A 144,179-nucleotide genomic window follows, 5' to 3' on the forward strand; every position below is an offset into this window, starting at 1 on the left:
CTTGAAATCATGCAAAAGGTTTTACTTTTTGTCGCCTAGTAGTGCGTAGAAAAAATGGCATTAAAATGAACAAATGTAATTCGGTGAGAATGGCACAAAATGTTTCTTGTGGCAGGGGTATTGCTGCTGGGGAACAAAATCTCTCAGCGAGGCAGATTTGGGTCAAAATCGAAGCAGGAATAGGAATTTCTACTACCACTAACGATAGGTCACCCTCATATATGCCAGCCAGTTGTATAAGGGTGTGAAAGGGCATAAATGGCTGTAAAGTATTCTTGGCAATGCTTCATGCGGCAGTACTTAGCCGCATTCAAGGTCGCTCGCTCGTTCTACTCATTGGTCATGCATGCTGAGTAATAACGTTTTTTATTTTTATTTTTAATTGCAACCTAACATTGAGTCCTGGCTCTCCCTGACCGATGACATCGAGGACTACTCACCGACATCAAATAATACGTCCACATACTGTGCCGTATGTGACAACGATTGACATTCGCACACCTCGACGTAACGGTAGGGGCTGCGTATTCGTGGGAGCGATAAGCCTCCTTTTTCCCTCCAGTCTGCTGCTGCGTCACGTGCGCCCTTTTTGTTTGCAAACATGTGTTGTCTATATGCAGCAACCAGTACAGTATTTGCTGTGCCTGCAAACCACTTGTCGTATTTTCCGCGACAGGCAGTTTCCATAACTGAGACCTTTGGAAGGATGACATTATGCCGAGAAGAAAAATGTTTCTTTACTGACCTCAAATAAAGTTGCGCCGCTCCTTCCTTTCTTTCACCGTTTCTTAACACTTTACTAGGTGGCCCTTAGTAGCAAAGATCGCTCGCGCGTACGTGTACGGCATTCTCCACCTGTTGATTTTACGTTGATGCCGGAATAGTTGGCACGAAGTACTCGTCTATAGAACATTGCTTCATTGTAATAAATTCGATGCTCCAAAACAAACACCCTTCTCTGTTCTGTACGTTGCATGTCCATTTGTCACACAGTGGACCCGAGCTTGTAAGCTAATGAAGACAAATTTATTTCCAGGAATTGAACCTTTTTTCGAAACATTTTTGGCTTACGTTTCTCGATTCAAGGTTACGGTGCCAGCTTTCTAACTGAGCGGGCGCAATACGTTAGCTCGTAATAAATGGACATTTGGACGCTCGATCAAGCATGCATAGATGTTGAAGCCGTTTTTTCGTCGTATCGATGTGCGCTGTTCAGATTGAAAAGGCCGACATTTATAAGCAGATGCTTTCATTTCGTTTTATTACCTTAAAGACCCCGCTAGGAGTACTACATAGGGGTCGGAGAAAAATACAATCAACTGCTTTACATACCATGAGCGGCAAGACTTTGATGGAACATGGAAAAACACGTTATGCAAGCGATTTTGTAAGGAAGGTCGTTCCAGTCGGCTGCTGTTTTTGTGAAGATGACTTTTAAAATTTCATAGTACGGGCGCGTGGACGTAAAACGTGAAGAGGAGGTCCGGTACGGTATGAAGAGCATGAAGCAGGTGCCCTGGTGTATGGTTCCTGATGAAGTTCCGAGTAGTAAAGCTTGCGATAAAGACAGAGACTACCCATGCGGCGGAGTGTAGGATGCTGTAGATCTGATTGATTTTTTTAGTTGTCAATTAGTGACATTGCCTGACTCGCATGAAGGCATGAATCTAGTGACTTGGTTTTGAACCTCTTCGAGGGCATTAGCAAGATGCAATTGATGGAGATTCGAAACTGCAGATGAATATTCTAATTTCGGTCGGAAAAATGTTGCGTAAGCAAGTTGTTTTACGTGAGTAGGGGAACTACCGAAGTGGTGCTTTAGGAAACCTAATGATTTGGTAGAACATGGGATTATGTTCGTTACATCGGCATGCCAGGTTTAATCGGAAGACAAAGAGGCACCCAAGTACTTATACGTTAGTACCAGATCAATCGGGACACCTAAAACGTGATACGAAAATTAAAGATTACGACAGCGGGGAAATGACACAGTTTTAAAATTAGTAGGGTTAGGAATTATTAGTCAATGATTACACCATGCATGTATGTTGTTTAGGTCTGTCTGTAAAGATTTTTGATCAGACGAACTAGTGACATGTTGTTAGTTAAGACAATCGTCTGCAAACAAAAGAATATGGCATGACACTTGGAGGGGTAAGTCATTTATGTAAATTAGGAACAGTAAGGGCCCAGGAACGGATCTTTGGGGAACGCCTGAAGTAACGAATAATGGGTTAGAGGTAAGATCGTTAACTGAAACGAATCGAGAACTATTAGTAAGAAATGATGTGATCCCGGCAAGTATATTTGGATTCGTTTCTAATAAATATACAGGCCTGAATTGCAGAGAATAGCCGTTATTTACAAAGCAAAAAAGAGGTGGCAATTCGTTTATTATGCAACGCGAAAGGTTTTTGAATTTATTTCACCTTTTATTGCAATGCAACATTTTAACCTGCTTTCGATGCTTGCCGAACGAACTTAACGGGGTCATATGATTGAAAATAGTAAGTGCTCTTTCCATTAGAGGAATAGATAAGGCGGAAAAAATATTCGATGAACGTTGTGAACTTGTGACAAAATAAAATATATTGTAATCGTTGGTCAAATATTTCAACATGTGGTTTCAGTGTTGTGAGCCCAGACTGAGGAGACTTCGGGCAGAACCTTATAGAAGCTTTTATTCGCACACGTTCATTTGACAATTCGGCCAATCTGACACCATATTAGGTTACGTGCTTATCTGTGCCTACTTTCAGCCCTGATTTGATTATTATCGTCATTGGCTTTCTGGTAAAGATTACTGCGATCCAGAATGATTCATTACGTCGCTAAAAGATAGTAATGGGGACCGCGGGGCAGCAGAGAATTCTGACGAATGAAGTTTGGAAATTGAGGCACGGAGGCCACTTCTGAAAGGCGTGTCGCCGTTATTAGGACAGATTTTCTGCGAAAAATTAGAAACACGAAATCTTGTGACAGGTATAATGACCAGCCTGAAATATTTCCACGCATAAATTGTATTTTGTGGTTATAGGAAAGAGCAGCGCTATTATTTGTATTGAATTGTTATGTTGAACTGCTGTACTAATTAAGTAACTGCAGCAATTCAAATCCACCAAATTATTCCCTTAGACGGAAACGAAACATGAAGAGTCTCCTGAGAGCGTAGTTCTCTGTAATTCAACTACAACTCACTTTAAGGAACACTTGTAAAGTTCTACACAATTGTGACGTATAGAATAAAAGTCTCGCTAACCACTGTTCGTAATAAAATTTCAAATTATATGCATACACCCCAATACTCATTCATATTTCTAGCTAAACGAAGCAATTATTGAATAGTGCGATGTTTATTTCCCTGTTAAATACTTGTCTTGTTTCAAGACATGCTAAAAATAACAAAAACTAATCAGTCAATTCTTTATTTCAAATTGCCCTAACGTCTATATCGTTTGTCGACCGAACAACTAGTAAATTTGATTTAAATTGTCATAATGTAGCAACGCAAAAGCCGAGGGACTTGAAAGATAATACGCATTTTCTTGCCTTCTTGCTGTCACGTCTTTCTTCGCGCTGCGTATACCCTACTAAAAGATAGTAAACTCCCAGGTGAATGATTGCTGTTAGTAAAGTATAAAGCTAGCATTTATAAATGCAATTTTTCTTAGACTTTTGACATTGCATCATACATCTCAGCCGTTTCGTCACAAAATGGCTTGGCTGCGTGGTACTAAGCCGAGCCGTGAAGAAAAAAAACAACTGCACATAATCTCACTGCAAGGCGTCCTCGAGGGATGTTAAGACTATTGTTGTTTTTGGTAAGCGGACAAGGAAAGAGCAGCTGTCGCGAACACCGAGTCGTTACCGCACTGAGGATAAGGAGAAAGCAGTCATTTGCATTCCTCTCATCCGTGTCAGCTGGAAGGAAGGTTGTGCAGACCGCCACGACATAAAGGTATGGGATTTCGCCAAATAGATGGTTGCTTTGCCAGCACATACATCCAAGTGCCTGCTCTGACTACCGCTGTACGGTTAGATAGCGCTACGAAGTGTCCCAACTAACATTAGACCAATAGTTGAAATAATAACCACTTGAGCTACGCCACAGAAATCGCCTACAAGAGCTGCCAGTCGATTTGGGCATCACTGACATTTTTGGATTTTGAAATTATTAGCTTGTAATTACTTTTTCTAAACTACTAAATATTATTTTGGAAATAAATGTGATTTGTAAAGTCAGGCAGCCTTAGGAAACGCATTCCATTTCTTTGCGGTAAAGAAAGCCTTAGGTGTATCTTTTTTCCAATCTCCAAAGAAGTCCCGCAAAATACAAAAAAGCATCCCCTGACAGGAGTATTTGCGCACAACGATTCCGCTGCTTTCAGTCGTGGCTTTAGAGAATGAAACCAGCTGCCGCCATCAGATTATAGCCTCGTTGCATCGGGAAACCGATATCTCTTCGATAGAATTTTCGTCCGCGTTAGTCAGTCAGTCGTAGTCAAAGTCACCCGTAACGATGCATATAGCATCAAGCGCGACGAGGTCGCTGCAACAATATTGCAAGCATATCTTCCTATCGCTGGGATTTGGCCACCACGTTACGGGAACCACTACTTTCGTTCACCGAGCCACAATGATGAGAACCGCAATTATGGCACGCGAATGCGCTAGTCGCGTAATAGTTTTCATATATCGCGTTATTTCTGTGTAGCTCGGAAAAAAGATATACCTGAGGCTTTCTTTACCGTAAATAAATTCAGGAAGGGTTTATGAATGTCCTCTTCAAGTTGCATATCACAAGTACTGTATAAAAAAATATTTGTTATCCTTAGAAAATTCACGCATGTAAGAAATAATTAATTGCAAAAATACATTACGTTTATTGCACCATATGGCTGGCAGGCCTATAGAACTGGATTTCCTGGCCTGCCGCAATTGTTGTAATTTTTAAACCTTGCTGATAGTTCGCTGGGACACCGTGTATAAATAGAAATGAATTAATAGTAAAGGCATATTTTCACCAAAGCGCGGGAAAGCCTGCTTTTTGTTCATTTCTAATGTCGAGAGGCAAGAGGTTATCAGTGTAATTATTTTCATCTGAAAATATATTACTTTGTTTAGAAATATTACTTAATCAGCAGTAGTAGCAGTAGAGCCAATAGGAGATCGAAATGAAGCAGTCCTAGCAAGTAGCAAATTAACGACTCGCCAGTGGTACTGATCGCCGCTTTCCATATATTGTTTGCGGTGCACTGCCTGCTCTTGTGTGGCGGCGGCTTTCCAACTAACTTCGTTTGAGGGTGTTTGTATTCCGTGTTATTTAGATATTAGTGTGTTCCCTATTGGCCCCTCTCATTTACAGCGGCGCCGAGGTACGTACACTAAGACCGCAAGCATCACTTGCAGGTTGTCGGTGCGTGAGAATCAACTTGTGTCGCCTATACGGCATCGCAGCTGCCACAGTCAAGGCCCTCCTTGAGCTATTTAGCATACAATAGTAGTAACAGTACTTAATCCTGATGGCGTGCCTTTGAAGGGATTGAGCGAGCAGTGGATTAAACGAGAACACTAGCAGCACTTTTTAAGGAGAAATACTTGCTTCATGAATAGCGTCAGAAGGAAAGGTTGAAAGAAATTGCGATCAGGCGTTGGCACATGGAGGAAGGAAAAACTAGGAGGTAGCGTGACTTCACGCGACCAAACTTCGCAAGCCAAGCACCGAGGAAGCCATTCATCCCCCGCTTTTTTGCTCTCCCAGTCTATCACTATGTTTTGATGTCGGTATGCCTTTTCGCGCGCGCGTCTGCTTACGCGCGGGCGCGCAGCTGTCTGCTAAGGCGAGCATGGGTTATTGCGCGGATTCTCCGGTGCTGCGTGCGCGGCGAACCCCGCACGTCGCCGATTCGCACATGCGCGATGAGCAGCGACAGTAGATATCACGGCGCACTATCACGTGGTTTAATCTCGTAAAGACGTACTCACTGTCTTTTATTTCTTATGCCTAGACTTCAAGAGTATTGCCGCGCGTTCCCTCCTATTCGTTCCGTACTCCATGAGTCGACAAAAAATAACATGATTTATTACCTAAATTATAACGTAACTGTTCTTTGTGCAGCATTCAGAGAGGTGTCATATGTCGTCCCTTCCCATTTGTCATCCACCTGCTAATTAAGTTGGGGGCTAGTTCGCAACGCGGATGCGAACCTACGGCATATTTAACTACACTTGCATGGCGTTGTAAACGTAATCGTGCACCCAGTAGGGAAACAGATACTGCGCCTTTCCCTTCAGCTTGCAGCCAGAAAAGAACGAATAACGTTTTACGCTTTGTCACGCTTTATGCTATTGCCTCAATGCTATTCCTCCAAGCAAGACCATTCGAGAGAGTGCCAAATAAGCTTTCGCATGTCTTAATCGATTTAGGCGAAGTTAAGCCATATCTAAGTTTTCATTTCATATTCATTTTCAATCTTGATTAGCGCCTTTGGCGCCAATCAAGAATGAGTGGCGCGTTTGGCTCCAGCATAAGCCAGAAATTTATACAAAAGAGTTCATGTATCCACAGCGGGTTTCTAACTCGCCTCCTCAGTGTGTCTTATATGAGGCACTATAAAATTAGCGAAGACCCTGAGCCATGCCCGACAATCTACTTTCGCTTCTGTTTTAGTTGTACGGAACAGAACCTTGAGAACGTTCGCTATCGACCATCTGGACAGTCAGAAAAGGTATCGCATTAATCCACGTGCGAAGTGATTGAACTGGGAAGACTGCCGCTATGCAAGCACCCTTTCATGCCACATGTAGCGTTCTGTCCGCAAACCGCAAAGCGCTATCTTTTGTTGAAGTCCAAATTTCGTCGAAATACGGTTTAATCTCAGCTAACTATGATATATTGTGAGCAAATTGCTGGAAATGGCCAAACATCTCGATGCCAGCAATGCCTCGGTTTGAAAGGGCTTTTCTCCGCTTGCACAGAGTATCTTAGACTGTAACTGAAATATATTGTGGAGCGTTGAAAATAATTGTGTGGCTGCTGTGAAATACTTTAACACTCCGTCCTCCGTTTATGTATAGAATGATTTGGTTTGGTTTGTGGGGCTTACGTCCAAAAGCGACTCAGGCTATACGAGACGTCGTAGTGGAGGACACCAGAATTTTTGACCACCTGGAATTCTTTAACGTGCACTAACGCACAGCACACGGACGCCTTGCATTTCGTATCCATCAAAAAGCGGCACCCGAGGCCGGAATTCGATCCCGCATCATTAGGAACAGTAGTCGAAAGCCGTAACCACTGCGCCACCCCGTCGGGGGATATATATGGAAACGATTTAACTGTCCAATTCAGTTCACTTCAGTTCATTTCATACTACAACGTTGGTTTTGTACTTTCTCATGCGCTCACCTCAATTAATCCAAACTGCCCCAGAACATTATTTAGTGAGTTTTACCTTTAATGGCTCATGCTGTCGTGGACAAAATGTATCCCGCTCTTGCGGCGTTCTGATTGGCCTAGGCTGGATGCATTCGTGACATCTGCAACGCCACACTTAAAAGCGTGCCAAGGACTTCACGCGACAGGAGCGATGATGTACCGTCCACTCACACTTGCCGGAGAAAGTGTGACAGATACTTCGGCTTTCCTTACTGTAAACAAATTATATGCAGCACTACAACGAACTTCGATAAGAGGCTAACGGTGGGAGACAAATTATATGATAAGAAGAGCACGCTTTTGCCATTGTCCTCTTAATAGACATCTAAGAGACCCTCTAATTTTTTATATATTAAGTACCCGAAGGCAGTAAGCCCCCCGAAAAGAGGCCTGGGGATATATTGTCCTTTCTGATGAAATGACAGGGCGCGTAAAAAATATATTATTGAAGGAAGCTGGTTGTAACAAATGTCGCCTGTACAGACTTCAGGTTTGGTTAAAGAGAAATCGGGCTCCGATTTTCGACTTCAAAATATTTCAGAACACGTAAGAGCGCTTAATGTTGTTAACAATAAAACGCCTTGAAGGACCCGGGTCGTTACCACGTTACTTGTGAAATGTGAGGTAAAGTATTTTTAATATGTTCCTTTATTCGAGCTGTATAGTTTTGCATCTTTCCTAAGTTTGCCTTGCTGTGAATTGGTCACAGACAAGCTGAAGTGAAGGCTCTCCAGTATCTTACAATCTGAGAATACCCGAAAGAAACCAACATATTCGAACGATTTTACTCAAAGTTTTATTTCAGAGATAACATGCATGTTTGCATTGATGGCATTATTTCGCTGCTGCTAGCACGGTTAACGATTCTGAGAAGCTCCTTTTAGGATGACTGTGCAAATAGGCCCATGTCAAAATAATTGTCCGTTGCCAGGGCATCGGCGGCGTCGGTTACGGTATAAAGCTTCGTCTCGAAAAAAGACAGTATTATGATTCCAGCTCTTGAAAAATATAGAGCTTACTTTTTGTAGAAGCTAGTTCTCAAATAAAAAAACCAAGAGCTTCACAGGTTACAATCATTCGAACAATTCATCGCTAGCGTCAAGGCTCGCAGCCTAGAAAAGCTAGAAATATCCCGTGATTGTAGATTTCGGTGGGTGACATGTCCGGATGCTGATACGCCGAAGGGGTGCCATTTTTTCTCTCGCTCATAGAAGCTGCCGGACAAGGTACTAGTCCAATGGCTGTGAGATGTCACCAGATAGCACGGTGTGGAAACGTAAGATGGAACTGCAAACTGTCATTTCCTTTCATGCAAACAGGTGCGATAAAGTATAACGCACGAAGCACTTGTAACCGCCCTCCTAAACCCTAAAGCGTTGGAAAGTAGTGAGAATGATTTTGGGCGGTGGAATCGGAGTGCCGAATTCTCTGATCAGAAGACTATCATTGTGCTCGAAGACTTCACATGAAAGACATTTTGAGGGTTACGAGTAATCGGATGTGATCTAAATCCTTTAAAAGAATTGCCAACACACAATGAATAATTCAGATATGCTCGCGCATATTGTCTCTGTCATTTTTACATAAGCAATAAAGTAATTATTTTGCATTCTGTAGACACAAAAGCTCTCGTGAATATGAATCTTTGCGGTGATCTATGAGTGTATTCAATGAGAATTATATGAGTAGACTTTTTGCATAATCAAAAATTTCGCTTTGGAATTCAATACAGCCACAGATGGCAGGATTGTGAATTTATTCAGTGATAATTATATGAACAGACCTTTTTTATATTTTAAAATTCCGCTAAGCGAATTAATACATCCACGGATCGCTCTATGTTGTTTTTACGTGCTAATGGTTATGCTGTCGTCAAATAAGTTGCGGTTACTGAGGATTACTCGGGGCGCGTAGTGATGATAGGCGTTTTAGTGCAAGAAAAGTAGGACACCGTAGAAGGCTTTGCTAGAAACTATAGCATCAGTTTTAAAATATAGGATATCTAGTCCACAACCACACTATTCGAACAGCGGCAGTCAGCAACTGTGAGGCAAATCATCGAAGGGAATTCCAGATTTCTCAAAGGGGAACGTAGTGGCCTATATTTGTTGAAGAAAGCAAGCGGGGGCTGGACACACAGCCTGCGATGTAGCGCTGTGTTCTCACGTGAATCCTGGGCAATAAAAACGTTGTTAAACTATTGGTTGAGTGCGGGCAATACTGAGATGAACTGTGGAGTTGAAATGCGTGGCGCATAGGTCCGTGCTGCTGGAAGAAACCGGGACAACAAGCAGCAGATGGGTAAAAATCACTTAAATGGTTTTTGAAGAGTAGACCATCCAAAAAGAACAAAGATTGTCCAAATTTTTTTATCTTCGGGGTTTATCAAACAATCTATTTGGAGCAGTTTCTTGCCAAGGGGCGCTCGGAGCGAAAGACGTTGAAGTGGCGCTCGGAGCAAAAGATGAAGTGAATCGGCTCCGGACTTGCAGGACGTACCTAAACCTTGGACCCTGTAATTTTACCTGTACCGGCTCTGTTAACCTAGCCCCAGTCGCCAATACCATGACAAATCTGGTGGAGGTCAGGTCTGATGTCCCGTATCCCTACGCTAAGCAGGAGTGCTGGTCATATATTCGAGGAAACGCCTGTACACCGCACCAGCCGCAGGCAACGAGGCCTACCACCTGAGTTTTCCCCATCGGCCATGACTACCGGCAGCCACGACGTCGTCGCAATCCCTGGAGCGGCCCCTACTTACGTGACGTTTCAGACCCCCCGCGTCTCAAAGACCTTTTACGGGGACACCTATGAAGACGTCGACGACTGGTTGCAGCACTACGAAATGGTAGCAACCTTCAGCCTCTGGAATGACGCAGCCCGGCTTCGCAACGTCTACTTCAGCCTTGAGGATGGCGCTCGGACATGGTTCGAGAACCATGAAGACCAGCTGTCTTCTTGGAGTGAGTTCAAGCGTCATCTTGCGGCTACTTACGGTAGCTCCGATCGCCGCGAATGGGCCGAATGCGCTCTCCAATCTCGGATTCAAATGCCTAACGAAAGCGTCGCGGCATATACTGAAGACATGCCACGCCTCTTCAAGCGGGCAGACCCTACAATGTCCGAGGACAAAAAGCTGCGCTACCTCATGCTTGGCGTCAAAGAGCAGCTTTTTGCTGGCCTGGTGCGCAGCCCACCGAAAACTGTCGCAGAATTCCTTGCGGAAACATCCATGATAGAAAACGTGCTTCAGCAGCGAGCTTCGGCACAGAATCGTACCCTCCACGCCACCTCCGTCGCTGTCGAGTTACCATCGCATGGAATGAACGCATCGGCGCTACGGGAGCTCGTACGTTCGATTGTGCGCGACGAACTCAGACTGCCGTATGGTGCACCTCAACCAGCTTCTACCTTCATTGCGAGCGTTGTCCGCGACGAACTGTGCAAGCGCGCCGGCCTGCGTTTCCAATCGGGGAACCTTACCCAGCACCTTCACCAGATTTGTCATGGTATTGGCGACTGGGGCTAGGTTAACAGAGCCGGTACAGGTAGAATTACACGGTCAAAGGTTTAGGTACGTCCTGCAAGTCCGGAGCCGATTCACTTCGTCTTTTGCTCCGAGCGCCACTTCAACGTCTTTCGCTCCGAGCGCCCCCTGGCATCATTGTCCTTGCTGTGATGCTATAGTGTGGAAAATGCCTTGCACAAAGAGGCGAGGCAGTCGTCCAGATTGTATTCAGAGATTGCCGTACAAGGCAGAGGGCATTTAGCCAACCAGTCAGCCTCCTTGGTGCGGCCACCTCTCTTTTAAGGTAGAGAAAAATATTGGTCTTGGGAGGGTAATGCCAAACTTGTAGTCGACTGGAATGCTCGTGGAAGCCAAGAGGCCAACACAGGGAACGCTGTCCAGTGCTTACGTTGAAGTGGTGGTCGTATACACAGGTCGCACCTTGATGAGCTTGAACACGACACCTGGATTTTCCACTTCTGTCCTAATGTAGTTGCGTTCGACGTCCCGTAAAATTCGGCTTGCGTAAGAGATAATATGCTAGACGCCGTTCTGAAGCTGGACAATCGCTACACCGGTGCCCGAACCGAATGCATTGGTATTTATCTCAGGAGTAGGAGTTGGCACAATTATTTTTTAAACAGGGCCAGATTAGTAGAAACATTACTTGTTGAAAGAGCCACTCACTGTACAAGTGACTACAGAAAAGGAGCGTTCATTTGCGAGAGGGTTTTTATTAGGTGAGCAAACCGTTGAATGAAACCACGGAAATATCAACTTCGGCGCAGAAAGATTCTTCAACGCGGTAAGGCCCTGGAAAATTGAAGCGATATCTTCTATGTCAGGCCGAATATGGTTAAGATACACTAGGAATCACAGCAATGGGGTGCGCCGCTCACAGAAATAACATTTATTCTTTATTATCCCTAAGGAATACGAGTGAGCATTGTGTGGCCAGTCGTTATATCTGCCTCGCAAAAGAATCAACATGGTTTCTAATCTTATCGAAATTCACCATATTACACTTTATTTTAAGGGACATTGTTTGCTTCTTAAAGTATGAAATGGGATGTGATAATGCGTAGCGAGTTTAGGAAGTCAAATGAGGCATATACTATACAGAATGGTGGAGATGTCTTGTGGTTTTGAGGTTTTACCGGACGGACGTTGACTAGCAGTAGGGTTCCTTGTCAATAAGGATATAGCTGGTAATATAGAGGAATTTTATAGCATTACTGAGAAGGTGGAAGGCATTGTAATTAGCCCTAATGAGCGGTATATTCTGAAGGTTGTACACACCTTGCGCCTACATGTAGTCAAAATGATCAAGCAGTATAAAGCTTCTATGCAGATGTAGAATCGGCAATGGGGAAAGAAAAGACGCCGTATACTTTACTAATGAGTGAAAATTATGCCAAGGCGGGAAAAAAGCAGGCTGGAGACCAGGCAGCGGATGAAAATGACATTAGCTCTAGGAATAACAAAACCAGCTCTTGCGTTTGCACAGCGCAATAACTTAAGGATCATGAATAACTTGTTCAGCAAACAGAATAACCTAAAGTGAACATGGAAAAGTCCTAACGGGGAGACTATAAATAAATTGACTTCATATTGTGTTCTAGCTCCGACATCATGCAGGATGTAGAGCTAATCGGAAAGGTGCGGTCCAATGACCACAGGATCGTAAGGTCTTCAATTAGGCTAGATCTGAAGAGGGAACGGAAGAACTTAGTAAGAAAGAAGTCTATCATAAACAAATTAGCAGTGAGAGGGTGAGCAGAAAAATTCAGGATCTCATTGCAGAACAGATATTAAAATTTAACTAAGGAGGAGGACTTTAGCGTGAAGCAATGAGTAATAATTCAAGAGCTATTACTGAGTGCGCTATAGAACTAGGCGGCAGGATATTTAGTGACGATACCGGTAAACTATCTAAGGATACGAAAGATTTTATTAAGAAACATCAAAGTCTGAAAGCTTCCAACCCAACCGACATTTGGTAAGATGGAGCCCAAAGACAGACTACTGCCGCACCACTAATGTAGGATAATACTGGCAAATTATAAAGCTAATCAATAAGTGTAGAGGGCCCAAAATAATTACGTACAACATTGGGGAAATTGAGCACGCCCTAAATAACGTGACCAGTCTTAACACGGTGAAGTTAAAATTAGGTATAGGCTTACATCACATGTATGCGCTAAGAGACACGGCGGGCAAAGTCATCAGAAGTATGCACAGGATAGTTAAAATAGACAAAGAGTTCTATATTGATCTATATAGACAATCACGAGATAGGCAGTAATGAAATAGTGAAAACAGTCAGACATTCCGCCAGTGAGAAAGTAAGAGCTTAAGAAAGCTTTAGAAAATATAAGAAAGGGTTATGCAGCTGGAGAGGAACAGTTAATTACAAATTTGCTGAAGGGCAGTGTGGAACATCATGCTCGAAAAACTGGCCACCTTTTATACGCAATGCCTGGTGTCATTAACGATGCCGGTGTCACAGAACAACGCTAACATTATTCTAATTCATAAGCAAGGAGGTGGTAAAGACTTGGAAATTACAGGCTAATCAGCTTACCATCTGTTACATATAAGGTGTTTAATAAGTTAATCGCCCCAAGCCGGGCAAACCACTAACCTTGGCCAACCTCCACCCCATCTCCCTCACGTCCTGTGTTTGGAAGCTAATTGAATACGATATCCAGACCAGACTTAAAATACCTCCAAGACAACCCTATTTTACCGGAAGCAATGTTTGGCTTGCACCGTCATATAGCAGCTCCGGACATTCTTATTCTTCTTCTCCGCCATCAGGTAGTCATGTGACGCACAGGAGACACGAATGTCGTCCTCGGTCTAGATGTTGCCAAGACCTTCAACAACATCCGTCATGAGGCGACTCTTCAACAACTTCTTCAACAACGTCCGAGACGTCCTCACCGACAGCACACTACAACTGAACGCCGAAACGGAAGATATTTCTATCCTCTCTCCGGGAAACCGTGACACGCCGCAAGGCTCCGGCTTTCGGCGATGGTCTTTAACGTTGCACCGATAGGTCGGTCCATACTACTGGGCGACATCCCCGCCTACATCACTCATTTATGCTGACGACCTCACACTAGATTAAGCACGGCAGTGACGACCAAATAGACGAAACTCTAAAGACCGCCATTCTGTAGTGTTCTGCAGAATCTGCAATGTCCTCAGAAATATTTTCTTTGCACACTGGTGGACGTAGATTAAATCTGCGCCCATAAAACACGTTAAACACCTCCTCCAACTCCTTGCAAGTAATAAGTTTGAAAAGGACACCTATAAAAGAGTGTCGAAGGGACCATTATGAAGTTTCGCATCATATTTGCTCCTCAACAGTTAGCACTTAACCGAGTATGTGCCCATTTTCTATTTAAAATGCATTGAATCCTGTGGCTTTTGAAACTTCCATGGTAAGTGAAATAGTCGCTGTATCATTAGGAACGGCACCTGGCAATAGGTTGCATATAGCAGTCTGTGCTTATCGATGCATGCGGTGATTAGCGAAAGCTTTCGTAAATGTGGAAAACCTTTACTTTGGGATTTTCTCGGAGGCCCGCGTATAGCTTTCGTATGCGTGGTGCTCACAACCTCCTGATGCGCTGCATTGATGTTGTAGGGCCGCGCTCAAGGCTAATCACTTGCAGGTGCGCGTCTCTGCATGCCGCCGCCACCCACCTGTTTGCTTCTTGTATTGTGGATGCGGTCCTCCTTCTACAAGCGTGCCGCATGTGGGGAAAGCCGACCGGACCGTAGACGCCGTATTTGCGGGACCATTTTAGTCCGAAGGTCATTCATGGGGAGAGGCGCAGCGGAACGTGCTGCCGGGTGCTCGCATGTATGGCACTCTTCGTACTGGCCGGCAACTAGTACCCAGATGATCCTTAAGCCTTTTTTTTTTTTTTTTACACTGCGATTTTGAGCAGTGCGAAAGACAGTCTCGTTTATATTGTCCACAGATGCGACAAAGAGCGCCTGAAGAAGCACTCAGGATTTCACTCTGGCATTGTTCGCAGAGTAGGCAAGCCAGGAGCTCCCCTTTAGTCAGGCGCCGGGCCTTCAGCATAGCGGCTGGTTGATCTTTTCCTTTCCATGTCGTTGCTCGTAGTGGTAAACAGGGGTGGCGCGGGGCAATGCGCTGTGGAAAGGATTTAGCCAGCAGCGGCAGCAAGGATGGGGCGGCGGTGTGCGGGACACAATTGGTAAGAAAGCCTCCCGACAGGAGAGGGTTCGACACCCTCACTGGGGAAAGAGTTTCGCTGTGCTCTTTGTTGTGATTTGTATTGCTAGTGGGACCCTGGGTTGGCGGCTAAAGCCAACCCACAGGGCTATGCCCATCTAGCATATTTCCATATTGGACAGTTGATGTGTGGGGCTAACATCTGAGAATGACAGCCCCTATTTCTTTGTTTCGTGAAGGTGTAAAACGGGACGTGATCTGAGAGTGTTCAGTCCAGTCCGAGTTGGGGCTCCATGCGCAGGCATGTAACGCGGCTATTCTGCTTAGGCTCTAACCAGTTAGGTTGAAGAGTAAAGTAGCGCGGAGTGTTCTTTTTGTAAATTCATTTCAACTTCAACTTTTTACTGTCTGGATATCTGTCATGCTGTAAATATAAGCTCTACCATCATCACCTTCAAGTGGGCCTTCTAGTTTTCTCCACGCTGAACTACATAACAGGAAGGGTTTTAAAAACCTTCGAAAGAGGAACTAATTAAATAAATTCTACATATGTGAAAATCATTATCCACATCAGATTAATCTTCACATTATTCACCTCGTGTACACTGATGATTCCAATCAATTCATCTACATCCATACCCAGACATTTTGGATGAGCGCATTATTGAAGCGAAAGACTCACTATGTCGGTAGTTCGAGCCATGGGGTATGCACGGTTTCCACCGTGAGGGAGATTTAGAAGTCAAATTTCTGTGTTAAGCCTGATAGCCGCCACATGGCTTTGGGGCATAGTCACATGAGCCACCGTGTGACCGTTGACCACTGTCCACGTCACGCGACCTGATGGTCGCCGTGTAACTTTGGGACATAGTCATATAGGCCACCAAGTGGCCCGTGACCGCTGCCAAGGGCGAAGTCACGGAAGGTATCATCGGGTACGCACGGTTTCCACCTTGAGGAAGATTTACAGGTCAAACTTTGGTGTTTAGCCTGGTGGTCGCCACGTGACTTTGGGGCATAGTCACATAGACATCCAAGTGACCCGTGACCATTGCCAAGGTCAAGGTTACACGAGGTGAGAATAGGGTGACATTGATTTAGAGGGCGCTAGAGGGGCGTTACGTGTACAAATAGGAGCCCTTGGGCTCCTGCCTAGGTTACAAGACTGCGCGAGATGTAGGACGAAATCCATGCTAAAAATAGCGCGTAGGAACGCTAAGAACGCAATTCGGAATGAGAGCCAGAAAAGGCGGCGTTACGAACATACGGATGAAGAAAGGACCTTGCGTTTAGAGGAACGCACAATATGTTTAATCCTAGCTTGGAAATGAGCCTAGCCATGCACGTGAACCCTTCGCTTCCCTCCATGGTTAACCAAAGTTCAACTACCAGCTCATTTTATCAGTTAGCAGTTGTTTATGAACAGACTTTGTTCACACACATAACAGAGTATTTTAAATATCTTTATATTTATACAGTATCTGTAGAAACGTCTGAAGTTTCTATTATTTCTATATTTTGTCAATAACGCACCGTATTATAATTATGGTGGTTGCAATTGTATGGTAAGAGGTAAATGCCAAATTTTGGCCTGCGTCTGAAAATTAGGCGCCATTCCCATCAATATGCAAATAATGGTTTCTTAGAACTGCGCAATTTATGTATAAACCTACTTGTACAATTCTGACTAAACACCTATTTTTCAATGGCAAAAGCAGTTGCATCAACGAATGCAAAGATTTAGGCTATATCTACGGCCTCAAATTCATGTATTAAGTGTATAATACGCGCATTCGAGTAACTATAAATAAGTAAATGTTATCAATGATATCTCTTGAGAGCTGTAGTTTATAAGCCCGCACTCAATGCTGGCGTAATAAGCACAAGAAGAAAAGGCTGCCAAAACCAGTCCACCCTTGTTTTAATGGAGAAGTAGTGATTGCGTCATTTGTGTATATGCCTATATAAACGCTGCAGCAAAGTACCTTCTCGAGCTCTCCAGATATTCATGGTGTCCTTTCTGAAAACCGAGAGTAATAAAATAAACACCATAAACTTGGTTCGTTTCAGACATAGAAGTTCTGCCCTAAATGCTTTTTCTTTTCAATCCTATGCCATAGCCTAATATTTCGTTGCAATTCAACACAAGTTTCGTCTTCAATGAAATGCTGCCAGTAGTAAACAACATTATTGAAACACTTAAAACTCGCTGTGCAGGGAGAAGTATGAAGTACAGAGTGGAGCGCACATTTTGTTGGTTTCCCAAAACGCGACTCTAAAATCGACGAAGCAGCTCACCGCAAATTGCAAGGCATCGTTAATTCTAAAATCTGTAAGTGGCCGCCTTGCGCACTGAAAAGCAGTAAGGTACGGCGCTTATCACATCTATCTATACGCGTTATAACTGGGCTACGTCAATTACTATTCAAATCTGATCAAATCCTAATTATATGATTAGTGATACTGAGGCCGACAGAAAAAGGCTAGTGATTGGGCTTGCCGAGATCCACGATGCGGTATTACATGGAAGCGCCACAGACAGCAATATTTATTTTTGCTAAGAAGGACAGAAATGTAAAAATTAAAATAGGTACATGAACGAATGTTCAGACAGGTTCATCGAGGAAGCATAGTTTAGCGCTGCTAAAATTATATGCAGCAAAATAAAAACAAAAACACTTCACAGGAATGGGGTTTACTTGATATGATAGATACATGGAATATGAACGTTTATGTCTATTTAATAAAAGTATTTAGTGCGAACAAATTCGAGACGCATATATCAACAGAAAACTCAACCAGGACAAGTAGGAGATGACACAGCGTTTGAAATGTAACTTATACGCGAGCGGAATTTCCCAGGTTACACAACGTGAGGTAGTACTACCATTTCTGTTAGGCTATAGGTAATCATTATTAAGCAATGTGTTTTTAATTTCTTTCATACAGCATTGTAGCCGTTTATTCACTTTGCTGGAAGAAGTAACTTTAGTTCAGTAAAAAAGGGGTTGTACTATTAATGAACGGCTTATTCATGACAGCAAATTGCTTTCTTTTAGGGAATATGAACTTTATTATTTCAAAACTTAACAAGACCCCACTCTGTATGACAGTATGCTATATTTGACAAAAATAGTGAATTATATATTAGGAGGCTAATGTTTTTGTTAATAAAATTGTAATATTCATGGAATACCAGACATGCAAGAACCTTTTGTTGCCACTGATTACACTTGCGGATTCCATGTTGTGTTTTCGTAAACAAGTACACTGTGGGGACCGCGCCAGCCAACTTTAAAGGGAGCCCTTTTCCCGCTGCTACCGACGGGCCGCCGCTTTACCCCTTCCCTCTCCCCGATCATTCCGGGATAACCGGTCCCGCGCGGAGGCTAGAAAGAGAGGCGCACGCCGTCGCCTCGCTCTCTCTTCGCTCCTAGACGCTGGCTACTCGCTGCCTGCCTTCCATGACGACGACCCCGCTGATCTTCCGCACCGCCATGGACTTTCTCGAGTGAGATAAAGACGTTTTTTACACGGCCCGCCGTGTGTGTTTGTATTGCGGCTTCCTCGGGCAGAGGAATCGCCCACAAACTGGCACCCAACTGGGGCTGAATTAGCACCCATGTGGACGATTTCTCTGCCGAATTGGGAGCGCACGGCAAGGCTCACGGCGGGCGTCATTTGTGTGATAGGCTTGACGCCATTTTGAATTTAAGTTTAGCTTGTGTGTATATGAGGCGGAGTGTAGTATAGCGGTGTTTGTGCGGAGATTTAAATTTGTTTTGGGTTATGTGTGTGTTTTTTAGTGTCGGGCGGTTTGTTTTAATTTTGTTTGCATGTGTTGTACATAGGCGTGAGGGTTGTCGCCCCGATTAGCCTTTGCGACCGGTCTGCTGACGCGGAGTAGTGTTTTTGCGCTGGCAGTTTTTTTCGGCTAGCCACAGTTTGAGGGAGGCAAGCCGCCGAGGAAAGATAGGGTGAAAGGATCGCCGGGTCGGATGCCGGTGAATCCGGGCGTGAGGCAAGGGCTGCGGTAGAGCCCGCACAGGGGCCCGACGCTGCAGCTCTTATGCAGCATATGGCCGCAATATTATCTGTGTTCGCCCGTCAGCTCGATTCGGTGGCTGGCGCCAAGCAAGCCGCAGTTGCGGCGACAGTCTCGCTTCCGCGGATAAATGTTGAGGTTCCCTCCTTTTCCGGCAACACGGACGTGAAGTCAGTCCCCGAGTTCCTACATGAACTCGGGGATTATCAGACGTCATTGGGTTCTCCAGACGACGTGGTGCTAGCGCAGGTAATTCCCGTAGTACTTTTTGAAAGCGTGGCGTGATGGAGACACAGCCAACCTGCCTTCCAGTCGACGGCAGACTTCACAGATCGCTTCCGTGCCGAGTCCTTGCCGCCTGGTTACGAGCGCCGGGTGCTTGAGGAGCTAGCGTTGCGCACACAGCACCCAGAGGAGAGCCTCGTCGAGCATGTACGCGCAATGCAGGAGCTCTACAAGAGGGAAGATCCCACGGCAACCGATCTTGAACAGGTCGCGCGCGTGATCAGGCAATGCCATCCGCGCTTCAAGCCGTTTTTGCAGGGACGTGGTTTTGGAAACCTCGAGGCCCTAGCAGAGGAAGCGAAAGTAGTGCAGGCGGATTTACTCGCTGAATTGCGTTGCCAGCCACCCCCCAGGCCAGCCGAATTTCTAGAGTCGCGATGCCTCTGGGCCGGAGGCCAAGACTCCGCGCCGCGAGGAGGCGCAGACGTAATGACGGTAGGGCAAGAAAGGCTAGCGGAAGGCTCCGCTATTCTTCGCGCTCTTGACCCCTACGCGTTCGAGCTGCGGCGTATAGCTGGGCTCGTCAGCGACGTCCGCATAGGCGCGGAGAGAGGGGAAAGACGTCCCCAACCACAGTGAGGTTGTGATGTACGCGTTAGGGAATGCAAGGTTCTTCACAGACCTGGATACAAGCAGAGGATACCTGCAGATTGAGGTGGCGGAAGGTGGCTTCCAAAAATCGCATTCACCTGTCACTGCGGGCTGTTCGAATTTACTTGACTCCCGTTTGGTTTGTCTAATCCACCGAGCACGTTCATACCATTGATGGACATCATGCTAGGCGACGCAAGGTTCAACTAGGCGATGGCGTACCTCGCCGACGTCGTGATATTCTCACAGTCGTTCGAAGAACATCTCATTCACCTGAATTCCGTTCTTGAAAGAATGAGACGTGCGGGCATAACGGTCAAGCCAAAGAAAGTACAGTTGGCATCAAAGAGAGTGAACCTTTTGGGATTTGTGGTTGATGATGGCACTTTGAGACCCAACGATGACAAACTGCAGGCAATTCTGAACTACCCCTGCCCGACGGACGTGAAAAGCTTGCAGAGATTTTTAGGAATGGTTGCTTTCTACAGACAATCCATCCCTCGTTGTTCAGAGATCGCTAGGCCGTTGAACAAGCTGTTGCGTAAAGGCTCGAAGTGGGTCTAGGGCAAGGAGGAGAACGACGCTTTTGTTGCCTTGGCTCGCACGATAGACACCACCGCTAGTTTGCGCCTCCCCGACCTGAACAAGCAGTTTGTCTTGCGGACAGATGCTAGTGGTGCCGGTGTAGGAGCTGTTTTTTTGCAGGAACATGAGGGCAAGCTGCACCCTGTCGTGTTCGCTAGCCGCACGCTCACATCGGCGGACCGGAATTACTCTGTGACCGAAAAGGAATGCCTGGCCATAATGTTCGCATTGCCAAAGTTCGACATGTACCTTGACAGAGCGGTTTTCACCGTGCAGTCAGATCACCAGGCCCTTTCGTGGTTAAAGAGGCTGAAAAACCCCACAGGCAGGCTTGCGAGATGGGTGCTGATGTTGCAACGTTACGCGTACGCCACTGTGTACCGCCGGGGTAGCTTGAATAAGGTGGCCGATGCTTTATCGCGCGCGCCATGGAAAACTGGCCGAAGCGCAGCAGAGGTGCCGTCCAGCATTGGTTAAAGTGGTGTCACTGCTACTGGAGAGAAGGAGAGGGCGGACGCTAGTGTCGCGCCCTGCGTAGTTAGAGGGAGAAAGGAGGCGCACTAAGTTATCGCGCTGTGCTGCGAGAGAGAGAAGGCGCAGCAGCTGGTGGTGGCGACTACTCGCCTGCCAAGAAGCGAGACAAAGAGAAATCTGTCTAGGGGAGTAGCTGTCAGTGGGGAAGAGCTAATTGAGGCCCAGAAAGCAGACGGTTTACACCAGCGGGTGCTGACAGAGCTTGCGAGTAGTGCAGTTGCACCGGAAACGCTTAGGGCAAGTACGACGCGTATCTGCTGGGCGATGATGGCTTACTGCTCCGCTACATCCCCCAACTTGACGAGGCAGAGGCGATTGCATCCCCTTTCCGAGTCGTGGTCCCGAGAAAGTTGCGGAAACGACTTCTCCGGTACTTTCATGACTCAGCGCTGGCAGGCCATGACAGCGGCAGTATGACTTATGATAAGGTATGCCGTGTCGCGACCTGGCCAGGTATGAGAAAGGATGTGCTGGGTTACGCCCGCACATGTCCTGTTTGTCAGGTAGCCAAGCCTTTGGCGGGGAAACCCGCTGGCATGATGAAGCCGGTAGTTAGCAACTATCCGTGGCAAGTGGTCGCATGCAATATCATGGGACCCCTCCCTCGCTCCGCTCGAGAAAACCAATACATCCTGGTAATAACGGATCACTATTATAAGTGGGCTGAGGTCTTCCCCCTTAGGAAGCTTGTGTCCGAACGGATTTGGGAGAAACTGCTGGAGACATTCACTCGTTTCGGTTCCCCTTCCACCTGATTACAGACAATGCTTCGTATTTCACAAGCAAAGTCATTTTTGAGTCCTGTCCGGCGCTTCAAATCCGCCACAGGAAAACGCGTCCCTATTACGCTCAGAGCCATATAACCGAGAGAGAGAATAGGAATGAATCGGACTATGATTAGCAACTTACCGGTATCGCTAAAGAGCAAAGTACACAACAGTTGCATCTTACCTGCACTCACCTATGGCGCTGAAACGTGGAGGCTAACCAAGAGAGGTCTACTTAAGTTGAGGACAACCAAGAGGGCTATGGAACGAAAAATGGTAGGGGTAACATTAAGAGATAGGAAGCGTGCAAAGTGGGTGAGAGAAATAACTCAAGTTAGCGACATTCTAGTGGAAATTAAGAAGAAGAAATGCACATGGGCAGGACATGTAGTGCGAAGAGAGGATAACCGATGGTCGCTTAGGGTAACAAACTGAATTCCAAGGGAAGGAAAGCGTAGCAGGGTGCGGCAGAAAGTTTGGTGGGTGGATGAGATTAATAAGTTCGCCGGGGTCAAGGGGATGCAGCTAGCACAGAACCGGGTTAAGTGGAGAGATATGGGAGAGGCATTCGCCCTGCAGTGGCTATAGTCAGGCTGATGATGATGATGATGAATCGGAATGTTAAGAGTATCCTGGTCGCGACGACCCAGCAGCACAGAGATTGAGACGCACGGCTGCCCGAACTGGTGTTCGCCACTAGAACAACCGTGAACAGGTCGGTGGGTATGACACCCGCTTACTTGAATTTTCGGCAAGAGATCGCTTTTCCGCTAGAGAATGCTCTACTTGACGCGGCGGGGCCCTCACCCCCTTCTTTACGCAGTACGCGGCAAAGCTCCCCGAGCGCCTTGAGGCAGCGCAGCACGTGGCTCGTGAAAACCTCGATGTCGCGCGCATAGAGCAAGCTAATTAGGACAGCAAAGGTCGTCGTCAGGTCGTTTTCAACACAGGCGACTTGGTACTGAAAGGAACGCACCCGGTTAGTAACGCAGCGCATGGTTTCGCCGCGTCGCTAGCGCACAAGTGGGTTGGACCGTTCGAAGTTACGGCACGGACTATGCCACTCACCTACCAGCTGCGGTTGTTGACGAGAGGTGGAACCTCCGGTCCTGTGCGCGTCGCATACTTTAAAACTTACCATCTTCGCAAGGACGATAAGTGCGAAGCGGCGGAAGCTCAAGACGATGCAGCGATCTCCCCCAAAGTAAGGTGTACAGATAGCAACCCGGTTCGCAACCGACGATATACCCTAATTATACTGTGAAAAACTGCGCCGAACTAAACACACCACAAGAAAGAAGACGAGACAAAGACGTACTCACAACTGAAGTTATTGGAACCCACGAGTGATCTTAATTAGGCGAAGTTTCCAAAGGGAAAGAAGGATGGGGAGAAAAATAGGGGAAATCATCAAACTACCATCGAGAACGCAAGGAAAAAACTCGGTTAATGGATAACAGAATCTAAAAACCTAATTTCGGAGGCCAGAAGAGATAATGAGGGGATGCTGATACATCTGCTGTCAAACTTCTTAATTTAGAAAGCCTCCAAACTAACACGTGCAGTTTTATCCTTACTCTTTCCAAGAATCTTCGTCTCATGCAACCTGGCCCCGCATTCATTGCAGTTGATTACGCGCGCAACCAAATGTGCGTACTTGTCTTTTAAATCTTACAAATTTCGTGCATGTTCCCCCAAACGCTCGTTGATGCATCGGCCAGTTTGGCCTACGTACAACGTTCCACACGTCAAGGGAATAGCATAGACCACTCCAACAGAACACTTTGTAAACGGAGAGTAGTGCTTTATCTGGCAACCCCCCTTTCTTGGGTAGAAAATTCTGGGGCACAACTTTCCCAGCTTTTGGGAGGTGTAAAACCGACATTCACGCCATGCCTGTTGGCCACTTTCCTCAGGTTGTGCGAGCTTTTGTGCATGTAAGGCACAACAAGCGGCTTCTGCGTCCTCCTTCGATCCTCTCCAGTACATCTTCGCGTTCCGCTCTTGATATTTTGAAGGAGCGCCTCGCAAACTGCAACCAACACAGAGCAGGGGAACCCAGCCGCCGAAAGCCGGCTCATGTGATTATAGAAGCTGGTTTGCAACTGATGCGGGCACGATTTCCTGAGCGAAGACTCTAAGCAATGCGAAGCTATTGCTCTTTTCACAGTTTTCGAATGCATAGAATCATATGGCAAAAGATCTTTTTTAGCACTTGGGTAATAGCCCCAGCAAACGTGTTTTTCAAGAAAGGTTAGTTTCAAGTCTAAAAACTGTAAAACGTTAGTGTCGGGTAGTTCATGGGTAAAAGAGAGCCCAAGTCCATGTTTGTCAAAAACACTTAAAACATCACCTACGGTAGAGGGGTAGGTGATGGAAGTCTGCTTTTTTAAAAGCACTAAAAAATCGTCAACATATCTAAAAACATGTAACCCCCCCCCCCCCAAGCAATCAATTATCTAAAGATTTGTCAATCTTCGTTAAAATGATGTCGCAAAGAACCGGGGCAACGCCAGATCCTATACAGACACCATTGCGCTGCAGATAAGGCAGATTGTCAAAAACTATAAAAGTAGAACTGAGGTAAAAATGCAATAAATCGATAAAATTATCCACCGACAATACTGAATAATTCTGAAAAGATAGGGTCGCCGTTTGCTTCAATGCATTCCTTTACAGCCAACAAAAGCTGGTCTTGAGGAATAGAGTAAAACAAGTCTTTAACATCTACTGAAAACCCAAAGCCAATATCGTCAGTACTCTGTAGGTACTCAACATCAGTCGATTTTTTTTTGTCACGAAGGGATCCTCCAAAACAAGTGATTTTAGATGCTTCTACGTTTTTTTGCCACGAACCGCCCTCGCTGACAATCATTCGGAATGATATTTCAGGCTTATTGGTCTTGGCTGTAAAGAAACCAGTTAGGCTATTACCTCTAGATTTATTTATATCCTTACAAGCGCCTCCAAATTTAAATTTTTACAAAATTTAATGAACTTTGTCTTAACTCTAATAGCACTTTTCTTGACCTGTACAAAGTCCTTATTGACCGTAGCACGTGCTTTCTCGTTATACAATTTTTCAGGCAAAACAACAAACCCCGTCTCTTTGTCAGCTTGAACACGGTTAAGGCTATTCTGCCTAAAGAAGTTAATGACACCTTTCAACACTCGATCAGTCTGCATACCTTCGCTGTTTGATGAACAATTCCGCAAACAGTCCACGCCCTCCAGAAGGCAACGGTCTTGGTTCTCTTCATCTCTTACTTCAAGGGCCATTTTTCTGTTTGCAGCGATCAGCTCATGCGCCGGGACATCAAGCTCCAAACTGTATTTTGGTCTTGTTTAAAGAAGCCGCATGACGTTGTCTGGCACAGAGACGTCCCCCAGTACTGTTACATTTCTCTTATTATCTGGTGCCTTCTTCTCCCCCAAGCACAATAGCAGCTGGTTCAAGATCCTTCTCCAATGAAATTCTGTGAGTGGAGCAGCTGTTTTCTTCATGGCAGATAGCTTTTTAACGGCGAGGCAATCGGGATGATCTTGGTAGCACAACATTCGCAACCAGTCTTGGAAAAGACGAACTTGTCGCCAAAGCTCTGAACGCATTAGTTTACATACTCTTTTGATATGTCCCCACGACGGTTTTATAGGGCCGAAGAGAGCACTTACTTCTTCGGGAACGAGCCCCTTACGCATGCAGAAGGCATACCGTTTTGCTTGGCAGATTGCGTCCACGATGTGCGTCAATAAAAGGTCCTTAGTTCGAGAGGAAGGCGGAACACAAAAGAAAAGGCCCACTGTATAAGAAAGATACAGCAATAATACCGTTTCTTGGGATAGTTGGTTCATATTGCGCTTGGGGGAGAAGAAGACCCTAGATATTAAGAGAAATTTAACTGTACTCGGGGACGTCTCTGTGCCAGACAACGTCATGCGGCTTCTTGAAAAAAGACCAAAATACAGTTCGGAGCTTGATGTCCCGGCACATGAGCTGATCGCTGGTAACAGAAAATAGGCCCTTGAAGTAAAAGATGAAGAGAACCAAGACCGTTGCCTTCTGGAGGGCGTGGACTGTTTGCGGAATTGTTCATCAAACAGCGAAGATATGCAGACTGATCGAGTGTTGAAAGGTGTCATTAACTTCTTTAGGCAGAATAGCCTAAACCGTGTTCAAGCTGACAAAGAGACGGGGTTTGTTGTTTTGCCTGAAAAATTGTATAACGAGAAAGCACATGCTACGGTCAATAAGGACTTTGTACAGGTCAAGAAAAGTGCTATTAGAGTTAAGACAAAGTTCATTAAATTTTGTAAAAATTTAAATTTGGAGGCGCTTGTAAGGATATAAATAAATCTAGAGGTAATAGCCTAACTGGTTTCTTTACAGCCAAGACCAATAAGCCTGAAATATCATTCCGAATGATTGTCAGCGAGGGCGGTTCGTGGCAAAAAAACGTAGAAGCATCTAAAATCACTTGTTTTAGACGATCCCTTCGTGACAAAAAAAATCGACTGATGTTGAGTACCTACAGAGTACTGACGATATTGGCTTTGGGTTTTCAGTAGATGTTAAAGACTTGTTTCACTCTATTCCTCAAGACCAGCTTTTGTTGGCTGTAAAGGAATGCATTGAAGCAAACGGCGGCCTTATCTTTTCAGAATTATTCAGTATTGTCGGTGGATAATTTTATCGATTTATTGCATTTTTACCTAAGTTCTACTTGTATAGTTTTTGACAATCTGCCTTATCTGCAGCGCAATGGTGTCTGTATAGGATCTGGCGTTGCCCCGGTTCTTTGCGACATCATTTTAACGAAGATTGACAAATCTTTAGATAATTGATTGCTTGGGGGGGGGGGGGGGGGGGGTTACATGTTTTTAGATATGTTGACGATTTTTTAGTGCTTTTAAAAAAGCAGACTTCCGTCACCTACCCCTCTACGGTAGGTGATGTTTTAAGTGTTTTTGACAAACATGGTCTTGGGCCCTCTTTTACCCATGAACTACCCGACACTAACGTTTTACAGTTTTTAGACTTGAGACTAACCTTCCTTGAAAAACACGTTTGCTGGGGCTATTACCCACGTGCTAAAAAAGATCTTTTGCCATATGATTCTATGCATTCGAAAACTGGGAAAAGAGCAATAGCTTCGCATTGCTTAGAGTCTTCGCTCAGGAAATCGTGCCCGCATCAGTTGCAAACCAGCTTCTATAATCACATGAGCCGGCTTTCGGCGGCTGGGTTCCCCTGCTCTGTGTTGGTTGCAGTTTGCGAGACCCTCCTTCAAAATATCAAGAGCGGAACGCGAAGATGTACTGGAGAGGATCGAAGGAGGACGCAGAAGCCGCTTGTTGTGCCTTACATGCACAAAACCTCGCACAACCTGAGGAAAGTGGCCAACAGGCATGGCGTGAGTGTCGTTTTTACACCTCCAAAAAGCTGGGAAAGTTGTGCCCCAGAATTTTCAACCCAAGAAAGGGGGGTTGCCAGATAAAGCACTACTCTCTGCTTACAAAGTGTTCTGTTGGAGTGGTCTATGCTATTCCCTTGACGTGTGGAATGTTGTACGTAGGCCAAACTGGCCGATGCATCAACGAGCGTTTGGGGGAACATGCACGAAATTTGTAAGATTTAAAAGACAAGTACGCACATTTGGTTGCGCGCGTAATCAACTGCAATGGATGCGGGGCCAGGTTGCATGAGACGAAGATTCTTGGAAAGAGTAAGGATAAAACGGCACGTGTTAGTTTGGAGGCTTTCTACATTAAGAAGTTTGACAGCAGATGTATTAGCATCCCCTCATTATCTCTTCTGGCCTCCGAAATTAGGTTTTTAGATTCTGTTATCCATTAACCGAGCTTTTTCCTTGCGTTCTCGATGGTTGTTTGATGATTTCCCCTATCTTTCTCCCCATCCTTCTTTCCCTTTGGAAACTTCGCCTATATAAGATCACTCGTGGGTTTCAATAAATTCAGTTCTGAGTAGCGCCTTTGTCTCGTCTTCTTTCTTGTGGTGTGTTTAGTTGGGCGCAGTTTTTCACAGTACAAATATGAACCAACTAGCCCAAGAAACGGTATTAATGATATAACCTAAGTCCAAGGTAGTGCACTACTTTGTCTGACGTCTTTGCTTTTTTCGGTATGCATTCTGATAAGATTTTGCAGCAGCCAGAAGAACACCGTCGCTGGGGCGGGAAACCGCACCCTGCGCATGGTTCAAGGCGTGGCCACTTAAACAGGGGGCACATCCCTAGTTTGTAGCGGTTTGTGGCCCATCATAGTGACCAGAGCAGCCATGTTGGCCGTCTTCAGCGAGTGTGGATTCGGAGCCCGCTGCCCAGGCCAGGTGTGCCTGGGGCGGAAACGCCTCCTGCAAAGGGGTCCCGGTGCATCCAGAACGGCGCCTCGTGGAAAGGGGTAGACAGCAATGTAGAGTAGCAGCTCAGGGCCGCTTCCAGGCATACCCGCGACCGAGCCTAACTGCGCTGTGACCCCGAGGATGTGGCTGCTGCCGGAGAGGGTCCAGCCGGAACCGTCCCGCCATGCCTGCTGCTTCTCTCCCGCCATACGGACCGGCTGAGATTGCATCCCGCCAGAGCCAGGCGAAAAGCCTCCATAATGCACGCCGACCCGGGCTCGGACATGAACATTACCCGGCTGTTGCCAGACCCCGGGTCGGACGCTGAGGGGGGGGGGAGATTTGGGGACCGCGCCAGCCACTTTTAAAGGGAGCCCCTTTCCCGCGGCTACCGATGCGCCGCCACTTTGCCTCTTCCATCTCCCCGCTCATTCCGGGATAACCGGTCCCGCGCTAAAGAGAAGCGCACGCTGTCGCCTCGCTCTCTCTTCGCTCCTAGACGCTGGCTGCTCGCTGCCTGCCTTCCATGACGACGACCCCGCTGATCTCCCGCATCGCCATGGACTTTCTAGAGTGAGAGAAACATTTTTCTTACACTGTCCGCTGCGTGGGTTTGTCTTGCGTCTTCCTCCGGCTGAGGAATCGCCCACAACACCAAGACACCTAACTAAAGGCAGAATATGAAACACTGAATAGTTTTGTTTTAGATCAGCTGGTTGGCCCAGTGCACGGTTTTATTACCTAAACGAAACGGCTTTTGTTCCTCTAATATTAATAGCGAAATTGCGGAACTCTAGGATGATAATAGTATGAGGCCTTGGTTGGCGTCTGCTGAGACCACTACAGCTCTTCACTCGTTTTTCGCGAGCACCTCCAAATTAGCTATTCCCACATTTTTGGACTGACATTAATAGTGCGAGATTTCCCAGAAATCTGGGCAATGAATATGGCGCTCACATTCATTTACTTGCTTTGGAGTTCTTGTGACTCCATGTTCTTTCCTAAATATGCAATCCTCCAGCGACCGCCTTGTTAGTGAAAAGCTCGTATCTACGTTTGTAATATTATGAGACAGAGTTATTTATTTATTTTTGCTTGCTGATTATTGTGGTTCTTGATGTAATGGCATTTACATTGATTATTTTCGCTGATAAGTCTGTTCTTCTTGAAGCGCATACTTTGCCTTCAGTACTGCGTAAAGAGATACGGTTGCGGTTAATCGAGCTGCATATTATCACTAGAAACAGTCCTTGAAATTAAATTACAGTTGTAGGCGGCACCTCTTCTGGCCAGCAAACGTTTGTTCATTTTTCAAGCAAACGAAAAAGGTTTTCATTTGTACCACGGTGATTTTCCTTGGAACTACCAATCAAAAGCAGCTCATCATATCTTTGTCTAGCAGTGATTTTACAATCATCAGTGCCAGACTACAACATTACGCGAATAATTATTCGTCTTTTATACCAACAAACTTGACGAAATCATGGTAAAGCTACCTAGAGAGGTTTCAAAAAGATATCCCAAACCCGACAATCACTTACTTCTCATAGTAATAAATATGGCCTAGATTTTCCGTTTCCTAACTTAGGGTCAATGAGAGTAGAGATAGGAGGAGTAGAGATTTCTAAATATGTGAAATGATTGACTAGCAGTGTCTTAGAGGGGAATATAGGGAGCTTGATGAAGCGATGCATGCTGGTAATCCGCCATGATGTTGTCGCTGGCAGCAGACAGCGAGCAGCGCAGCCAGGCTGAATTGAGCAAATGCCTTGTCGTTTTCAACGGTCCACCGAGCAAGCACGCGACATCTAGTGCGCTGCTCTTACGTGCATGCAATTAGCGGCAGATTCCTGAGGAACGTACGAGTCGACGTACGAGTGCATTGGAGAAATGCAAAGCAGTGCGACGCGGACCTGTTCAAGCTACGCTTCTTCAAGCTCGAACGACTGACTACACCTTGCGTCTGGACCTGGCCGTCCGTCAACATCGCCGACATTCATGATTTCACTTCTGGCGAGTAGTTTGATACTTGCCTGGATTGGCGTATATCTCGCGTGTGTTGGCCCGTGCGAGCCAATCGCATCGGCATCGCTAGAGGAATCATTTGCCTTCTCGCTCTCGTGCAGATGTATTTTTTAAATCGTAAAGAACCCACGTTTAGCCTGTTCGATCGCGCCAGCATCGTCTGCGCGCACTACGCGACCATGCCGAGAAGGCTCAGTGGCAGTGCCATGTGGCGTCTTCTGCTGCCAACAACAACATCATGGCGGATTACCCAGCATGCATTGCTTCATGAAAGCTCCCTATACGTAAGAAATGCGTTTTACGTTACAATTTTACGTTAGAAGATAAGGCGATATCCGGTCTTGGACACTTAATTTTGCTATAGTAAATTTAGGAGTAGCATACACAATATGTCGGCTTAAAAATAACTATAGTTTTCTTCTTTTCTTAGTGAAAGTATGAAGAAGTTCAAGGAGTTTTCGATTTACATTTTCCTGCCTGCTGCTTTCATCGTACAGTCGGCATGTGCAAATGCAAATTCAGGTGAGTCATGCTAGCTTCTCTAATATAATGCGAATTTAGAAACATTTAATGTTTCGGAACAGTTATGCCGTAAATCGCACTAATCCTTGGCACTGTAACAAGAACGCTGAGATGCTATGTTGTTTTGAAACTCTTGGAGGAGAAGAGGCACCTGATCTTTATTTTATGCTTTGACTACAAAATGATACACAGTGCGCACAAAACTGGCACCTACCTAAGGATTGAGCAAAAAGTGTTAAAAACTGAAATGCTTCCTCTAACGCTTGCTTGTTTTCAGCTAGAACCGCCGACCGCCCTCTTTGACGTCACAGAGCAGTTTAGGGCTAGTAAGGCATACGAAACTTGCAGTATGGTAGCTGCATTCTTCCGTTAAATTCGCACCAGCTCTTACAGAAGCTAGCTCAATAACTGTCATCCCGAAAAAACAAGAGTTGAGAAATATATTGCAGTTTTTGGTGACACATCTTCCCTAAATTTTTTTCTGTGACGTCATAATCATCTTTGCGCGGTGGAACTTGTGGCGCGCACGCCAACCACGTTTAACTGCCGTGCGCATTTACTTGACTTCCCTTTGCGGCTCCCTTTGCGGCTCCCAGGACAGCCCTCCCCCTTTTTCCAGCCTCTATGACGACAAAAAAGCGCGAGCATTTTGCGGCACACACTGTCTACCACCAGAATAACAAAAAACAACCACTTCTTATTAAAAAGTGACGAAAACTGAAAAAAAAGCAAGGTAAAATCAAAGTTGCACAAACATTTTTTGAGCGCAAAAAACATCACAATCTTTAGGCTTTTTTTTTTTAAATATTGCTTCTTATCGATAGGAGCATTGAACTGGAGTTCTTTATAGGGTGGCGCCGCCTCGTGAATGCCAAGAATAACTTGAGTGGGTAACACAAAGGTTGCTCTGTCTATGCTACAGCGCGTATCTCGCAGGCTTTCTATGTCAACTTTCACTTGTTTCGGTCCCTTGGTGGGCGGGAAAATATGCGTCGTGTATCACGGACATCATTGTAAACCAGCAGTAAGCGAAAGTTAAAAAAGAACGCTGCAGCTTCCTTCTGGCGAAATGTTCAGAGCATGCGCCATCGATATTGCCGCGAACCCTTCCAACTCGAAACATCGTCACTGCCGCTATATTGCACCTTGCGTCGTAGTGTGGCACAGACAAGTTAATTCGACTCTACTGCTGCTCTCCTTCATAGCCGCACGAAACGGGGCCACGGTGTGACGGGTACGGCCTGGGCGATCAGATACATGCATGCTTGAGTTTAAGAAAAACGCCTTTTGCGCTGCGCTGGTGCTGCTCCAACGGCTAAATCTGAAATCATATAAATGAGCACACCCAGCTATGTGCAGGTTTATTTGTGGTCGCGATAGAAACCGTCTGTTATGCTACTTTTTCCGGCAGCTACAAAAATATAAAAACTGCACGTATGTCGACGAAAGGTGAGGACGGCAAACTAGAACTAACTAAAAACGTTTGCTATCTCAATGAAAATAGCCATTCACTTTCAAGAGGAAACTTTCAGCAATAGACGGCATTTAGCGCAGATTAGATAATTACTAAACATTCGACAATAGCATTTCAATCATTAAATACCGCGCGTTTCATAGCTGGCAGTGCGTTTCTAATGTGCGATGCCGCCCCTCTCCCCCCGTCTGCGCGAACAGGCAAAAAACTCTGGCTCGAGAGCTGCAAGAACATAGGTTGAAGGCAATTGGCAATTGAGCAGTAGAACGAAGTCAGCATGACTTCGCTGATAGCTAAACCTAACGACGAACACCGAAACTCCGGCCACTGCAAAATTGGAATGTTTCTGCAGTAATAGCTTCAGCTTTCTGTGTGCCGTTCCAGTACTTGGACTCTATTTTCAAACATTACGAGCGTGACGTATCCGCTAATTGGGGCGTAAAAAGCAAAAAGACCAGCGCAGTATCAGCTTACAAGTTCAGCGACAAGCATGCGTTGAACGCAGTCCCCAGCGGCCTATGCACGGCCCGCGCGAAGTGCCTATCTGAAAGGCTGTGCCTCAGAAGGGTTATTTAAGCTGGCTATCCCTGTTGCGGTTTCGTGTATTCATGTGCTTAAGCTTAGTTTCATGTAAAGTTTTCGAAGAACACAACTTCGCGTGACACCCGCCTGGCTTATCGGCTGGTAGCGCGCCGAGACTTCTCCGATTTCTGCACGTCTCATAATGCCTGACGTTGGATTAGGTATTGCCTTTTTCACATCGTGACAACCGTGCAATCATTTTCAGCGACTTAACCTTTTTGTAATTCGCACATAACACAAATTAAAGCAGTGGATCCGTACTGAGTGCATGCATTCGGATGCAGACGCTGACGATTTGTACTGCCCAGAAGAGATCTAGAGGGCGCTTTTCAGGACCGTTTTTATGGCGCCCCTTGGGCCTCGCAAGTCTTCAATACTGCCAAGGAAGGAGCTGTGTATTGGCTAACATTAGAATTAGTATATTTAGAAAGGAATAAGGCGATCATGGAAGTTAACTCACATTAGCTCTTTAGGTAAACGAAGAAAGCATAGCCAACATAGCATAGCCAAGATGCCTACATTTCGATCACTATAAAACGCTACTTTTATTTGAAGTTATCACACCAGAGTCAGTATATTTAGACATTATATTGGCGCCATTGAAAATGCCGGTCAGCTGAATCTAACTGACCTATCTGTACAATAAACAAACTGCACTTCAGTATGAGTGACGTATATAATGCCAAGCTAAAAACGTGCACTGTATAAATTCGATGAGCGTGAACAAACATATAATGTAGAAAAAATCGTGTTAAAACTGCCAACGTTTAGAGGAAGAACCCGCATATACTGGACGTCATTTGCTTATCAGTGCTTGAACATGTCATGTTTCAAGTAGTGATCAAGGTGTCGGCTGCCATTTTGAAACACTGAGGCGACATTTTTTACTTGATATGGGTTAGGCGGCTCTGAAGACAATAAGAATTCGGTACCTGGCAGCAGCGAGTATTTTAACGAAGAACCTATCAATTTATATTAGTATAAGCACTGAGGCCCTATCACCTCCCGTTCGCAATTTCATTATATCGATTAGCTTTCCCGATTTATTCAACAATGCTCTTTTTCTTAATGGCATTTTGCTTTTAGGCAATAAACGACGTTGAAAAATACCGATTCGGTAGTTTGTATCATAATTGTGAATAATTGATGATTATCAAGTAATCGGAAGTAGGTAATACTTTGCTGAAGGTATCACTGTCTTGCAAAACGGATGTTATCCTTTGTTGCTCGTTTGCTACTCCTTTCTTCTGATGCAAAAACATAGCCTAAATTTCTGCATTAAACCACAGAATTAGCTAATATTTTGATACATAATGCACGAAACGTTCTTCGAACACTCACAAAATTCTTAAGCACTGATTATCCATAAAGCAAAACTATATTCCATAGTTAAAACGTTTCCGCGGAGACACAAGCACAAGCCGAGAAAAACACTGACGAGCTATAACTCGCAAGCAAAGTTTTTCAAGACACCGTGCTTGAATAAATAGAAAAAACCAAACTAAACAAAACAAGAATGACATAACGAAAACATCACGCGTCACCCTGTGTATCCCCCTGAGCTGGCCTATAACAGAAATTCCCTATCTGATAAGAGAACGGATGTGTGACTTAAGCATCTAACTGCACGTGCAAGGCTTTCATAAGCTCGCGGGCGAGTCGATCTCCGTGTCTGAATATGCTCAAGGGTATCAATATGTACTTCACACTTAACTATTGCTATTCAAATTATTAATAGAAGCAATGTTTTGCTCTGTAGCCCATTCTAATATGTAAAACTGTAAATATTTAAAATAATTTTTTTTTCGAAGGGAAGTTCCCATTGAATCTGCATTTTCTTATCGTTCGTGATTGACCAACTCACTGGTATACAGAAGGTAACGTGTGATGTTCTTGATGTCAGCCTTGTTTTGTTTTGGGCGTTTTATTTTTTTATTTTCGAGCAGGGGGGGGGGGGGGATGCGGTGTCTTGAATAAACTTGGTATTGAGTTAGCGTTCGTCCTTGTTTTCTTAGACTTCACCTCATTCCTCTGCACAAACGTTTTGGTGTGGGCCTCAATGACCTCGCCCAACATTTTGCTCTCCGAAAATATCTTCGCAAGGCAGAATTGGCATGTGTGCTTAATTAAGTAACTTAAGGTATGCTAATTAGCTGCTGTTTTCTAAATTGAAAGCATGCAAATTTGCTTTGTTAAAACTATCCAGTAACTATTTAAGACGATCACATCAGCAATGTTTTGGTTGCCACAGTGAGAAGCAAAATACCTTGATTAGCCGAGACCCGGTTGATGTCATGAAGGTCACATGGACACGAAGGACCAATCACAGACCACCGTTCACAGGAAGCCAAACTCAGAAAGCCTTGTAACGTTTTCTATTTTTCGGATCACAGGTATCCCATAAAGTGAGAAAAGCAGTGAGAAAAAAGTATGCCACCAGAAAGGACATTCAGGAACTGGCCCTTGTTCTGCCCCAAACATTCGAGGTCTGACTTCAATAATTGCTTTGTATTGTCTGATGGGCTGACGAATGCAACAGAGAATCATCCGCAATTACAAAAGAAACGCTTTCTCGAATTCTAATGTAGATGCTGAATAAATTAGGAAGTCTTCATTGGGAGATGTGTTTTATTTATTGCAGTCTCATGGTTAGGAATAATTGTATGTTTTCAGCTGCACATATGACCTTCTAATTTAGTATGCGCTATATTTCATTGATTCATTTTGCGGCTTTCGCAGATCCTTGCTTACTTAGCGAATGCAAGAAGTGGCATTGAAAGTCACTTCAGACTAATCTGCAGTCCAATGGTAAAGTGTACTGTTCTCTACAGGTGCCTTTTGCACACCCTAACATCCGCGACAAACACATCTATAAAATTCAATGAATCACTCTTTAAACAATGCGTGCTGCTCCGCTGAAGTGGCACGAAAACCAGTAATAAAAGCAACATTAGCCTACATGCATATGCTAATTGCAACGTTAGTTGTAGGTATGAAAATACTTTAAAATGCTCAATAAATAAAGTAATATTCCAGACAAGTGACAATGCATACCGCAGGTGCTGCTTACAGATGCTTCAGCAAAGCCGTCGACGGTGGTGTAGCAGAATAGTGGTGGCATACGTTGTCGGCTTCATTTTCTAAAGATTTAAAAAGTAGCGAACCAATGTAAAACGAAAATATCTGTGCGTTATTTAAAGCGCGAGAAATCGAATGTCGCTGTTTTATGCGAGCAAAGAATAACTGCTTGTACAATGCTTAGGATAGTACTCCAGAGTGAGTTAAAAGTAAGTTAAATTTGCAGTAAAAGAATGCCTGCCGTAGCTTCCAGGCAATTTTCTACGGGTATAGTCCGCAGGCAAGAGGTTCTGATCATAAAATGCTATTTTTCCTTAATAGTTGCACTCGACGTAAGTATGCAGTGAGAGAATTAAGCTGAAGATAGCGCTTTAGACTGTCTGGAAGCAATATACCATAGTCAACGCATTACACAGGGCTAGTCGGTTGACTGTGATTAAATTTAAAACCAAAATAAACGGCACGTACAGTTGAGAAGAGGCAAAGCGACCGCAACTAAAACGTTTTAGCCCAAGCGGAGCAAACAACGGGAATAATTTGAAACGAAAACACGAGCAAGTCAATATGTCAGTAAATAGCGGTAAAGAAGCGCTGCGCTGAATCAGTATACAGGCAGGCTATTTCCTGTACAAGCCCCCAAAGGGCTGAGAGTATCAATAAATAATAAAAATTGTATTAATCAATCTAATACAAGGCGCGCTTCACACCCCTTTCGCTGATTGGTAGGTATTGCTAATATCGCCTGGGCATTTGTCACTTCTCACATCGCTGTTTATTTGTAGCTGCGTTCGCAATAATTCGAGCGAGAAGAAACAGCCACTGAAAATACAGCAACTGGGATTTCTTTGCACATTGAAAGTGACTTATATGGTTCAGAGATGAAAATGTTGCAAATACACTGAGGCCTTCGTTTCCACTTTGGCGCTGGCAAGCTGCACAAAACATCAGACCCACATTGATAATATGCGACCGGGGGCCCCAGTGTGCTGTGGCTAGTCGCCTTAGTGACTAAACTATTATCGATTAGGTGGCCATTATGGTTAGAAACATCGCAGGAAACGGGATCATACCGCGTTCGGCCTCTGGAAAGGGTGGGACATTTTCTTCAAATCCAATATTTCTGAACAACTCATATAACTTCTTAATGTAGCCGCATGGCCGAGCCTTGCGTCATGCTAGTCAACATTGCTTAGGAATATTTTAATTTCTCTACGACTCTTATACACTAATGTTGACGCCCTTATGACACTCTTGTTTTTCTTTCTTAAATGTAAAAGGGGGGTGCTCAGCACGCCATCTTATTTAGTCCAGTGATGTACCCATGAAGTCCAGTGATGTACTCTACACGGAATTAAGCGTGTTTGAGTTCTTTAGGGGAGCTAGGCTGAGAATTGGTGTACGTTTAATCTTATAGACTTTTTGAGAATATTTGCAGTGATCAATAAACCATCGGTTTTAAATGGTAGATTCAATGACGTTGTAAAGCCACTGATGCAGTTCTGCGGGGAATACAAAATTACGATAAAATCTGGAGACTCATTCAAACCCGCATTGGTAGGAACAAATAAGCGAAACAATCTGTTTATCACTGCTATTATCGCCTGTATATTATTGCGAACATAACGACCATTGCTCTGGATGTTGTCATGTCTTCACCCTGCCTAAAGTTAGAGCGTCTCTCATAGCCTGAGTTGCTTTGGGACGTTAAACCCCACAAACCAACCAACCTAAAGTTAGTACGGGAGAAGTAGGATGCGAGCCGCAGCTCGTTCGATCCCTGTTTTGTTCTTTTTTACTGAATGAAAGGCCCACACCATTTCACTGGTTTCAATATCTCTTTATTCATACGCACAGAAACATATTATAATGCATCGAACGATAATATGAAGGTATCGAATCTAGCATTTTAGAAAAAAAAGAGGGTGAAGTAACTAGTTCGAGGACTGAGAAGGGGTCGCCGGTTGAGAGATGTGCTGCTCTTGATTCGTAGGTGCAACTTACCAAGCAACATTTCTAATCATGTATTGCAATTTGTCCCTGAATAACCTCACTATCGCGTCACAGAACAATGGCCCACAGGTCTGGTATAGAGCGCCCAAACAGTAGAGGCTATATGAGTATACAGCAGCACATTCACCTGACATTTTAGGTATGTCGTTTAAAAATACGTTGTCCCTCAAAGTGCCCAAGCCGCTTTTAGCCTCCGTATTCACAAACCGGCCTAACCTTTGTCTTCCTGCAACTGCAAAGGCGACCTTCATAAAGGTAACGGAAAGGGGATGGTAACGCAAAGGCCAAGCCGCGTTTCAAAGACCCACCTTAGGGCAGCCTTCCGGAAGGAGCGCCTTAGCGCGGTTGTAAGCGATATGGTAGCGAGGCTAAACAGCAGCATATGTTCGCGTAGCTTGTTTTTGTCCTAGAAATTGCAGTTAAATATATACAAGAGCTGCCATGTGCTCCGTGCTGCATTGTGTGAGCGTTCGTTTTTTGTTTGTTTTTGTGGTGTCTCAAAATGGGAACCGAAAAAAAAAAAAAAGATGCTCATTTAAGGAGAATGAGCGTGGCGTTCTAGTAGTAGAGACTTGAATATTTGGGGGCTGGGATTTAAAAAATTCCTATGCAAAATCTACTACCCCATTCCAGCTGAAATAACGTTCACAAAGTAGCAAAATATCGTCTACGTTATCTGATAAGTGATTCAACATTGGTACTTGCCTAGATTTTCCGAAATCGAGGAAAAACTGCTCTCGGCGGCGTGCAAAATTTTCGCAGAAGAGAGTTGAAAAGCTATTTTGACATGATACGTCATCTGTCGAGCAGTGAGACAAGCTCCATCCCGGCCGTTGGCGCGCTTGCCTCGCTGCCCGACAGATGACGCATCATGTTAAAATAGCTTTTCGACTCTCTTCTGCGAAAATTTTGCACGCCGCCGAGAGCAGTTTTTCCTCGATTTCGGAAAATCTAGGCAAGTACCGATGTTGAATCACTTATCACATAACGTAGACGACAGTTTGCTACTTTGTGAACGTTATTTCAGCTCGAATGTAGCAGTAGATTTTGCATATGAATTTTTTAAATCCCAGCCCCCAAATATTCAAGTCCCTGTACAAGACAGTGTGCGCGTCGTCTGCTACCTGGAAAACGTAGTACAAGTGGAATCGTGGTTATCATAGCGCAAACGCCAACCTGTCTTTTTTAAAGAAGAATTTAAGATAAAGCTCCGCGAGTATCGTTTTTATTTTATTGTCTGCATATCCCCTTGAGAATAAGTCGACAGGGGCATGCAGACGGCAAACCACGCAGCGAGATCACCAGTACGCAGATGGTACGGCATAAAGCACGGGATCACCTGTCGCAACTTGAAATGTCCCTGCACCATAGAAGCACAGGGCGATCAGCAGTCACAGGAGCGGACGGGCAGGGTTAACCGCGGTTACGCGAAACCATGCTACGGCGGACCAAACCGTGGTTCCGCGGTTATCGCAAACCGAGCTTGGTGACCTCGGTTTGCGTTGTTAACTGCGAAGCGTCTGTTGACGGAGGCTACTCGATCGTCGGCGCCCGAGTGCGCGAAGCGTACGGGCGAGTCTGCTTCACAATGTCATTCATTTTCCAACTTCATCACGTTTAAAGATCGATGCATAAAACAGGCGGTGTCTACTCTACCGCCCGACGTCTTCGGTTACGGCCGACAGCGCAGCGACTGCTGAAGCCCCGTCCTGCCTGCAGTATGATTTGAACGGCTTGTTGCTGAATGGAACGTCAAAAAATGTGCGGCCTTAAATCTATCATGAAAGTACACGAGTTTGCAACGCTTTCAGCACGGGATGCAGCGAGCTGGCTGAGCTACGTTACACTTACCGAGAGAGCAGCGCACGACGGCGCCGTGCGTGACCGTCCCTATACTCCGTTTCATACATCAAGTGCAACACTACCAAAGCTACAGCTCTTTTTTGCGCTCTCCGCATCCGCGATATAAAATAGGGCCTGCTCTTGACGAGAGAAAATAATAGTTGCTTTGTCTGCAAGCTTAATACATTTTACATTTGCCATCAACTTCATAAAAAGCACCTTTTTTAGGAAGAAAAGGTCGGATTCGGCTAATTTGTATGTTGTTTTACGTCGTTTTTGTTCGTGCCGCGTTTTGCTGCCCCGCAACCTTGCCAGCTGTGCCACCAGATGGCGCTGGCTGTGCCATCCGCGCTGCGCATCTCTTTTTGAGAAAATGGTTCTTTAGAGCGCATTTTTTCTATAAGATCCGCTCTGTGGAGATGTCTAAGCATGCGAAGCATGTTATTGCAAACGTGTATGCTTGGAATAGAGCCCGTTTCGGCAGGAACCACTCGCCTACAGAACGAGCGCGTAGTGATACGCCTCCTGATTTTTTTTCTTGCGGACTACTTGCGTAGCTTTCGCTGCGTTGCACCTGATGTATGAAACGGAGTATAGTCGTCGCTAGGCCTAAATTGTTTCGCTTCGAAGCCGCAGCGGTCTGCGCTTTGCAACTCATCAACGCTATCGTAAATCGTCTACTTATGAAACTGCCTTATTTTTAACCTGTTCTGCCATAGTAAAAGAATGATAGGATTATGTCTGGCGACGCATTAATCGCAGAGCTAGTACAATCAGATCGAATGAACCGCAATGCACCGGCGGTAGCTGGCTTGAGCAGAAACTTGCTTGTATCGCGGCTATCGCTCATACCAGCAATTTGCTGCTGGTCAACGATCCTCACGAGTGCTTCATTCTTGATATTCGGGTCAGTATTCCAGACGCCAACAAATTTATCACGCTTTATTTCGGACATCGGCGCTAGCGATCCGCCGTGTCGTTCGCGCACGGTTTGCGGGAGGAGGGGCTACCACGGCGGTGTTTACGGCGGTCGAGGAGGTGCTGCCATCGTGGGGTGTTTGACAGCGCTATTGACGCCTCGTCGGACGGCACTCCGGTACTCCTGAAACCACGTTATAAATTAAGATATTTGTAAATATCATAATTCGCTCCACCGATCACCGAAGCGGTACCGTGGTATAAAGGAGCTGCTGAAGGTAGGTCAGACGCTACCTTAGCGAACGCTCCCTTTCCGAGGCCGACAGGCCGGCTAAAGGTGTAGTTTAAAGGGAAGGCTGGTTTCTGAAACTCGATAAGGAGCCGCAAAGGTGAGAACCTCGAAAGGGAAGGTAAAGGTTGGTTCGTGAATACGGGGGTAGGTGCGTTTCCATATCGCCTAGTACAGGTATACTTAGACGCCTAGATGGGCAGCCGCCATTTAGGGACCGAAGTAAACATAGAGGCTACTTAGTGGTATAAACAACTAGGTGGGCAGTGCGCGGATCGCTCTGAGCGAGTCGTGGTTGTGATGGTTGCAGTAGATGTACGGTGGTAGTGCTCTTTGCGAGCGCCGGAGTATGCATATAGACCATCTTGCAAACGTGAATTGTTACGTCAATGCGCCCGCTAGCTAGAGGTTAATTCACCTGCCTTAATAGTCGTGAGAATCAAAGTACTGCATATTCTTGAAACGCGCTCTAAGAGGAAAACGTGCGGTTGAGATTTTTGCTTAAGAGTTGGATGCTGCTGGTATTTTTTTTTTACCTTGACGAGTTGCTTGAATTTCGATGTTATCGACAAACTCGTCGCTTTCTGGAACCTCGCTGGAAGTCAGGACGGCTGCTGTATGGCACACATGTGTTTCTCTCGCTGTAATAGCCGTGGCAAACACTTCCGTGCATTTTCAGTTAAATCTCGGACGAACGAACTCGCCTGCCGATGCCGGCTGGTTGCGCATTGATTTTAGTGTGCCAGTAAATGAGTTGTCGTCTTTGGTTTCCTGGCCTAGTGACCGCAGAAGACAGGTGTAGGGCAGAAAGATTTTATTTTGATGTAGCCGATTATCGCCTTTCGTCCGTAATCTTTTCAAGTTTACAGCTTTTTTCATGTTTTCATGCTTACGGGTGCGTGCATGAGACATCCAGAAGCACGTACGCTTCAGCATAACTAACAAAAAAATAACAACGGATTAATATTTTCTTCCGCCAAGCCTTGAGCAGGTTCATTGCGTGAGAAGTCGATATCGATCTGCTACAAGTTAACCGATCAATAATCGATCTGCGTTGTCGCGATTAACCACGCAATATTATTGCTGCATAAAGTCGGGAAACCATTAAAAACGTGATTTTTACTTGTTTTGTTGTAAACATTTACAGAAAAAAACGTTATAATAGTTATTCAAATGTTTTAGTTTAACCTTTATGCCGCGAGGTGACCCCAGGCGTAGAAAGGTATACGCGTTCCATTACGCGAACGTGTAGACGTCTACGATGACATCTACGAAGCCGTCTTGCTAGACGTCTAATAATTGGAATGTACCCTTAAAGTTTGTGGCATAGAGTCAAAATCCATGCCAATCAAATTCGTCACCATTGCATATCGCTCACCATTACACTGCAAGCGTTCATTGTTTTCCTGAAGTCCTTAGGTTATCTGATGCGGCGCCATGCATGGGGCAAAACTGTTGTTTCAGCAAATTATTCGTTCTATCTGCGCCTTGAGGACATAATTTTTTCAGATATAATTACTCACGCGTCTTTAAAAATACTTGCGCTTCATATTACAGATCAAGCATGTGATGCACCAACAGACAAGGCACCCGCTTTGGTGAAGCTACTACGAGTCGGCGTGAACGCTCTGAGTCTAGACCCACTCGCCTTACCCAATAAAACTGTGGATGTTCCCATGCTGGGAAGCTTGGCCCTGCACGGCGGCAAAGTGGCGGGTTTATCAACCCTTCGACGGATGGGATCCGTCCTTCTCACTGCCGACGACAGGGGATTTAACATGAGCGCCGATATGGGAACGGGGCACCTTGCTGTCAACTACACCACAACTCTTACCTCAATGTTCATGTCGCACGTTGTGGTCATATCTGTAAATATCCGATGCACCCGGATTGCGCTGCACATCAATCAGTAAGTGCATCTCGTTTATTATTTATTCTCTGTGCCACCACTAACTTCCGAAGTCTCAAAAATCAAGCCATTTCACTCTATCCGTCACAACTTGGCACTATGCTCCTCCACTTGATAGAAATGCTTTGTCCACTACAGCCCTCGATTAACACGTAAGCCCCTGGGCGAAAGAAACTGCACAGCCGTAAAGTAAAATAAAAGAAATGCAGGACCGCTAATGAAACGCAAGGCATTTCTTTTTTTTTTTTCATTAAGCCGCACCCTACCCTAGCCACACCGTTATTTCCTGCCTTATAATGCGGCAGTGGTACGCCACTCTCAAAACACAGCCTTGCCTTTAATGAGAACCACTTAAAGATCCTATGCGGACGCAGAGCTATTCGACCGAAGCAGAACGTAGAGCTCGTGTGTTGAACTATATTTTCAGTCAAGTGTCACCACCGCGCAACAAGAGTTTTTTGCTCTCTCTAAATGCCCTGTGTATTACTTAGTTGTGTGACATTGTGTGCTTTAGTGGATTCATGCCCTGTGCGAAGTGCTGAAGCACCTTCAGAATCCCCCCTCCCCGCCCTCCCAATAACTACGGTGTTTTCGATCGACATTAAAGAACAGTGTTTTGAGGGGTTCCTTACTACCGAGTGTTAGTGGCTGTCAGGGTAATTATTATCAAGACAACTGTCGAAGTCCGCTTCAATAATATGAAGGAGTAAGCGTTGATAATTCGAGCACTTTTGTAGCGATTGCTACACTACGCCAGCTGCTTCTCCTCTTCGCCGTGATCGCACTTTTGTCGTGGTCGTACCTTGGCCGTGGTCGCACTGGCCTTGAGCCGTTGTCTAGCAACTGTTAGAAAAAGAATAAGAAGAAGAATGAAAAAAGGTCGGGGAATGCGGTACCTGGCAGCTGACATGGCCGAGCACTAAACGGACGTAGGGCTTCGTAATATTACTTTTGGCAGGAGCTGTCAACTCAGGTCTCTCCTTACACATTGGAGTAGGATATCACAATCAGCTTATTATCGATTGGGCAAAACTCATTAACCTCTACCGCTTTTTAATTACTCATAACTGATGCAGACAAACTTTAACTTTTTGCCTGTAGATAATTGGCTAATTACCTTTTTGGCCTAATAATTTCTCGGGCAACACATTACGTCACAATCTATAGACTGCCACCACTCTTTAACCTCTACCACTTCTAAATTACTCACAACTGCTGCGGACACGAATTAGCGGACGCGGTCTGCGGACAGAAACCTGGGAACATAGCGAAGTGATGCTCACGCATTAAGAGGGGAGCAAATGAAGCGCAAAAAAGTAGATAGTTTTGGTATTGCTAGCACAGCTTGTATTTTATGCCCTGTGAACGAGCAGCATAATTTGCGAATCGCTGCATTCTTGAGGGAGTTTAGGGTTCACACAATAAATACTAAATGATGTATGCTTGCGTTGAAGCAGTCACGAGTCATTGCTGGAGAGGAAATAGAAAAACGGAAAGTGAGGCTCGAGAGTCCGTCGCAATCGCGCGCGCGGCTGCGGGGGATGCGAGACGGAGACGGCGGCGCCTGGGAGGCTCTAGTTCGGTGCGGGCATGAAGTGGACAGCAATATAATCGCGTTGGGTTTTGCGATTATGGGACTGAAGCGGCAGCAGCGGCACATCCTTTCGTGCGCTGGCCGTGGCCAGACTGAACATAGTTTTGCAGAAATGCTCTATCGGCTGAAAGGAATTACGTGTTACTAACACGCTTATATAACAGCAAGTTACGAGATAGCGATTCGTTCAAACGTTTTCCTGCTTCTCTAATGTCGCAAGTTATACTCTCGCGTCAAGGTATGCTTGTTTGAGAGTTACTCTGAGTTTTTGGACCGAAAGAGCGACGGCAATAGCTCAACAATCAGGAACATAACGCTATTCTCTCCCCACTTTCGCGGCACATGTACACAAATATCCTTTTTATATGCGGGTGAGCTTGATGCTAAATCAAGCTAAATCTCACAAAGCAAGATATTTACACGCGTCTGATGGCATGCCTAAATTATAAAGCATGCGCCCGTCGATTTCGGCCTCCTCGGCAATCTCTAGATGTAGCCTAAAACAAGTCTGAATATCTCTAAGGTCGCATATTACATTGAAGGCTTTTCGAAGAAAAGAGAATATCTGAATAAAATATTTTTGCTGAAGACGACAAAACGTCAGTGACCACCATCCACGGCGTGCATGCAAGAGTGCAGCCGGCACTGCGAATAACAGATGACAAGGGGACGTCAGCATTGAGGTTGAGGTGTCAGCGGTCAATGGTTGTCAGACCAGAAAGCTGATTTCTATATCATTATTAAAAATAATTTTAAAACTATCTATTGCACGAAAAGAGCTCAAATTTCGAGGATTTGAAATTTAATGTGTGAGGAGTGAAATGCAATAATCAGTTTACTCTCAATTATTAGCTGTCATGACCCCTTTCAAGTTATTAACTATTTTCCACGTTTATTGCTGGTTTTCTGATATATCCCAGGTAGCACAAAGTGGGCTATGAAGGCGGGCCCCTGGTGGGTCCGATTTAGGCAATGTAGGACAGCCCCGGTGGGCTCAATGTGGGTGCTGCAAGAGGGGCCGACGTAGGCCTGAAGAAGGCTGTCGACAAAGCCCCAATGGGCCCCACTAGGGACCGATGCAGGCAGCCCTTGCGGGGCTGCCCACATTTTTCCCGCATTGCCAAAAGGGCACATCCCGCAAACTCCCCACGATGGTCCTACTTTGTACAGATTCAGGCAGCCGCTCTGGATGAACATTTATTTTTTTATTTCGGTTAGCCCCTCCGATAATGACATAAAACCGATGCGGGCTCTATAGTGCAAGCCGCACTTGGGCTTGCCCACAGTATTCTCATAGGGGTGCAATGCAGGAAATTAATGGGAAGCCCTTGTCCACGTTTTCCCAATCATTATTTATGAACATAATAAAGCAATTATTTTATGCATGTCTGCCCTTCTACACAGCCACAAAATAATAAATTTTACAATAATTCCTAACATTAATCTAGCCTAAATGACTTCGTGTACATCTTATTCAGGCTATAAAGATGTGTGTTCAGAACAGTAACTTTGTGCTGAGTGCTGCAGGCTATCCACAGCAACCACATTAGGGGCAACAGTTAACAATCAGTATGTTTTAGTATATTTAGCGCAATTTGCATGAGCGCGAGAACTAAGGCCACGTAATATTTCTAACCGACTAAACATGGCAACAACTGTTATACAAATCCTTTATAATAGTATTATAGGGCAGCATCTATTACCAATAAAGGTTGGAAAGAATCATTACACAATTGCACTCGCGCCTTCTAGCCCCATTGCGGCCGATTTGGCACCTACAGCGGTTTTGTGTGGGGCAGCCCCAATTGGGCTGGGTGCTGTTTTTGAACCTAAAGCCCACTTGCTGTTGCGCGTGCTTTCCAATTCCCCACAAGGGACCGATTTTGGTATCATGCAGGCCTGCCCGCCTTCCAGCCCCATTATGGCCCATGTGGGATATCAAGCAGTTTTGTGCGGGCAGCCCCAATTAGGCTGAGTATTGTTTTTGAACCCAAAGCCCACCTGCGGTTGCACGTGCCTTCAAATTTTCCACAAGGGACCTATTTTGGTACTATGCGGGCAAGCCCGCCTTCCAGCCCCATTACAGCCTATGTGGGACCTAAAGCGGTTTAGCTAAGGCTGCCTAAATTGGGCTTCACAAGGGCTTGCCCAAATCGACCTCTTATTCATATTTCACCTGACCTCAAGTAACCTAAAAGGGGCCGATTGGGGCAGCATGTGGGCATGACCATGTTTTTTTGCCCCACCATGGCCGATGTAGGCCCCACAAAGGTTTTATGGGGGCGGCTTCATTTCGGATCCATGAGGGCTTTCCCTTAAAGAGCCCACATTTAGGTTGGATTGCCCTTAAATATCAGACAAAGGACCCTTGCGGTCTGGATGCAGGAATGTGCTCTGCATTAGCCCGAGCAGCGCCGCTATGGGACCCATGCAGAAGGAACCGGGAAAAGCCAAAATGGGGTTTGCCCACATTTGCCCCATCGGGGACCGATGTAGGTTTTATGATGGCTGCCCTAGCCCCACTTGCCTACATCGGACCTACTGGGGCCCCACATTCTGTGCTACCTGGGTACCTAACGCGGTGTTTAAAGTTTTCTCTTTTTCATTCAGTTCAGTTCAGTCGTTCAATCATATCCGACTCTTCGTGACCCTATGGAGTATATCACGCCCCACTTCCCGGTCTCTCACTATCTTCCTAATATCACATAACTTCATCTGCAGCGCTTCGAGGATGCCATCTAACCACCGCGTTCGCTGCCTACCCCTTCTCCGGTGACCCTCAACCTTTCCCAATATCAAATATTTCCCCAGCGACTCTTCTCTTCTCATCAGATGACCAAAGTAGCTGAGCTGTAAGTTTACAATTTGACTCTCCAATGCGCCGTCAGGTTTTATGGTCGACAATATCGACTGATTTATTCTTCTGGCAGTCCAAGGAACTCTCAAGAGTCTCCGCCAGCACCACAATTTAAACGCGTCAATTCTGCGGCGGTCAGCCTTCTTCACAGTCCAACTCTCGCATCCATACATCACAACTGGAAAGACCATAGCGCGAGTTACAGAGATGTTGGTTGGCATTGTAATGTGTCTGCTCTTTACTAGGCGGTCAGGGTTAGCCATGATTCTGTTTTCCAAAAGCAGGCGTCTCCTAATTTCATGGCTGCAGTCTCCTTCCGGGGTAATCTTGGAGCCCAAGAAGAAAAAATCTGTCACAGCTTCCATTTCTTGTCCCGTGATGCTCCAGGACTTGATAGGGCAAGACGCCATGATCTTTGTCTTTTAATGTTCAGTTTAAGCCCAAACGTCTCACTCTCTTGTACGCGCATGAGAAGACTCTTGTGTTCCACTTCACTTTGTGCCATTAAAGCGGCACCTTCCGCATATCTAAGGTTGTTGATACGTTTCCCCGCAAGCTTCACTCCAGCTGAAGACTGGTCCAGACCGGCCTTTCTCATGATGCGCTCAGCATATAGGTTAAATAGACAGGGAGACAGTATGCAGCCTTGTCTCACTGCTTTCTCAATCGGAAAGCAATCAGTTCTGATTGTGGCCTCTTGCCCTTCTTACGGGTTCCTGAGGAGACAGGTGAGGTGAATGGGAACTCCCATCTCTTAGACACAATCTTGCCACAATCTGCTGTGATCTACGCAGTCAAACGCTTTCGCATAATCAATATAGCAGAAGTTGATGGGTTTCTGGAACTCTCTTGCTTTTTCAATGATCCAGCGAAGGTTGACAATCTGGTCTCTAGTTCCTCTCCCTTGCGAAACCCAGCTTGCACGTCCAGAAGCTCACTAAACACATACTGCTGCAGCCTACCTTGGAGGATTTTCAACATCACCTTGCTAGCATGCGAAATAAGCGCGATCGTGCGGTAGTTGGAACAATCTTTGGTACTGCCTTTCTTTGGAATGGGGATGTAAACTGACCTCCTCCAATCTTGTGGCCACTGCAAGGTTGTCCAAATTTGCTCATATAATGTATACAGAACGTTAACAGCGTCATGGTGGAGGTTTTGAAGCAACTCAGCTGGATTTCATCAATTCCTCTAGCTTTGTTATTATCAAGGCTGGTTAAGGCCCATTCAACTTCACTCTTCAGGATGCCCGGTTCGAGATCAGTAATCACAACCGTCTTATGTTGGGTATGCATATCGGAGTCCTGCTTGTAGAGTTCTATGTATTCCTGCCACCTCTTCTTTATCTCTCAGGCTTCAGTGCTGTCCCTGCCTCGTTCGACCTTTATCACTCCCAGCTTAGCACAGAAGCTTCCTTTAATATCATTGTCTTATACAGAGCTCTTGTGTTCCTCAATTGGCTATTGTCCTCAACTGCTTGGTACTGTATGTTCAGGAAGGTATTTTTATCTCTCCTTGATATATTCTGAAATTCCGCATTGAGAAGCTTGTATCTTTCTCTTTCCCCCATAACTTTTTCCATCCTCCTTTACTCAGCTATTTGAAAAGCCTCTTCAGAAAATCAGTTTGCTTTCTTGAATTTTCTTTGCTTTGGAACTACCTTAGTAGACACTTCCCTTGTTCATGCTTGTTGCCTAATATGCTGGTGCGTTTTCTTTAAAAGTTCTAAAGTTGTTTACGCTTGTTTAATATGCTAACGTAGAGCGGTGTGTTTTTCCGTGGGATTTTGATGTATGGATGCTTGTGCGTACGTACGTATGGCTCGGCTAGGAAAAAAACTTTTGGTGCAAACTAAAGTTCAGTTAATAGTCTGGTTAGTCCAGCTGTTGGTGTGTCTTTTTATACTTGTCCTCCGCACTCTATTCTTTTGATATTTCTGCCAAGTGTTAAAAAACTGCTGTTGGAGGACGAATAAAAATTTTTAGTTTTGCGGTATTTATTTATTAACGGCAAAGGAACAGTCACAGACTAGGAAGAAAAGTTTGATGTAGCACTGTTTCAAGTTACGTTGCAAGGCGTGCCCATGTTATATCTGTGCATATCGGGAAACGAAAAATAAGGACAGAATAACCTGTACGGTGTTCATATGATGCCCTAAACCTTGACATTTCTACACCATTCCTTTCAAATACATCACCGTGGTCAGAGTGCATCGAGTGATTGAATCAAAACTTTGTTTTGTAGAATAACAAATTGGAAAGACGTCAGAAGAAGCGTGTTGACGATGCACATGCCGACACGCGATTCACTAGCGGCAGGAACACTTCGATTAGAGGCAATTATGAATAGGGCTTAGCCTAGGTAGTCGCGAATCTGAGCCGTGTAATAGGCACTGTTGCGGTTTCGTCTGAATCCCAGTCTTCACATAATGAAGGTCCAATGTTCCGCTTCCCTTTAAGTTAAATTCAATGCTGGGTGCCCGAAAAAAACAACAGCCTCTCGAGTTTATTAAGCGGCTGCGTGAGGCGCACACTGTTAAGCCTGCCGTAGAAGAGGAGCGGTGAGGCGTGGTTTTGCAAATAATGACCATGATGGTTGCTTTCCATCCACTTCGGCGTTCACATGTAGTTAGACCGGCGCGTCGTACCTACTAAGTGGAAGCACGCCACACTACAAACAACTTCACACTGTAGCGGTGGGTGTCTGAGCCACTGCGTGCTCGCCGAGGTAACACCAAGACAACCGCACATATATGACTTATTAGGGCGAAAGCCTTTGGCAGAAAGTGACAGCCGAATATGACTGCCGGTCCTGGCCGCCGGATGCATCATTAGGATGTGTCCGCCGTGTGAAGATAGATAAAAATGAAAACGAATGATAGTGGTAGTTTGTAATTGATAGAAGATTGAATAGAGATCTTAAGAGGTTATAATGAATAATAATGACTACTAATTACTTGTAATGATCCATATGTGTAACGACGATTTGCAATGACTACGATTGATGAAAAATTCCTACATGTACTTAGTAATGAGTAGTGATGAATAAAATCACTGTAACTACTCGTGAAGGCTACTACTGACTTGTAATGACCAAGATGTAGAACGAAGACTTGTGATAACTACAGTCATTAAAAACGAATAAAAATACTCAGTAATGAGTACTAACGTTAAAATGACCACTAATGGCTCGGAAAAACTACTAAGGACTTTTAATGACCAATATGTGTAACGATAACTTGTAGTGATTTTAATTGTTCAGAAATGACTAAAATATGCTTATTCGTAATAGTACCGACAGAAATTACTACTAATGACTTGTAATGGCCAATATGTCTAACGACGGCTTGTAACAAATGCAACTGATTAGAAATGACTAAAACTGCTTGGTAACGAGTAGTAATGACCTAAATGACTGCAAATGACTTGAAATGACCGATATGTCTAAGGACAACTTGTAACGAGAACTGATTAGAAGTGACTAAACTCCTTAGGTATGAGTAGCAATGACTAAACAATTACTCATGACGACTACTATCAGACTTTCACTGTTCACCTTTAAAAGGCATGTGATATCGGTAATTTCTTCAATGTGTGATGTGTTTCTGAGATCTGTCATAAGAGTGCATAGGAAACGTTGCTTCACGGGAAAATTGCAGATCAGGCGCACATTCACACATTTATCTTAATACGGATGCGCACCGCTTGCCAAATCCCAAAGCACGCTTGTGGAGCTTGCATACAGTCTTATTTCTTTCGCTCTACCCAGCTCTTATTCACTGCGATATGCCGAAGTTTGCTTTTTCATTCGAAATGCATAGCAGGAATTCTCATAAGATTAGCTTTAAAACATGAGCTCATATGCCAGAGTGGAAAAGGAGACCTTCCAATGTGCTTGAAACAATGGGGACGACCTGATCCTTAAGCTGTGCTTCAATAAGAATGAACGAGTGTATGTTCAAGTTCAAGTTCAAGTTCAAGTTTATCTCCTTTTAGCAAGAAAAGAAGGGGCCAGAACTAAAAGCTGTAAAAACAGTTTGTTGGGGTCCAGGCCCCCTTACAAGGTTGGCAGAGCAGCAGACAGGAGAAAAAATCAATTCACATGTTTATAGCTAAACACGTTTATACAAATAGAAAACGGGCAAAACGTTGTACTGTTCCTTCTGTACGAACGAAGGAACGTTATAAAATACAGCACAAAGATACAAGGAAAGAAGTGGGAAAGCACTGCTGATACTGAAAACAATGGTACACAAAGATGCAAAAAAAAAAATATATATATATATACAAAATATACAAATTCATGACAGCTCTCCTCGACAATAGAGGCTGACATCGTGGTTCGACACGCAAACTGGATCAAGTCCGGCAAAATGTAGCTTATTCAACAATTTGGGCACAGTATAATGTAGTGACTGTGTATATGCGTATGTGCGAGGTACTGGAACAAGGTATTTTTCTTTATGTCGAGTTTGTCTGCTTCCAGGATTTTATTTTATGTCTGCAAGTGAAATTATACAACTGCTATTTGATTTTATGTGTGACTTATAAGTCAATATAAGTCTGTAATCAAATAACTGGAACACCGAAAGTATATCATACTTGGAAAAAAGCTCTTTGGTGGGATGGAAATAGGTTACACCAGCGATATACCGGACGGCTCTTTTTTGTAATACATGCAGTTTTGATAAATTGGTTATTCCTGTGGTACACCAAACTAGGCTAGAGTACTGGAAAAGGGATAACACGAGCGCATTATATAATAGCAGCTTAATTTTAGGAGGTAGAAGATATCTTATTCCAGCCATGTCGCCAACAGCTGATGACACTTTCGATTGAATATGGTCAATATGTTCATTCCAAGTCAGGTGGCTCGAAAATACCACTCCGAGTACTTTGACCGAATCTACAAGTTCAATTTGTTCGGTTCCTAGTCGTATGTTCATGCTACCTGATAAATGTTTTCCTTTCGGTGAGTAACACACAGCTTTTGTTTTGCTCGTGTTAATTTTCAAGCAATTTGCTTTCACACAGCGATCCAAGTCAATTAAAGCGCTATTTGCTCGTTCTTCGATGTCGATTTCCGTGATCCCGGACAAGAAGATAGTGGTGTCATCTGCGTAGGAGTTAAATATTACGCCCTATGTACAGTGTGCCATATCATTAATATAAATGAGAAATAAAAGCGGCCCCAGTATGCTTCCCTGCGGAACGCCAGTGTAAATAGTTTGCAAAGAAGATTTAAAATGATTTCTACGTACTGCTTTCGATTTGTAAGGTACGACTTCAGTAGCGCGTGGGGGTTCCGCGGACACCATATCTGTATAATTTTGAAAGAAGGATTTTATGATTTACCAGGTCAAATGCTTTTGAAAAATCTATGTAGATCCCTAGTACTACATGTTTCTTACTAAATGCTTGTATGACAATTTCTTTTTGCGTTAAAAGGGCTGTTTCTGTTGACCGGTGCTTCCTAAAACCATGCTGATAGTCTAAGAGAAAGTTTTGTTGTGAAAAATATGATGTAATTCTAGTGTGCAATATTTTTTCTATGCCCCTAGAAAATACCGGCAGCACCGAGATTGGACGGCAAATGGAGAACACGCTGCGATCTCCAGATTTATGTACTGGAACCACTCGTGCAATCTGCATTGCCCTAGGAAATACACCTGTAGACAAAATTAAATTATATATAAAAGTGACAACGGGACAGATTAAGTCAAGTACGTGCTTTACGGGAAGGAGCTGCACACCACATGCATCCTCAGTTTTATTGTTTTTGATGGACTGAATACAAAAGGACACCTCAGCACAATCAGTAGGACGGAGAAAAAACGATTGGCTGCCCACAAACTGAGATAGATACGTGTCCGCGTCATATGCACTATCACTTCCAGAACAGTTGTCGTTATTTTGTTTTAATATAGCATCCTAGCATAAAAAGCCCAATCCAATATCGCACTAAATGATTGACGGAGGTGAATAACTTTAAAGGAGTGATTTCTACGGCAGCGAAGAGCGCAGCAACGAGCGCCATTTGTAGGCCGCCCATATATAACATGAGATCTTGCAACTATCATGTGATACTCTATTTGTTCGTTTTGAGGTCGTAAACATTCTGTCAAGAACGTTAACTTTACATTTCCTCCTTTCACCCTTTAGTTTTCTTATGTGTCGCACTGTATAGTCATTACGCTTTTGAAACGCACCACTAGCACGGGGCCGCAATGCGCGTTCAGGAGGGCCATTTGGAACGCTTGCACGTACCATAAGCGAATGTGAAGCTATCGTGAAAAGTTTCGCAAAACCGGATCCTCTACAAATCAGGTTATAATTCTTCCCCACGAAGCTCGGCAGCAACAAAGGAAGTACTTTGAAACAATAGCGTCATTAGCAGAAACTTTTAACATCCACACTGCGTGATAGCCTGGTATAGAGCGTACTACTCCTCGTAAAAGACTCTGCTGATATGTGCTCTCTTGTCCCATCCGAGGAATCTTCTCGATGACTCGAAAAACCACGCATTATACGCCATCTCACCGAATAGTATGCGGTTACTCCTACTGTACATAGGACCCTTTAGGGATCCTGACTCTTCTTCAGTGAGCGGCGCCACAATGGGTAAACAAAAAATATCTGCGTGGTCATTTTCACCAGTCCGACATAACAGCGCTGACCACCACTCGAGTTTTGTTCGGTCTAGGTTGGGCTACATCAGGGCTCAGGAGCCCTTCAAGGGACGTTTCCACTCATTGGTTACCAGTAGGAACCTTCTGCGTGCGTGTAAATCGAGCCTGAGTGGTAGTCTCCTGAGGACACGGCACGAACGGGCGGTTGCAATGTTTGGGGTGGGAAACCTGTATAAAATGCTGGCTACATTTACGAACAAGATGGATGTAAGATCGAAAACAGATGAAAATATGCCAGGTAGTCTGGCTCAGAACTGGGGGGTTTATCAGCTTGAACCGAAGAAGTGGATTGGTAGTCTGGGCAGCGGTAGTTAAGGTTCTGTTTTTTTTTTTTCCACACAAGAACATTGCTAGCTTTGAAAGCGCAGGAAACAACGTGTTGGAGGCACTTAAACCTCTCTTAAATGCGGTGAGGCGAAAGTCTTTCCCACGACATTTTACTCGTTTGTTTTTTTCTTTTTTCCTGTCAGCTATTTTATTACTTTTAGCTTGTTTCCCTTTTTACCCTTTCTACTTTCGTCTTTTTTGTGTTTCTTTCTTTTTCTTTTTTAGTTTTACCTTTTTTTGCTATTTTACTACTTATGTCCTCGTTTGCTGTTGACTGACTGTTTAAAAAGTTCTAACGCGGTGACGAGAGCTGACATTAAAGTTTGGAATGTTTCTGCGCAATTTTGGCGCATTTTTCACAATTTCGACATCCACGGTTGTTCTGACGTCTGCACACTATATCGACGTCCTTGGCTATTTCGAAATTAAATTGATTTTTGGCTCAATATGACTACTTGTTCCACATGAACGAACTGCACACACATTTTATTTCGCCGTATACTTCATATATTCTGTTACTAAACAACCAATTCATTTCTCGGCATTGACGGTGTGACACACTCCGCGGACGCACGCATCCTATCCACACTTGTGAGCCTCTAATGGTTTTCGCTTTGTATAATTTCACGCTGCAGGTATTTAGTTAATGGCAATCCACCCTATTGTGGGACGAGCAGCCTATATCTGCATGGTACCATAAATGTGTTTATATCTCTCATTTCTATTCCAGGACTGCTGACAACAAGATCGCCCTTCGCGGACTGAACCTGAAAACACTGGAAGGTCTCGAAGTTAAATTGCACAGCATAAAGCTGACCGACCCATTCTTCAATTTATTCCTGCTCGGCACTACCACCGTCTTGAAGAAATTCATTGAGAAGGCCGCTGAGATTGCGGTGCGTCAGGTCGCACTAGACCTCATCGCGAAAATAAACGCCATGTAATAGAGATACCGCGCTTTCTGCAGCGGTAGACTTGACTGAAAATTATTTCGCCACGCGGTTGTTTTACCCCTTTCATGGCCGAAATACTCCCTCTCACTTTAACAGAGAGACCATCAGCTGTGTCATATTGTAGGGCTCCCCACTCTACGAGTCTTCGCGCAACAACTTGATGCAACGAATTAGACATTAATATTACGCACAATTTAAATAGCGACGTGTATCTTCGAGCACAAGAGCCTGTTTTACTCACGAATTGGCTTTGTACCCATTTGCAGCAGTCGTAGGGGAGCAGTGGTAATAAACAGATTAACCTTTCGCGAGGCCTTTTTGATTGCAATTACTCCGAAGCTATATGTTTTCGTGGATCATGCATTGTTTCCTCTTTTTTGTACACTTTATAATGAATTATATGCAAACTTGTCCGACCGAGATGGGAAAAAGGATATTGGTTCATTGTTCATGCCTTTAGTGTGAACTGCTAACTATCCGAGTCATTGAAATATCACTAAATTAGCGATTCGTTTCAAATGCACACTAACTTTGACAGGGGTGTCCCACAATAGGCGAAACACCTAAAGGGCAACTGAATTTCTTTTAGAAATAAATTAAACTAAAGTAGTAGAATGCGCGAAGGCTAATGTTATATCATGCTATGCCGTTTTGGCTAGCATTTAAATTCACGACGGAATTGCTGAATAAAACTATTTCGCCATTCAGGCTTTTCAGCAGCACACCGTAATGAATACAGACACCAGTGATGACGTCATCTCTGTCGGTGATGTCTTTTCAGGCACGGAAACTTTTGTTCTGAGGGAGACCAATGCCAACGAAGGTAAAGGTCACATGGCGTTGTTCAGCAGGATCGGGAAACTCATACAGAATTGGGCGAAAATTGTTGTATTAGAAACGTCAAACAGAATGACGCCATCTACTAGCTCTACCGCACTAGAAATACTTTGAAGACAAGCCTGAGGATTGTCGCTATTTTATTAGTAGATTATGTCATAACTTTAAATGGTAGCGCAAATTCACTTCGTGAGCTTAATCATTTCATATATTCTAATATATGCATCTCGGATAATATCAAAAAATCATTTCAGCTTACATTTATTATCTAGCATTTGGTGCATGACGCTATAGCACTAACGGCTTGTGTTTGCCGGCTCTCCTGATAGCTCGTGGCTCGAATTCGTTAATCTCTTGTTTACTGATGTCTTCGTTACTGATGTCCTCAGCATCAATATCATATGAGAACCTAACCAATATACTCATACATCGAAGTTTTAATTCGGCCTCCGAGAGTAGTGCAATAGTGGATTCTTATCCCCCTCCCCCTATATCAAATACGAAGCCTGAGCAAAAGGTCTCCCAACTCAGTCATGACGTGCAGCCTCGTAAAGTCCTAAGACCTGACAACTAGGCATTGCATGGCCATGTGGACTGCTAAATAGTACCTGCAAGAGCATGAACAGAGCTGTATGTCATTAAAAAGTTGATAGTAATCAACTGCTTGTATTAGTATAATATTCAATGATTACATATGAAAACACTTCCGGTAACGTTTTGATAAATTCAGTTATTTTTTTTTTCAATAAATAATTGCTACTTATAATTGCTACTTCTGTACAGAAAACTTACAGGGGCGAAGCGCGTGTGCCGAATTAATTTATGGTTGGCTGCGTGGCACGTCAAGCTCCCCGTGATATTCGTGATAGGGGTACCTTTATTCTCAAATTCCCAAATTTATTCCCAAATGGATGTCCAGTCAAAAAAGACGCTGGGAGCTCCAGCAGCGTTGAGCCGAAAGAAATGAACCGGGCTTGCTATAGTTCCACTCTAGAAGCGGCTGTGAGTTTCCTAAGCAAACACCGACATTAGTTTTCTAGCTCTGCAGTGCCTTTTCAAAGCGCCAAGAACGGAGGGCCGCGCTACATAGAGGATGTTTGCTTTCGTTTTAATGGGATGTTTTCTATCTTGTACATTCCAAATCAGCTCAGGCTACAGGCTACGCGGAGTTAAGCTCTCCGGAAATTTAACCGCCTGTGGTCTTTAACTTGCCTTAACATGAAACAGAACGCGGACGCTCTGCCTTTTGTTTCCACCGGAAAGCCACTGCCATGGCTGAGATTCTATCTCGACTCCTTGGGTTCAGCAGTCGAACATTCTAACCGCTGAGCTACTCCCGCGGGTCATAAAAAACGTATAAACCATTTTAGCAGCATTCCGCAGCAAGTTGCGAGTGCGCAAGGTATCCTTTAAATATTGCGCCGCTCTAACTTTTAGCGATCACATGCTGAGAATGCTCGCGTAGTGGCTGAAGTATTCACGTGAAAATGTAGCAAACTCAGCGACAAAACCTTTAAAATCGTTCAAAATGAACTGCCCGTAAAATGTTCATGAAAGCAGCACCGGTTTATTGCAGTTCAAACGAAATAGTCTTATTGCAGTAAAGGTCCAAGAAAAGTCGGGCAGTTGTAATCAGTTACTGTTCTGTAATTATTGTTCCGTAGTTATTTTTGGGCTCTAATTAACTGTTTTATACAGTTGCAGTTGAATTTGAGTGATATTAATATTAACAGATTACTTATTTCCTGGAACGCCATTAAACTGATTATCTGAAGAGTGGGAGCTTTATTTCTGCTGCGTTAATACAAGCCAACTAGAAGGGAAAAGGCAGTCAGTCTAAACGTCTAAGTCCTGATCGAAGACTATAAAGCATTCATCGCTTTCCAGCTTGAGTAGAAATCAATAGTCACGCAGGATGCTATTCGCATGTCTTTCACACGGGCAATTATCATTGCGCTGTATAAACTTATTTATATATAGTTAAGCTGGTGACTGATATCGCCTGCGATAGTATATATGGCCTATCAAAGCGTTGCTTAAGCTCCCAAAACATTGAACCCTAAGTAAAATCATGCTTTTCGACCTAAAATTTATTCAGTACTTATTGCAATGAATATTGGCATCACCACGCTATGGGTGAACACTTCTGAAAGATTTTTGCCAGTATTCATGCAGCTTTACTTGTTTATTGATTACGATTAGTAGCTACTCTCTAGCTACCTTTTATAATGACGGCTAAAACTGAGGTATGCTTCAAACTGAGTTGTGGTTGCATTTCGTTTGAAGAAAAACAAGATTATGACTGCTGTTTATACAGAATTAGAGCAAATCTTCAGAGTCTGATGGACGACTAAATCACTCTGATCCGCTGGAGGAAAGGCTAAGTTCGTGACCCAGAAATGGACAAAAAATCTATATCATGTAAAGATTAAAAATCAGTACAACTGCTCGATAACGTGTGACTCGGAAAAAAATTTGCATGCGCGGAATTCCTATATGACGGAATCAACGATTCTCATTTAATGACACACTGAACAAACTCACACCTTAAGAGTGCCCGAAAAATTCTCTTTAATTACTGCTGTAATAACAAAGAGAACAATAAAATATGTGTACAGAATTGTTTACCTTATATTACGCTAATATCGATAACCTTTGTGACATACTCTTGCCGGCTATGAAACATGTTTTAGCAATCTGCGTTTACGTAAAATGGCATACAGTTTCGTAGAGGGGCACCACACACTTATTCATAATCATACCTGCGCTGGCAACATCACAGCTACATATTTGAAGTACAGATATTAAGCGACGTAGTTCTATCATGGTGAAACTATATTGTCACGTAGTGGGGACAACACTGTCAACCAATGAGGAGACTTGATCTTCACTGGTATAAGCTCTTTATTGGGCTGACTTGGGCACCAAAAGTGCTGAACAACTCGGCATCGGCGATAAAATAAAAGTGCAAGCTGGTCGTCGAATTACGAATGCTCGTTTCATCCGTCAACGTTCAATTTAAAGGCGGCGAGGACATATCTAGATACAGCCGCAAACAGTGACTACCACAAACTCCAACGTTGCAGAAATACACGCGAGTGGGCGGAATCATCTAGACACATGTCGACGCATCTTGCGAGGCAAAAATTGATAATGCGGTGGCTCGCGACAGCGAGCGTGTAACAAACAAGTATAACACAAACTATCCGCCCCCGGAACCAGTGATAAGGCCGCATTCTGACGACTGCCGAAAAAGAACAAATAAACGATTTCAATGGCTCGCGGCATTACTCAGCCCTTAAAAAGACATGACTCGATGCTTACAAAATAAACACAAAGAGGTAAACAAAATACTAGAAATTAACAGGGCTAAGGTTTTACCACGTGTAATAAGGTTTCAGGACGATTTCATAACGTAGACGATTTCTTGGCACGCCCTGTGCGGCTGCGATATGGTCGTGCCATCAGGGATGACCTCATATTTAGGCTGCCCGGTGCAAGAAAGGACTTGGTATGGGGCGATGTACCGCGCCGGAATAGCTTTGCTCTCCGCCCGCGGCGGCGTATCGGCGTCCAAACCCACACTTGGTCTCCAGGGCTGTAGTCTGCGACTCGTCGTTGCAAGTTGTATCATCCGCAGTCGGTACCTTGCTGGTTATCAATGTGCACCAGGAGAGTCGTCGCGCTTCTTCTACGTGCTGCAGATAGGCGGCCACGTCGAGCATGTGCTCGTTGGTTACATGCGGCATCATTGCATCAAGCGTCGTCGTAGGCTGCCTACTGTATACAAGGCTGGACGGGGTAGACCTGGTTGTCTCCTCGAAGGTGGTGTTATAAGCGCAGATGACGTAGGGCAGAACGGCATCCCATGTCATGTGTTCGGCTCCGACGTAGATTGCAATCATGTCCGGAATTGTTTTATTGTAAGTCTAGGATAGAACGCAGTTGTTCGTCGATGGCTTGTATTACTGCATTCCAGAATGGCTTGCGTCAGCTTTGCCATAAATGCTGTTCCCTGTCTGTGATGAGCCATTGTGGGGCGCTGTGTCGCCAAAGAAATTGTTCGACAAAAAATTGGCGACTTCGCTTGCGGTAGCATTGGGCAGTGCTTTTGCTTCTTCGTAGGGGGTAAGGTAGTCGGTGGCCACGATGATCCGCTTGTTAACCGTAAATAAAAATTAAAAATAGAGAAGATGCTTCCCAGTTTGTTGAAAGGGCAGGGTTGGACCCGCTATCGGGTTCAGTAGTCCAGCTAGACTAATCAGCGGCGCCTTGCGTCGCTGTCAATCACGGCACGTTTTCCCGTAGTGGGTAACGTCTGCCAGCAGTCGCAGCCAGCAGCACGCCTGGATTCGATGCAACGTGCGCCCTAACTTTAGATTCCCTGCTGTTAGCTCGTCGTGCAACGTGTAAAGAATTTCCTACCTGAGGCTTTTAGGCACCGCAAGAAGCTTTGCGGTCTTGTTCGGAGCGAAGTTCTTTACGAGGAAGTGATTGCTTAATGCGAACGATGACTCCTGACGCCTAAACACCGCAAGAAGGAAAGGGGTCGTGCCTACCACGTAGTCGGCTAGGTCTTTCAGGTTAGGAACTGACCGCTCCTGTTGTGGAAACCTGCTGGCAATTACCGGTCCCAGAGAGGTGTCGTCGTTATCGTCTTTCGGCGGAGTGTCGACGGGAGCGTGGGATAAGCAGTCGGCGTCGGAATGCTTAGGGCTGAACTTTTACACTACAGTCATGCCAAATTCTTAAAATCGTAAGCTCTATCGGCCAAGGCGGCTGGAGTTATCTTTCAAATTAGCCAGCCAGCAGAGCATGTAGTGATCGCTTACTACCTTGATATGGACGGAACTTGAAGTGACCCAGATGATCGCGATGTACTCCTGCTCGGTCGTAGAGTCATTGGCTTCCAGCTAGCGTAGGCGATTACTTTCGTTTGCGCGGTACTCTTCTGAACGTGAACGGCACCTACGCCCACACAGCTCGGCTTCAGTGTAAAATTCAGTATCGACGTTTTCATAAAAGTGACCAAGAACAGGAAGGGACTGTAGGCGACGCCTAAATTCGTTGAATGCTTCTCCTTGCGGCGCTTCCCGTTTAAACGTTACGTCAGCCTTTGTAAGCTGCGTCAACGGTTCGGCGATGCGCAAAAAGATTTCTGACAAATCATCAATAGCAAGCACAGAGCCCAAAGAACCTGCGTACAACTTTGTGATCGGCAGGTAGCAGAAACTGTGTAATCGCACCGGTTTTCTCCGGCTCTGGATGAACGCCATCTTTGGTAACGATCTGGCCTAGGAACCGGACTTTCTCGTAGGCTAAAGGGCATTTCTTTGGTTTGAACGTTAGTCCCGATGGCTTGATGACATCCACCACTGTCCGCAGCCGTTTCAGGTGGTCTTCAAGTTTGACGAGAAGGCAACGACATCATCCAGGTATACTAAACAAGCTTGCTACTTCAAGCCAGCCAGGACAGAGTCCATATAAGGCGCGTATATAGTCCGACGTGTTCTGCGCGCTCGCTAGCCTCGCTCGCGGTTAGTCACGCTACGCCGGGTTTAATACGCCGGACGAAATGTATCCCCTTTATACTTCGGCGCTGCGCGCCGTCAGCGGTTCTCTTCGGAGCATGCGCAAAAAGATCGCCAACCCGCGGGCCGTCTGCATCCCGTTCGCGGGTAAAGTGATCCCCCAGCTCTTCCGCAACTTGTGACATTCGTCAACTACAGATGGAAAGGAGAGACAAAAACAAGGATCAAAAGGTGCGGTGTGTGTAACAAGTGGGGAAACTCGCTTCGGCCTGCAAGCATAAAAATGAAACCGAACACGGCAGAAATGGACAGCTCACCTGTAAAGAGACCGCAACTACGCTTATCCGTTCACACACGCTCTATTTGCGCTGCTCATCTCTGAATTCGAGTCTCTTCGGGTCGCACACACTAGAATATTGCTTAATGGTTTCGATAAACTTCTCCAAAAGGCTGTCCGACGCGAGTTCAATATTTGGGCCGCTCCCGCCAATCCCGTCGTTTATAGAGCCGACCGCCATCTTCCACTGTGCGATACATTGTGGGTCGACGTGGTCGGCGGCAGAGCCATCTCTACGCCCAGCCTGTCGGGGGCGCGCTGGCCGTCGCCGGTTACGTTGGGCGCTGGAGCTCGCGAAACTATAGACGGAGCCTTATGATAACGTAACGCAGCGTGTGCGACCGCGCGCGTGCATTGCGTCGGTCTATATTCGCACCTTTACTCGTTAGAACGCGCCTGGCGCGGAGCAGACAAAATGGCATTACCTTGAATTCGAAGAGACCATCTAGTGTTATGAACGCTGCCTTCTCTAGCTCTCGATCGTCGACCTCAATTTGCCAGTACCCGCTCTTCAAGTCAATGAACGAGGAATACCTAGCGTTGCAGAGATGGTCTAGAGTGTCACCGATGTGAAGCAGCGGGTAGACAGACCTCTTCGTGACAAGTTGTTCAAGCGGCGGTAATCGACGGGAAAGCGAGGTGTGCTCTCTTTCTTCTTCACTAAGACGACTGGTGCTGCTCAGGGGCTCTTGGATGAATAGATGACATCATCAAGAAGCATTTGGTCGACGTGCTCATGGAGGCTCGGTGCGGTCACGGCGTACACGACAGGGGATTTGACGAAGAGGTGAGACGTGTTCGTCTGTGATAATGCGGTGCTTTGCCAATGGAGTCTGTCGCACGTTTGACGCTGAAGGAAAACACTCGCTATAGCTTTCAAGAAGACTGTGAATCCAATCTTGTCTGTCTCGGGTAGACTGTGTTTATATCGAACGTGGGCTGCTTGGATAGGTTGGTGCATTGTCTTCGGGTTGGCTGGAGAGGGCGAAGACATCTCGACTGTCCGCTAGCTCTTCGAGGAGAGCGATCGTCGTGCCGTTGTTATGATATGCCGGTATTCGTCATTGATGTTTGTCACCAGCACCTGAGTCTGTCCGCCTCGGATATGGAACGTCTCTTGAGATTCCAAGCCCTCTTTCCAAAAGCAGCTGGGAGATTCCCTCGACGACGCCTTCGGCGGTTTGGATGTCTGCGTGGCTAACTCAAGCGATGACACCTGATCGAAGCGGCGCGGTTATCTATACGTCAATGATATCTAGAGTGATGTGGTGTGTCGATGTAGTCGTGAAAGGTATGGCTTTGTTGGTCAAAAGCTTGATACGTTTTAAACGAAGGTCGAAGATCGCCCGATTCTTAAGAAAATCCCACCTAGAAAACTATCTCGCGAGCAGTTCTGTAGGTCCACAAAGCTCGTAGGATAAGTTCGCCCATTTACTGTCACTCTTGTGGTGGATCGCCTTGTCGGCGTAATAAAGTTGCCACAAGCGGTGCAGATTAGTGGGCCATCCCAAGTGGTCGCCACTTCCTTGAGCTGGGCGGCGAACGCTCCATTCATGAAACAATAGTCAGCTCCGGTGTCTGCTAGGGCTGTAACTGTGCGACGGTCGTCAGCAACTTCAGGTCGCTTCTTCTAGTCCTCGTATTGCTGGTGGACCTTGGTATTTAATCTCGCCTCCGTCCTTTATTGAGGTCACGGCCAGGGTACACCGTTGTTACTTCGCGGGGCGGCGATGTCGGCTTGCACTCCGATCGTGTTGTCGTCGATGTTGTCATCGTACGTAGCGGCGCTGTTACTTTAGAGCCTGGCGCGTGATCGTCGAGGTAGTCTTCGTACACTCTAAAAAAAACGTCTGAAAAAGAAAGTAACGTACACATTGGTCCCCAAATCGAGCCGTTACTCCGCGAGAGGAGACCCTACGACGAGAAGCGTGCTGTGCGTAAATTTTGAAGACACATGTTTAGTCCTGGATTGAAAAAAACTAACGAGAGGAGGAATAGAAGACGAAATGTTCACCTCATCCCGGCCTATCACCCTTCTTTCTTGTCGCGCGTTTCGGGTGCAGAGCACGTGTTTCGGTATCAATGGACAATACGTGCGTGTTTACAGCACTGCGAAAGGCAGGGGAGCTCTTGCCTATTCATGATACTGCACACTGCGATAGGTAAGTGTGCTCCATCGCGCCCCTCGTCCCTCGAATTGGTGAGGCGACAGCGGGAGCACAACTGCCTATTACAGTTCCCTGTGGCAAGAGGTGCTAAGAGCATAATTACTCATGTATCGAGCATGCTCCTGAACGGCCCAAGGCGCCTCTGCATTTGGCAGTGCTTCAAATATTTTGTTAGATAAAGTATAAATATACAAGAGGAGGCACAAGAAAGGCGAAGAGAAACCAGTTCAGAGGAGAAAGTAATGCCTCTTGCAGCCAAGCAGCAACCGCACGGCATGAGCCAACCTGCAGTCGCTACAGCCGCTGCCGGTCGGAATAGTTACATGACCTGCGAGGGACTCCGCCTGCCTTTACGTCTGGAGAGCCCGGGTGCTTTGTTTGCGAAGCAGTTGAAGCCGCTGCTCCTTGAGCATCTCGGCGCCTTTATGCAGTTGACGGTTCGCTTGTTTGTGTCAGTTCAGTTCAGTCGTTCAGTCGCGTCCGACTCTTCGTGACCCTATAGACCATGTCACGCCACGCTTTCCTTGCTCTCACTGTCTTCCTAACATCACATAACTTCATCTTCAGTGCCACGAGGATGCCATCTAACCATCGCGTCCGCTGCCTACCCCTTCTCCGGTGACCCTCAACCTTTCCCAACATCAAATCTTTCTCCAGCGACTCCTCTCTTCTTATCAGATGACCAAAGTATCTGAGCTCTAACTTTAGAATTTGACCCTGCAATGAGCAGTCAGTGTTTATGGTCGACAATATCGACTGATTTGATCTTCTGGCAGTCCAAGGAACTCTCAAGAGTCTCCGCCAGCACCACAATTCAAACGCGTCAATTCTTCGGCGGTCAGCCTTTTTCACAGTCCAACTCTCGCATCCATACATCACAACTGGAAAGACCATAGCACGAGTTATACGGATCTTGGTTGGCAGACTAATGTCTCTGCTCTTTACTAGGCGGTCAAGACTAACCATGGCTCTCTTTGCCAGAAGCAGGCGTCTCCTAATTTCATGGCTGCAGTCTCCTTCAGGGGTAATCTTGGAGCCCAAGAAAAGAAAATCTGTCACAGCTTCCACTTCTTGTCCCTTGATGCTCCAGGACTTGATAGGGCAAGACGCCATGATCTTTGTCTTTTTAAAGTCGCCGCGCCATTTTGACTTGCGTGTTGGAGAGAGGATCTCGAGGTTCGGCGCGTCACGGAGGTGCAGCGACTTCATCCTCGAACCATGTGCACCTGATTATGGTAGGTATAGTGCATGTTTACTATGCTTAGTGAGAACTTTCTATGGCCACGAGGAGTGCTATATAAGCGCATGAGCCATATAGTGCTTCAAACAGACGCTCATTTTTGGGCGCGAAGCATATCTGTGAAATGGCTGGTTTGCACTCGTAGCATCAACTGCATGGCTACATAAAGCTTTTTGCTGGCATTCGTTCACGCAGTGATGTAGGCAGGAGCTTCTGGAATAGAGAACGTGGATGTTTTCACTTGTGTTTCATGTGCAGCGGCCTTTTGAGGGTGGCGAAGGCGAGGGGGTCCAGCTTGTGCTTAAAAAGTTGGTCTCTGTTGTGTGAGCGTTCCCGTGCTGACATTCCGGGAGGCGGAGAGAGAGCCAGGCAACTACGCCGCTCCAGAGCCAAACAAAAACTGATCTATTACAATCCCTCAGCTTAGAGGGCGCCGCTATTAGGTTCACAGGTGGCGAGCCCAACATCTCCCCTCCTCAGTCGCACGTTCTAGCGGTCCGGTAGTACCACACAGCGGCCGCTACGGGTAAACACAACACCATCACCAGGACATGAAGGTCCCACTGTAACAGGCGGCGGATCAGCTGCTGCTGCCTCTTCAGTTAGGGGATGAGGCTCGAGAAGTGCGGGATCTGCTGCGCTCAGCACAAAGAAAACACGGTGTCGACGATTCCGCTGCAGAATCGTTCCTCGCTCCGTTTCGACGACAAAGGTCCTTGAACGCTGTTCCTTTTCAGAACTGTAGCACGCACCTGGTGGGGTCGAACACAGACCTGCTCTCCGGACTTAAATGATGGCAGATCTCTGACGCGATGATGTCGGTTGAAGTTCTTTGCGGTCTTTTGCTTGTAAAAATCATCTCTGAGGGCTACCTCCTCCCTTTCGGGCCAGTGTGGACGAAGCTTTTCATCCGGCTTTGGGACTCGAGTTCTCAGTTGGCTTCCCATTAGGAGCTGAGCCGGGCTGAAGCCACTCATACCTGGTGTATCCCTATAGCTGAGAAGGGCCAAGTGAGGATCTTCTGCCTTACGGAAGATGTATTTCACAGTGCGGATCATTTGTTCAGTCTTTCCCGTAGGCTGTGGGTACTGGGGGCTACTGGTGACGTGGTCGAAACAATAAGATGCAGCGAATGCGGCAAATTCGCGTGAAGAAAATTGTGAACCGTTATCTGACTTAACCTGTTGTGGTATCCCATGATGGGCGAACAGGCTTTTGAGCACCTCAATGGCCACTGGAGCTGTCGTGCGTTTTAGTGTCACCACCTGTAGCAACCGTGAGTAGATGTCCACTGCCGTCAAGAAGGTTTATGATTTGCGGTGAAAGAGGTTCATGCCCAGACCTTCCCAGGGAGGTTTGTGGGAAGAAGTGGTTCCGCACAATTCACTCGAGTAAGAACTCACTTTTCACAGCTGGTCACGATTGAAGTTATCTCCCGGATTGGCATCTGTCGAGGTACACTGAGTGAGAACGCCACGACATCTTGTTTCAAGCGAATGGTGTACTTTTCTATAAGCATGCCGAGGCCACGGAACAGTTCTGCATTAAGTGTTGGCTGAGGAGTGTCGACAGTACCCAACAATTTAACCCCTTCAAGAGCTTGGATGGATGGTAGACCGAATAAAGGTACTGAAAGTGACTCAATGATGTAAGACGCTGGAAGCTGGCCTTCCCTTGCCACGATAGCTGTGCGAAAACAAATCGCGTACACGCAAAGGTTGGCCACCGCACACTGTCAAAATAGCGTCTACCTTGGCGAGCTCAGCCAAGACTTCGGATAAGTCACTTGGAACTGCGGATACCTCGGCCACTGAGTCTACTTTGAACTGAGTTGTGTAGGTGCCGACTGTGACATCCACATACTTGGCTTGACCTGGCGTCTCGAGATCATGCATCTGGATAGCATTGAGTTTGGCCTGCCTCGACTTCCTGGAGCGGCAAACTTCAGCAAAATGACCTTCCTTACCGCAGAAGTGGCAAATAGAGCTCTTTGCGGGCACTCCGAGCGTGCATGATATGCGCGGCCGCAGAAGAAACAGTCCGGAATGCCACGATAGCGTTCCGGCTTCACGTCCGTTGAGCGCGTTCTGGCGTCGAGAACTGAAAATCATTGAAATATTACTGCATTTTATGTCATGACCCGCATTTGTAAGGTTTGGCAGTCTACAGGCCATTGCTACCGCTCTAACAATTACAACTTCTTGATCGTCGGATCTTGCTGTCTGCTCTCACGATTTGCAACTAATGTTCTGGGTGCCTATGCGCGCTATTTTGAACGTTGGAATCATTTTAACATGTGGAGTTTGACATCGCTGGCAAATTTACCAACGCCTGCTCTTCGGTGGTGCTTGCTACCGTGGGCGTAATTTTCGCTGAACTCGGAGCTTTAGTACAACCTTCAAGGAAAAAAGTGCGACCAAGCTTCAATACCGGCAAGCGCAGCAGCGATGAACATATATTGCGTGTAACTAAATCTTATTTGTATGTAGCCATTTCGGGAAGCGTTGCGATGACCGGGGGCTCGGCTGCTTCATACGCAGAGTGAGAAGGAGCGCAATTGAGAAACACGCCAAATATTATGCATTACAAGCGCTGTATGTTCTTTTTTCTTTCATGGGCCCATCGCTCGGTAAACTACTGTCTTCCTCGTTTTAGTTTTTCTTTCTGCTGTTTATACTGGACCGTGGTGCAGGCTTACGCTCGCCTGCGATTGCGATTGAGCCCGCATTGAACATTTCGGCAGTAATCTTTGTGTTAGAGTACCCTTAAGATCAGCTGTGAAGTTGGTTATGCATGGTAGCCCATATTATTCAATTCCAGCTTTTGTTATGCGTTAATCGTCAGTGTGTCATGAGATAGAGGCGCGGCGGTCGTGGCCTGTATCGAAACGCTCGAAACAACCTATCGAAACATGGAAACTCTAGAAAAAAGATACTGACTTTGTTTTCTTACAAATGCGCTACGACTTCGCAGCAAAAAGCGCTTGCTTGAGCCATATTTTTCATATGCGCCCCGAAGGTCGATTGCGAGTACGCTGTTGCTCTGTTGGCCCCTGAGGGATGCTACTGGGACCAGTGCGGCCCCAGCGCGCATACGGCGCTTCTCCTAGTGCATCGCGGATGCCAGCGGTACACCCAGCGTCAAAAGGCTTATCCCAGCGTTTTTCTTCCATCGCACCAGTGCAGCCAGTGTCTTCCCGTTACTCCAGTGAATATCGCAGACCTCCACCGTGCCCAGCAGATCCAGTGCAAAACCAGCGCGAAAATCTTACTGGTTTCGCACTTGACACGCTGGTGTTTGCAATAGGAAGGTGCAACCTTTTGTCCTCATAGACTCCGTCCTTTAGAGACTAAGTGGTTATCCCTTTGCAGTCAGTCCTCAAAAGGATTAATGGTTGTGGCAAACCAGTTGGTCTCCAAGGGGACTAGCCTGCCCACCCATTTAGTCCTTTTTTCTTAGAGTGTAGGGTGCGTCGTCGTAAAAGCGGTGCCGTCGTCTGTTGTCGCCGGTGGAGAAAGAGTTTCGGTTTTTTCCCATTGAGCAACCTCTAAAGGTTGCTGCCTTTAGTTTCCCATACGGGGGTTAGGGAACCTTCCTTGACATAATCGCGCCCAGCGACGCAAATCGGGCGTTGTACAGTGATGCAGAGCGGTACTAACGGTTTTGTGACTGTCCTTGGGCAAGTAGTGTTCGATTTCTTCTAGTTGTTCACCAGCGCGGGGTCGCGGGATGTCGATGGCGAAGGTGCGCAGGTCAATGCATCTGTAGGAGCAGTGGCGTAAAATTTGACCGGCCTCACCACAATGAAAGCATAGTGGGTGGTTGTTGGAAGTCCTCCAGCATCGCATTTCCTGGGGCTTTGGCGTTGGTCGTAGGTGTGGCGGGCAGGGGACAAGAGCCGCCGTCCGGACAGGATGCGAGCAAGGGAGGCTTGGCGTCACACGTCGTGGATGGTGGTGACAACGTTTAATGATTTAAAAGGGGTGGAGGTATGCATGAGCCGGATTTTTGAAGATCCAGCCCTTACAGATACTAGGTGGGGTCCCTAGCACAGGACCCCAGTGGCGTTGGCCGCTGCCGGGGCGGGCTCGACCAAGGCCTTTTGGGCCTGCAGGGCATAGCAGCCGAGCAGCGTCGCCTCCCAGTCCTCCTGAGTGAGGTTGGGGTGAGGAGGAATAGCTGGGTTGTGTGGACGAGCTCATACCATGTGGTAGATGTCCAAAGACTTCTCCGCGCAGTGCTGACAATTGCCCGTGAAGGAAGGATTAAAATGTTTTAGTGCTGCCGGGCACAGCAGAGTGCTGGTGTTCAGACGGAACAGAAGCCTCTTCTCCGTCTTTGATAGACCTTTACTCGGGCGAGGGTAAAGGCTATGGCAAAGTTGATAATAAAGAACGATGTCTTTAAAAGAATACACGGGTTCGAATTCGAGATCCTGTTCTAGTGGGTCGAGATGGGAAGCCCAGAAAGAAAGCGCGCGGGCGGCGACGTCGGCTGCCTCATCCCCTCGAGAACCATGTCCATACTATTTTGCGGTATAGGTGCAATTTTTAGGTAGTCGGTAGGCTAAGTATGTCGCTCAGCCTTGCTGGACGTTCCGACAGGCCCCTCGCAAGTCGAAGATAATTGTTTTGGAATCAGTGCGGGTAGCTGCCAGCGCAATGACGACCTCCTTCACGTGAGTTATGCCACGGGCGCGGAATGTGAGCCCGTAACAGGTTTCGACAGGTGGCTCACTGCGGTCGTGTACCATCCCCCATAGGGGGGGGGGGGGCGGGGCGGAGGCGTCCACGTAATCAATGCCGCGTTTCAACCCATAATGGCGGCCCAGGGCTTCCGCCCGCGCCAGGCGCCGGCCATTGTGGTCTTCACGTGGCATGTTTTTAGGAAGAAGGCGTACGTGGAGGGCGCATCTCCACTCGAAAGGGAGACGTACACGATCTTCCATAATGGTCGTATGTTGGATGGGTAGCCGGGCAAGGGCAACCCGACAGTGTCTTAGAAAGACATGTTTATTGATTGGTTAAGTGAGTCTCTCGGATCTCCCGGAACGTATTCACCATGCCAGGCCCAGTAGACGCTGGTTGGAGGTGTTCACAAAGAGATCAAGGGCTCTCTTAAACATTTTGCGCAGGATGACTTCGAGTGCATCCTCGTCTTGTTTCCGAAGGTGGAGGTCAGGAGTCGAATACAGGATTCATTTTTTTTATTTCAAATACCTCAAGGGCCCTTGGGTGAGGGCTTTACATGAGGGTGGGCAAACAACCTGGTGTTAATAAAAACAATGCCTCTATGGCTCTGTTGAAATGGTCCGGGCTTGTGAGAAGGATGGCATTTGTGGGAAGATTGTTCCAGTCACGAGCTGTTTGAACAAAGGAGTGAAGATGGGTGACGGTGCAAGCAGGTGGAGGGTAAACGACCTTATGGTGGCTTGTGCGGGCTGAAGAATGGTAAGCAGGCTGAATAGCACAGTTATAAGGAAAATTGTGAAACATTTTATAATACCAACTAAGTCTTGAAACAATACGGCGTTGTTGGAGGTTAGGTAGGCATGCATTATTTTTTAGACATGTAACACTGGTGGAGTACAAGTAATGTGAGTAGATGGATTGAACGGCATGATTTTGAGCAAGTTCAATGAATTTAGTTAGGTTAAGTTGAGCGGGGTCCCAGATGGCAGATGCATACACTCATTTTGAACGAATTAATGTTTTATAAGCTAGTAATTTAACCGCTGGTGGAGCCAGGCATAAATTTCGACAAAGATAGCCGAGAGGTCTATTAGCATTGTTAATTATGCGCGTAATGTGTATGGACTAATTAAGGGTACCCGAGATATCAGCACCAAAAAAATTAATGCAGTTGAGAGATCAGACAGTGGAACAGTTCAGAAGGTAATTTGGGGTAGGGTAATTTTGTCGCCTGTGGAAAGTAAAAACAAGTGCCGTTTTGTTAGTGTTTAAGACCACAAGCCGTCCACAACACCACTCTTCCAAAATTTGTAAGTCGGACTGAAGAAAATTGTTGTAAATCGGATTGAAGAGTATCGAAGAAATCGACTGGTCATGAACGCATGTGCTAGCCGCAATGCGTCATTGCACCGCAACCCCAAGTTTGTTCGAAACCCGGCGGACCATGCAGCCCACCTGGTCCCCCACCTTACGGAGTTCCGCCAAGGTAGTGTCCGACCGTCTATATTGATGAATGAAGAGCCCAAGTACCCGGACTTCTGTGCGTTCAGGAGAAGGTCCTGTCTCCAAAGAAAGCTCAATTTTGGCCGTACACTACTTTGGTGAGGGACGCAAGTGTCAAATTCAGATTCTTGAGGGGAGCTTTGAAGGCACAACGGCCAGCATAACGGTCCACTATGGTTGCCGCTTGCTGCAGTTTGGCCTCAATATCTCCAAGGGAACCTTGATTGGCCCACAGGGTGATGTCATCGGCATACAGCACATGCTGCACACCAGGGACAGCCCCCATGGACCGGGAGATGCATCATAGCTAGATTGAATAAGAGAGGAGACAGCACTGCGCCTTGTGGTATTCCTCTGGTTCCAAGTTGAAACAGGCAATGTTCGGTGTCCTGAATTTAAGTGTAGGATTGGTGATCTGTCAAAAATTGCCGAATGTATCTGAACGCGTTGCGTCCGCAACCGTTTATGAAAGATGAGTGAATATTACTTCATGAGTATACGTTGTCGAAGGCTCCTTTCAAGTCTAAGGCGAGTATCACCCTGTGGTTGTGGCGACTACTGACCGGATCAAGAACGTTCCGATTAAGCTGTAGCAAAACATCCTGTGTGGACCTGTACTGGCGAAATTCGAACGTGGTGTCTGCGAAGATTTGTTGATTTTCCATGAACTCGGGCAACTTGTCACGCACCATCGTCTCCATTAGTTCGCCCGCCCACGAGGCTAAAGAGATGGGGCGAGTTTTCTCCGTGTTGATGCTTTGCCAGCTTTTACAATGAAAGTGACCAGAGCAGTCTTCTAATCTATGGGGAGTGGCGCGTCCCCGAGCCAAATTGAATTGATGTAGTCCAATAAGGACTGGTAGGCATGGTCGGCAAAGGTAGCTAGTAATTTGACTGTAATTTTGTCCCGGCCCGGGGTTGTGCCTCGTTTCAATTTCGCCAGAGCCGCCCGCAGATCGTGGATATGGAACAGCTGATTTAGCTCAGCGTTCTCCGAGCCTGTATAGGAGTGCGCCGGTCCGCGGGAGTCCTGGGTAGTGCACAACTATTGGTCCCGCAACTTGCGCGCTAGCTAAGTTGTGTTGCCCTGAAAGCTGTGTATGGCACATTTTAGATTTTTCTGAGTTTTTGTGTGTGTCTGCTTTCGGTCGATAAGAGAGTGGAAGAGCCGCCAGGTGTTCCTGCTTGACATCTCCCGCGCCGACATGTTGCAACGATCCACCCAGTTAGCGTCTGCGAGCTGGGCCGCATACTCGGCCGCCTGCTGGGTGAGCTCGGAAATTCGAGCCTTAAGTTTACGGATATGCTTTTTATCGGGGCGACCGCCAGACTAGGCAATGCCGCTCTTCCCAGAGGTGGAGGAGGTGGCTATCCACATCTGATACCGCCTCGGAAAGCTTAATTTTGGTTTCGGTGGAGCGAAGGCTAGAAACCAATTGTCCGGTCCATGACTGGTTGCCTCGCTCGAGTATAGATGCCACTGTGTTTTAATGTTTTATACATTTGGACCAGTCTGGGAGTCGAGCCTGTGTTGTGGGCTTTGCTAATAGCCTAGTCCGAATTGTAGTGTTTAGTATGCAGTGGTCGCTACCTAGGGTTTCCTCAGTGTTGACCCAGTCAGCATACTGAATGCTGCGGGTAAAGGTTAAATCCGGACACGTATCCCGAGTCTCGGAGATACCTATGTGTGTTGGGTGGACGGGGTCTGTGGAAAGAGCGATGGTCAACGTAGACGCAAGCTCCGCCAGTGTGAGCCCCCGTTTCTCTTCACGGCGGTACCCCAAACTCGATTGGGGGCGTTGAAATCGCCCACAATCAAGAGGGGGTCCCGACCCGCAGCTTTCAGCGCACGGCTGAAAGGGTCCGGGAATGATTCATTCGGCCATTTCGGTGGGGAGTAGACATTTAGAATGTGCAGTGGTGGGTCGTGCTTGCGGAGCCGGAGGAGAGTCACCATTACATAGGAATAGCCAAGTTGGAGGTTCACGTCGATCATATTTGCTGTGAACGTTTTATGAACGCATAGAAAAGACCAGAGGTCATTCTGAAATGTCATATAGTTTATTAGGGTGGCATCTCTTTCTGGCTCCTGAAGGGCCATCACGGTGGGCATATGCTCGAAATTTGAGAGGAAAAGCCGAAGGTCGACCCGCTTAGTGCGAGACCGTAGCCCTCGGAAATTCCATTGAGTTACAGTGATGGGGGAAGCCAATTTAAATAACACGTCGTGGAGGCGAGCTGCTCAGCGCACCGGCGTAGTTTATGGCTGGTGGTTGCTCAGGAGCGGCCGTGTGGGTTGGCGCTGTGCCAAGGGCCTGCTGTACCTTTTCGCGGACGATGTCCTTAAGGGTCGCTATAGGAGCTGGTGAGGTGTGGTAGCAGCCGGCGAAGCTCTTCACGGACGCCTTCGCTTATAAGGTTCCGAAGGCTGCTTCCGCTCGCGGATGCGCTGCTATACTGGCTAGAGGAGGCCGGTTGTAGTGTTCGACCATAATGGTGCATTCGGGCATCCATCGTCGTCTCCGAGGTGGATGCTTCTATTTCACCTTTATCCACAGCCTTTGTTGGATCTCACAAGTCGTGCGAAAAGCAACTCTTAAAAGCTTCGCATAAAAAATCTCACCTTTTCGCCTTTCGTCATATCAGGGTCGGCACGGCGAAAGATGCCTGTCATCTTCTCAACGTAAGCCACAGCAGGCTCACTTAGGAGTTGAACTCTCTAATTAAGTACGATGTGGGCTCGTTCCATGCGTATAACACTCGATACCGTCAAAGTTCATCTTCAATGTCTCCCTATTCTTCAAAGAGTTCTCCGATTTTCGAGCCAGCACCTCCACCAGATGTCACGTAGTAGTACAATATCATTGCCAACAAATGAGGAGGCTTGATCTTCCCTCTAAGAAACCCTTTCTTGGGCTGACTTGCAGCCTCATAATAACTCAACATCTTGGCGGAGGCGAAAGCAACAAACGTACTGTGTGGTCGTCGAATTATGAATATCTCTTTCACCCGTAAACTTTCAATTTAAAGGCGGCGAAGAAACATCTAGATAAATCCGCAAACGGTTAGCACAACATCGAACATTGCAGAAATGCAAATGAGTGGCCGCAATCTTCGAGACTCATCTCGACACATCTTGTGCGACAAGAAACTTATAAACTGGCGTCTCGTGATAGCGAGCGTGAAGAAACAAAGAATACACAAACTATCCGCGCTGTGGAATCACAGCGATAGGGCCGCATGCCGGTGTGTGTTGAAAAAGAACAAATAACCGATTTCAATGGTAAGCAGCAATATACTCCAAAATGTACTGACAACTCTTCAGAAGCTAAAGGAGCAGTTCGTGCGCGTTCGTTGGCACAAAACTGCGAATGAGCTGTTCAACCGACAATAGGTTAACAAACCATCGAACATTTTTTTCTCTGCTTCCTACTAAAGCCCAAATCTCGAACCTTGTGGCTTATTTCATTTGCCCAGAAATGGAGGCCTCCGTTGCAACGAAGAGAAATGTACTTGTCTTAAGACGTTGCCTACGGCACATCCCTTTCATATATGGATTGGAAACTTTGCAAGCAAAATTTAAACATTCGTAATTTGCCATCGTGGGTGGCCTTCTAAACACAAATTCTCTAATTTGGTAGCGCGTAGGAAGAAGTATCCCCCATGGTACCGCTGTGTTCTTGAGACGTTCTGTATGGAATTTTAGGAGTTCATAGCACATACTGCTACATTGTAGTAATATGTCCGTGGTATATGACGGCCCCATCCGTTTTGTGCGAGGGGATGTACTCATTTGCAGCTGCTGATACAGGATGGCGTCGTTGTCAACAAGAATTACTGAGACAGGGTTGGCTCGCCGGGGTCCTCATGGCCCCAGCGTAAATGCTCTCCGTAGAAGAAGCACCCCTTCAATATCTGCCCCTCCATCTGCACCAAATCGCTTACTTTCTCAGGGCCAAAGGAAAGTTGTAGCAGATAGGTAATCTGACTGGAGTCAAAACTTAGGGTTACTTTCAAGCTTCAGCTTAGCTCTCGCCTTCTCTAAACCCGCCTTGTGTCATATTTTCCGCAGATGATAACCATCCTGTGGTTGTCAAAAAACGAAGAGAGCTGTCAACGCGGTAACCCGCATTGAGAGGGTGCTTAAGTCACCGTTACCCACTCTTCGGCACAGTGGAAGAACAGGAAGGTTCCTGGAGAGTATATTAAATACTCTTCAAATAGTAGCAACAATGCTGACTTCTAAATATTGTAGCGAAAGCTACATTGGCCACCGTCTCACCATTTCGCCGGGCCAGAAGAGCGAAGAAAGAAAGAAAAGAAGAATAACAACAACAAGAAGAAAGAGAAAAAGAAGGAAACGAAGAACAGAAGGAAGGGCAAGACGAAGTAGAAGAAGAACATGCAGAAGAAGAACCTTTAAATTTCTCTCTTTACAGGTCTGGTTTGGCACTGTCTCCCGTCTGCACATTTGGTGGTGAACAAGAAACATTAGATCACTTTTTATTGTTTTGCCGCCGCTTTACTACGTTGAGAAAACAGTGTATGAAAAGGCCATTGCAACAGCTTGGCCTTAATTTAAGCAGCCCGACATTGTTATCATTTGGCGCCACCATCCTTGGGCACAATCACAGGTCTGTTTTTACCGCCATGCAAAATTTTTTACTGGACTCAAATCGTTTGCCTTGCTAAATATTTAAACATAACTTGTTCTACAATTATATTGTCAATATCCCGTGAGTGTTACCACTTTTCATTTTATATTTCACTTATTTCCCGTTTTGTTTCCTTTACTCTACCCCTCAAATCATTTTTTTTATGCAAGTATATTTAAAAAAAAAACAATTCTTTGCTACCCAATTCTTGGCCGATCCCCCTCTGTGGGTATGTGCCATAAGTTATTTGGACAACAACAACAACAACAAGAAGCAGTGGTGGTTAATTTGTTTGACCTTACCTTGCCATTCTTAGAGAGTGAACAACTGCTTATGGCAGTTGTTCCCTCTCCAAGAATGGCACATGGATACGATGGGTTTGGACGAGTGGTTCATAAATACTAAATGATCATCTATTCGCTTGTTTCAGATTGCTCGGTACACAGCTATATATTTTTGTCACATGAAAAAGAAAGGTATTCTGAAAGATTCTCACGTGGAGAGAAAAAAATGGAAGCAATGATGATATAGGAATTATTGATTAAATATAGAAATTTGGTAAGATTATTTAAGAGAACATTCAACACATAAACTATTGCACCTACAATAATCAAGCAATTCGGCATTGGCTTCCGGGCATGCTGTCTGTCTACTTGACCTGAAGAGAAGAGAGCTGTAATTAGGAGTTGTAACGCTGGTCGCGAAAGAACCAATCACATGTAGTTTATAGTTTGGGGTTTGTGTGTAAACGTTCGGCGTGAGAGAATGTAATGGTCCACCCATTGAGCACGAGAGCACGATGCAGCGTCCGCCGTACCGTGTTCCAGGCGACATCATACGATTCTTCATGCATATAGCATGAATCTCTGCACCAATATGGAGGTAAGCATATGAGAAACATATAAAGCTTCATTTCCATGATTCAGAACTGCCATTTCAGCGATCACTGCTTTCAGATGCCGCGTAGAACACCAAAGCATTCGTTCAAATCGCAATGCGTACATAGACTACAATATTAGCTGTCATAACTTAATTACTTGCTAAAACGCTCCACCAGAAGCATTCCACCGGCCGATCTGTTCCTTTTCATACATTTAATAAAGCGTTTATGCGTAGAATTTTTTTTATCCTTTGCCAGTTCCTTTGCTTTACTTCTTTTCCAGGTATAACGCCACACTGAGAGTTGAGAAAGGGGAAATAAGCTGACATTGAAGACAACAGGCTAAGATATATGCGCTCTATAGTATATCTTCTATAATGCTTTATGAGGCAAGATTTTGAAACCATGGTCCGAAATGCAGAGTAACATGCTCGGTGGCGTGTTTAGAACTCTTGGCAGCATCGTTTTTCATGGAATGTAAATTCACAACTAAAGCGAGCAAGGAGGTGAGTAACTGCACTCATATCTTGCTGTAATGAAATTTTCACTGGCTAAGAAAGCAGTGTGTTCTATGCAACAACCCTTTACAAATACGAGCGGAGCCGATATCAATTAGCAATAATTATAAATATTTTTTTTTCTCAGCTAGAATACGTCGGCCTATAATACTGCAATTTTTCTTTCGAATGAGGTCAGGACACAAGAGCTGAGCATATGTCGTTGGGTCATTTCGTAAAATTGTTCAGAGACATGATAATGTGCCTGGCTTTCCCCATTACCGATGCCATTTATAATATCGCTCAAAAAATTATAATCAAGAAAGTTTATTTTCTATTTTATTTTATTTTGTTAGTTTATTTTTCCGCAGTCAGTTATGTATTGAGTTATAAGTCTCAATAAAATGGTTAACACTGAAAATACACTATGTTTTGAAAGGTAACAACTCCAAGCTGGGAATATATTCTGGTATGTAGGAGAAGGGGGTGCATTTCAGCTCCGTATCTTCCGCTACAAGCAGTTCTCGCGACGTATGCTCGGTGTAATTCTTCATCGACGGTAAGTTGCCTTAATGGAGCGCACAAAAGATAGTGGGCGGTGCAAGATACTCTCATCTCAACTCGGAAGGTTGTGTCCGACGTTATATTAGCAATCGTTTCAAAGTTTGTTCACATACTTGCATACCACCATTAAATGAGAGCATTTTCACCTGAGAAGAAATAGCATTGAAATATAGTTCTCATTATTGTTCACCAAAATAAATTTTAATTTCACAATGCCTTTATTATACAGGGCATGCATGATGCGCAAAACACACTGTTTCAAGCCGTAGCGACACCATATACGTGGTGATTGTACATAAATGGTATGTTCAGAAAGACTTCTTGAAGGTCTACAGAGGCGAAACCAGCCGATTTGATCGCGTCTCCGCTGTCCCTGTTCATGTAGCAACCGCACGTGATGTTCAATGCAAGCGGCGCAAAGACGTCCTGCAAGTATCTTTCCCAAGTGCCCTTCGGGTGCCCGACGTGTTCGCAGCACAGCAGCACTCCACCCTGCAAATCAGCAGACAAAAGCAAGACGCAGGCCGATCAAAGTTGTCCAAGGTTTATCAGTGGCAACGAGCGCACTGATCAAAAATACATCTCCTTTGAATCATGCTTGCAAGGCGCTTAAACATGTTTCACAAGCTGTCACCAGATCCGCGAAGCGTAACGCTGATATTGGTAAATTGATATGATGCGCGAAACACACCACCTGTTTCTGAAAACTTCTTGCACCATAGCCGACAGGCTCGTAGCAGCCCCGTCATGTATTGTGGGATGCTGAGTGGCTCACGTAGTCCTAATAATTCGTAGCGCTGCAGACAGCTTGGGCAATGTAGTGCAGGATGCGTAAAACGTAAAATATTGTAAGCAAGCCACAGTTAGACAAATGGCTTTCCAGCACAGAAAGAGAACTTACACATACAGCGAGAGCTTCATAGGTTCTTCGTGTCGGGTTTAGGCTCCCTTTCCCATTGGCATTGCCAATGGGAAAGGGAATTAACAGAATTAAATATCTGTTATGTTCCGTGTTACATTTAGCTGAAGCAGATATGGTACGGAACGAGTTGGTATTTTGGGACCTGCGTATCGTTCTTCATAACAGATGCCACTGCCTTCAGAGTGCATGCCGGCAATGGCTCTTGGCTTTAAAGTCACTCCTATTGATATCTCAGGAAACTGTGACAGAATGCACAGTGTTTGATTTGAGGAACTGTAGGAAGTTCACACGCATACAAATTGCACAATGAATTTGACGATTTTGGAAGCCAACACTTGTTGTGCGATGTATGGTACCAGACACCTTATACGAAGCATTTAAAGAAGCTCGGAAAAATATTTTTGTGCATGTTACGGCTTATTCGATACAGCTATAACGTGGCTATCGAAGTCAGATGAGTCATCATGGCACAGATGGTCTGCAAGTGATTGCCCTGCTTGAACGGGCTAAAAAGCGCTAGAACGCCGGCGGCCACGTATTTATTTTTCGGTCACATGTGGGCCCTGCTCCTCGAGCTACATAAAGCAATATTGAAAGAAATAGTGCATGGATGCAGAAATAGTTGAAGCCCTAGTTACGAAATATATAGGAATATATATGCCGGAAGAGTATGAAATGCCGCGCATGTAAAAAAGGTTGATCTAACCGATCATTGATAAGAATACGGTCTGCCTCTTTTGAGTGGCTGAAAAATATTCGGGGTATGAAACTGTATACAGTAGAAATGTTTTTCAAACTTTGTCGAATCTAGTGAACATAAGCAGCTTAGTAGAATACAAAGAATTAAATGAATATCTACCCGCGAAACGGTCGGTCGGCTCATTGCGATAACATATAATATCTCGGCATCACACACATCTGGTACCAACTTATGTAAATTATATACCCTTAATGGTTTGGATGGCTTAATGGTAAATAGGATTTTCATAATTATTGGAAATGTCTGAGTGGTTTTCTTCCAGACTGGTGAAGGTGTTACAAATAGTTATGTTTCAGAAGTGATCGTTGCCTAGCATAGAGGTATATGCAAAAGCCGAACTGGATGATCAGTGTTTTTTTGTGTGTGTTTTGGGCGACTAATAGCATAGCTTCCTTCTTGAGCACAGCATACGCACTATTCAAATAAAATAGCCGGTTGAGTTTCGCAGTTTATTGTCGCAGTCGTGTTTTTCTTGATCCAACCTCCTTGGAGATGTATAGCGTTTGTTCGGTACGTCAGGTTCGTTATTTTCAACAGTTATGTTCACCATGGCGTAAGGAGCGGAGATACGTCTCAGTTACCTAATTATAATTTATTCAACTAAGCACAATGAGCACTTCAGCGCATATGTTTATTTAGCAGAAACCGATAAAGACCATCAGCAAAAAACACAAGGAAATTGGCATTGTAATTCGTTCCTGTGGCACCTCTGATCAGGCCAGTTACATTTCATAACATCTCACCTTTACCAGAACTCGCTTGCACTCGCTGAGCAGTTTCTGGCAGTCTTTCGCGGAGCAGAGAACATACGTGAGTAGAACCGCGTCGAAATGGCCGTCAGGTAGTGCACTCATGTCTTCCCCGAATCCACGAATAGAGCACTTCATCTCCACCTGCAAACAGCCCACGTTGCATAACTCTACATCTTCGAAATGCTAAACATGAATATTTTATAGGGCTATTTTCATATTGTCATCTAATGCACCGAATGCATTCTCTCAAAGTTGTGAAGAAAAATGTCAGTTATGCTCATCAGCGCGAGACCCAATTTTTTAAAATGGCAGATACTGTTCCGAAATTTCATGAGTTGTCGACACAAACTACATGATCTAGTAACAATAATAATATTACTCCAATTAATTCAAAAAAATGATGCAGGATTCAGACGCGCCAAAGCCAAAATTGGGTTTGTAGGGTGCCGTCCGGCAGCAGCAACAACCTCTGTTACAAGTTTACAGTATTTGTATGTAGGCGAAAACAGCATGACCTAGAGCTGCTCAAGCTCGGCACTAGCATCCCGTAACTGCCACTCAGTGTTCAAATTTAAAACGTCATCAGCAGCTCATAGAATATACATGGCATATAATACGATCTCACAGACATACCAAAATGAGTTCGCACAGTAAGGACAAAATATCGATGAATTTTCCGTAGTGATGTCAGGCTTCCAGTTGGCGTGTCAGTTCTAGGACAATCAGTGATGTGACACGTGTTTTTGTGACCTATTTGGTGTATTCAGCTGCTGTAAACGTGCACTGAGGTGGATACAAGGTCCCGCAAATATTGCGCGATTCGCCATTGCGCTGTAGCTAATTAAATAAAGCACCGCCTTACGGTTCATTTGGGCCTGAGCTGCTTTGACTCGATGCGCTGCAGCGCGTCACGCTCACACGTTTCACGGACCACCACCACACTGTGCCTTATTCGTACTGAGTGTCGAAAGCCCTTTTGTCAGAAGGACGAGTTCTGCCCTTGTAATGCTTCCTTTATCCGGACCTGGGTGAAATGACTTTGCGGACAGTAGCGAGCAGAAGGCACTCTCTTAAATTACATGCGAAAGTGTGATTATATTAAAAATCCGAAGTAGGCGCAGGGGAACATATAATGTGAACAACATGTATGTAGTCAATAGCTAGCATAGCAGGAGTGGCACAGAGTAAAGTTGCAAATGAGATTAGTTATAACCGATGTGGGGATAGATGCCTGGGCTGCTATTGCAGGATAGAGCAATATGGAGTTCACTGGGAGAGGACTTCATTTTGATGTAAGCATTTTCTTATGATAATGTGTTGTCCCATAATTTCTTCTCCATCTAAAGTGCGATATGTTGCTCACTCTTTTTATGTAACAACAAGGACCTTGTTCTGTGGAAACCCTGGCACCTGTAGGCGCAGTGAACATAAAATCTGGTTGGTCGAGGGGGAGCCAGCTATACCAAGCTATCGCTTCTATTTTGGTTTTACTGAAAAGAAAGCATGTGTGCTAAAATGATGAAATAAAACAGCCGACACTTAATTCAAGAGCACGACCGTTATACCTGCGTCACCGAAGAGCCAGTTTAATTTGGTTGAAATGCTTTACGGAAAGGCAAGACGCGTGTCGAGATCCAAGAAAACCTCTACCAGGGAGCCCTAAATCATTAGTAAAGACACATTTAGTTTACCGCGTCATATTCTAAAAATCAGTGTAGTATAACTTCACGCATATTCGTAAAATTTATTTTCCGAAAAACTTCAAATTTATTTTCAGCGTTCATTCGAGGGAACGACCAATCTTCTTAAGTTAAAGGTGTTGTCGGATGGCCGACCAACAGAATTTCTAAATGATCGCAGCAGGTATCGGATTTATCCACGGTAGTGAGAGTAGTTTGTATTCTGAATATTTGCGGATGTCAGCGGATTAGCAGATGTCAATTTTCACATTTAGGGTCACATTTTCGTCATCGCAGGTCAATATGCTCGCCTCTGTCAATTTCAGTTTTCATACTTGAGGCTTACGTTTCATACGCTGTCTCCATTTCTTATTCCTTAACGATCTTGCTGGCCTAAACGTTTGGTTTGGTTTGTGAGGGTGTAACGTCCCAAAGCGACTCAGACCATGAGAGACGCCGTAGCGGAGGACTCTGGAAATTTCGACTCCCTGGGGTTCTTTAACGTGCACTGACAGAGCGCAGCATAGCAGCATACGGGCGCCTTGCTTTTCGCCTCCATCGAAAAGAAACCGCCGAGGTCGATATTCGATTCCGCGCCTTTGGGTACACAAGTTGAGAGCCGTAACCATGGGGCCAGCCCGGCTGGCTCTGCATTAAAATGACGGGATAGAGCTTCAATTCTCTCATTACACAATTCATTTTTCTTATATGCAGGATTATCTCTCCCAAAACCGATCTTGATGTTTCGCCAACACTGCAATTTTGTAGTGAAGCAAGATCCCTACAAAAATTAGCAGAAAGCTCCGTGAGCACTGACAATAAATCATCACGCTCTATTGCTGTTCCGTGATAGGGTCTTCGCAGCCAGTGTTTTAAGTGATGCAATCCATGTGTCATACTGTCTGGTTATTTACCTTATAATGGCTTTTTGTATGTGGTGTTTTGGCGTAAAAATTCTCTAAATGTACTGCGATATTATTTCTCGAGAACTTCAAATCTTTTGCCTGCGCACTATCGCTGCTAGGCCGGAACTCGAGCGGGGAAAGCTGCGCCGAGATTTCTTCATCGTACGAATACTACCTTCATTGTTAAGCCCCAACAGAACCTTTTATTCTTGCTTTTCGCAAACTAGATCTCTTAGTCTAGAGAAGTGTAACAAAAAAAGAGTGTCACTGGTACATAACATAAAAAACAAGTACCTTTGGATTCGCTGCCAGATTCTTCTGGAAACTAGGCTCGAAAGCGGCGTTGGGCTCTACCTTCCAGTACTCGACTTGGCAGTCGACAAATTCCAAGTTGGGTCCATACGCAGCGCCAACCTCCAGCATACGCACTGCACCCCGTGACCTAAGCGACAAGTCATGCGACTCCAGGTGGTTGAGGCGGGCGAGCACTCTGCGTCTTGCAGTGGCATAACTCTTGTCCCAGACCTTCTGACACATTTGGTAGAAGGAGGCAAAAAACGCCTGTTGGAACCGGTGACTCACGATCAAGGCAGGGAGGAGCGCTATACCACAGAGCGCATTAAGAGCAAGAACGGCGTAAGCCAGGAAAAAGTATGCTAACGTATGCATCGGTTCACTGTTAGTGAGTCCTTGGATCTTGAGCCTTTATCCTCTATTCTCCTGGCGGCCAGTGAAACGTTCTTGGGTATGTTGTTAGGGCCTTCGTTTTCCGCACCATTCCAGCACAGGGCCTATCAGTAGCAGTTTCTCTGGGTATTGCGATTGAAATGCACCTTTTTGTGGCTTCTCCCTTTTCATTTCTTTCTAGAGTCCGGTGAATCCAGTTTCTGCAACCTGAAACGATAAAAAGCCGGTGCAAGAAGTCCAATACCATCTAGGATTTAGGATGTACTGTCACTCGTTTTCAGAATAAATGATTTACATTTCTGCAATGAGAAAATAGAGGCTTCAGTTTGTACAGATATATACATCCAGAATCATTCTTCACTCTCCTTGTCGAATACGGAAGTTTGACCGTGCGAAAACATTCGCGAAATATACTAAATGCGCTCTCACCCAATGGGAAAATATGAAGCCGCCGAAGTTTTCGCAAGTAAGCTAATCTATGGCGCTTCGTTTATCACAGCCACGGGTATGGTCCAAGCCAAGCTGGAACCATACACCTCAAATTCTTAGTAACACTAACAGGAATTGACAAGGACAATCTAGGATAAAATGTATGTAATAATATTAGGTGGGGCAAATATTCAACGAAAAAATGGCGGCATATGAGGCAACAAGGAACGAGCTTCACATGGCACGAGAAATGATGCAGAGACAAGGTCAGTTCACTAGTGCAACAATGTAATATATTTCTACGTAGCAGCTGGTGCCCAATGGTCGGTAAGTAACAATTGTGATTTTTAATGCATTTCCTGACCGGAGGCTTTTTTCTCCGTGCCTACTAAAATATTTTTTGCTCTACTAATCTGCTCTTTGTGCGAGGCATAAAGGATGAAGTAATGAACTAGACAAGAGAAAATTAGAATAATATATTCGCTTTCAGTGGTCAGTCCTAAGAGAGGAGTCTGAAAGTAAATAAGTGATCTTCACGAAGTCTTTGATTACAACCTTTATATATATATATATTGCGCTCATGTCTGCAGCTATCGAGGCATTAATTCTGAAGTATGGTTGCTTGTTTTTCTCAATGAAAGACAGATAGGTTACAGAACATTTATTATTTCGTATCTTCTTCTGCAAACCAGCATCATATGCAATTTTATTTCAGGAACTGTAGTGGCGGAACAAATACGACATAAATATTGAAGCACCTGGCCTGGCTTTCATCAAGCCTCATGCATTTACTATGGTGTTCAAGTCCCCGACGTGGGCGGCTGCAGTAATTGCTGAGCCCTGCGAGTGTGAACTACAATGCTTACGGAGCACAGTGCGTAGGCAGGGCCCGTCTTGCTCGAATAACATTAGCAAAGGAATAGCTCATTAAGGATGCGAGTGTGATTAATGTCCGAGTTATACTCTAACACAAGTTGATCAATTCTCACAAAAGGCTCAGGCCATTCCTTGAGACAGCGTCCAACGCAGCCACTGGCCACCAAACTATTTGTGTGCTTACTGTGCACGGACGGTGGGAGGCACGGGGGCGTTCTCCAAAACAGTATAACTTTAGAATAATGCATGAAGATGGACATCATTCATAAGAGTGCTTTGAGCGTCGCAAGCTTTTGTCAGGACTGTTAAAGGCCTGAAATGGGACTCAGAATAATTCCGAAACAACCAGAGTTGTTGTGTAAAAGCATCCATTCTAAAAAATAACTTCAGCTTCTGACGTTTTTGTGGGTACCCGGGAGAATACCTTTGTGGAGGGCAGAAGGGGGTGATAATTCTTATAGAACCCAAGGTTTAAAGTTTTGTGTCAATGAAATTGCGATCAAAATGAGTTCCTCCGCAATATTTATCGCTCGTCAGAAGACGGTTCCCTCGTTATCTCGCTTAATTTCAAACCTAATTGTTTATTCTGTCTCTAGAAATATTACGTAAAAATATATATTCATACCTGTGATGGCTTGGTTACTCAACTTCGTTCTTTTGCTTCCTGTACGTCGAAAGCGTCCACTACGTCCGAGAATATCGCTTGCAACTAGTTGCTAACCGACCACTTTTTCGGATCGACACCGAACTCGAGGCGCGTACTGCGCTTGTCTCCCTGTTAGGCGAGGTTTCCTTCATGCAAATAGAATCGCTGGCGAGTCTCGCTCAGCTGTCATCTGATGTATTTGCTAATATATTCAGCGAAAGCTCCTCGAGATTTATTTCGCACACATGAAAGGATCGGCCATTGAGAGGGCTGTAATAACGAAGCCATCCTTCTTTTTTGTGGCTCTAAGTAAGTCTGAGAGTCTTACGTCGGCAAAGCTTCCTTCATTTAGAAAAACAAGGGTGTCTGGGGCAAATGATGGGCCTCTAGACATAAGAATTATTTCCTTGCCGAGAACCACTTCCACAAAAAGCCGTAAACAAGCGTCCTGGGGCAAATGAAGGGCTCCTAGACTTGAGGAGTATTTCCTCGCGGAGAACCACTTCCGCAAACAGCCGTAAACAAGGCGTCTTTCCTCAAGTGGGGCCGTAAAAACAAGGCGTCTTTCCTCAAGCGGTGCCTTCAGATGCATCTTTTCAGCTAAAGGAATAGCAGTGGAATCGCCCTCGAACTTTGCTGGATATCAGCAACCAATGTCAAAGCGAGCGACGCTGAGAAAAAATCCTAAACATATGGCGGGTAAAGCTCCAATGAGGGCATATTTTCGCCTTTCTGCGACCCGAAAAACGTTGACACGCGTAGCCACATTACGTCTAAAAGCGTAGGTCACTGAATGGAACCGTCGTCCGGCCTGTCATGTAATGTTTACATTCCTATGCTCAGCTCGAATACTGTTTACTGTTTGAGTGAAATACAAAATGCGCAAAAACACGAAAAATGTGTTTACCAGCAGTTGCTGCTGGTGAGTGCATAGGGGTCATATCAAGGAAATGGTTTGTACCTCTTGGATCTACTGAGGATCGATTTAGAGGACAGCTTTGTATACCTGTTTTGTTTTGCACTGCAATGTTTGTTTTGCAATGAACGGTGTTTTCGGTATCAGACCTACTTGCGACCCAGGCAGGCTGTAGCAGAACGAAACGCCGGCTGCCAAGTGTAATAAGTGGTGATGGGAACAGATTTAGAGGGAAGCGAAGGGCCAGCCTGCCAGAGCCAAGCACGAGATATTTCGCTGGTAAAATTTCGAACACAGACAAGGCGGATTTTTTGATAGCGAGGTCATTCGCGATATTGTGTTTGAAGTAGTTTCATGAGAGTTGCCTCAGAAGACGTTGCGTGCCTCACAAGACGTCCAGAATGGCTGCCTGCCAGAGGAGTTGTGAGAATAATGAAAGCATCTGGCCGCGTCTGTAGAAGCAAAAGGTATCTGTTCTAGCAAAACGAGTGACATCTGGTTGCGCTCGTTCAAAACCAAGCACTGTTTCGCCGTTTTCACTGCGCTGCCTAATGTCGGCGAGATTTCTTTTGAACGAGGTTCTACTATCACCTTAAAATTTTCTTTCAATCTACTTTATAAGCCCATTGGAAAGCTTCTTCTCACCCGAAATAATAACAAAGCTGCTTCAAAAGTTATCGCACCATCTAAATGCGAATACCGCTTCGTAGCGCACAAAATGACCCGTCAGTTATTTGTTGCCTACAATATGTTTCATTTAGAAGCGCCTTTTTTATAGCTTTTGTACACTTTGTATTGTCTTTATGCCTTAAGCGTACATTGAAAATACTGTTGAAAGTTTTATTTCAAAACAGGCACATTTGTAACACTTTATGCCAATTCAATATACGTGCTTAACGCGTAGCAGCTGTATTTATTATATACACTATGTCAACGCGACCAAAAAAGCCTTAGAGGTCACCGCAGATAGTAATCTCGAATTAATTCAAAACGGAGTAGCCATGATTTATAGTGTCCACCTCCTTTACGTTCATTTACTAGACTGGACCTAGGGTAAACGTTCAACCCAAGAAATATGTAGCATGTGCAGGTAGCAGCGAGAGCCCACCTTGGGTAGATATTTATCTTTATCTCAAAATATCCTGTGCTGTTACTGTTTCAATCGCAAGTTTTTACCGCGGGCACTGCCCAAGGAGGATATAAAAAACTGCTGGTGTGGAAGTCAATAGGCTGTAATGAAGCTTGCGGCGGCCATCTTGGGGCTGCGAAGCGCTTGGGAGCTCGGTTCGCCAGCGTTGCCAGTGGATTTCAAATGCCTAAAGGATTTTTAGGTTTTGATGCAATGCTTTGGGCTATCAGGTGAGCCATATTGGACGTCTCCGAATCGATTTGAACCACTTGTATTTTTAAAGATATCGGTGATCTCCGAGTACTGGGGCATTTTTCGCTCCACTCAAAGCAAATCTCGCAGCTCAACGTCAATATCAAACCTATGAGTGAAACCGTGGGAATGCTAGTATTATATATTTGCGTAACTTATGTCGAGTATAATAGCACTGCATTAATTACACGGCCTAATTAAATACATGGTGAATTTATTAACTGCTAAAGAACTTTGCATATTGCGTAACATCATCCAGTCATATGTCGTTAGATAGCATATCTCGAGTATAATTGCACTGAGCTAATTTTAGATCCAAATTGTTTACTGCTAACTAGATAATTGTGAATAAATAATAAAAAGCATAATTTGGCAACAAGTCGTATACCGTTGGAAAGTCGTATACTGTTGGAAGGTAATACCGTTAATTTACAGTATTACCTACGTTGTGCCACCATTTCAGCGATATGTGGCGGCTTTTTAGCATAATGTTCAATTTTGATCATGATTACGAATCATCAGCAGTTATTCCCTTAGTGTATTACAATAATATTAGTTTAGTACAACTGCACTCGATATAAGCTGCGCCACGATATATTACTTGAAGGGATAGCATACATTTCAGGTTTATTCACAATGGACTAATTAGCGGTAATTATTTAGGACGTGCACTTAGTCCAGTACAGTTTTACTCGGCATAAGTTATCCAACAATTTACGACTTGTAGCCTAAGCATGTATTTTAGCATTTATTCAAAATTATTTAACTAGGACCTGAAGTTAGCCCAGGCGAGGCGGTGCCGCTGGTGTGACTTGGTTTTTGTCTCGTTTCAGAGGTTCCGAAATAGATTCCATGTGCAACCCCGGTGAAGTTGTTTGCCAGTTCGTCTGCAGACTTCATTTCATTGCTGACGGCACAGGACCTTGCAGTGATGTTGAATGACCTTGTTTAGGTCGGCCACCTTCTTACTCAATTTTTGATTCAGCTGTTGCCTCTTCCAGCTCTCCTGTATCGAAAGTCTGGCTTCGATCAGATAGGCCAGACGGCTGTTAATGGGTACGACATCCTGGTCCGTTTCGATAGTCTTGGTGGCCAAGTGTACTGCACGCGGAGCTTTGCCATCCAGGTTTTGATGTGTGTGATGTATGGTGCTGTGGTGGGTCGTCCCATACGGAAACCGTCCCAGTCTGTCCAATTGTGGGTAATGATGTTGCCCGGAATCGGCTGGGTATCGTAACTTCGAGGATGTAGCGGTCGCTGCCCAGGTCGAGGCCGGTGTTGCGCCCTGTTACTTTGCCGCTGTAGTCATTCCTGGTGAATGTAAGGACTGGTGTGGTGTCTCGTGCTACGGAGTTGCCAATTCAGGTATAATGAGCGTAACCGTGACCAGGGTACAGTTGGGGCTTAGGGTGTCCTATACTAGGTCAGGTCCTTTGGCTTGTCTTTCACGCAATTTCACACATGATAAGAGGCGTTGAAGTGACCTCCAATCAGGAACGTGTTGCCTTTCGCTTGGGTGCTGGCTGTGTGTAGTACAGTCTTGAATTTCTGTGTTTGGTGCTTGTGGTTACTGTAGATGTTAGCGATCAACAGGCTCCCTTTCTGTTGTTTGCTTCGGATGATTTCTGGGAAGGTGCACTCCACCATCCTGTGGCCGCGTCTTAGTTGGTGTTCAATGAAAGTGAGCCCTTTGCAGACTGACGTACAGACGCCTTGTCCCTCCGCTTGGCTAATGTGAGTGCAATACCCAGGGAGGGTGCGGACGCCGCCTCCGTTTCTTCCAGCAAAATGATGTCAGGTTTCTGGTTACCCTGTTGATGCGTTGTTGCAATACGGCTCTGTTGTTGTGGTTCAGAGTCTGCTCAGTGAAGTCGAAACGCTCTTGTATGACGAAGTAAGGTGTGGTGATTAGCTCCTCCAGCCGCACCAGTTATTGGCCGGTGACTGCAGACGCGCTGGCGAGCGCTTCAATTTTTGTCTCCAAGCTGAGTTTCCAACTATATCAGGTCCTTATGATGTCGTGAAGAGGAGCGTGCTCGTTTCTTGTAGGTTAGCTAGTGGTTTCCTCCTCCTCGAGCTTGACTTGTGTTGATCCCATTGATTGTGTGCCTTGTTGCGAAGCCGTGTCAGTGTTCGGCTCGGAGATAATGGCTCGCGGTGCTTGTCTTTCTTGACATCGACTAGCTCGTGCCCTTGTAGTAGAGCATCCGCCTCGAATTCGGAAGGTACCAGGTTCGATCCCTGGTGCCGCCGGTTACCCACCGGCTTTTTATGGGTACAAGCTTTCCTCCGGCCTGGTGCTCGGCTCTTTGGGATGAAATGTTTGGGAAAAGGGTCATAGCTCTCAAATAGTTGCTCCGATGTGGCAGTGATCACTTCTGCCATCGGACAACAAAATTCTGCCTTGTGCGGCAAAGCCATCTGATGTGGCCAATTTTTTCTGTCAGCCCGGCTTTTGCAGGCCATTGTTCGAAACTTTAAGCTCTCGAAGGAGCATAGCAGAGTTAGCAGAGCCTCTTCCAAACGCACACCCCTGAAAGAGCCGGGCGCTGGGCCGGGGGACGCTTGTGCCCAATTTTAAAGGTGGATGTCCGGCGGCGGTTTTCGAACTGACCCCCTCCCGCAGCCAAGACGGACGCCCAAACTACTCAGCCGAAGCGTAGACCGAAGCGTGTCCTTGTGGTAGAGCATCCGCCTCGTATTCGGGAGGTGCCAGGTTCGATCCCTGGTGCCGCTAAAGCCCCTCAATAAACTAAAAGTAGCGCCATCTCCTCTCTCCTCCTCCGGCGGCGCCGCTCCTCCTCTCGCATTTCGACCGTGGCTCCACCTACGGAGTGCGCGACTAGCGCGCGCTCTCCGGAGCAGGCGCGCTTCACAGCCGTCTCGATCAGCGCCGCGCGCGCGCCGATCGAGGCGGCCGTGCGCCGGGTCTCACCGCCACATTGCGCGCTGAAAAGTGGGAAAGGGAGACGTGGTGCAGTAGGCATCTGCTCCGACGCCACTTAGCACGCACAGAGTCGATCCTCTCAGCAGTAACTGACCCCGATACAGGTTCCATTGAAAAAACACCTGAGGGCATTTTGAAATTGGCAAGGCAGTTTTATGTTAATTTGTACACAGCTCCTCCTCCGTCAACGACCTCTTTTCCTTTTGAGAGGCCGTCAAAAATGGTAGATGTCCCAGGTGGTCCTTTAGAGGCAGATGAAATTTTAGCAGCCATTAAGGCTTCCAATAGGAATCGCAGTCCAGGGACGGACGGCCTCCCCGTTGAGTTTTACGTCAAATTTTGGGGGCAACTGGGGGGTCCTTTCACCTCATTAGTGAATAGGCTCCTTAGTGAGGGGGCTTTGTCAGATACTCAAAGGGAGGGGCTGATCACTCTCCAGTGTAAGGACGAGTCGAGACGCACTGACCTGAGAGCCTGGCGTCCCATCACGCTCCTGAACTGCGACTACAAGCTCATCGCGAGATGCCTGTCCAAACGGTTAACATTGTTCATTAGCGACCTATTAGGTCCGTATCAGGCTTGTTGCGTTCCAGGCCGCTCCACCCAGCTTCATGGTTTCGCCCTTAGAGACCTCTTTCTTTGGGCGTAGGCGCGTAATGTATCAGGTATTCTTTGTTCATTTGACCATGAAAAGGCATTCGACATCATTAGTCATGCCTACTTGTTCAGAGTGTTAGAGGAGGCTGGCCTCCACTCTGATTTTCAGAGGATGGTGAGAGTCTTGTACTCAAGGCCTACCTCTGCGGTAACAGTTCAAGGTATGGTTTCGAAGGCTTTCGATGTAGGCCGTGAAGTTAGACAGGGATGTCCCCTATCACCTGCTCTCTATGTGCTTGCAATCGAACCTCTCCTCCAAAGATTAGCAAAAGACTCCCAGATAGGCAGATTTCCTTTACCGCCAGGCTCTCCGCCTGTCCCCATGTTTGCCTATGCAGACGACCTGACTATCGTCGTTTCGAACGAGGCATCTGTGTGCTCCGTCCTTAACGTCATAGAAGGGTACTGCAGGACTAGTGGGGCTAGGCTGAATAAATCCAAGAGTGCCACCCTGTACATCAGGCAAGCACCGTCCAGTCCAAACCCCTCTCATGGCCTTCCTGTGAGGGATGAAGTTCGTATATTAGGATTCCACTTCCGTTCCGACGGGTTATCCGAGACCAACTGGCCTCTTGCTAAAGAGAAGCTTGAGAAGAGAGTTAGAGAATATGGGACGTTGGCGTGCCCTCTCACGGCACGGGCTACTGTCGTTCGGTCAATTCTGTTTTCGTTCCTGACGTATGTTGCCTGCATAACACCTCTGCCGGCACGTACCAAGCTGCAGCTTCAGAGAATCCTCTTCCGTTTCCTGTGGAATGGAATGATTGATCAAGTCGGGAGGCCTGTGGTGAAACAGCCTCGGGACAAGGGAGGCCTTGGCCTCCCCGACCTGGGCATAGTAACCGCAGTGCTACACGTCAGATGGACCCAGACAGCCCTGAATTCAGACATGTCCCTGACCCGAAGCTTGACCTCGTTCTTCCTGAGCACCCGCCTTCGTCTTTTTTCGCAAAGCACGTTTTCCCACTGTGTTCCCCGTTCTGGCTCTCCTTCGCCCTTTTACGCCCAAGCAGCTAACTGCTTGGAGCGACTCAGAGGCCTCCAGGCCGACATAGATATTCTGGCAGTACCGTTAAATGATCTAGCCAATCTTTTGACACCGAAGCTCCCCCCTAGGTATATTCAAACAGATCTGTCCAATATGCGTCCAAGCTGGAATCTGATACTGGCAGACTTTTTGGATGCAAGCAGAGCAACGTTCATGTATCGCTTTGCACACGGACGGCTTCCCATCCGCAGCAAGGCATTCACACGAGCGAGCTTGCATCCAGTTTGCCCGTTCTGTGGTGGTCGTGAAGATCTTGTGCATATTTTTACACAATGTCTTCTCCCAGCAGCCCTCCTTCGACGAGTGGCTACCTTGTTTAGCATTCCAGGAGTGCCATATCAAACTGTCCGGTACCTCAACCCGTTACCCAGGCATGCTGCGAAACAGTTTGTGCTCTTGCTCGTTGAGTGCATGTACCAAGTCTGGTCTGCCAGGTGCGCCGCTGCTTTTTCGCGCAGTGTCCCAGGCCTTCATGAGGTACTCGCACGAGTCCGCAGGGAGGTCTGGTTTCACCTAAGCCGTGAGCAGCGTCACCTCAGCGAGCAAGACTTCATAGACATGTGGAGCAGGCCACCGATTATTTGCGAGGTTTCTGGGCGTACCATAACAGTATCGATATGAAGCCCTTTAAAGTTAAAGTTGTCCTTCAGGGCATCCGAGGTCCAAAGAAGGTCCGGTCTCCATGTGTTTGGCCTGCTATCACAGCGGGGACCTTAAACGCAGTTGGCATAGTGTTCGGTGACTGCTGTGTGCGTGTCACCACACGAATGCCCCCTTGCCAGGCTATGGCCATCATCCCGAATCAAAATCCTCCTCCCCCCGGACATCCGGGAGGAGGGGGAGGTACCGGGGATGATGTATGAATGATGACGGGCAGATAGGTTATGTGAGACCTTGAGGTGCGGTGCCTTCTGGTGCCAAACCTCCTCCCATCTGACAACGGTACCAGTGCCTTGCATTTTGTCGCAATGTGTTCAGGCTAAAATATTACTCACTGCTGAAACATAATTACCGAATGTTGACAGGGATTTCCCGCCAGAATAGTTTCAGCTGTGAGTGTCATACACCACATATACGCGATTTCGGCGTTGGTTCAACTCGCCGTCATCTCCGTGTGTCCGTAGTTCGTCACATTTGGCCACTCAGCGGCATGCTTTATAAAATTTGTGACTAGGCGGCGGACAGGAACAATTTTGGAACAGTCTGTGTATGCTTTCTTCGCAGCGTTGACTGGATTGCGAGCTGCCGGTAAACTTGAGAAGTGTGGCAGCATCTGTCTTCCATATATTTTCAACTTCAGCTGCAGATCAAATTAACTATAGGCGGCGGAAGCTGCAGTCTGTGTTTAGTCTTTGCAGCTTTGATTCACTTGTGAGCTACCGGTAAACTTGGGGAGGGAGGTAGCAGTTATTTTTTTTATATTTGGCGTTGAGACGGTGCCGTGTTCAGCTGCCATGGTGTGTCACCATACGTACACGATTTTGGCGTCGATTTAACTCGCCTTCACCTCCTTGAGTCCGTCAGCCGTTGACAAAAGTGCGCAATATGCTTGAAAAAAAATTAACTAGGCTGCGGAAGCTGCAGTCTGTGTGGTTTCTTTGCAGGTTGGACTGAATTGTAAGCTACCATGAAACTTGAGAAGCGTGGTAGCAGTTTTTTTTTTATATTTTGCGCTGAAACGGTTCCGTTTTCAACTGTCAGTGCGTGACACCATTTGTACGCGATGTCTGCGTTGGTTGAACTCGCCTTCACCACCGTGCTTCTATCAGCCGCCGGCCAAAGAGCGCAACATGCTTGAAAAAAAAAATTAAATAGCCAGCGGGAACGATTTAGTAGCAGTCCGCGTGGCAGCAAAACACACGGCGATATGTGCCGCGCGCGCGCCGCCCGCCCCGCTGGAAAGGAGGAAGCTGCACGCCCAGCAAAAAAAAAAAGCGCGCGCGCGCGCGTGACGGCGCTCGGCCAATGAGAGGGCCGAACGAGGAAAGAGAGCGCAGGAGAGGAGGCAGGCGGCAAACTTCACATGTTGGCGCTACTTTTAGTTTATTGAGGGGCTTTAGGTGCCGCCGGGTAGCCACCTGCTTTTCAACCGCCCATTATGTGGCCCTTTGCTGCTCACAGAGTTGGGCGTAGAAAGCGCGGGCTCCTTTTCCAAGCCACGAGCCCTGGTAAGCCGAGCATCAGGCCGGGCCGTGGCTTGTACCCATTTGAGAGAACCGCTGGGTGTCCGGCCAGCAATGGGAGTCGAACCCACTACCTCCCGTAGTCGAGGCGGGTAATCTACCCCGGGTCCACGGCTGCGGTGGTTTCTGACAGCGCCGCGTTGGATGCGCGGAGTTGTTCGGGTTCCTTGTAGCAGGGCCATTCCTACTACTATAGGAATGTTGCAGGCTGGTAGTTCATTCCTGCCAGCTGATCGGTGTGCTTCAGCCACTAGTGTGGCTGTTGGGGCTAGAGCTGCTGTTTTAACTTAGACCTTTGCTGCGTCCGCCCAGCTGATTTTCATGTGGGAGCGCAAAGGCTTAGTGTCGCGTCTGTTTCTGTGAGGAGAGTCACACCCACGCGACGCGCTGCGTGACGCTCTGGGGGATCCGGTTCGGGAAGCACTGCGCCAGCGAGAGCGTCCAAGACATAGACAAAGTTTGATTCGAGTACTTGCTTCTGATGTTTTTCGGCGTTACGGCATTCGAGGGATTGCTCTTGATGTTCGTCGGTGTTACGGCATTCCCATCGCCATCGCCGCGCGACATATAGAACCTTTTATTTTGTTTTGTTGATATGGTCCCCGGAGGGGTGTTCTTCCAAGGGTGAAAGAACGGGCTAGTTGGTAAATCACCTTGGAAAGCAAAATAGCGCACTTCAAAACACAGACACAGGAAGGGAACAACACAAAACCTCTTCGCCGCAGAGCTTGCACATGGGAACACACGTGTGGCCCTCTCTTGGATCAGAAACGCCAAATGCAAATAAACACATGCGTGTTGTGTGGGGCACACGTCGCGCTTGTGGCCGACATTGCGGCATACTCTGCAAGCTTCTATTTGCTTCCTGTAGAGACTGCAGGGGTATAGCGTGGATCCAAAACGTACAAACTTAGGAACATTGATACCGTTGAACACTGCAATTACTGTAATTGTATTCCCGACGCGCTTCGCCCCAGCAGCGTGGGGTTGCACTTGGTGACAATCTTCTGCATTATTTCGGCTTCTCTCTACTTGATCACTATGCCCCTGATCACGCCCTTGGTTGTGTTGTAGGTGGTTGTTCCGCAAGTGCTTACTTGGTACGTGCTGCCTTGACATTAATAGGTTGAATTCGATTACACTTATCCGCTCGCTCCTCGCTCGGAGTGCTGAGTACCATAATGTTCTGCTGTAAATTGGGACAAGCTGTATCCTCAGCTCGCTGCGTCATCTAGATTCCAACTGCCACCATGATGGCGGTAGTCACGCATGCAGCTCCTGCCTTGGAAATATCGAGCTCTCCGCAGGGACGCACGACGATTGTAATTTCTTTTCAAGGCATGGCGGGTATGCAAGCTACCTGAATCACTGCGGTCTTAACGTTCTTGCTGAAGTTAAGCTTTTTCTGAGAGCTCGAAGTATCGGTTTGAGAAGGCGACTGACCCGACATTCCTTGCAGTCCGTGGTCGACTCTTGTGCCCGCCTATGTACAGCCATCCGAGCAAGCGTTGAAATTCCTCAGGGGTAATTCCTCTTCTTTCTGCTTGTACACTCATCGGGTAAACCTGAGTACTTTGCTCCGACGCAGCTACGGAAGCATCCCTGTCGTGGCAGAAGTACGGATGGGTAGGCCTAGTGAGCCCTGTGTTCGCTTCGGTCTAGACTCTCATCTTGACTGTGAACCACGAAGTCTGCTATATCAGTGACTACGCACATTTGATGCATGAATATCTGATGATAGCGGATACCTTCACGAACTCGGTGATAAGAAAATCATCTGGAATGAAAGTAATTAGGGCTGCGATAGCAGGAGGTAACGACAGAGCCAATATAAATACGCTTGTACCCCATGGCGACCGCATCGCCCTTCCCTGCCGTCTGCTGCTACGGCACCGATTCGCTCAATATTTGCTCTCCTTAAGGCGCGGCTGATGTTTCCAGAGAGAAAGTGCGGCAAGTACTACGTGTTCCCTTTCCCATAAACCAATTATCAATGCAGCAGCATAACTAGGCTGGCTAAAAAATAATCATTAGATATATTCTCACCGCTAACCTACCTGTAATTCAGAATTAAAACAAAAAATACAATTCAAAATAAATATATAAACAAAACCTAAGAAGTAATTAGGAGCTACAAAGTTGAGGTATAAAAATGATAAACAGACATTACAAAGCAAAAAAGCACAAACTACGTGAACCTCGCGTCCGTGCTAATGACTGAATTCTCCCATTGCAGTCTCTGCAGTGATCTCTACTTTTTATGTCGGCAACAACTAGTCAGTCTTCGGTAAAGTGCATTTACGAGAGCGGGAGCACCGAAACGATCTGCCCAAGACACGGCTGTTACTGTCAGTGCTTGCTTGCGTCTCCTCGAAAAGCGTCGGCCGCTTTTTACATCCGATGATAAGCGCGGAAACTGTATCCTATTTTCCCACCAAGCGAACAGCATCCACAAAAACCGAGATGGCATAATGACATCATGATGCCTTCCACCAAACACGTGCGTTAACTAGCGCTCTGAACAGCCTGCTGCTGTTACTTCTCATTTCATCAAACTAAAAGCAGAAATCCTGTTTTTGAGCCGTTTCAATGCAATCGTTGATTTCACAAGGCAAAAGCTATAAACGTCCGCCCGAAATTCAATTCCACAACCACTTCACATTCCCTTTAAGATTGTTTATAACGAGTGCAGCTTCTCGGTCTGCATTCAGAGTTTGCGTAGTTATCTAGCATGTCTCTATCTTCCTGATCTTGCGGTATATGATTGATGAAGATTGCTGAATCAGAAGTGGTAGCCATTTCCAGTGCCGGCGTTTACATCGATCATACGACTCGAGGTGAGGGAGATAGTTCCACTTTCAATAACACCGCAAAATTGTGGCCTTCTCGAGTTTTAGCAGTATGAGTGCTTTGAAAGGCCCCATAAAAATTGTGGCGTTCCAAGTACTAACTCTTAGAATGCACTCTAAGGAGAAAATCGGCTGAAGTGGGGAGTAACGTCCACTTTGGTCCTTAAATCAGACCGTTACTCTGCAACAGGACCCACTGCGAAGAGTAGCGTGCTGTGAGCAAATTTTCAGGACTAAGTTTAGTCCTAACTCGTAAAAGATTAACGAGAAAGGAAGGTGAAGTCTAACCGTTCGCTTGATTCCTGTTACCTATCTCTCTCCCCGACTCTCTCAGCACGCGTTTCGGGTGCAGAGCAGGTGCTTCTGTATCAATGAACAATACGTGCAACATATTTTGCAGCACTGCAAAAGGCAAGGGAGCCCTGGCCTATTCATGATAAAGCATACTACAATAGGTAATTGCGCTGCGTCGCGCCCTTCTCCCCGCGAATTAGCGGGGGCGACAGTGGGAGCAGAACTACTGCGAATATTTTTTGAGACGAAGTATAAATATGAGGCACAAGAAAGGAGACAGGGGAGTGCTTTTCTCTAGAAAAGCTGGTTCAGAGACGAAAGTGGCCAATCTTGCCCACCGGGCAATGCCGCTTCCAGCTACGCGGCAGCCGCGGCATGAGCGGACATGCAGTCGATAAGCCTCTACCGGTCGCACCTGTGAGGTGCTCTGCCCTGCATTTACGTTAGGAGATCGCTGCCTTGCTTTCGAAGCTGTTGGAGCCGCTGCTGTTTGGCCATCTTGGCGCACTTTTTCAGTCGACGGTTCGCTTGTTTGTGTCGCCACGCCATTTTGTCTTGCGCGTTGGAGAAAGATCTCTAGGCTCGGCGCGTCATGGAGATCCGACAAATTCAGCCTCGAACCATCTCTACCTGATTGCGGTAGGTATACTGTCAGTTTACTATACTTGGTGAGAACTTTCTACGGCCATGTAGTGTGCTATACGAGCGCATGAGCAGTGCAATGCTTCAAGTGGACGCTCAATCATGTGCGGCGAAGCATGTATCTGTGGAATTGCTGGTGTGCACTCGTAACATGAACCACATGGCTACATAAATCTCCTTGGTGGCACCCATTCACGCAGAGATGTAGTGATGTAGGCACGAGTTTCTGGAAAAGCGCACAGAGATGTTTTCACTTGTGTTTCCTGTGCAGCGGCCTTCAGTCAACGCCACTTGTGGGGATGGCGTAAAAGGTATGTCAATAAAGCTTTATTCTCGAGGACTATAGTCGTTTATAAAGCGGAACACCCATGAAAGTGTACTAGCACATTTCTCGCGACTCTGGAACGTCTGCCGTTTCTGAATTTTCTTTGAAATCTCATCACACCAGTGGCATATGTCGCATCACGAATCGATAACTTTTGTACTGCGGAATTACATCATTTCCGAACTGTATCTTATATATGTATTCCCTGTATTCCTTTATAGCTGAACAGCACCGGAGTGGAATTGCCTGCCTGGCACACTGGAGCTTGCCAACAATGTCAAAAACTTCAAAAGGAAGCTATGTGTACTTTTCAACCACGGTTTATCCTCAATAACTAATTAGAGCCTTATGTATGTTAGATTATGTACTTTGGCTTACAGGCGATAATGTTACGAGTTGTACGCAACTTCATATCTGCTCCTTCATTTGCTTTTATTGAGGATGCTGACTGTATATTCTGAGTGTCATTTATATTTCATTATCTCTTAAGTCCACCTTCTCCTGTGCTTCTGGCATCAATTGTTTGGTACTTAAGAGAGCAATCTTTGTTTAATGCTATTGTTATTATTTCACGGTGTTATCTCTGAATTGTCAAGATTAATTGGCTTAATAACTAACAACGTTATGTACTCCCGTTCTTCCCTGCATTCTTTTGATTATTTATGTGCAGTCTCACTCCCGTATACATTACCGACTGGGCCAATATGATAACTAAAATAAATAAAAGTTTACAAACTAAGGTTGAACTCTGCGTTTATATTCCTACACAGCGGCGATCGAAGCACAGTCGATAGGAGCTAGCATGTCCGCGTCGGGTAAGGGTGGCCAGCCTGTGGGTAAAAAGTTTGTCTCAGTGGTTCAATAGTTATTCCTTTCAAAACAGTTCATATCAATCATTTTATCTTGAGGCAGCAATATTTGGGGGGCTTCCGAGGATCATTTCTTAGGATAAACAGTTAATCTCGGGGAAGCAATATTAGCACTCCCAGAGACGTTTCTGTTGACAAACAGTTCATCTTTAAGAGATCGACAAGTCCTGTCCTTAGGGGTAATCGTATGTGTAGTGTTTCGCAATTCACATATCGTACGATTTCAGGTGAAACGAGCTTGCACAACTTCCCCAGGCATAAATAACTGAACTGTCTTAGGACTTGAAGCTGTAAATTGGAAAGAAAATGATTGTCTACATGGTTGTATGCAGCGAGTACTTAGAGAAATGTTTTTTTTTTCTGAAGTAACCTCGAAGAGCTGTAGCGTCGTTGATTGTGACGTTAGTTCTTCGATGTTATCCTAAGACGTGGCATTCATTTGTTTGAAGATCTGAACCCTCTGCAACAATTCCTGAAGACCGGCGCAGTGCCGTCACAACAGATTCCCGCATGCGCTCACGGAAGGCCATCAAGAAAGCTGAAGAAAACAAGACAGAAGCCACTTCAAAACGCTGCAAATGCGTATTTTAAAAGCGTCTTTTCAGTGCTAAGATTTGAAAATGTTTTAGGCTTCGTGTTCATGCAACATGTTAGTGTATCGGCCTCTAATACGCAGGAGTGTTTTGCGAAATTTTCTGTTTATATTTATGTTCGTTAGTTGTTATTGCGGTTTGGGTTGGGGGTTTAGGGTCTTACGGGTTAACGTCCCAAATAGACTCAGGTTATGATAAAGGCTGTGGCGGAGGTCTACAAAAATTCTGATTACCTACGGTCCATAAAGGTTCACTCACATCGCTGCTTGAGCAGGTGGTGGAAAACATTTATATCACATACAAATAGGAGCGTCGCACCTTTCGCTGCTTCGAAAAGCTTCCGCCGCGGCCGGGATTAATCGCGCTTAGGATTTGGTAGAATGGGCCATGTGAAGGCAAAACATCATTGGCCAATTAAGATAAAGCAGGTAAAGCGCCCACGCTTGTTAAACACTAATAATGCAAAAAAGGGGATCGGAAACTGCAGGTATATGACTAGGTGCCTGGTTTGACTCTTGCTTTCGCTTGCGTTGTGTGGTTTCAAGCGGTGAGAGAATGCTCCCTCTGACAATCTTGAGGGCTTATTTATCACTTAATTCATAATGGCAGTGGACAACTACTCACGAAAGATCTATCTTGCAGAAAATCGCGCAGCACCGCAGGGCCCGCTGAATGATAAGGCTCTCGAGCCTATAGGCTGCGACAACGCAGCATATATGCTTGCATTGTCGAAAACATGGTGAGAATGTTTCATTGGTCTATGTTGGAATTTGCAAGTAGCTTCGCCAAAAATATTACTCTGCGTATTTCATTTCCTTTCTATAGGCTTTCTATTGCACTAAAGTGAATCTAGTAAAACTGCAACTTTTTAGTTGAAATTTTGGCTAGTAATTTATGCTAGGGCATGGTCATGGATTCCTTGCAAGCCTGTTAATAACCTTCTTCATTCAACACTTCGTCTCATCTCTATATATAACTTTGATTTGGTGTATTTGATTGCTACAGAACTCCCTGTTGAAGTGTGGTTTTTGCTTTGGGCACTAAAATAATCTGTTGCACCTCATGAAGAAGCTTCAACAGGTGTGACACCGTTCATCTATATGACTGAAATCCCTGAGATTTTCGCAGAAATTGGAAGTATGGCCAAGTCAGGAAAAATATTTGCAAGCTGACCTGCAGCACGACTCCATCCAGAAGCTCCGAATTTCTGATTTTGTTTCCACCAATGCTGAACTGAAAACATTACCAGGAATTTCAGAGCACGGACTTCTAGACAGAGTAGTTTTACCCGTAAGGAAATGTGAGGGATAAAACAAAATGGAGGCTACAGCAAGAAATAGGGTCTTGTTTGTGTTCATTGCTTAGAAGCATGCACAGTCATTTTCTTGCCTAGCTGTTTTATTTCAATTCAGCGTAGCAGCAGTGCACAGGTATTTTGGGCACACAGTTGCTCTTCTAGCTGCAGTGTTGGAGCCACCGATTGAGTAGCGGGGAAGTATTCAACAACATGCTTATGCACTTCAAGAGCAGCACAAAGGTACGTGGTGTAGTGGACAGCACTGAAATTCCTAGTGAGAGGTCAAGATGTCAGGCATGCCATTTACTGACCTACTCACAGTACAAATTTGCTACACAATTAAATTTCTCGTTTTTGTGAGTCCTCGTGGAACTACACCTTTCATAAAGCGTATGCATGTGGCCGAGCCTGTGATAGGCTATAACCAATTCAGGCTGTTAGAAAAATTTCAGTCCTTCACTGATGACATCATGGTCCACAAGGGGTTAGTTGGTCATTGATAAGATATGCATGTCACGGGCAGTTGATATTGTTAATCCCCCTTTTTTGACAAAGCAAATCAGTTCCAGTCTAACGAGGCTATGAAAACAGTTAAGATAGCTAGGGCTCATTTTCTCGTAGAAAGAACTATTCAAAGAATCAAGGTCTTCAAGTTCTTCAGGTCCGCAATAATGAGGACGATGTTGCAACGTCTTGACTACCTATTCATAGTGGGATGTGCAATTACTAAGCTCTGTGCCCCAATTCTGGCTAATGACAACTTACTTTAGTCCCTATCAAGGCCTGTCAACTTCCTCTTTTGAACTTCGTAAAATTTTGACCTTCATATATGCGTGAACGATTTGTTTTATAAAGTTTAGTGTAGCGAAGCTACCCAGACTATGGGCAGCCCCATAGTGGAGAGGTCATAAAGTTTTGACCAACTGAGGTTGTTTAACAGGCACTGACATCACACAGCCCACGGACGCCATGTTTTTCCTTCACTGAAACGTGGCCGCTGTGGCTTGCACTGAACCCACGCATTTAGCCACAGAAACCGAGTGATCAGATATTAGAGTTTGTCATCTTATGCGCTGCTTTCTCATCAGGCCAAACCACACTTTTAACTTTCAGTCCTACTGCACAGAAGCATCATTTAAAATGTCAATGCATTCAGAACATACCTTATCCCCATCATGGGATTGAAACTTTTAGACCTTTATTGAAGTATGAAACATTTGTTTATTTAAATCAACAAAGAGCTATCTTTCCTTACGGAGTTTACATATGAATCCATATTGCACGTGTGTGTCTAGGAAACTAATTTGCTTGGAGTTATTGCTGATCTTGGCATGTGCATGCCATTTGTGGAATGTGTATTCGCTGTAGCTTATACAGTTGACCATTCTAAATGTACACTTTAGTTTGAAACCAGATGTCATTTTTAAGCCTAGAATGTGAATTGAGAAACCCAGAGAGGTGTAAATCTCAAAAACCAATGTTTACTGCATTAATAAAGAACAAAACAATGAAACGTAAGGGCGTTACACTGCAACAGCAATCATGCACATGCACATTAATTCCACACGCAGGTGAGTTTTATGCAAATGAACAACAATTGTAATTTTAGAGTCTTTATAATCCTTAATCATAACTAATAAGTGAGAATAAAGTCTGCTCCAATATGCTTGTGAAGGGTGTCACTCGAATTTGTCTCGCTGGGGCGTCCGATGCATAGTCGAAGATGCGACTCAACGATGCGAAGCACAGGTCGCGACACAATGGCCCAGGACTTAAACCTCTTGCGCGTCTACCGCACCAGCTCCAAAACTTGAGTCCCATTCTCTACCCGCGCAGTAGCTGCGCGGATCAGGCGTCGTCGCCCATAGCGTCCTCCTCACCCCTGGGCGCGTTACGCCCATATATCTTCACGGCTGGGAGCCCTGTGAGTTGCAGTGAATTCATGGTCGCCGAAACCGCAGAGACACGACTGTCTGGATTTCTTCTGGTTCCGCCGTCTCAAGGGTTTCCTACTGAGAATATTGTGCGAGGTTCTGCGTGGTTATCTGTTCGTGCTTATCGACCCGCACAGCGCGAGGTTGTGCGATGCGAGGATGTGCAATGCGAGGATGTGCGAGCGAGGATGTGCGAAGCAAGGGTGTGCGATGCGAGGGCGTGCGATGCGAGGGTTTGCGATGCGAGGACGTGTGGCGTGTGCACGGTGGGCGAACGTGCAACGTGCTCACGGCGCGAAGGCGTGCACACTGTGAGGACTTTTGTACCCGTGTGTGTGCGGCAAAATTTGTGCATAGCTATCAACATTCAGAGTGCATGGATGTGGGCACTCACTTAGTGCAAGGAATGAGTGCACTCTGAAGGTGCAAGACATTAGTCTGGTCTCATATGATGAGACCTTCGGCATGGGAATGCTACGATGCTATGGTGATACTTTGCATGGTTGCAAGGCTCCTACATCACACCTCATGTCTGTGTTGTGCATAAAACTAATATGCCAGCTTTAGGCCTTGTGCAAGGCCTCAATCAGTGTCTGCTACAGTTATGACACAAAATGTTTTGCAGAAATGATGCTCTCTATGAGATGAGTCTCAAGTGCAAAAAATGCAAGCTTCCAAAAGATACATGTGGTCACCTGGATTGGCTTTATTGGCTGATACACCGCGGTCTCAAAACATCTGCTTTCGGTCCACCAGGTTCGAGCTCGGATACAGCTTTCCTTCTTCAGCTGCTTTGGCCTGTTGGATTCAAGCTTGGATACAGGTTTTCACTGTGCAACGTCCGCAAAATGCAAAAAAAAAGGCAGGACTATATTCCAAAGTCCGAAAATTCAGCTCATGTCTTTACAAAACATTCTGAGAAAGGGGTAAGCAGGTGCTCTATTATTAATTGATAACAATTCAAAATATTTCGATTCTGAATTACGGAAATATGAGGAACTGACAGAAGAATACAGGCTGTTCAGCAAAATCTAATACCTTAGTCGAACAGATATTTCAAGGGTCTTGAACCATATCCTATCAATCAAAGACATTTGAGCACTGCTTCATGGAAAGCTACAATAACTAGAGTGAACAGAGCAGTGCAAAACGGGAGATTTAAATGGCCTTTGAGAAATAGAAGTGTGCATTCTAGGATATGGCTTAGCAAACAGGGCTAAGGAATAAAACCGAACCTGAAATGAAAGATTATGCAATCCTACATATATGATCATAGAAGGAAAACAAAATTGCACACAGAACAGTGCGGAAAGTATATCATCATTGCAACTTGTACAAAAAACTGTTAATAACACATCTCCAAACGTACACGAGTATTACTTGAGCCCAGCAGAGAATTATCGATGGCAATCAATAGCAGGGTACAAGAGCTTACAGTGAGATGATGGAATCTTTCAATGGTGATCGAGAATGCCATGTAGAAGTGGCACAACTCCCCCCAAGTTTACTAAAAGCTTGGTTAGGATTCATGACGGCCCCTCAGCCTTCCTTCCAAAAAGGTCTTGAGAAATACCTTAACCACCCGGTTGGTTTGGTTGGTAGGTTTGTGGGGTTTAACGTCCCAAAGCAACTGAGGCTATGAGAGACGCCGTAGTTGAGGACTCCGGTAATTTCGACCACCTGGGGTTTTTTAGCGTGCACTGACATCGCACAGCACACGGGCGCCTTGCCTTTCGCCTCCATCGAAAAGCTGCCGCCGAGGCCGGGATTCGATCCCCCGTCCTTGGGAACAGTAGTCGAGCGCCGTAACCACTGCGCCACCCCGGCGGGGTACCTTAACCACCCGAGGCAGTGGAAACAGTGCATAGGGATCAGGTTAACTGATATTCACAAACATGCCTTGACTAACACCTTTACTCCAAGCGGTCCTCGAGGCCCTTTTTTTTAATGAAGCTCCACTTGAATTGCTCCTCGAGTGCATGAGAAATTAGAGAAACCGAGAATTTATAAGGGGCAATGACACTACTATGGGGACACGTAGACTTCCATTTGCAAACATAGGGCATCGCAGCTTTCACACTGTGCAGACTTCGTTCTACTGAATACCAAGCCTTTCATGAAAGTGGATACAATAAGGATTCACAGACCCACTCTCTGAAGCATTGGCTCCGAGAACCTCAATCTGACTCGAAAATACTGAAGCATCGTTTCAAGTACGACAAAGAAAATGGATAACTGTCGTCAGATGCAGATTTCAATGCTGTAGTTGATCATCGCATTACGCTACTGTGGTGCAGGCACATTTCAAGTCATCACCAGATACCTTAGCAACATTTCACATGGAACACCTGTGCTGCACACAGCTATAGCTTTCTGATTGCCTCAAATATACCTCTATGTCTAGATGCAGTGCTGAATGGGGGGGGGTGTCAATTTTGTCTTTTTACCTGTGGAGAGATATTTGCAGTTGGTGGAAGGCATGGCTTTTCAAGTGCGTTTAAAATTATAGCTCCTAGCTTGCTTGGAAACAGAAGCGGCATTTGCTTCTGGAAAGACAAATTTGTTGGCTTGGGTGCATGCGCTATAGCATGCTTCTTTGCACCTCACATGTGCTCAACGCTCGCCGCTGAGCACTCAGAGGGCAAATATGCAGCTAGGGCACTAGAGTTCACAGCAGTTCGAGCAGTTCTCAATGCCTAAATCCTGTTCTACATGAGCCATATGTCGCTGGCAGTGAATGTTGGTAGATGTGAATTGTTTTCAGCCATTTTTCACAGCTGCCTTGTTCATGCAGTCTGCAAAACATATTTTACTAGGCTGTGACTTTTTTTAACGTCCAAAAGCGACTCAGGCCATGAGAAATGCTTTAGTGAAGGATTTCAAAAATTTCAACCACCTGGAGTTCTTTAACGTGCACTGATGTCGCACCGCAAATGGGCGCCTTGCTTTTAGTTTCCATCGAAAAGCCGCCGCCACAGCCTACTAGCCTGTGGCTCTTGAGGCAGCTTGTGGATGCTGTACACAAGGACTTGACATTAGAAAATGAGCATGTTACACATAGTGGCATGCACTTTCCGGGCCAAATTTTGGCCTTATGGCCCATTCGGTTGGGGGACGAGAGCAGAGGCGCCGAGCAGTACAGAGAAGTACAGGAGCACGCCGATCGAGGGTGTAATTGTCCTCCCACGGGAATGCTCTCTGCGTGTCGAGAGCAACGCGCCACGACAATTGTGACCGCACTTCTCTCCCCAGCATTCTCCGCCTGCCCGCAGTAGCAGCAGTTGCAACCCGAGGAGAAGCAAACACTCCGTGTAGAACTGCTTGCTTTGCATGTCTTTGTTCTCACAGCGCGGCGATCTGCCTCCTTTGGCCCTTTGGATGCCAGCAGTGACTCTCAAACCTGAGCAATGCGTTGCAACCGCCATTTAGAGCGTCACTGACTCGAGAAAAGAAAAACGATGGCGCAGATACAACGCTTTATGTCATGTGGCTTCCTCTACACTCGCTTTAGATGAGGGAGCAGCCGGGACTGCATTCAGGTGCTCTCAGCAAAGGAAAAGACCTCCTCTTCTACCATTGGAAGCCAGTGATTCTACTCCTGCTCTACCACTGGAGGGCACCCGCTTCTCCACTGGAGGGCACCCGCTTCTCTGAGAACACTTTCGAAGAGCTCTCGAGGCCGCCTGCTCTCCCACTCAAATTCGCCATTAGTCTTGACCCCGTATGCCACTTGTGCTGTCTGGAGTGGAGAAATATTTCTGAAGGGTAAGTCGGAGGAAATGCTGAAAAGCATTCAAGAATCTGAACTTAACCTTAAGTAGAGAAAAGACTGGTTTCTTCACTTTATGAAGCTTAGGTAGCGTCGAGTGGAGACATGTTTTTGAATTCGGCCACAAGGGTAAAATTTGAATTAACTATTCCACACGCAAAACACTCATGTTCTAATGTCAAGTCCTGTAACATTCAGAAGCAAACTCGATATTCACAGGCTAACAGAACATGTTTCCCAGGCTGCAAGAAAAGGCACCTGTGAAAAACAGCTGAAAACGCTTAATGTTAGGCAAAATGTCGCTGCCGCTGTGATATTGTTCATGTAGAACATGGCATATGCATTGAGAAATGCTGGAAAATTTAGTGACCAAATTTGTTTATTAAGATTTGGTTTGCAGTTGCTGCTACACTTGATCTTTGAGCTTGCAGGGCCCAGGGGAGAGGGAGAAAATATGCGTGCTTCTTCGCTACATATACACCCAAACCAACAAATTCAACTCGCTGATTTCAGTTTCCAAACAAAGCTGGGATCCACAATAGTCACTGCACTTGAAAAGCCATGCCTTCTGCCTACCGTGAATATCTCTCAACAGAACAAGTGAACCAACCGCTTTGACAGCACTGTGTGTCCGAAGACGTACATAGTACCCTGATGTGACAAGCAAGTCATTGATGCCTGTAGCACAGATGTTGACAATGTTCACAAGGCTCAATCGCACTACTAGTGGCCCCAGCTTCCTTTATACGTACTTGCTAAGACCAAAAATGGGAAGACTGCAAAAATTGGGGGGGGGGGGGGAGGCAGCGTTTGTGTACAAAAGGGAGAGGCGGCTGCTACTTTCATGCAGTGTCTCATGCGTCCTAATCTAAACACATAAGCGTAAACAGATGCAGCAGCAAGCATGCAATGCATGTCTAAAGGTATGCGTCCGGCGAGATATCTGCAGGCCGCCACCGAGCGTTCTCACCACGTCTCTATAGCCAACGCAAAACTAATCTGCATGCCCACCCCCAGTTTTCTCTCCGCAGCATCGGAGCGCTGTTTAAGTTTTTTAATGCAAAACCATAACTATAGCCCTTTTACACGTAATTTCGTCCGTGACCGTTGTTGGCTGCGTTGGTAACGAAAGAAGAGCAATCACGCCTATGTTGAGCATAGAGAGAGAGAGAGAAAGAGAGAGAAGGCAGAGAGGTTAACCAGGAAAGCTTCCGGTTCTTGGTAACATAAGGCATGCGGCTGAGCTCAATAAGAAGGATCAGATAACATGACATTTGGGCAAAGCCTTTAACCTCAAGTACACTGAGTGGCTGCCCTTAGCTGAGATCGAAAGCGAAGCCAGCAGAGCATCTATATCTACTGTGGCTGCATTAGCTGTGCATCGCTGCCTACAAGAAACGCAGTACACCAACTGTTTTCGCAGCGAGCGACACCTACTCTTGCTCGGCTAAAGTCTGCTTTGATTGATTTCCTGCTTAGCCAATGGTGCCGATGGTGTTAGTGTGGCCTCTGATGGAGATGCTGGAAATTATAATGCGGCTGCTGATTCCTCGGTGCCGTTTCCGCAAAAGTCATTTTTTGCAGGCAGAAGCCCCTTATCGAAAGATTTAGGGCAGTGATCGTGCAATCAGAAAGTTTGGTCAAAAATCTTAAGCCTTCTAGAAAATTGGAAGTGTTGGCTGCAGGAATGTACGCAACATGCCTTCCTCACAAGTGTGTCCTTATCTGTGGAAGCCACCGAGCAGAGCAAACTTGCTATTAGTCCTCAAATTTGTACCGTAGCTCGGCACTAAGTAGGTTCTGAAACACTGCTCATATACAGCGACAACTTAAAATGTGCAGCACCACAGATGTGATCAATTACAGCACTGGAGTTAGTGATAGACCATGATTATGCATACTTGGTGTCAGAAGCTGGGGTGTCAGGAGGGATGACAAAGCCATACCCAGAAAAAATAATGTGCCAGAAGTTCTAAGTTAACCAGGGTTGACCTGGGCTGTCACTCAGCCAATTCTTCAGAGAACAGATCTGTGCATACTCGCTGTATCCACTTTAGTAAAAAGCTTGTAAATCCGCAGAACAAAGCCCACAGAGAGAGCAAATGATAAAATGTCAAGTGTTTACAAGTTGAGTGCCAGTCTATAAGCCCTCAAGGTCACATACCTGCCACTAAATCAAAAGCCGGCATTCAGGGCTGCCTGGAGTTGAAGTTAATGTATTCTTATGAAGTGAAGATTTCCTGTCACCATACTCAATCTCACAAGCTGTCTGCTGCACCTGGCCCATTCGAGATCATATAGATTATAGTAGGTAATTGTGCTCTTAAGTGCCTCTCACCCCTTGAATTGGCCAGGGTGAAAGTAGGAGCACAATGACCTACTTGGACCCTTTGCAAAACTTAATGAGTCATCTAGCTTATATAGCAAAATCCTTGTGGGAGAATATTTTTGCACATCCTGGGTGCACAGTCACGTGACACATGGGTGATGCAGCCTATATGTCACATACACATATCTCCTAGATTTTTTTTACAGAGGTATGCTGCTCACTCAAAAGACGCGATGCGCGGGAGTGTAGTGCGCACCGATTCTGTGCGTTTGCAATTTTTTGTTTTCGTTCTGTTTCTTCCGATAGTTTGGTGGGCGGCTGGTATGCAATGCGATGCGGGGATTCTGGAGTCGTGAGTCTGCTTTTTCGCAGCATGCCGCCGGGATGGTGCGTTTGCTTTCTGCAGTCTAAAATAAATGTTCAAGAGTACTTGCCGTGCGCGGCGCTGCATATATATTGAGTACCAGAGTGCGAGTTATTTGCACACACGCACGCCCATACGTGCCCATACACATGCAGTTTTGTAGTGGCGCAAAAAAGTCACTATGTCAAGAAAGAGCATCTTCTAAAGGGCGCGTAAACTTTGACGTTTGGATTAAGCAATGGAATTATACAAGATGTTTCACATAAGGTTTGCTTTATTGGGTTTAACGCCCCAAAGCGACTCAGGCTTGTAACACATGAGGGGCTTAACTCAAGGTACAAAACCGGCCCATGTGCGGACACAGAAGCAGTCAAACCTTCGGTGCTACAAAAACAAAAAAGAGCAAGCGTGCATACTGGTCTGTGCTTTGCCGAGGCAGCTCCAAGTCATCACTCACTAGAAACCGTGCTGCGTGCGTTGGCCAGCCTGCGCCCCCCCCCCCCCCTGATACATTCATTTTTTTCGCACTGCTAAGTAAAAAAAAGAAAAGAAAGCATTCACCCTGCTCTGTGCTTTGCCGAGGCAGCTCCAAGCCATCACTCACTTGAAACCGTGCTGCCTGCGTTGGCCAGCCTGCCCCCCCCCCCTCTCTATTCATTCATTTTTTCCGCACTGCTAAATAAAAAAAGAAAGCATGCATACTGCTGTGCGCTTATCTCGCAGGAATGCTAGACTCCCCTCCCATTACCTCCACTCCCCCTTCCCCACCCGCCACTCATTTTAAAGGACGGCCAGCATCCCAGCACCCTTGCGTCCTTCCCGCGCAGACCAGCAGCCCTTTTCTCACTCCCTCCGAGTAAAATGAAAAAAAAAACCATGCAGGACATGCAGGAGTGACATAGTCACGTAACCTTTGTTTCAACGAGGTTTGGGTCGCTTTGGCCTGAGCAGCAGTATAGGGAGCGCTCAAGATTTGATTGCTTCTGTGCTCAGCACGTTAGAGCACAGGGCTCGATCGGCCACCTTTGTACCTTAAGTTAAACCCGTTGTGTGAAACGATAGTGCCGGAAAATTGTTGGTTCATAAGCTAAGCCACATCTTTTACGAATTTACAGCTTAAGTTCAAACACCAACGTTTATGTGTCCTTAGAAGATGCTCTCAGTCTTGGCAGTTATTTCTTTTCTGCCACTGCAAAACATCATATGTGTGGCGTGCGTGTGTGCAAGTAACTCATGCACTAGCCTTGCATGTTTTCATTACAAGGAGGAAAACAAATGCACAATCCCTGCAGCGCACTGTGAAGAAGCAGACTCATGACTCCGTGTCCTTGCATTGCTCGAATACCAGCAACGCCGCTAAACCATCGGAAGAAAAGAATGAAAGCTAAGCAAAAGATTGCAAACGCAAAGAATCGGCGCTCACTCTAAATTCCCTTCCATCATGCCTTTTGACTGAGCAGCGCTACTCTCCGAAGGAAAAAAAGAATACAAACTCCACAAGATATGTGTACGTAACATATAGGCTATGTCACTGATGTATCACGTGATTGTGCAATGAATACATGCAAAAATATCCTCCCAATTCCCTTTGGGGCAGAAGCTGGGTGCAATGCTGATTATTTCTGTATCTAACCTCATGTTATGCACGAATCTGACGAGGAGCATGCCTTCACTATTGAAAACCAGAAGGGGCGGAAGTGGGGGGGGGGTATGAGTTTTGTTACTTAGTGGAGCAGGTAATGGATGTGGTCACTGTCACAAGAAATGTCTCCTGGCAGCCGCCTATTTCTGCCCAAAAACAGGTTTGGCCACCACAGTGAAGGGGTTTGCGCTGAGCAGAGAAGCATTGCAGAAATATTCTGCCAGAAAAACGCCATGCTTCATTCATGTTCTATGATTACATATGGCATAGTATTATCAATAACACTCCCCTCTTTTCTCTTTCCACTTTACATAAAAATCATATTCGCACTCCGTTTAGCTACCAAAAAAGTGCAGGGAGGCCTTTTAGGGAGGAAATTTGTCGGAGCTGATTTATAAGAAAGCAGCCATCAACAGGTCGAGTTGAAGACAGGAAGACCAGAAAAATAACCCTCCAGAAAGGTCTTCAAGGAGTTACAATTTGAGAAAAATTTATTCACAGCAGTTTTGCATAAATGTGTGAAATTTAGGAAGACAAAGACAGACATGCTGAAAAAAAGAAAAATTAAATAGGGACAAGAGAGGTGGCAACTGCGAAAAAGAGAGCCACCTGTAACCATGGTCTGGACGCATGCCGGGCTGTCACTTTGGGTTTATATTATATAGGCTCATGCTCTCTTCGATTGTTCCCTCGGAAGTGCACTTTTAGTTTTCATGTAGGCTCACTTTTAGAGAAAAACCATGCAATTTTTTGAAAATTTTAAGAAGCAAATAATTTCAGGAGTTCCAAAGCTCCTTGAAATAGTTCCTGAAAACCAAGGGTACTCAATGATATCAAAGGCCTGTGTAAACAACACTCCATGATCATCATATTGAAGAGAACGGCTTACCAGCCCAGCCTCTGGGGCCTGTGCCCAATAAAGTATGAATGCATCATGTAGAACTTATGAAATCAGCTGGTAATGACATCTGTTGCAAAACTTCTGGCTTTTCCTATCTTGAAGTAAGCTCGCATTTTCAGTAAGTAGCACTTTAGTGGATAGAATGCAGTAATTTATAATAAAAGACAGCTTCACTCAATGTCCTTTTGTTACCCTAAAGCTGAACATGAGCTATGAGAGACATCATGAAGGAGGGCTCTGGGTTAATTTCTAGAGCCCTCTTCCACAAAAGTTCTTCAAGCTATGCAATGGCACCAAATGTGGGCAAATTTGCATTTTGCTTGTATCAACAGGCCACAGGCACCATTCCACTCCGCATTCTCAAACTCAACAGCCAAATGTCATAGCCAATAAGCAACGGCAGCAAGCAAAGAAAACACTGAAGAAACATAAATGTCAAAATAAACATGAGGGGTCACAAATGCAGTAGTGGGTTAGGCAAATAAAAAACTACACATGCTGAAAGAGCACTTACATCAATGTCCTGCTTCTTGCCCACCACAGTTCAGTTCAGTTCAGGCGTTCAGTCGTGTCCGACTTTTCGTGACCCTATGGACCATGTCACGCCACGCTTTCCGGTCTCTCACTATCTTCTTAACATCACATAGCTTCATCTGCAATGCCTCGAGAATGCCATCTAACCATCGCGTTCGCTGCCTACCCCTTCTCCGGCGACCCTCAACCTTTCCCAACATCAAATCTTTCTCCAGCGACTCCTCTCTTCTCATCAGATGACCAAAGTAGCTGAGCTTTAACTTTAGAATTAGCACAGCACAATTCCAGCAAAGGGTATAGAGCTTGAAGGAGCCATTGCTTACGAAGCCACATGGAACTTGCAGCAAGGTAAAAAGTACCATGACCCAACAAATTAGTGAAAACGTAATATAGTGCAAAACGTACATGCTTTGTGAGCAAGAAATAAAGGCACAGAGCAGGAACACCACAATACTGTTTTTTTTTTTCTTGAAATGATGCACGACATGCTGGTGCAGATCACTGCATGAAATTAGCGTCTGCCTGCTAAATAATCTTAAATTATTATTTTTAATTCAAAATTTCACTTTGGGATTCAATTAGTTGAAGGGCGATTGCCTACAATGCCAGAGAAGAAACAATGTTGACATCACCCGAGACATACCAACAGTGAAATAAAATAACTCTTTTCACTCCATCTCGTCGCCAGCCTGGCATGAGCAAGTCAGGCATCACAGTGCCCCTAGTTACAAATAAAATGTATTTACTTGACTTTAACTGCAAGTGCATTTTAACAGCCTATCCATAATCCACCAGTTACCACTAGGTACGAGATCAGACAAGTCCTCCCTTTCTTTATGCTTTACATCGAGCGAGCACTTTAATTCGTACTGCAGGGCCTAATACATGCCTGCAACTACAATACTACTTTTCTAAGAGACGTGGAACTTCATTAAAATTCATTTTATGACCGAAGTAGCAAAGATTGTATTTTATCTTGAAAGAAGCAGCAAGAAAAAACAAGGGTATAAAAGGAGATAATAAGGGCACGAACGTAGAACTAATGTTTATTGAAGCACACATGAAATATATAAAAAAAGTTGAGCAACAACGCAAACCACTCTATCACTGATAAGCAAAACGCAAGACATGAATCACTAAAATTTAAGAACAGTTCCCTATCTAGACAACCCAACTCACTGCATGGTAACACGATGGATGGCTCACTAACATATTCATTACCTAGTTGTAAAATGTGTCTCGCTTCAATGATTTCCCAGCTGATTTGCAATGGATGACAGCCAGAATGTGCGCAGCAGAAAGCAACTGAAAGCAACCAGTGCATTCTTTACAATGCACAGCCAAGTTGACCTTTACCTATATCTACTGAAATGGAACCGTTCGGAAGTTTTAGTGATTCATGTTTTGCTGTCTGCTTATTGGTGATTGAGCGGTTTGCGGTGTTGCTTGGCATTATATATTTCTTATTTGCATAAATAAACTTTAGTTGTGAGTTAGCATCTGCTTACTTCTTTTCACGTCCTTGTTTTTTTGTGCTGCTACTTTCAAGATGACACCTTACCAACTCACCCAAATTGCCATCCTTATGATTGTATTTTGGTCACTGAAATTTTACTTCATGTGACACTAATCAACACACATGACCACGTTTCATGGAACCTAAAGCAAATCAATGAGAGCCTCATCATAAAGCATGAAAGTTGGCTCAGATATGCAGCTCTCCATGCTAACACAGCTTGCACAGACATGATTTTCTGTGGTTAAACAAAACACTGGGCTGCTGCAAGTGTGGTACAGAGCAAGCAGAGGGTGCTCTGACACTGAGAAGAAATGTGGCATTGAATCTTGCTGTACATGGGGACAATGTTTTGGGGCTATGCAGCCGAGTCTAGGTACGAAAGGAAAGGAGAAACGTTTCTGTCCCCTTGCCGTGAAGAGTGGTTTGCTCACTATTTGGGCTAGGAGTGTACTGCGTTGAAGTGAAGGGAGGAAGTTGGAGAGTTAATGCAAGGTCACTAGGGCTGAAGTAACCCACTCTACATGGCAAGGGGAAAGAGTAATGTTGCCTCCTCCTTCCTGCCTAACGTCAGCTGCATAGCCACAGTTATCCCCGAGTATAGTAATGTGCTACCGTGATCAAGACTTGTAGAACTGAAAACTGAAAGTAACAAAGGGGTATGGCATGATTAAAATATCTATGGTGTCCAGGTGAATAGCACGTTGCACTCCAGGTTTGCTGACGGCGTATTTACCTATTTTATATTAAAAAGAACAGTATTTAGTGAACAATAAATATAATACTTCTGCTATTGTAAGGATTCCACAGCTATGTAAACTGCATGAAGTGAAACTATCAATAGCTTGCACTGACAGCTCACCAGGCACCCACTGGTGAAATAAAAGTGGAGCAAAATGTCATCTGCATTCACCACATTCATCATGAAGGTATAGCAGACACTAAGCATAGTTCACCATCATAGCACTTCTTATATCATATCCAAGCCATCTATAAAGCTACCTAGCTTGTCACATGAACATTTCAGCAGATGACTTTTCAATGGTTATATGACTGACCAAATTCTCAAGAAAAAAAACGTTTATGACCAAATCAGCCCTTTTCTCAGAGTTCACTGCATGGGAGTGAGTTCGTCAACTGCTAATGTTTCAGAAAAAGGGGTCATCAAACTGTAAGCCCCCGAGTTGAGTTGCAAACAACGAAATTTCGGAGAGTGGTTAGGGGCAGACTTTGTGGCATTACAAAGGTCATCTACTAACGCTAACAGTAGGCAGCCTTGATTTGATGATAGGGTTCAACATGCCATAAAAACTTAGACAATGAGGGTGAGCAATAGCAGGTAGCTCTGGATAATTTTGACTATCTATACTTTTTCAATGTGCACTGACACTGTACAGCACATGGGGACTTGGCATTTTGCTACCACCGAAATGTAACCAACCCGGCTCGGACCGAGCCTGCGTCACCCAGCTCACTAGTCAAGTGCACTAAACACTGAAGCCACCACAGTAGGGTGTAGGCAGCCTTGAAGAGGGTTACATTTGCAGGCATGTTTTGTACAACCCAAGATTATATAAGCTGGGTATGTCCAAGCTGCAGCTAATGAGTAGCAGGAAGCTCCTTGCAAAGTGCAGATCACGACAGCTTGGCACCTGTCCACCCACCATTTGCAGTATTTCTGCCTCTACAGCCAGCTTCTCTGTTCTTTCTCCTTTAAGTTCCAAACCACCTATTGTTTAGAATTCTTTTGAACAATGAAACAATGTGCCACCCTTATGGACACACATCTAACAGAGCTGCTCACGACTGTAACCATGCTCATTCGAGAATTTCAATATGCTTGCTTTACAGATGGGGCAGTAGAGGCATATTAACAGTCGTGGGATGAGTTCTTCACTGTGACCACCAGCTTTATTAATGAAAAAAAAAAGTAATTCTTATCATTTACTTTGCTCTTTGTAAAATGTTGCCTTTTTAGTCAAGAGGTCTTATTAAAGGTATGGCAGCAGTTGCTGTAGGCCCATAGCTAAAGAGCTGTCTGACATATGCCCGCATTGTACTAGCTTGCTCGTACATGGAACTGAGCCTTAGCAAGCTTCGCGGTGATGCAGAGATGTTTGCCCATGCTAACATCTCGGCATTTCCATAATGGCGCAGATCAGTGTCTTCACTCTACTTGCTCTATGAGCATTCCTGTCACTAGCACATATTGAAAGTAAAAGGGATGACAGCAGGCAATGCGACATATGCCAGCAGAGACACGTTCACCTGCATTTCCTCTGCACATACAGTGAATTACAATCCCAGAAGTGAAGTGGTCTGCCTGCTCCGCAAAAGAGCACCTGCATCCAGTACAGATTGTGTCCCGACTGCGTTTGGAACTCATGCCAGCGCAAGTAGGTGGTGCCCATGAACTGACAGAAGAATTGCCTGTTATTCTGTGTGCTAGCCCGTGCTTCGTCTACACGTGCCAGCTGTTTTTAAACCTGTAATAGGTCTGCATTTCTCCCGCTGCTTCTTGGGATGGTATTGACATCAACAGTTTATGCCATTCTTTCGTATAGCCGAGTGCGAGCAAGCAGGGTAAAATTTCTTTGGCACTGTTTTCAAATAAAAGGAAGTCGCAGTTCACCATTTTCAGTGTTTCGAAATCCAGGAATGGCTTTAAGTTCATGAATGACACATAAAGATGGTTTCCGCTCAGTCTTCTAGTTACGCTCCGAGCTGAGGCCATTAAAAAATATTATTGCATAATACTGCTGCTCTTAGACTTGCTGTCCTCAAGAGTAAGCACTAGTTCATAAAAGCAATTTGCATTCATAGCAGCGGCAAGTAATAATCATCTATTATGGAGCACAGAGGGCACAGTCAGCACAGAAGAGCATGCTACTGGAAATGGAAGGTGCAGCTGAACAAATACTCAAGCAAACTTCTAGCCGGTTCTGTTGATTTCGGCAGAGCAATCCACTGCTCCAGGGACCGATCTTGGCTCAGTAATCGCTCCCCATGTGCATTGGGAAGATGGGACTTGTGTTCCGGATCTGAATTTGGAATACAGTTACTCCAAAAAGAGCAGAAAACAATGTTCTGTAAGTCACCATGCCCTGTGATTGGAATTGATCATTAGTAAAGTCTTGTCCGGGTTAAGTGGAGAAATATGGGAGAGGCCTTCGCCCTGCAGTGGGTATAATCAGGCTGATGATGATGATGATGAAAGTCTTGTCATCTATCACCTCGATCTGCTCATAATTTAAGTAGGATTATAAAAGTCTGCAATTCTGCAGGAACCTCTGATCTCATACCAAGAATTCAGTGCCCATAGCAGGCACAACGCGCATCTAGAGATGTCAGGTAATGTAACTCGTAAGAAATGTTATGCTAACTCTTCTTTACCTACTAAGAGAGCAAACAGTATTTCTGTCATCGAACCTTCTTTTAAACACGATTTCACGGCAATTGCAAAAGGCATTTCGAGTCAACTGGAGGTCTAACCTAGTACAGTGGTGATGAACGAGCCCCTGAGCCTGCCATGTGCCAAGGCGTAAATGCGCTTCACTGCAAAGCACGAGTAAACAAGTGGAAGGCTGGAAGCTTGAACAATCTGCTTCCAGTAAACAGTGACGTTTGGGTGGTTAGGTTGGAATACCAAGCAAGCACTCTGCCCATAGCTTCATCTACTAGATTTCCTCTCAAATGTATAACCAGCAAACAATGTCTGCAACTTAAGCCAGGAGTACAAGCACAGCATGTTCTGAATGTTCTGAAGACTTCGATCATCACATTGACTTTTTAATCATGCCAGTCACCTCAACATCAAATCAAAGCAATATATGTGGCAGCTTTGGAACCCTCGCACATAGAAAACACACCGAGAAATGCAAGCCAGTCAGTCTACAGGCAGCCTATCATCAGCATATTGTTCATGGCCTTCACAGTGCCACCAAGTTTGTTTCCTCACCACCCTATGAACATGCAGTGTTTGCACCCCAACTCGGGTTACATAAAATGTGGCGGCTCTTTAAACGAAATAGGAGCAGTGCACCAAGAAAGGCAAAAGTTCGTTCCTAGCTCCAGTTATGCCAACTGAAGGATGTGCAGAGTCGGACCAGGAATATGGATTTCTGAAAATATGTATCCTGTATAGAAATATGAGTGATATCTAGGAATCTAGGAAGATAGTGGTACCAGTGCAGTAAGCAGTCTGCCCCTTGTGCATCATGAAGGGCCATTGCTCTCGAACTTCCAAATCTTTTATCATGCCAAAACATGCTCACCCGATCAATTTGAATTGTGAAAGGCTACGCACTCTAAAGTGGAAACACTTCCATGCAAAAAAGTAAAAAGAAGCCAAATGCAGAATGTGATGTGACTGTTCAAACAATGTCTGGAATTGCATGTGGCAACCAAGCAATTCATAAATGTGGTTGCCATTCATAATCTAGATCCAGACACAACACTAATTCCATGTCAACATCTACCTTTGCTTCTACAAAACATGCATAAATTTAAACATAAACACCACAACTGAATGATACTTTAAGAAGCAAAGGCTTGCTTTGCTTGGAATTCTGCATGCACTCTTCAATTTGAAACCTGCATGAATTTCATATTGCCACATCTGTGATGAATCAGTGGTACACTGAGTACGGAAAAACTGCACACATTTTGATTCACATTTCATATCAGAGAATATACCAATGGGGCATCTCAGCCCTATGTCAGATTTTTTTCGCTTTATTTGTAAATAATTAAACAAGAAAATCAATACTATTGGTACTGTTGAATGCATAATTACCTTTACACCTAACTGACATTTCTGGACTGAAGGTCTCAGTTTGGTGTCTGTCATTTATATGCGCTTAGTAGTTTTTGGGAATTACTTCAGTCACGATCAAAGTATGAAAAAGAAAATGTCAAGCCCAATACAGGTGAAAAAGTTCAAAATAGCTCGAAACTTTTTTTTCCCTTCTACTACCCAAGGCTCGACAATGGAGTTTAAGTACGGTTGCTGCTGAATCATACTGCCGTCGCATGTTCGCCGGCTCCATATCTCATAATTCGCAATATTTATGGAACATAAGAATAATGATCTAGCCCTGTTGTACCGCAGGTAGGTTTTACCGCTTATTCAATCCGTGTAGTTGCAACTGCACAAGCGCCGGATCTTCAACTGCAGCGCAACATAAGGCCCGGGTCGAGGCACTTGGAACTGGCCCATTCTAAATTCTTGCCGAAGGCTGAATTGCAGTAGGCGCCAGCATCGTGCACCCCGCAATGATCTTACGAGTGATGATTTGTACGGCATATTCTACTCTGAGCGTGCAGCCACTGGCACTAACTTTCCAAGACACTGCACACGGATTCACCCTTACCTCGTCAAAAGCATACTGCCGTATGTTATAATGACATGCGCGTCTTGATGTTTACGAACTAGCGCTGTGTTGGCATGCATCAGCAGTTCTGCGCAAAGTTTTTAGGAGAATGTACAGGGAAGATGGAAATTTACTTAACTCCGAGATGTCATATGTAGGCCGGGTGGTGGCCGCCCTCCAATAGTTTCGTCGTCAGCGTAGTGTTTGCAGTGAGGGCGCACAAAGGAAACGCACTACCTGTCGGGCACGCGAGCACACTTTTTGCACAGGTAGGTGAGTTCAGGTGAGGTGAGTTCAGGTTTTTTCAGGTGAGTTCAGTGCCCGTCCTGTCTGTTCTTCACCTCCGTTCACGTCTGTTGCGCTGTTTTTCTATCATGTCACCATACCAACTCGCCCAGATGTCTCTTCTATTATGCACACAACCTGACCACGCTTCTGCACATCGCTCGAGCTATTTTGTTGCGCTCTGTGCCTCGTAAATTTGGAAAGAATGAAGCCGCCAGCAGCAAGGCCCCAAGCAGCACACAAGAGAAAAAGGCGCGACGCCACCAACTCATAATGGCTACGGCTAGCACTTCAATTTGCTTCGGCTGCCTCGTCTGGTTTCGACTTGTTTCGGTTTCGGAAGTCACTGACTTAACGACTTTGCTGTTCGCCGAACAGTGGCAAGCACGATGTCGGGCGTCTACGCGCTAATGCTGCATGTTTGTCGTGTATGCGCGCCTGTAGTTTGTACATTCAGAAATGTAGCAGTGCTAGCAAAAGACCACCGTGAGTTTCGCTTCTTTTCTCGCGATGCTGGACAAACTAACTGTGTGCTTTGCTTGTCATGGACGTTAGGTTGACCGCGGTCTGTGTTTCGGCGAATCGGAGCTTTGGCCCGAATTCATTGCCAAGTTCCTTGCGAAAACTCCTGTTCTTAAATAGTTACAGTGGCAATTATTTGTTTGTTAATATTGGAAGACTATACGGCGTTTTACAGATCAAGTTATTTGTTTGGAAACCGAAGGTGCTGAATTGTGCTCGCTCATAAAGAACAGTGGGCGAGCCCAATTCGGCTCGCCCGCTGTTCCTTTATGGGCGCCTCATCTATGGCTGTCAGCTCAAAGTGGTCACCTGAGAGCGATCATTTCTTGTGTGTTATGTGCCTCACTACTTCAGTGTTTAACTCTTGAATGGTGACGAAATGTTTTGTGCCTATAGCTTATACCAAAAGCAAGGACAGTTGGGTGAAAGCCTGAACTCTCAGTCAGAAAAGATATGCGATATGCAAAAATAGCTTACCGGTCCAGCTTCAAGTGAAGGCAGTGTGGGGTGTTTGCACGCTCTTTACTTCAATTAAGAAACTGACCATACAAATATTTCAACTTATCTCTGTGGCCTACAGCATACAGTAAAGAAGCTAAAGCAACCAAGTTGCTCTTTCCATGCAGAATAATGATTATGCACTGCTGGTGGAAATTGCACAACATATATTTGTGTAGTTGCACGTGCAGCTTTCCTCAATGCATCTCGCATGACGCAGCCTACAGTGACACAGAAAAATATGCCATTTAAAATACATTTCCGTGCAATGTGATGATTCAGCATATATGTGTATAGTGTGCATAGCTTCAAGATGCAACACATACTGTTGGTATCACCTCTCATAAAGTACTATGATTTGTGTATCTCTTCATTAGTCTAAGATCACCGATTCAATCCTTTCTTTTTTTTCTTTTTATTTTACAATGAGACGGACAACATTTGCAAGTGTCATTACGCAGAAGAAAGCTTCAATTCAGAGTAGTGCAGTTCAGCAAATATTTGCTATAGTCTCAGGAAACTTAAAAATGGTGTATATAGATGTAGATGTGCAAGTCAAAACTCAAAAGGCTGTAGAAGCTGTTTTGCTCAGCCTATCCTTGTGCTGAAAAAGAGAGTCAGGCTGGTTGGTTATAATGAGTCGTTTGAGTGAACAGTGCTCTAAGTTAGTAAGGGAGATAAAGAAGCAGAATTGTTGTCATCTTCTCTCCCATCCCATCTGCTAGTGCTGTTCAGTCATTTGAGAATTGCCTTTCTGTGGTCTTTACAAGTGAATATGAGTTCGTGAAGTTCAGTACTGGAGTTGGCTTTCACATTCCTGCTATCACATTTACTTTTCCTTCTACAGATGAAACTCCAAGCCAGTTCTTCATACAAACTTGTGAAGCCTGATGGGGGTAATAGTGTGCAGTTATAGTGCGTTACCTCCATTCATATGCAAAACACAATGTAAGGGAGATTTTGATCGCTAGTTTGACCGTCATCTACTTGGCAGGCAACACATCAATGTTGTGCACAAAGCCTTTGTCGTGCATCTATGGCTGCGTCCAACTTTCAGAAACGAATGGTTGAGAGAGAAGCAAGTGATGCTGTTAGACCTAGTTGAAGTATCTCGCTTTTGACATTGTTTTACAGTGAGCTCCATATGTCGAGTAGTTGTTGCTCAGCGTGCATGTTTTCATATAAAGATTTCTGCATAATGAAAGGAAGCAAGCACTTTTCTACTAATGTTGAAAATCTACTGCAGGGTAAGATCAAAATTGTGAAGTATGAAAAAGTGTACCTGTCGCAAATAATCATGAAGTAATCATTCGATGAAAGTTCTAACTTTGACCACTTTCATATTGGAAGGACCTACACAGTCTCAACGACTAATTTTTTAGCATGCAAGCATGTACATGGCCACGTAGTTTGCATGCTCTCTTAGAGCATCTTTTCACGCACTGGCTCCATGTGCTTCTACAAGCTCGCACAAATACGTGGCCAGCTAATTCTCATTCAATCTTTCCCAGTGGCTGTGCGTGCTCAGCTCGCTCATGGGCTCATTCAAACTCACAAGAACTTGTAAAATCTCATGCGTTCCTGCACAGTGGCTCTAGGTGCCCTCATAAATCCACGTTTAATCTCCCAAGAACTCACATATTCTTATACATTCTCATTCACTCTCACACTTTCTTGTACAGCTCACGTACAGTTTTTTCAGTAGGGTTATTACTTTTGAGCAGACGCGTCTCTTTCGCTCCGTTCCCACGGATGGTTGCGTCGACTTGGTAGACTGCGCGCCGACAGTTTCTTGGTTCTGTTCGGGATGGATCCTGGTTTGTCTTCTTCAAGCAGCAGTTTTTAAAATGCGTCATTTATTTATTGTGTTGAAAGCAATTCTATCGCACATAAGCAGCACCATTAATGACATCACACAATAGTTGAACAACCGTTTGCAGTTTTCGTTCCCTGCAACAAAAACCCAGTGTAATCAGGTACCATGAACTTTTGATGCTTTAGAACAGGCCATTAATTGAACATGTGCTTTAAATGACTTTGTACTTAGTTTCTTGTTTTTCGCATGATGACTCTTCTGCAAAAACATTTCCTAAAAGTCTTCAACTTGTTCAAATACATAAAAATAAACAAGTTACTATTGTGCCTAGCTTATTGACTTCTACAAGCTTGACAAGCACTTTTAAACGTATACATTCTGCATTTGGCCGAGTAGGTCAACACCATTAATCACTGCCATCACATCGTGCTGGAACAACCACCTTCGCATTTCTCGGCATAAGCCAGAACCACATCTTACTGCTATACTTTTTTCTAAATAACAGCCCTTCACTGAACTTGTAGCTTGTTGATATATAGAAATAAATAAATTTCGTCTGTACCTCAGTGACTTATAGAACCTTGAAAAGCGCTGTTTCAAAGTATACATACTATAGTTGCCCGATTAGGTCAGTTTCCTTTCCCTGCAACAAAACCATGTGTAATCAGATACCATGAACGTTTGATGCTTTAATATAGGCCATTCATAGAATAGGACTAGGTGTGCTTTGCACCTATTTTCTTGTTGTCCTCACGATGTCCCTCGTGCAAAAGTACTTCACAGAGCCTGCAACTTGTTCAAATAGATAAAAATAAAGAAGGTGCTCTTGTGTCCTATTTATTTGTATAACCTTGACCACCACGTTTTAAACGTATGCATACTGTATATTTGCCTGAGTCGCTTTAGGACATTAAGCCCCATAAACCTATACCATACTGTAGTAGGCCGAGTAAGTCACCACCATTATTCACTAACATCGCACAGCTTGAACAACCACCTTCACTTTGTTTTCGCTAGAGCATGACCAAGTGGAATCGGGTACCATTATGTTTTGATGCTTTAGAAGAAGCCGTTTATTGCAAGCTGTGTCTTGTACAAATAAAAAATGTAAATTGGTATATAGGAAATGAAAGGCACACTATATATTACATTTCTCGGCGTACTCCCGAACCACACATCACTGTTATACTTTCTTTTTTCATAACCCTTCTCTTAACTTCTAGCTAATTCATACACCACAATAAATAAGTTGCTACTGCACCTTAGTGATTTGTACGAGCTTAGGAACCACTTTTTTTAATGTACACATACTATTCTCGACCCAAAAGGTCTTGCCTGTGCTACTCGTCGCGTTGTACTTCGACAATGAAGCTTTCCACTTATGAAAATAAAAGTAAGTGCCAGATGTCTGCATGAAGAAGCAGGAGCCCGAGCTGAATTCGGGAGTAGTAGGTATAGGAGGTCCTCAACTTGTAATTCTGGCCCTTAAGAGTCATGAAGTCTAGCTTCGTATTCTGGATGAGAGAGGTAATGTTTTGGGACTTGCCAAGCACGGGGCACTTCACCTCAATTATTACCTTTTGCCCCGTGCTGGATTGTCCCATTAGGGCTATATGCCAGCCGGGGAACTTCTTGAGGAACAAGTCCTAGCCTGTTTACTTGTGTCCCTTTCAAACTGCCGTATCCTTTTATAGCAAGAGGTCCTGTTTCTTTTCCGTAGGCAGCTGCCTCGATCCCTTCGAAACTACTGCAGTATAGTCTCTTCTACTTTGGCTTACCATGTGCGCTTTTCAGTTTCTTGAAAAGTATACAGTTCACGGCAAATACTGCCTGAGATCCTCTTTTTCACTCTGCCACAGTGTACATGACTGTCACTGTGGTCTGACAAATTTCTTTGCACTGCCGTGGCTTATGAATACAATGGCATCATAGAAATTTTTTCCTCCTGTATCAACATGCCAAAAGAAAACGTTTAGAACACAAGAGTGGTTTCACTCTTGATACACTCATAAAAAACAAAGCTCGTGTAATCCTACATCACAGGATTAATGTAGCCTGGCGTAAACACAATGTCGGTGCTATACACATACTGTCTCCAACAGTAGCTATTGTCGGTCTTCGCTTCCTGCTTCAGTACTTGGCCAGTGCGGAATTTGGTGCTGCTTCATTCAGCTCCTGCATAAGCAGTCTTGCACTTCCTTTGGTAAGCATTTATACTTAGGCTTCTCCACAAGGCAGAAGGTGGGAATAGGCCGCAGTTCGTAAAGGTATGAAGCAGTGAGACATTCCTACCAATAAGGGTTCAGTAAAGAAGCACAAACTGAGACAAGAAACACAAACAGCGGCAACATATGCAGAGTAGCCGTTCTAGGCAAAACAACGTCGCGAACATCCAGCATGCAAATACTTCCGAGGACACTGAAGCGGTCCTTATTGAAATCATTACGGGTGGCAAGAAGATTCGAGCATCCTTATTCCAAACGCATAAAATACACCGAAGCAAAAAAAAATACTATTCACGTCGCTCCCTGATCATCACCAGTGACTTCAATGCCGCGCACTAAAATGGGAATATAACAAATAAGGCATGAAAGGCAGTTCGCTGTTGGGAACACTCGCAAGAACTAGCGCTCACCCTCCAGATAGACCCAAGTTCTCGTACGAGAACTGGCAACAGTGTTTCAAAAGGCATATCTTCAGACCTCACCTTCCCCCAAACACTAGCGAGTCTCAAATGGGCAATGCGTGTCCGCAGGGTATCAACATCTGGCTTATAACGGGCTCGGACGCAGGAATAATGAGGAAGATCCAGCGCGCGGCTAGAATGGTCAGAGGGTCCGCGGAAAATATAGGCCTCAAGTGCTCAGCACAAAACAACAGCTACTAATCTACACAATCGAAAGTGAGAAGCCAAGCGTCGAAATCCCAGTGGATAGTCGAAACGTGGACCACGTTAATACGATTATAATTAGTGTCTCAATCAATGCAGACGGCAGAAACGGGTCCATATAGCCACGCTACATAACTTCATTGCACAAGTAACGGGTCTGATCAGAAGGGTATCTCTCAGTAACAGCCGACCTAAAGGAAAGACCGTGCCAAGTTTAATAAAGGTTTATATCATCAGTAGGGTAGGATATGCAGCACCCCATCTAAGCCTGACCGCAAGGGAGAGGGAACAAATATACATCGCAATAAGGAAGAACATCAAAAGCGCGCTCAGCGGCACCTCCACGACGAGACTGGGGCTTTTTATTCTCTATCCAAAAGAACCACGACTACTTTTATTTAGGTAGCGGCTCGAAAGATTCGGCCTCTTTTGAGTGATCCTGTTAATTTTAATGTGCACTCACCTCGCAGAGCTCATGGGTGTCTTTCTTTTCGCCTCATAGCAGCCTCGGCGGCCGGGATTCGATCCCGCATACTAGGCAACAGCGCAGTCAAGCGCCCTATCCCTTGCACCATCGGCGCGGAGCCGACTTATACAATACCTTCTCCTATAGTATTCGTTTATGCGCAGACAATTGCGCCATTAACGATTAAGTTAAAAGCCGTCGTGATTACAGTTCCATACAGGATACCTTTAATAAGATTTCTGACCGGGGCAGAATGTGGCTATAGCAAATACTGCAAAGAAAAGTACTAACGTTTACTAAAAAAGCAGAGGCTGCGCTTTATACCTACTTCATTACTGACGATGCCATTAAAACTGTCGTCAATTAATTATCTAGAAGTACGTTTACCTTCCGACCGTACTTCACGTCGAGAACATTATTAATATGGCCGCCAGGACATTAGGATTATTTAAGCGCGCCGTACATCAAGCTAACCAGCAAACAACACTTCCATCCTCTACATCGCTTGCCAGGTATCGACTGGAACATACTTCCATCATTTGGTACACTCATCAAGCTTATTAAGCAAACCACATTAAATAATTCGAGCGACGTGAAAAGCGAAGGCCTCCGTGCGCAGGACTATGGCCGTCATGTGAGCCTGAGATCAAGTCACGAAACATATGTTGTGTCGCTTAAGTGTCGTACAAAGGTCAAAGTTAAAGTTAATGATGAAAGCGATTCACTATGGCGTGGGCTTACGGTTCGGTGTGACGTGATGACTAACCTCACTCCGCACCATAGGCACACGATGATGAACGTCACTTTGTGACTGAGTATATAAACGGGAGTGCGCAGCGCGCCAGGCTATTGCTGCAGCATGGACCCAGAGGAGGTATGCGAATGAAGCTATCACGTACACACTAGGTATAACCGTAGTTAAACCACAAGGAATTATTTTCCACATGATTATTTATATCTGACCAGCGATACCAGAATCAAGAAGAAATGAGCATGGGCAGGGTATGTAGTGCGAAGAGAGGATAAGCCACGGTCGATTAGGGTAACAAATTGGATTCCAAGGGAACGAAAGCATAGGAGGACGCGGCATAAAGTTAGGTTGGTGGAGAAGGTTAGAAATTCGCAAAGTCAAGTGGATTCAGTTAGCCCAGGACCGAGTAAACTGAAGTATTGTTGGAGAGACCTTCGCTCTGCGGTGGACATAGCCCAGCTGATCACAATGAGGAGCGCTAATAAAAAATATAGCCTTAAACAACTATTTAGAATGATTTAGCTGATCGCACCTTCAAATTAGAAGACGAAATGTCATCCTTTGTTCTTGATTAAACTATATCATGAATCTATATCCTGCTACCCACATATATTCACGTTGAGACCACCCATTTAAGATCAGCCCCATTATTGCGCGCATAAATTTCTTATAATATTCACCTCTTGGCATATCACAATGAAACAGCTTGCCTCCAGATGTCACTTGAATATCTGACCAAGCAAACTGTCATCAAGACTTTAAGATAATAGAATATTAAACTGCTTGGCTTTGGAGAGTATATGATGCTAAACTATTGCTTTCTTGTTATTATAATGTGCCCTGTTTTGCAATTTAATTCCTTTTTATGTACAAGACTATACTGTTTGCTGAATTGCGTACCCTCCATGGTATTTCGCGTGCATATAGTGCATATTGCGCGTGCATATGGCTACGTGTAGTGTGAAAACTGGGTGAATAGTGCAAACAACGTCTATATTGTGAACATTATTCAAATTGTAATCAGTTATATGTGCATTCGTATTTACCAATAGTAAAATCTTTGAGGGAATGAAATGCGCACTACTCTGCTAACTTATTAACCTTAATAAAAAGCAAGGAAATGCATTGTACACTTCTTCCTTCATTAGAGTGTGTGTAGGGACGCATTACTGAATGCACGGCATTATAGTTTCATGCTTTGGCGACAGTGGATATTGTCCTTCAAGATTAACACCCTTCAAGGCCATGCATACTCTACTTTTGCGGTGAGGGTCAAAGGAAAAGGGGGCGTAACAGCCTCTTTCGCTTTCACTCATGCGTTACACTTTAATTACGGATATCCAAATAATTTAAAAAGAGCTTTTAATAACAAACCATCCTAATGACAAAATAGCGCCACCTATGTTATTCTATTCTGAAACCGTCAGGCTTAATGGGGACGGAGATGGACGTGCGCGCATGCTTCCCAAATCAATCCCTTGTAGGGAATATGAAGGATTGTTGAACAGCAAGGTGGGCTCTGTGTACAAAAACATCATCTATGTTGATTGGGAGTCCAAAAAAACCGATGCAAGTCCTATATAGACCTTGGCAGGAAGGTGAACTCGCGCGCGCGTCTGTTCTTCGTGGGCACTTATTTGCGAAACAGCGCAACCAAAGTGGTGCAATTCAGCTGTCGGTCCTACATTGACCACAGCGCTGCTGAACACACCGAACTGTCTACATAATATCGTGAATATATTCTCTGCTACCTTTATTTGTGGTAGACGTCCTAAATTATTATTATTATTATTATTATTATTATTATTATTATTAATTTTATTATTATTATTATTATTATTATTATTATTATTATTATTATTATTATTATTATTATTATTATTATTATTATTATTATTATTATTATTATTATTATTATTATTATTATTATTATTATTATTATTATTATTATTATTATTAATATTATTATTATTATATGTTATTCGTCTACCTATTGTTAGCATAAATAACTGGTTAGAAATCTTTAATGGCTTTGCTTCTCGTGCCCATATAAATTGCGCAGAAATGAGTAAGCCACGCACACGAGTAGCTCCATAAACCTCAGAAGCTGCCTGTGACTGCCTCCATCGCTCCGTAACTTATTGTCGTTCAGAGAAACCAAGTGAGCTTCCAAAAGTAGGCCTCACGGGAAGTATTGAGACTAAAACGCTCATATAAAACTTGAGAAATACAGTACACGATGCTGGAAATAAGGCTTGAATGGGAGACCTCCGTCTGCTGCCTTCGACCAAGTACCTACATGACCCCCTATACGAATGTGGGAAATCTCAAACTGAGCATACGCCAGTAGAAGCGGTACGATCCTATCTCATTATGGGAAACGCCAACCGAAATAATTATAAGCCTAATCCTCATAGACTACCCATATCTGTCCAGAGGAGGACTAACAAAGTAAATCGGCGCGTAGAACACATTTGGCAAGAGCGAAGGAACGTGCGCAGCACGCACAGACGTTCTTTTTATGTCTCATGTGGCTCCTATCGGCCCGGGTGCCGGGAGCTCACTTCAGGCCAACGTCGGCGCAACTTGTAGAGGCCAATTTTAGTCCACCAAGGCTCACCTACAGTGCTCATATAGAACTCGCTGGGCGCTCAATTCCATGGTCCGTTTAGTGCTGCATGGGAAAGTTTAGGCCCATGAGCGTAAGTTGCAATTACATCAAACCGGCTCTCCACTGTCTCCTTTACTTGATAAAGGAGTTAACTGAATCGCTCCCTCGCATGAGCGTTACTCGAGGTCCAGAGAGTTTAGAAACAATCACTTCTTTTTGACATGACGTTCTATAATGTAAGAATGTCTTCATATTTTCCGCTAGAAATACTGAATAATCCAGGCTCACGCGCGCTTCTCAAATGCCATATTAGCATAGGCATTACTACACCATACTTTGGTATACGTGACGCCCCATTCTCGTTCTTGCTTTCTTTTTGTGTAAGGTTTACAATTACCATGGGAAAACTGATATCTCGTCGCATATAATACGTCTGAACGGAGGACCATGGGATATCCGTTTTTCCTTTTGTATGGTTTTGTAAGTGCTGACGTTGTGCCGGAAATTGGAAAGCGCTAGTTGTACTGAATAAGACAATTCAAGAGCCCTCAGCTGGATTTCGTTCGAGACCGTGCAAAATATAGGATAGTGGTTCTTACAACATGGCCGCATGATTTTTTTGCGCCTATTTTCATGCAGTTGGAGCACTTACCAAAAAGTGGATTCCACACTGAAAAAAAGAGATACCTTTTAAAGCGAATGCCGGAATTTCGTGACCCTAAATATTTTTGTGCTTGTTTCAGTACAGGAAATTCAAGAGCTCCCGTGGTATGTTTTGGTCAATTTATTGCTACTTACTCTGCGCACTGCATGTTACCAGTCATCGTTGCCGCAATGTAGGTTACTAGCACTGAAGCCGAAATTGGCACTGAGCTGCTTTTCAGGTCATGACGCAACATTGGACGCTCTAACTGCAAGGCGACGGCATATGAAAGGTGGCTTCCAGTATCCGCTGATACGTGCATTGGTCACGTAAAATACACATGTATTTGGCCTTCTCGCATGGGCTACCGGGACAAAGCATCTTACTCTAGAGTCAGTGCGAGCGCCTATAGAAAGCCAGAAGGGCCAACAGCATTTCGCTTCATATTGCACTCGGGGAGCCATGAGTGTAAATATGATAGACGTCGAGCTAATAAAAACCTCAAAGGACGACCTCTCTTATTTGTCATTTTCTATCCTCATTTGCCATTTGAATTTCTTCTCTGCTAAAGAGCAACGGCGCAGTTTACCAACAATTGTAGACTGCAAAAACCTTCAACTAAACACACGCTGTCATCAGGTGGTAGGCCCTGTTCACTGAAAATATCGCTGTGGGCTATTTGTGATCTCGTCATTCTTCGGGATGGCGGGCGCACGACCCCTGCGTCCACCCGCCACCATCGAACAGGCTACGGCGTACTCGACGGGTCACCTCGACGTCGGGGATGTGGAGCTTCCAGACTCGCAGATGCCTCCACAGTGACTGAGATGGATTCTGGCAACAGCTACACGCCTGTACAGTCGCGCCGCCTGAAAAGGAAGCTGCGCCGAACATCAGTAATGAGTGAGAAACCAAAAAAGAATGCTGCAAAGCAAGGGATCGTTTCCGTGGCCTTCGTACAACAACGGCAACGGCGAATCTGACAGCACCTGACCCACTTTTTCGACCAGCTGGTTCCCGGTGAAGTTGACGAAGTCAGAATTAATCCCTGGAAGAATGTCCTGACCGTGGATGTCAAATCCCAGGCAACAGTGGACAAGCTGAAAGGAATTGGTGCGCTAGACAACATGCCGGTCCGTTCCTTTCTTGCACATGGGAAAAAGACTACAGCAGGTGTAATCACCGACGTTGACCCCGAGATAAGTGAAAGCGATCTCTGCACGCTGATCAAATCTACGGCGCACATTGTGGATGTTCATCGTTTCGGCCGCTCAAAGTGCGTTAAATTAGTCTTTGAAACTGAATCCCTCCCATCCCACGTTAAAGTGGGCTATGTGAGAAACCCAGTTCGGATGTATGTTCCAAGACCTGTTCAGTGCCACAAATGCCACAAGATCGGACATGTGAGCTCCGTTTGTCGAAACGAGGTATCCTGCCGTCGATGCGGCGGTACGCATCCTCATGACATATGCCAGACGGAGACTGTCAAGTGTGCGAACTGCTCGGGTGCCCATGAAGCGACGGCTAAGAACTATCCTAAAATTCGGAACGAAAAACGTATACTAAAAGAGATGGTGAGAGATAACTCGACTCATCAAGAAGCGGCCGCGTCTATTCGTCGTCGCAAGCACCGTTCCCGACGCCGACACAAGGAATCGGAAGGCAAGCCTAGCCTGGATAAGCCATATTCAGAATTAGCGTCAGCTCAGGTGCCACAACAGATTGAGTCTAATCACGTTAAGAGTACTCTTGCTGTAATGTCGCAGACAGTGTCACAGGCCAAGGATCAGAAAGAAGCTGTTGTATTGCCCACCACCTCTGATGTTGAGTGGCCTGCTCTACCATCAAAGGCCAACGCCGGGCCTCATCCCAGTTTGGTTGCCACACGTACTGAAAATTCCGACAACCCCGACAGCCAGCAGGTAAAAGAAATGCTGAAACTGCTGGTTCGTTCAATGCGGGTGCTGCTCTCCAGCATCAACACGCAAACAGCAAAGTTTGCTGTTCAGTTTTTGGACGCATTTGAGCCGCTCTTGGCGGCTTTGCAATAATTCACAATGGCGCAATAAACTAACCCCACCTTGTGGGATTCGGGCTTGCTGCGGCTGCCCTTGCGTGGCCGCCTCCCGCTTCCCAGTTGTTCTCCCCGTTCCTTCTCCCGCCTGAGGCTGCGGAGAGGGGCTCGAACGACTTGTCACTGTCGTCTGGGCCACAGCTCCGCCCTGGCGTCCCAGTGGCTGTTCCCATTGGCGCCTTTTGGCGGGAACACGGCACCGCTTCGACAGCCGCGCTCGCGCGACTGTCCGAGCGGAGCTGAGAGAGAGACCCCTCCGAGACATCGCAAGGTGCGTACGCAACTGTTCTTGTCTGCCGGCCTTTGTCCGCGCAGACCAGTCTGTACTCGAGTTCGTCTGCTCCGGGTCGTACCTGAGAGCGCAACTCGAGCCTGTCGATCGTGATCCAACGACCCGCGACAGGCGTACCTTGCGGTGGTTGCCCACACTCTCTCTAAGGAACCCTTTGGTCACTGCGAGAGAGATCACAGCACGCCCTTGCGTGCTTGCGGCGCGCACTCCGTGTCACTTGTGCGCGCAGGGGAGCCTTGCTCCTCGCGCGCTCCCTTGACACGGTGACTGCGTATGTGTGTGTATGTGCGTTTGTAAATATGCGTATGTGCGTTTGTAAATATGTGTATGTGTGTGCGTGTGTGTGCCGCTGGAGGATGGCGTTTCAATAAACGTCTCCTTTGTGAACTTGGAGGTTGGTGTCCTTGCAGCGAAGTGCTCTCCTCCCGGTGGAGGTTGAGTGCGCGCTGCAGTGTTTCAGTGCACGCGCGGTGACGGCTGATCGGGGCTCCGGCTCGCGCGACGCTCGAACCCGCGGTGGTTGGTGGCCTATGTCCAAGTAGAAACCACAACTGGCGCCCAACGTGAATTGTCCTTGGCTCCATGAGTCGTTGGACAGCACATCGGCCGAGCCGGTCGCCTTGACGATCAAGCTCATGCGCCATGCCTGCCGCCCCCTGCGCGGCACTCGGCAAAGGCACTGAAACACGCTACATGGTTCTTCGGACCACCCTGCGGTGCGACCGTTGACCATATGCCTCCGCTGTTTCAGCTTTACGCCGTTGCGGAAGCAATGTGCGCGACGCCGCCGCTGCCGGCATCTCCGCACAACAGCACCCGTACCCCGCTTGCATTCATTTCTGTTCGGGGAACGGCGAGGCGTCGGCCGGGCTCCCTCTGGAAACCGGACCGAAAGCGCGCTCAGTTGGCTGATGCGGCTCCTTGAACTTGCGAGCCGGCTGGCGCGCCAATCTCTCTTGGTACAGCATTTCGACTTTTCGGTGCAGTATCTACAGGGGAGAACGAACGTGGTAGCTGACGCGCTATCCCGTGCCCCACTCGCCCGCGGCGGCGTCTTTACGGACGGCGGGCGAAGGGGGCGAAACAGCGGACGAGCCGCAGAGCGGCACGGAGGGGACGCCCGCAGACGGGTTCCCCATTCCGCTATCCGGGTAAGCAGCGCTTCACAAAGCAGGCGAGGGTGAAAGCTCTTTGTGAGCACATCTGAGACGCCGATGCTAGCGGAAGTGTGCTGCGAACCTGCGGGGGGACGAAACCAGGCTCTTCTTTGAGATGACTGGGATCGTTTTCGGCCATGAAGAGCTACGACGGTCCAGCAAAATGACCCGTTTTGTCGCGATGTCAGCGACGGCCTCTGGGAGACGACGCGCCGTTACGCTGCTTGTATTGCAGCGGGCGCAGCGCCGTTACGCTACTTGTATTGAGCGAGCGCAGGAGGGCACGAGCCAGCGTGTGTCGCGGCGTGCCCCGGGGATTCATGTTTGCTGGGCCATGACGGGCTCGCGCTGAAATCATAGCCACGGATGATGAGTCCATGAACCACTTGAAGTGGCTATTCCCCAATGTCTGAGCGGCGCTCTGTTGCGTTCTCTCACGACAAACCATTGGCTGGTCATCTGAGTGGCTCCAAGGTTTCAAGAAACTGAGTCAATCGGTGACTGCAGCCCGGCATGAAGCGCGACATTTTCCGCTGTTGCCGTTCCTGCCATGTCTGTCAAATGGAGAAGTCGAGGGGTGGCAAGCCACCGGGCATGACGAAACCAACTGACAGTGTGCGTCCGTGGCAGATGGCCACCTGCGATTTCATGGGGCATTTCCCCAGTAACAAGCAGGGGCTCATTGCTGGAGAATTCCCCTATGGGGAAAGCCAGCCGTGCCTACATCGCAGACCTGAAGGCCCATGCGTAACGGTCTGACGAGCTTGCGCTGGTGCCCATTGTCACCACAGGCAAGTGCCAAGGCACAACCGATGCGGTGGAACGCAGCCGTGCCCCGCACCGGTACAAGGTGAGGCAACGTTCACCTGTGTGAATGATGCCGGACGACGGGCCTTTTCCGCAACCGAAGGCATACCGCCCCACCGAGCGAGCTTGCTCGTTTAACCCTACCCGGAAGCAAGGTTGGTCTCCCCCTTTTCTGGCTCGCTCAGTTCCAGCCTGTGTGCTTTATTATTTTTTTTTGTTTTGTTTTGTGTGCCTATGTTCCCAATTTTCGCTTTCTTCTGTTTCCATTCTTGCTTCTTAACTTGTAAATATTGTACAGTGAGTGCCTTCTTTTGTACAGCGCGTCATCTCTCTTCTTTTTTTGAAATTGCGAGGGTTGCTCATATAGGCAGCCCCGACGCGCGGCTTTTTCGGTGTGCGTGGAAATGAAGTTGGGGCCGTTTGGGGACGGGGAGCATGGATGATGCCCCTTTCACCCAAGGCCACCGCGGTTGCGAAGGTGCTCGGGACAGGTTCGCCGCTGAAGGTCGGTATCACCCTTTGTTTGGTGTGTGAGTGGCTGTGCGTGTGCGTGCCTTGGCGTGGAGGCGACGACGTCGCGCCATGTGTGTTTGCCGGCGTGTGCGGAGCGCGGTGGAAAGGAAGCCACGCGCGGTCTTCCCATGTGCGCCTTGGATCGCCACGGAGTCACGGACTTTCCACACCCGGGGCCCCTTCGGCGTGTTCGCTGTCCCTGCACCTAACCTGTACCACCACCGACCGAGATCGTTTGCAGCCAAGGATGAACGCTGGCCACCCAGAAGTCAACGAGCGGTGAGTCACCGCAGGCTCTCTGAGCTGCACCGACGAACTTTGGAACTTCTGTACATAGTTATGTTTGTACATAGTTGTTCTGTACATAGTCGTTGTTACTTGGCCTCCGGAGCTTTGTACATTATTCTTCATGTCATCTTGTTCATTTTTTTGTATGCCTTGCTAATGTTTGTCTTTCTTGAGTGTCTGTCTGTTTCGAGATCTTTCTTGCTGGAACTGAAGTGTAGTTGACTTGTTGCGTGAGGATAGCATTCTTTTCCTCATGCTGGGGACCTGCCGCGTGCTTTCACTGATGAGTAGGAGGGCAAGTAAGGAGAGGAGGATGTGGGATTCGGGCTTGCTGCGGCTGCCCTTTGCGCGGCCGCCGCCCGCTTCCCAGTTGTTCTCCCCGTTCCCTTTCTCCCGCCTGAGGCTGCGGAGAGGGGCTCGAACGACTTGTCACTGTCGTTTGGGCCACAGCTCCGCCCTGGCGTCCCAGTGGCTGTTCCCATTGGCGCATTTTGGCGGGAACACGGCACCGCTTCGACAGCCGCGCTCGCGCGACTGTCCGAGCGGAGCTGAGAGAGAGACCCCTCCGAGACATCGCAAGGTGCGTACGCAACTGTTCTTGTCTGCCGGCCTTTGTCCGCGCAGACCAGTGTGTACTCGAGTTCGTCTGCTCCGGGTCGTACCTGAGAGCGCAACTCGAGCCTGTCGATCGTGATCCAACGATCCGCGACAGGCGTACCTTGCGGTGGTTGCCCACACTCTCTCTAAGGAACCCTTTGGTCACTGCGAGATAGATCACAGCACGCCCTTGCGTGCTTGCGGCGCGCACTCCGTGTCACTTGTGCGCGCAGGGGAGCCTTGCTTCTCGCGCGCTCCCTTGACACGGTGACTGCGTATGTGTGTGTATGTGCGTTTGTAAATATGCGTATGTGCGTTTGTAAATATGTGTATGTGTGTGCGTGTGTGTGCGTGTGTGTGCCGCTGGAGGACGGCGTTTCAATAAACGTCTCCTTTGTGAACTTGGAGGTTGGTGTCCTTGCAGCGAAGTGCTCTCCTCCCGGTGGAGGTTGAGTGCGCGCTGCAGTGTTTCAGTGCACGCGCGGTGACGGCTGATCGGGGCTCCGGCTCGCGCGACGCTCGAACCCGCGGTGGTTGGTGGCCTATGTCCAAGTAGAAACCACAACCTCTGTGTCGATGCACTTGCGCCGCAGTGTAGTGATCCAATGGAATGCCTAAGGCCTGCGTGGTCGGCTGAGTGACTTCGGACAGCGGATACAGAAGTACCGCTTTCCTGTGATTGTGATCTGTGAGCCCAACATGCCGGCTGTTTTCCGCCTTTCTGGATATGTTCTGTTATGGTCTAGAGAAGCAGACGAAACAAGCAAAGTGCTGGTATGTGTACGAAAAGACATTGCGCACGTCCGCCATGCTCTGCAGCCCCACAACACGAACCACTACATTTGTTTGACGTTAACCCTGAAAGGATGAGTATGTTCTGTAATTGGCGCTTATATTCCACCGAGGGATGGCTTGGACAAATCATATCTATTTTCAACAATCCATTGTTGTTCAGCTGCTCGTATTATTGTGGGGGACATTAATGCTCACCACCCTCAGTGGTTTAGTGCCATAATGAGCAATAGAGGAAGACACCTGGCAGACTTTATGCATACGCAAGGTCTCGTCAATATAAACGGCGGCTCACCGATGTTTCTACGAGGAACAACCTACAGCAGCTGCTTGGATGTGGCGTTTGTTTCCAGAAGCCTCCATCCCTCCGTTTCTTGGTGTAGTGATGTGGAAACACATGGAAGTGATCACATACCAACGTACATATGCATCAAGTGGTTTGCACCTGCCACTTCACCTCGTGTGCAATACACAGACTGGCCCGCCTTTAGGGCAGCGGTGGAGACTTCCAGCGTGGACCTCCAGTCACCATCTCAAATAGAGGGACTCATTACTTCCTCTCTCAGTGAGAACACTCGCTATGTTAGTGTGCGGTGTCAGTGTACCAGCATCGACGTGGAATTCGAGTGGCTTTGCGCGATCCGTCGGCGGGCTGAAAGGAAGCACAGAAGAACGAAATCCGCGCAAGATCTCGCACTTTCTCGCCGAGCTAAACGACAAGTTTTGCGCCACCTGGAGAGGTTCGGACGACAACGTTGGAGACAGTTCTGCTCATCACTGGATCCCCGTAAGACCCTGTCGCGTATCTGGCATGTTACGAGAAGCTTGCGCACACCTCCGCGAGAAAGGCCCTGGCCCTTTCCCAACGCCGCAATAAAGTTGACGTAGCTGAAGATTTTTGTAAAATGGTTGTGGGCACAAACAAGGCACAGTTACCAATCTCAAAGGTTGTTGCACCACCTTCATCGAATGATCAATACGACGAGCCCTTTACAATAACTGAATTACACGCCGCTCTTGCTTCTTGTCGGCATTCATCTGCACCTGGTCCTGACGGGATTACTTATTCAACCTTATCAAACCTAGGCAAGAATGGTAGATCTGCTCTACTTAATTATTTCAATGATATATGGGCTTCTAGTACTGTTCCTGAACACTGGAAAATTAGCCGCCTGGTTGCTCTTTTGAAGCCTGGAAAGCCTCCTCTCGAACTTACCTCATACCGGCCAGTTGCCCTAGCAAGCTGTCTTGGAAACGTTATGGAGCGCATGGTGCTGGCAAGTCTTGAGTGGTATCTAGAGAGTAATGATCTTTATACGAATATCATGTCTGGATTTCGCCGCGGGCGCTCTTCCATTGACAGCGTCATCGACCTTGTGGCGACATTAGAACACGAAAAGCGTCACCGTCGACTAGTAGCTGCTGCATTTTTAGATATAAAGGGAGCGTACGACAACGTCCTCCATGAAGCTATTCTTGATGGACTTGACGACGTGGGAGTCGGTGGCCGGCTGTACTTGTGGATTGTAAGCTATCTCAGCGGCCGCTCTGTTTACATGACTACGCCTGAAGGAGATACTACCCGCTTTCAGGTCGGTCGTGGAGTTCCACAGGGAGGAGTTCTCAGCCCAACTTTATTTAACGTTGCGCTAATTTGCCTGGTGAGTGAACTGCCAACTAACATCCACATAAGTGCATATGCTGACGACATGTGCACATGGGCCTCTGGTTCGACGCGCCCACAACTATGTGCGAGACTGCAACGAGCTGTGCCATCAACATCGATGTACTTACGGCGTCAAGGTTTATTTTTAGCGGCAGAAAAGTGTGCAGTGATCACGTTTACGGGAAAATGTGTCAGCCGCTACCCGATTACACATCATGGAGTCGTAATACCATACGTCTCCAGGCACAGATTCTTGGGAGTAATTATTGACCACCGACTACCTTGGTCGAAACATATTGCTATGGTGAAGAAAAGGCTAATTAATTTTTGCCATGTACTTCGTTACATAGCTGGCATCAAATGGGGTCCAACTGAGCGCTCCTTAATACGGCTTTACGAGGCTCTGTTTGTTGCCTACATCCGGTACAGTCTCCCAGTACTTCTAGTATGAGCATTTCCGGTTTGCGGACTTTAGTGAGCGTGCAAGCACAGGCACTGAAAATATGCCTTGGACTGCCCAGATGCACCTCTAACAAAGGCACAATTGAAGAGGCACACGCTCGCCCAATGTCCATATACTTGTCACACGAACCACTTCGTGTATATTTACGAGCACTTACAAGACGCTGTTTTCACCCACTCAGCAAGTATCTGGGTGAGAGGCCGGACTGCAGTTTTACAAGTGCACTCCGCTGCCATCAGTCGCAATTACCGACAGGATATGCCCTCCCATATCGTCCCACCCAACCACCATGGACGATGAATAAACTTTTGGTGCACCTTCGTGTTACCGAAACACTAAAGAAATCAATGGTACCAATTAGTGGACTCAAACAGCTTACTCTGGCACATATCTGGGCAGAATATCCCAATTATATTCACGTATACACCGATGGATCTGTGTCAGCACAGGCATCCGCTGCAGCTGTGGTCACACCAGCTCAGAAAACGACTCTGCATTTTCTTTTGGGACATACCTCTACATCAACCGCTGCCGAACTTATAGCCATTCGGGAATCTATTCGCTATATGTGTGGGGAACCACCCTTAAATTTAATGTTCCGCGCGATATTCCGCGTCATCAGGCATGCTTGATACATAGACTTCATTTAAACGTGGCTTTCACGCGCAAGTACTTACATTTAATTGGACAGATGGACTCACCGGAATGTTCAACTTGTGGCATCCCAGAGACTGTGGACCATGTATTATTGGTGTGCCCAGAGTATGGGAACGAAAGAAATGTGCTAGCTGCTTCCTTGAAGCGTTTAGACAAGAGACCTCTGTCGGAGGAACTGCTGCTGGGCGCTTGGCAGGACAAGGGGAAGGGCGTCCAGGCAGTGCGTGCGCTTTGCGTTAATTGAGCGCCAGCGGACTTGATTCGCGCTTGTAAAGCAAGCTGCTGTGTCTGTATATATATTTCATATGCCTTCTCCCACATCGTCACCCATCATGACCTTCTTTCTTCTCTCCTTCCCCTTCCCCAGTGCAGAGTAGCAGGCCAGATTTGAATTATTCGGGCCAACCTCTCTGCCTTTTCCTTTCAATAAATCCATCCATCTATCTATCAATAATTTGCTTCTGTTTTGCTGACGTATCATCCCTTATGTAGCACCACTTTCAGAGGCTGTTATGGCAATACAGTAAAATGAAAGTAATACATGTGTAAGAACTGACGGGTATCGAAATTCTATGGCAGTCACAATTCCTTTCTTCACACTTTCGTCACATTTTATTTCATTAGAACCTCTGACTCATGCCATGAGTAGGGCCTTCATGCAGTTATATCTCGCAATCAATAGAGCTTATTTGGCATTATAAGGGAAAGCGCAGGAACATTCTTCGGTTTGATTTTCAAGTGGTTAGTTACAGACAAAGTGTCCGTATTCAAATTTTTTTCTAGAAACACAAAATATTTACCACAAACTTCTTGTCCCTAGACATACCACACTTCGAATAAACAATTTAAATAAGTCGGAATTTCTCTTTATGAGCTATCGCCCCTATGCGGAAAGGGGGAGGGTGGTGACAGCGATAATGGCTCAGAAACGAGTTCAGTAACACATGGATTGTGCAGCTGGGTCACGGATTTGCAGGGAACAGCTGCGACATTTCCTCTCCACGGCCAAAGCTGTGCAACAAAATGTTCTCCTCGATTGCTCACTATGAGGCAATCTTTGCATGGCACTGAAAACAAAGTTCTTACACACATTCGAATTGTGCGCACAAAAATGCTGCTTGTACTTGCTACGCGTGTTTTTCTCCATTTGTGGCAAAGCAAAACGACTCGAATATGCCGCTAACGCACTTGGTAGTCCTAGTTGGAGTGATTTGGTCGCCATCGTACGTGAACGGACGATCAGGTAAGACCAACTTTCACCTGTTTTCGTAGCTTAGACTGCGATGAGCATGCCTGAGCAGCGTGTACGAAACATCTTCGATGCAGCACTTAGAGAAGATACCAAAAGATATTTAATTGGTTCTTTGTAGTTCTCAAACCCTTTGTTGCTTCGTCATTTGATCAATCCTACCCTTGCATACTTTGTAATCTCTTCCCCACGTGAGCATCTTGTGTAGGTGTTATTCTAAATCATTTTCTCAGCCGAGCGCCGCAGCCGTGACTAGCATAGGGACAGTTAAGTGCTGCGCCCACACCTCGAAAGACATGGACGAATGTCCACCACTGCTCTATCTGATACTACGTTCCGCATAGATTATGCTTATAATGTTGGCAGAACGCCACCTATTCAACTTAGACATTACGATGTAATATCTGTTACAAACCTGTAAGGGTAACTCCTGTCTGATTTTGGTTTTGTCAGGGAGGCATTACTTTTCAATGGCGTCAATTTGATAAACTTCGTTTATTCTTTCTCCACTTCAAATCAAGGAGTGCCTAGGTTGTCTTCCTCTCAGACGCCTCCTACTTTGGATCATCATCAGTCATATTACATTCTTGCAAGAAAAAGTCTCTTCCACTGACATTTAACTTTTTGCTCGTCGCCAGATGCAGCGACTCTGATTTGCCTAACCCGTAATATCTGAATGCCCTTTATTCCTCATCTGTATCAGAAATCTGCCTGGTTGCAGCACATGCATGTGGAACACTTTGGCGCATGACTGGTTTAAGCATTGCGTCATTTTTCGCATTACCGACCCCTCGTTTCCCCCCTCAGGCTGCACAAGAGTCCTGCCCAGGCGAAATAAGATCAATTTTAGCAAAAGCATCAGGATATAATCTACAGAAACAAAACTTAGTTGTCTCGCGCATGCGCCTTAACGGACGGCACTTGCAAATTAGAATGAGCCGCCTTTAGTATATTATTATGTTATCATTACTTGACGGCGCAAATTGCATCATTGCTTTTATATACCACATGCATTTCTATCATTTGCTTCAACACTACTCACGTTCTATTTTCTCCGCCACTTTCTAAAAATATGTTCCTCCAAACACAGAAGTGCTCGCATATGAGACTTTCGTGAGCCCGAAAACAAAATTTCTCGTGTTTGCGGCACTTTTCGCCAATATAACTGATGCCAGTTTTTGAAGTCATTGAAAAGCCGTCACTTCACAATACTCTAAGGATACCATTGCTATTTTACTACGATGGTCTCTTGGCGTATTTTTTAAACTAGAAAATTTCCACCAGATGTCACGTATTTATGTTTTTCACCGTTTTCTATATTGTTTAAGAAATATTGAAGGCTCAAACAGCCCACAAGATTCATCCCCCCCCCCCCCCACGCAAAAAAAAAAAAAGTTTAGCAATTATAAATTCACCCTTGTCACAAATCTTTGAAACTGACCATACATATAAACGCAATATTATACTGCCATAACTTCCAAAACCACCAGCATGTTTTCCTCTCAGTGTAAACTCTACGTTCAGCACTGGAAACTCATACTTAATTTCCAGAAAAAATGCATTGATGCGCAACTTTCTCATGTACACCAATACTACTGATTACTACCAAGACTAAGACAAGGCCAACACATGTTGAGTGCGTCCTTTCGTATGCCTTGTATTTTGATTCACTGATTAGAATACTTGTTACCGCTTGATCAAGTGCTGAATCACTTCCCTATGCCAAGAGCATTTCTGTATGACGCAAATGTCCTTCACAGGGCCTGATTTTACAGTTCACTTTGTTAACAATTTTAAATTTTTCATACGACAGCTTTATTACTGTCCTGTTATGAAGAAAATAATTCGTGAGCTTTATCGTTGTCGATGCTGTGACCGACGAATCCCTAACATCCATTCATCTGGCGAGTGATAGTTCGAATTCGAAAAGAGGCACTGCTTCTAACACGATCATGTAAGGGTGACAAAACAACTCATCGGAAAATTTACCCTGATAATTACATACGTGTGCATCTACTAGTTGATTCTTTTTATGACCTGAAGAGACCGAATAACATCGAGTTGACAAGAATTTCCAACTCAAAGAGCACATGCAACATAGGAGGGTTAAAGATGACTTTATTTTGGGTTGTATTGTACCTAATATTATAGCTTTATAATATTGGCCTCGTAATTAGGCTCAACGAGCCGCTTAAAAACTGAAGCTTGTACAGGCCTATGCACCTACATGTAGTTATGATGACTATGCAGGCAGTCTAAACCTTCTATGAAGATGTCGAATTGGCAATGTGGAAAGGAAAGCCGCCGTATACTGTACTAATAGGCGACTTCAATGCCAAGGCAGGGAAAATGCAGGCAGGAGATTAGGGAGTGGGTGATTATGGCATTGGGTCTAGGACTAGCAGGCGGACAGGAGTTACCATGAACCCCTTCTTCAGCAAGCGGAAGAACCGGAAATGGACATGGAAACGTGCTAACGAGGAGACAACAAATTAAATTCATTTTATAATGTGTTTTAACCGCGCCATTATGTAAGATGTAGATGTAATTGGGAAAGTGCGATGCAGTAACCACAGGATGGTGAGGTCCAGAATTAGCCTAAATCTGAAGAAGGAACGCAACAGATTAGTAAGAAAGAAGCCCATTAACAAATTAGCGGTGAGGGGGAGGGCAGAAGAGTTCAGCATCTTGCTACAGAAAAGATATTGAGCTCTAACCGAGGATGGTGGCATTAGCCTAGAAGTAATGAACAATAATTTCAAGAATATTGTTACTGAGTGCGCTGTAAAAAAAGACGGTAGGATAGTTAGGGAGTATACC

At 45.7% G+C, this 144,179-nt stretch overlaps 3 protein-coding genes and 1 pseudogene across 3 annotated transcripts; 2 read left to right on the forward strand and 2 right to left on the reverse strand.

Annotated features, from left to right (window-relative positions):
* Positions 1-3,788: 3,788 nt before the first annotated feature.
* LOC146209419 (uncharacterized) lies at positions 3,789-55,394 on the forward strand. Its single transcript, XM_084587407.1, has 4 exons — positions 3,789-3,958; positions 30,790-30,880; positions 42,631-42,982; positions 55,179-55,394. Exons 2-4 carry the CDS (start codon positions 30,796-30,798, stop codon positions 55,390-55,392), a joined length of 651 nt encoding a protein of 216 aa, XP_084443533.1. The 5' UTR covers positions 3,789-3,958; positions 30,790-30,795; the 3' UTR covers positions 55,393-55,394.
* LOC146209420 (uncharacterized) lies at positions 10,146-10,967 on the forward strand. The gene has a single exon (XM_084597495.1). The coding sequence runs from the start codon at positions 10,146-10,148 to the stop codon at positions 10,965-10,967; it is 822 nt and encodes a 273-aa protein (XP_084453621.1).
* A 10,543-nt stretch (positions 55,395-65,937) lies between the features above and the next one.
* Positions 65,938-66,572, reverse strand: LOC146209421 (uncharacterized; annotated as a pseudogene).
* An 11,990-nt stretch (positions 66,573-78,562) lies between these two features.
* LOC146209422 (thiol S-methyltransferase TMT1B-like) lies at positions 78,563-83,991 on the reverse strand. The gene is made up of 3 exons (XM_084580313.1): positions 83,617-83,991; positions 80,730-80,879; positions 78,563-78,796 (listed from the first exon to the last, which is right to left on the reverse strand). The coding sequence occupies exons 1-3, from the start codon at positions 83,989-83,991 to the stop codon at positions 78,563-78,565; spliced, it is 759 nt and encodes a 252-aa protein (XP_084436439.1).
* Positions 83,992-144,179: the final 60,188 nt, after the last annotated feature.

Source organism: Amblyomma maculatum, chromosome 1, assembly GCF_055883805.1.
Source record: "Amblyomma maculatum isolate TAMU_Amacu chromosome 1, ASM5588380v1, whole genome shotgun sequence".
In the NCBI taxonomy this organism is placed as follows: Eukaryota; Metazoa; Arthropoda; class Arachnida; order Ixodida; family Ixodidae; genus Amblyomma; species Amblyomma maculatum.

What these genes read in the sequence shown, in the direction of transcription:
- LOC146209420 (XM_084597495.1), top strand. Translation starts at nt 10,146, where the DNA reads ATGACTACCGGCAGCCACGACGTCGTCGCAATCCCTGGAGCGGCCCCT.
- LOC146209419 (XM_084587407.1), top strand. Translation starts at nt 30,796, where the DNA reads ATGAAGAAGTTCAAGGAGTTTTCGATTTACATTTTCCTGCCTGCTGCT. An exon ending in ATGTGCAAATGCAAATTCAG is followed by an intron (nt 30,881 to 42,630) that starts GTGAGTCATGCT and finishes TTCATATTACAG; the next exon opens with ATCAAGCATGTGATGCACCA. An exon ending in ATTGCGCTGCACATCAATCA is followed by an intron (nt 42,983 to 55,178) that starts GTAAGTGCATCT and finishes TTTCTATTCCAG; the next exon opens with GACTGCTGACAACAAGATCG.
- LOC146209422 (XM_084580313.1), bottom strand. Translation starts at nt 83,991, where the DNA reads ATGCATACGTTAGCATACTTTTTCCTGGCTTACGCCGTTCTTGCTCTT. An exon ending in ATCTGGCAGCGAATCCAAAG is followed by an intron (nt 80,880 to 83,616) that starts GTACTTGTTTTT and finishes GGCTGTTTGCAG; the next exon opens with GTGGAGATGAAGTGCTCTAT. An exon ending in GCAAGCGAGTTCTGGTAAAG is followed by an intron (nt 78,797 to 80,729) that starts GTGAGATGTTAT and finishes GCTGATTTGCAG; the next exon opens with GGTGGAGTGCTGCTGTGCTG.